We start from the raw sequence: 144,179 nt of genomic DNA, 5'->3' as shown, positions 1-144,179 counted from the left end.
TACTTTGAAAATAGTCACTTTACCAAATGTTCTTAGCTTTAATATTTTTCCCATTGACTTGCTTTGATTGGGACACATTAACAAATAATATCATCCTTAAGTAGCATTTGGAAATATTAAAAGCTTGCAGTCAAATATACTCTCTCAGTTTACTAAGAAATATGTTGCTCCTTATCTTTTCACTATTTTCCATCAAATGAAGCTATTCCTAATGCAATATTTAAAAACTGGATGTATTAGTTACTTCTATTATCTTTCAGATTTTTGGGGTAGGAATTCAATAGAAAACAACTTTTGTGTCACTATTTAGCATGCATTTTTTAAAAAGTTTTTAAATTTTCTCTCTGTCCCTGCCTATACACTACTTGGAAAAGTGCATATAAAGTACATTAATATTTTCTTATTCATAATAACTTACATGAGAAAGAACTTTTTAAGAATTATCTTTTTTTCCAAGGAAGAGGGATTATCTAATTGCAAACTGAGCTTATAAGACTAAGTTCAGATAACTTAATTAATATGCCAAACAAATTACATTATTGCAAAGTGTTTTATTTCAAACCTATAGTTTTTCATTACTTGGTTTTACATTTAGGATTTTTCTAGTGCTTATTAAAAGACTTTATTATTCTATTATAAGCATTAAGTTTCATGAGAAAACAATCTATGCTATTAAAATACAATTATATGTTTGATCTGTTATAGAATTTCCTGATACTAAGCCCCAGTTTTATAAGATTATAGTAAAACATGCAAATAAACACATACAACTTACTTACTGATGACAATGAAATTTTATATTCACCTTCTCTCTCCTACTTTCTTCTTATTCTACTTCTTACTAACCAGACTTGGTAATTAAGAGGGAGAAACATGATTAAAATATATCTTTATTCAGAGAAATTTGTTTTACCTACCTTATCTTTAAATTTTTATCAATGCTATCCCTCAGGTTTCTTATTTTCTTACAAGACTTGCATCCTGCCCTCAAAGGCATTAGCAATCACCTAGGAATTTTTTTATAAATAGTAGGAACTCTGTTAGATCAGTCAGTCAAAGTCAAATGACTGAAGACAGTTGGCTCCTCCCTACCCTGCCCACCCCCATACACAAGCACACCTGCTTTCAATTCTAGGTCCCAAACACTTTATGAACTAATGCAATAAGCAATTCAACTATACAATGAAATATGTCAATGTGTGAGGTATTAACTAGTAGGAAGAAAAATCCTGATTTCATTGAGTTTTTGTCTAAAACTCAACAGGGATTGTCAGTTTAAAGAAATATGTGCTGTGCTGAATCACTTCAGTTGTGTCTGACTCTTTGCAACCCTATGGACCATAGCCCACCAGGCTCCTCTGTCCATGGGATTCTCCAGGCAAGAATCCTAAAGTGGGTTATCATTTCCTTCAGGTGATCTTCCTGGCCCAGGGATTGAACCTATGTCTCTTAAGTCTCCTCACTGGCAGGAGGAGACTTAATAATAACACCACCTGGGAAGCCCTCTAAACCAATCACTTAATTTCCTTATCTACAATAACAAATAATTACTTAATTTTTACTTTGCTAAATTGACTGAATCTGTCTCCAGTAAAAAATTTATACTGAGGATTTGAACTAAAATAATTAAATAGACCACATACTCTGTACTCCTTTTGTTTTTTCTTCTTGTCATTGTCTGAGAAATGATCTCAGACTGACAATTTGCATTTAGTTATCTAGGGTACAGTTTAAGGGCCTTGACAGTTTCAAAACAATATTCATCTAAGTCTGTTTGGTCACATTTGAATCACAGCTTCAAAAAAAGTCAAAATTCAAGTTAGAAAAACTTTTAATTTACTCTTCTTACATTCTACATACCTCTGTTTTCAGCATTCTCTGATAAGGCTTTAAGCCTGTCTCAGGCTCATCTACACTCTTCTACACACAAAATAAGTATAAATACTTATACCTAATGAGTTTCCTTTAAAAAAAAAAACACTCATTTGCCAAATAAAATTAGCTCTTTCTATTCTAGATACAAAAAGACAACAGTAAACTGCATTCCCAACAATTATAATATGAATAACTAATATTAGTTGAGATTCTAACACTTAGTTCATCAAAGCAACACTAGGAAGTGGACATATGTTATCTTCATTTTACAGTCATGGAACTAAGGCACAGATAATTAAATAATGTCCCTGTATTAGTCTCATTTCAGGTAAGGCTTTTTTCTTGACCTGCAGGTAGCTGCCTTCTTGCTTCATGGACATGTGGTCTTTGTTCTGTATAGGGGGAAGCAGAGAGTCAGGTGGAGTGGGAAAGGACATTTTCAGGTGTTTCTTATACAGACTAACCCCTTTAGACCAAGGCCTCACCCTATGACCTCATTAAACTTAATTACTTTCTTACAGGCCCCATCTTCAAACACAGCCACACCCAGAGAGCTTCAACATAAGAATTTTGTGAAAAAAAAAAAGAATTTTGTGGAAACAAGAACATTTAGTCCATAACATTTCCCAAGGTCACACAGGTAATAAGTTGTAGAACCACGACTGAAAACCCAGCATTTATATTCAGAGCCTGAGCTCTTAATATCATTGCCTACTTTATACTGAGCTCCTTATAACTAAGCTTTTGCTGCACATTAAACAGATTAAAACTAATCACATCTATTTTTCCCCCATAGGAAGTATCTATTGATAGGAGGGGAGTAGAAAAGAAAGTAGTCCCTGTACTGGGCCCTGCTTGGCTTAGTGCTCTGTCAGGTTAAGGAAGAAATTGAAAAGAACAGTTGTTCAGAAAAATTCAGTCATATTTTGTACGTTACAAAGAGTAAAAAGTTTGCAGTGAGGTGTGAAGACCCATCACACCACCAATGGGCCTCATATCCAGAGTCAAGCTCAGATAGAGTTACACGGACAGTATGTCTGCAAAGACGGAGAGGTACTCACCTGGAGTGGTCCACACACATTCAGCCCCACTCGGACATAGTAGTCTCCACGCATTGGAGGCTGGAATCCGAAAGGTTTGAAAACTCCGACCCAGCACGACTGCCCATTGCACAGCAGGCGGTACCACCTCTCTAGCCCCACAGCCTCGACTCCTCTCTGCAATGACCAGCCTCCAGGAAAGAAATCAAAACATCCCTGGAGCTAAGATGGTGGAGGAATAGGATGGGGAGACCACTTTCTCCCCACAAATTCATCGAAAGAACATTTGAACGCTGAGCAAACTCCACAAAACAACTTCTGATCAGTAGCAGAGGACATCAGGCACCCAGAAAAGCAGCCCATTGTCTTCAAAAGGAAGTAGGACAAAATATAAAAGATAAAAAGAGAGACAAAAGAGTTAGGGACGGAGATCCATCCCGGGAAGGGAGTCTTAATAGAGGAAGTTTTCAAACACCAGGAAACCCTCTCACCGGTGGGTCTGGGGGACGTTTTCAAATCTCGGAGGACAACCTAACCGGGAGGAAAAATAAATGAAACCCACAGATTACATGCCTAAAAGCAACTCCCAGCAGAAAAGTACCCCAGATGCTTGCATCCGCCACCAGCAAGTGGGGGCTGAACAGAGAGGAGAGGAGCGGGTGGCATTGCTTAGGGTAAGGACTGGGCCTGAAAGCCCTGAGGGCAATCTGAGGGAGCTAATGTGAGATAGCAACTTAAACTGTGGGACAGCAAGAGAAAGAGAGAATTAACCTGGGAAAAGCCCTAACCGAAGGCACTGCCAGCCGTTTGCAGAACAAAGGAAGGACTGAGCAATTCCAGAGAAGAGCTAGCCGGCTGCAGACCAGCCTATCCCCCGCCAGAGGCCGGGGGGGGGGGGGGGGGTGGTGGGAGGGGCAAACTCGGCCCCAGAGATGGCATCCCCTACCAAACTGCAAACAGGCTTCCAGTTTCTAACCAAAGACTTCCTGAGATTCTGGATGCTTGACATCCGCCGGGAGGGTCGCAGCCAGAGATCAGCTCCCCAGAACAGACACAAGTTGCACCAGACCAGCGTGCCTGGAAACTGAGGTGGGGCTGGGGACGGAAAAAGTCTCGCTGCACCCAGGGAGAGTGCACTTGTCAAGCTCCTGGCTTCCTGAGCTGCTCGGGCCAGGGAAGACACAAAATGCAGGCCCAACTGAGTCTGCATCTTTGTGGAGTACCCAAAAACCTGAATCTGAGTGGCTTAGGCCTGGGAAGTGCACGCAACCCAGGGCCCCCTCCCTGGAGAGAAGCCTGGAGCCTGAGCAGTGTAGAAGGGGAAAGCACACACGCTGTGAGCGGGGGCAAGCCCAGTGTGGCTGGAACACTGCGAGTGCTCCCCACACACGCCAGTGATATTTGTCTGCAGCGCCCCTCCCTCCCCACAGCAGGACTGAACAAGCGAACCTAAACAAGAGACCACCTCTGCTCACTTGTGTCAGGGCGGAAATTAGACACTGAAGAGACCTGCAAACAGAAGTCAAATAAACAAAGGTAATCGCTTTAGAAGTGACAGAGGCAACAGATTAAAATCCCTGTAGTTAATACCGACTACACTGGAAGGGGCCTATAGATATCAAGAAGTGTAAGCTGGAACAGGAACTATCTGAAACTGAACTGAACCCACTGAACTGAACACTGCCCACAACAGCACCAGAGAAATTCCTAGATATATTTTTACTATTATTTTTTTAATTGAAAAAAATTTTTTCTTTTTTAATTTTTTTCTTTTTTTTTTTAGTCCTCTATTACTCCTCTAAATTTTCATTTTCAGAACCCACTGTAACCTTGCAAAAAAACAAAAAAAAGACCCTATTTTTAAAGCAAACTTCATATATATTTCTTAAATTTTTTGTGGGTTTTTTTTTAATATTGTATTTTTAAGAGACTAACCTCTACTCTAGATTTTTAATCTTTGTTTTTCAATATTTGATATCAATTTCAGACATTTAAGAATCCAATACTCAGTACCCATTTTTACTCAGGAGTGTGATGTTTACTCTCTCCCCCTTTGACTCTCCTTTTTCTCCCCCAGATCACCTCTATTTCCTCCCTCCCCCTTCTCTTCTCAATCCAATTCTGTGAATCTCTGTGGGTGTTCTGGGCTGTGGAGAACACTTAGGGAACAGAGTACTGCCTAGATCTGTCTCTCTCCTTTGAGTCCCCCTTTTTCTCCTCCTGCTCATCTCTAACTCCTTCCTCCCTCTCCTCTTCTTCATGTAAATCTGTGAACCTTTCTGGGTATCCCTCACTGTGGAGAATCTTTTCACCATTAACCTAGAAGTTTTATTATCAGTGCTGTATGGATGGAGAAGTCTTGAGGCTACTGGAAGAATAAGACTGAAATCCAGAGGCAGGAGACTTAAGCCCAAAACCTGAGAACACCAGAGAACTCCTGACTACAGGGAACATTAAGTAATAAGAGATCATCCAAAACCCTCCATACCTACACCGAAACCAACCACCACCCAAGAACCAACAAGTTCCAGAGCAAGACATACTACATTTATATGCAAATTCTCCAGCAACGCAGGGACATAGCCCTGAGTGTCAACATATAGGCTGCCCAAAGTCACACCAAACCCATAGACCCATCTCAAAACTCACTACTGGACACTCCGTTGCACTCCAGAGAGAAGAAATCCAGCTCCACCCACCAGAACACCGATGCAAGCTTCCCTAACCAGGAAATCTTGACAAGCCAATCGTCCAAAGCCACCCACTGGGAGAAACCTCCACAATAGAAAGGAACCACAGACCACCAGAATACAGAAAGGCCACCCCAAACACAGCAATCTAAACAAGAGGAAAAAGGCAGAGAAATATCCAGCAGGTAAAGAAACATGAAAAATGCCCACCAAGCCAAACAAAAGAGAAGATAGGGAATCTACTTGAAAAAGAATTTAGAATAATGATAATAAAAATGATCCAAAATCTTGAAAACAAAATGGAGTTACAGATAAATAGCCTGGAGACAAGGATTGAGAAGATGCAAGAAATGTTTAACAAGAACCTAGAAGAAATAAAAAAGAGTCAATTAAAAATGAATAATGCAATAAATGAGATCAAAAACACTGTGGAGGGAACCAACAGTAGAATAATGGAGGCAGAATACAAGATAAGTGAAGTAGAAGATAAAATGGTGGAAATAAATGAAGCAGAGAGGAAAAAAGAAAAAAAGGATAAAAATTGAGGACAACCTCAGGGACCTCTGGGACAATGTCAAATGCCCCAACATTTGAATCATAGAAGTCCCAGAAGAAGAAGACAGAAAGGCCATGAGAAAATACTCGAGGAGATAATAGCTGAACTTCCCTAAAATAGGGAAGGAAGTAGTCACACAAGTCCAAGAAACCCAGAGAGTCCCAAACAGGATAAACCCAAGGCAAAACACCCCAAGACATATATTAATTAAATTAACAAAGACCAAACACAAAGAACAAATATTCAAAGCAGCAAGGGAGAAACAACAAATAACATACAAGGTGATTCCGATAAGGATAACAGCTGATCTATCAATAGAAACTCTGCAGGCCAGAAGGGAATGGCAGGATAATGAAAGAGAATAACCTACAACCCAGATTACTGTACCCAGCAAGGATCTCATTCAGATATGGAGGAGAATTCAAAAGCTTTACAGACAAGCAAAAGCTGAGAGAATTCAGCACCACCAAACCAGCTCTTCAACAAATGCTAAAGAATCTTCTCTAGACAGGAAACACAGAAAGGTTGTATGAACGCGAACCCAAAACAACAAAGTAAATGGCAACAGGACCATACCTATCAATAATTACCTTAAATGTAAATGGGTTGAATGCCCCAACCAAAAGACAAATACTGGCTGAATGGATACAAAAACAAGACCCCTATATATGCTGTCTACAAGAGACCCACCTCAAAACAAGGGACACACACAGACTGAAAGTGAAGGGCTGGAAAAAAATATTTCATGCAAACAGAGACCAAAAGAAAGCAGGAGTCGCAATACTCATATCAGATAAAATAGACTTTAAAATAAAGGCTGTGAAAAGAGACAAAGAAGGACACTACATAATGATCAAAGGATCAATCCAAGAAGAAGATATAACAATTATAAATATATATGCACCCAATATAGGAGCACCACAATTAGTAAGGTAAATGCTAATGAGTATGAAGGGGGAAATTAACAACAACACAGTAATAGTGGGAGACTTTAATACCCCACTCAAAACCATGGATAGATCAACTAAACAGAAAATTAACAAGGAAACACAAACTTTAAATGACACAATGGACCAGCTAGACCTAATTGATATCTATAGGACATTTCACCCCAAAACAATCAATTTCACCTTTTCCTCAAGTGCACATGGAACCTTCTCCAGAATAGATCACATCCTGGGCCATAAATCTAGCCTTGGTAAATTCAAAAAAATTGAAGTCATTCCAGTCATCTTTTCTGACCACAATGCAGTAAGATTAGATCTCAATTACAGGGAAAAAAAAAACTATTAAAAATTCAAACATATGGAGGCTAAATAACACGCTTCTGAATAACCAACAAATCATAGAAGAAATCAAAATATGCATAGAAACAAATGAAAATAAAAACACAATAACCCAAAACCTATGGGACACTGTAAAAGCAATGCTAAGGGGAAGATTCATAGCAATACAGGCTTACCTCAAGAAACAAGAAAAAACTCAAATAAATAACCTAACTCTACACCTAAAGCAACTAGAGAAGGAAGAAATGAAGAACCCCAGGGTTAGTAGAAGGAAAGAAATCTTAAAAATTAGGGCAGAAATAAATGCAAAAGAAACAAAAAAGACCACAGCAAAACTCAACAAAGCTAAAAGCTGTTTTTTTGAAAAGATAAACAAAATTGACAAACTGTTAGCCAGACTCATCAAGAAACAAAGGGAGAAGAACCAAATCAACAAAATTAGAAATGAAAATGGACAGATCACAACAGACAACAGTGACATACAAAGGATCATAAGAGACTACTACCAGCAGCTATATGCTAATAAAATGGACAACTTGGAAGAAATGGACAAATTCTTAGAAAAGTATAATTTTCCAAAACTGAACCAGGAAGAAATAGAAGATCTTAACAGACACATCACAAGCATGGAAATTGAAACTGTAATCAGAAATCTTCCAGCAAACAAAAGCCCAAGACCAGATGGCTTCACAGCTGAATTCTACCAAAAATTTAGAGAAGAGCTAACACCTATCTTACTCAAACTCTTCCAGAAAATTGCAGAAGAAGGTAAACTTCCAAACTCATTCTATGAGGCCACCATCACCCTAATTCCAAAACCAGACAAAGATGCCACAAAAAAAAAAAAAGAAAATAAAATAAAAGAAAACTACAGGCCAATATCACTGATGAACATAGATGCAAAAATCCTTAACAAAATTCTAGCAAACAGAATCCAACAACATATTAAAAAGATCATACATCATGACCAAGTGGGCTTTATCCCAGGAATGCAAGGATTCTTTAATATCCACAAATCAATCAATGTAATACACCACATTAACAAATTGAAAGATAAAAACCACATGATTATCTCAATAGAAGCAGAAAAAGCCTTAGACAAAATTCAACATCCATTTATGATAAAAACTCTTCAGAAAGTAGGAATAGAAGGAACATTCCTCAACATAATAAAAGCTTTATATGACAAACCCACAGCAAACTTTATCCTCAATGGGGAAAAATTGAAAGAATTTCCCCTAAAATCAGGAAGAAGACAAGGGTGCCCACTGTCACCACTACTATTCAACATAGCTTTGGAAGTTTTGGCCACAGCAATCAGAGCAGAAAAAAAAAAAAAATAAAAGGAATCAAGATAGGAAAAGAGGAAGTGAAACTCTTGCTGTTTGCAGATGACATGATCCTCTACATAGAAAACCCTAAAGACTCTACCAGAAAATTACTAGAGCTAATCAATGAATATAGTAAAGTGGCAGGATATAAAATTAACACACAGAAATCCCTTGCATTCCTATACACTAACAATGAGAAAACAGAAAGAGAAATTAAGGAAACAATACCATTCAGCATTGCAACAAAAAGAATAAAATATTTAGGAGTATATCTACCTAAAACAAAAGACCTATACATAGAAAACTATAAAACACTGATGAAAGAAATCAAAGAGAAAAAAAAAAAAGAAATCAAAGAGGACACAAATAGATGGAGAAATATACCGTGTTCATGGATTGGAAGAATCAATATTGTGAAAATGAGTATACTCTTCCAAAGCAATCTAAAGATTTAATGCAATCCCCATCAAGCTACCAATGGTATTCTTCACAGAACTAAAACAAATAATTTCACAATTTGTATGGAAATACAAAAAACCTCAAATAGCCAAAGTAATCTTGAGAAAGAAGAATGGAACTGGAGGAATCAACCTGCCTGACTTCAGGCTCTACTACAAAGCCACAGTCATCAAGACAGTGTGGTACTGGAACAAAGACAGAAATATAGATCAATGGAACAGAATAGAAAGCCCAGAGATAAATCCATGTACCTATGGACACTTTATCTTTGACAAAGGAGTCAAGAATATACAATGGAAAAAAGACAACCTCTTTAACAAGTGGTGCTGGGAAAACTGGTCAACCACTTGTAAAAGAATGAAACTAGAACACTTTCTAGCACTATACACAAAAATAAACTCAAAATGGATTAACAATCTAAATGTAAGACCAGAAACTATATAACTCCTAGTGGAGAACATAGGCAATACACTCTCCGACATAAATCACAGCAAGATCCTCTATGACCCACCTCCCAGAATATTGGAAATAAAAGCAAAAATAAACAAATGGGACCTAATGAAACTTAAAAGCTTTTGCACTACAAAGGAAACTATAAGCAAGGTGAAAAGACATCCTTCAGAATGGGAGAAAATAGTAGCAAATGAAGCAACTGACAAAGGATTAATCTCAAAAATATACAAGCAACTCCTGAAGCTCAATTCCAGAAAAATAAATGACCCAATCAAAAAATGGGCCAAAGAACTAAACAGACATTTCTCCAAAGAAGACATACAGATGGCTAACAAACACATGAAAAGATGCTCAACATCACTCATTATCAGAGAAATGCAAATCAAAACCACAATGAGGTACCATTACATGCCAGTCAGAATGGCTGCTATCCAAATGTCTACAAGCAATAAATGCTGGAGAGGGTGTGGAGAAAAGGGAACCCTCTTACACTGTTGGTGGGAATGCAAACTAGTACAGCCACTACGGAGAACAGTGTGGTGATTCCTTAAAAAACTGGAAATAGAACTGCCATATGACCCAGCAATCCCACTTCTGGGCATACACACTGAGGAAAACAGAACTGAAAGAGACACGTGCACCCCAATGTTCATCGCAGCACTGTTTATAATATCCAGGACATGGAAGCAACCTAGATGCCCATCAGCAGATGAATGGATAAGAAAGCTGTGGTACATATACACAATGGAATATTACTCAGCCATTAAAAAGACTTCATTTGAAACAGTTCTAAGGAGATGGATAAAACTGGAGCCCATTATACAGAGTGAAGTAAGCCAGAAAGAAAAACACCAATACAGTATACTAATGCATATATATGGAATTTAGAAAGATGATAATGATAACCCTATATGTAAGACAGAAAAAGAAACACAGGTGTATAGAACAGACTTTTGGACTCTATGGAAGAAGGTGAGGGTGGGATGATTTGAGAGAATAGCATTGAAACATGTATATTATCAAGTGTGAAACAGATCACCAGCCCAGGTTGGATGCATGAGACAAGTGCTTGGGGCTGTGCACTGGGATGACCCAGAGGGATGGGATGGGGAGGGAGGTGGGAGGGGGGTTCAGGATGAGGAATACATGTAAATCCATGGCTGATTCATGTCAATGTATGGCAAAGACCACTACAATATTGTTAAGTAATTAGCCTCCAACTAATAAAAATAATGAAAAAAAAAAAGAAAGAAAGAAAGTAAAACATGCCTGTGGGACCACATCTCACTTATTCTTCTCTTTCTGAAACTGCACCTCAGATAGAGACTTGAACCCACAATCTTCCAACTGAAACCACACAACTTGTCTCATGACAGTGAAGCTGAGGTTATGGCTTGTTGCATAAGGAATTCAGCAAGTAGCAAAGTGATATATAAGTAGTAGGTTTACTAATATAGGATGCTTCTGAAGGATATAAGCAGACAAGCAATAGGACTCTGCCATGATAGAACTGAGTGGTCTGCATTTTTATAATCAAATGAGGGAGGGGGAGAAGACCACCTCAGGTCCAAATTCTCAGGTGAATCCAGGGGAGATGGGCTTTACATAGGAAAGAATTCAAGTGTGAGCCATAGTAAAGTAAAAGCAAAGCATGTTTTTTTAGAGAGATACACATTGTATAGGCAGAATGTGGTCCAGCCTGGGGAAAACAGAGTATGGGCCTTCCAGAAAGTGAGGGCAACCAGGGTGTAGGGCTAGTTATTTATGGGTTGGGTAATTTCATAGGCTGAGTGAGAGGATTATTCCAATAATTATGGTGAAGGTGTGGGAATTCCCAGGAAGTGAGCCATAGACCACTTTTCAGCCTTTTATGATTGGCCTGGGAACTGCCATGGCACCTGTGGGTGTGTCATTTAGCATATGTTAATGTATTACAATGAGTCCGTAATGAGGCTCAAGTGTCTACTGGAAGTCGAATCTTCTACCATCTTGGGCCTAGCTGGTTCTCACCAGTTTATGTCATATTCTCAATGGTTATGTCATTCTTTTGATTGTCATTCTTTTGATTGTTTGCCTTCCCTCCTGTCTCTTTTCCACGTTTATTATCCTGGAAAGAGAATGTTCTATTATAATTTTGCCTAACTTGAAAACCATCCTACTTTATCCTTTCATAAATTCATAGATACACTTCAGGTGTCACACTACATCCTCTTTGCCCATATCACTGGATATGTGCCATAGATAATGCTAAGCAGGATGTTTCATGTTTCCATGTGGTGAACATTATATCATAGCTTCTCAAATTGACTAGAATCTTTATCATCAGCAACCGCAATTCTGTTCATAGGAGTACACAGTTGCTTTATTTCTATCTGTTTCTCTCAGTCTTAGAAGCTTACCTCTTTCTACAGTGAACACATACATGAGTTGTAGAATATGTATGTTTCTACATATGTAGAAACATGTATATTGTACATATGTGAAAATATATACAAATATGTATGTTTCTACATATATCATTTGTGAAAGCATGTAACAACACATAAGTTTATTTCCTGTATCCACTGAAAAATGCTAACATTCAGTAACTCTTATTATATGGTAAAGTCAAATTGCCCTTACACTCTATAAATGTTATTGCCATCTTCATCTCCTTTGGTGATTTTGAGACATTCTTTAATATAATTGGAATTGACATTAATTCCACAAATAGAATTATCTCATGGAAACCAGCTGAAACCCTAACATAATTTTGAGATCATTTTACTAGATCCTATGAAACAAGCAAGTGGTTCTAGAGAAAGCAGTGGATCAAATTTCAGTAAGAATAATTTAGAATAATATAATACTTCCTAATGGATATTATTTCAAAATTTATAGAAGTTATAAAGTGTCCTTCAGTGGAAATGTTAAAAAGCTTTTGTTTTCCTTAGTACATTGCCATCTACATAGTATGAACTATGTAGTATTGTTATAGTATTAAACAAACATGCCCCTAAAGTGAGCTGGCTTTCAGCTAAGGCATGATTCTACATTTATTTGTACTTGTAGTAAACACATATTTGGTCTTTTTCCTCAGTTCCTAACACAAACTTTCTAAAATCCTTGGAATTTCCTGAGTGATAGTGGTGATAGTAACATCTTTTGTTATTTGTAACAAGACCCTTTCAACTCTACAGAAGTGTATGCTAATTAGTTGACTCTTGCTGGGCCCCTAGATAGCTTCAGGATGGCCAGAGGAACCAATCATGTTCTCAGGGGACTAGAACTTTCACCCCAAATCTCAGACCTCTGAGGAAGAGAGAGAGGCTTGAGACTGGGTTCAATCACCAATGGCCAATGATTTAACCTACAAAAGCACCATAAAAACTCTTAAATGATGTGTTCAGAAAAACTACCAGGTTGGTGAACACATCCAGACATTGGGACAGTATTGCACCCAGAGATGGCATGGAAACTTTATGTCCCTTCCCCTTTCACTTGCCTTATGCATCTCTTCTATTTGGCTGTGAAACCACGTCCCACTAAAACTAAGTTCACATGATGAGTTTATGATTAACTGCTCTATCCAAAACTTTTCCTTTTCTTGTCCTACCTCTGTTCCCCTCAGAATTGAAGTGAATCAAAAAAAACAGGAATTGAAACAGAGCAAGGATCTGTGGGCCCTCCCAGGAATGAAAGTCCTTCCATGTCCCCCTGTTTCTTGTTTACAGAAAAGGCTTTAGTCTTCTAGACCTTCCCTGATTCAAGCAGTTACTAATTAGGGATGTGAGGGACTGCAAAAACAAAGGGAAGCAGTCAAGTAAGAAAAGTAATAATAGCTCAAATAATTTTTCATTGACATATATATATCTCCTCCACCCAGGTGGAGGATGGTATCTCCATGATGACCACAGACATGTAGACCCCAAACTGGTTTGAACCAAAAGATTGATGATTAAGAACCTCAAAATATCACTCTGTTACTTGAACACTAACCAATCAGAAGAAAGTCCATGGACAGCAAAGTGAAATTCTCTCAGTCATGTCCAACTCTTTGTGACACTATGGACTGTAGCCTGCCAGGCTTCTCTGTCTATGGAATTCTCTAGGCCAGAATACTGGAGTTGATTGCTATTCTCTTCTTCTTCAGAGGATCCTCCCAACCCAGGGATTGAATCCAGGTGTTCTGCATTGCAAGAGTATTCTTTACCATCTGAGCCACCAAATGATGTCTTTAGAAATCCTTCTGTGAAAGCCATCTGGCAGTTCAGCTCTTTTGAGCATAAACTATTCATTCTCTTTGCTTGGCACCCTGAAATAAATGCTATTCTTTCCTTCACTGGAGTCAGTAGATTGACTTTGTTACAGGTGGGAGAGTGGACCCAAGTTCATTTTGGTAACAGTTCTTCCTGAGTTGTATGTTTCATAATAAAACAGAGAAAGTAAACTCTTTTCTTGAGCTCTATAAATCATGGAACAAGTTGTTAAATTTGAGGGGTAGAAACCCAATTTGCAGCCAAGTTGGACAAAGTGTGGGTAACCTTGGGACCCAATATTTGTGACTAGCATCAAAAGTGAGGACAATCTTAAGGGTCTGAGCCCTTAAATCTGTGGAGTTTGGCACTAGCTGTAAAGAGTTAGTACCAGAACTGAATTGAATTGTAGAACATAGTTGGTATCCAGAGAACCAGAGACTTGGCTGTTGATGTTGGAAAACACCATTGAACCCTGTAAACATATTTTGAAGACATATACCATTATCGCCATACCAGTAGAGGCCAACCTTGGTCTAGGCCACCATCACCTCCCAACACTCCACTTTCTCAACAGTCTTTTCTCCCCAGAGCAGCAAAAGTGATCATTTAAAATCACAAAGTCTGCTCAAAATTCTCTCTGCATGATACTAAGAATGCAATGGACACTTTAGCATGGCATAAAAGATCAGGCATTCTCTACCTCTTTAAACTGGTTTTCTTTAGCACTCTTCTTCTCTCTTCCTTTTTAACTGTACTGGACACTTGTTTTTCCACCATACACTCCTCCTCAGAGTCTTCATACTTACTGTTCCTTCCATCTGGATGTTTCTTCCTCAGATTGACTCCCTCTTTGTGTCCTTCAGGACTTGACTCAAGTGTCACATGAGAGAGTCCTTTCCTGATCACTGCTCTGAAAACAATACCCCTCCATCATTATATCTCCTACTCTTGTTTGATTTTCTTCTTAATGAAGATATAAGGTGCAAAATAGACCCTTCCCTGCCTCCAGCTAGTACACAAACTCTGTGCTTGCAAGCACTTTGCTTTGTCTCCTACTTTACTTCCAACTCCTGGACAGAAACCATTACAGACCTGAGTGAGTTAATACTATTTGACAATAATATTAGGCAAGAGTGAAGGCAGACTGTTTCATTGCCCCTTTTTCATGCATTTAGTTGTATCAGAAGCTACATGCACAGTGACAATGTATTACAAGTTATAAGTCAGTGTTTCTCACTGGGGAGCAGCTACACACCACCTGAATTTGTTATTGCTAAGATCAAAATTCTAGGCTGTGCTCCAGGCAGAAAAATCAGAACTTCTGCAAAGGAGATTTGGGAAACTACATTTTAACAAACTTTAGTAAAAATTTAACAAACAGAAACATCAATTAAATAGAGTTGGTAGGCCAGATGGGGATCTCTCATGCTCTGCAATCACAGCAGAGCCCAACAGGAAGAAGAGAGAAGCCTTTTCTTTCATGGCAAGGACTCATGGGCTCTGTTTCCTGTAGCCATCCCAGCTTTCTTTTCCTCTCTATAGAAGGGTTCTCCATCCCTTGCCTACAGGGACTTGCAGGTGGCTGGCCAGGGTTGCAGAGTCCAAATTGCAATTCTCTGCTGATCTTGAATAAACCCATCTTTGCAGGAGAAATATCTAGCAGTCCATTTGTGTCAGGTCAACACTTCCCTTTGAGATTGCTTGAAACTGCAACAGATAGCTCATAGAAACATTGGAAAGACATAAAGGATAAGAAGAAATAAAGGAAACTAAGGCAGAGCCAAGACAGTACCCAGAAGCACTCTGAATCAATGTTGTCATCTCTAACATCCATTTTGCAGTGGGCACTTGCCCCTGAAAACTCGTTGTGACAGTTCCATGAGTAAACTTAATTCCCTTATCTTTAAGTGATTCCCTTAATATTAAATGTTCCATTCATAGTGTCCACCTAGCCAAATCTATGATATCTGCCTGCACTTTAGCTTCCAGAAGTCAAAGAATTATCTACCACTTTCACTGCTTTAGTGAGAGGCAGGGTCCTGCTTACCACCACTGTTAAGGTTATCCCACAGTAAGAGAGATGTTTGAATCTGGGGATGCTGAGCAGCCAAAAGCAACACATGCTCACTGTGAGACTCATTTTTCTGTAGGAAATTTGAAATTATGTTAAATGTTCTATTTTGCTTAAAATAACTAAAACTCACTATTAAATTTTACTAAGCACCTATCAGGTACCCAATAAATTTAACTGGATGGAAATAATTGAAATATATTTCAAAATAAGAGTAAACCTAAAAATCTGATTACAGTATATATGTATGACAAAGTTATTACACAGATTGATAGCCAGGACTATGCGGAGAAGTAATCTTAAATAACAGAAAATCTGGAAATGTATAATGAATAAACCTCCAACTGTATCAGAAATCAAATTTAAAAGTTGTTGTTTTTCTCACAATTGGAAGCTTGGTTTAAATCCCTGTACCAAACCAGAAACTTTATTTAGCTTAAACATAAGAGGGAGAAAGGTAAAAGAAGAAATTAGCAATAGTAAAAGGCTGTATCAGCATAAAAGTATTTATGCTTTCTTTTGTATGTATGTATTATCTATGTTATAAAGCAAGACAGTCAATTTTATGTATTTTTATGAGAATCCAAATGGATTGGAAAAAAATTTAAAAGCCATGTATTAAATACTGGCATGGCCTAGATTTTTTTTTTCCAGAGTCTTTGAAATTATGGAATAGCAAAAGTTGTCATGTCTTCATTGTGGTACTGAGGAACTGTTTCAGTATTTATGAATACAGGAACAGAAAAAGTGTCACATCACCCAACACTGAGCCACTAAGTAGACTTAGACACAAAAAGATCCACAAATAATTTGCATCTTGTTCAAAATAACTCCTCTCTTTTTTAAGAAGTTTCCCTGTGAAAAGTGAAACTTTTCTTCCAGTTTAGACAACTCAGGTTTACTTGCTTTCAAATGAGCCAAAGTGAAAAATTCAGTCTTTGAAAAGAATTCTGCTAACGCAACCACTGGAAACTTTAATATGTATTATTACTTTCACTTTTTCCCTGAAGAGATTCAACACAATTATTGCCAGAATTTGCCCTAGATTTTTAGTCAGCTGCTGCAAGAGAAAAATAATACTGCCAAAGGAGTTAATTAAAACTTGTGTTAATAAACGACAACAGAGTGAAACAAAAAATGGCCAATAGTTTTCAAATATTTCTCATTGGCAGCAATTACATCTATTTTTAAACATATGTAACCCCAAGTGACACCATCCATAATTCTCATGGTGGCTTCTCCTTCCAAGAAAACCAGTTAACTTACTTTGTGAGGTTTCACATTATGTCAATCCAGACAGATCTGAAGATGCGCTTTCTAAGTTAGGACCTAATGTTTGTGCCCTAAGTCGCTTCAGCCATGTCTGACTTTGTGACCCACTGGACTACAGCCCACCAGGCTCCTCTGTCCATGGGATTCTTCAGGCAAGAATACTGGACTGGGTTGCCATGCCCTCCCTCAGGGGATCGTCCTGACCCAGAGACTGAACCCACGTGTCTTACATCTCCTGCATTGGCAGGTGGATTCCTTACCACTACCACCAACATGAGAAGCCCTTGGACCTAATAATGCTTCCTTAAATGATAATATATTTCTATGTATATTATATTTCCCTTCAATTTCCTTTACTAATTTGAGAGGTAGAATTCTGTTTTATTCCTCCTTTTTTCTCCTTCCCTTTTTTTCTGACTGTCTTATTTTGCTAGCGCTGCCATAACAAAATACCTGGGTATCTTAAACAACAGAAATGTATTTGTTCACAGTTCTGAAGGCCACAAGGCCAAGATCAAGGAACTGTCAGTGGTGGTTTCTAGTGAGAACCCTCTTCTTGGTTTGCAGACTTTTTCACTGTGACCTCACATGACCATTTTCCTGTGTGCAAGAGGGGGGTGGGGAGAGAGAGAGAGAGTGAGCTTGGGTGTCATTTCCTCTTCTTCTAAGGGCACCAAACCCTATCAGATTAGGGTCCCATCCTTATAACCTCATTTAGCCTTCAGTTCAGTTCAGTTCAAACACTCAATCGTGTCCAACTCTTTGCGACTCCATGAACCGCAATGGAGAGGCTTCCCTGTCCATCACCAACTACCGGAGTTTACCCAAACCCATGTCCACTGAATCGGTGATGACATCCAACTATCTCATCCTCTGTCGTCCCCTTCTTCTCCTACCCTCAGTCTTTCCCAGCATCAGGGTCTTTTCAAATGAGTCAGCTCTTCCCATCAGGTGGCCAAAGTATTGGAGTTTCAGCTTCAACATCAGTCCTTCCAATGAACACCCAGGGACTGATCTGCTTTAGGATGGACTGGTTGGCTCTCCTTGCAGTCCAAGGGACTCTCAAGAGTCTGCAGCACCACAGTTCCAACACCACAGTTCAAAAGCATCAATTCTTCGGCGCTCAGCTTTCTTTATAGTCCAACTCTCACATCCATACATCACCACTGGAAAAAGCATAGCTTTGACTAGACGGACCTTTGTTGGCAAAGTAATGTCTCTGCTTTTTAATATGCTGTCTAGGTTGGTCATAACTTTCCATCCAAGGAATACGCGTCTTTTAATTTCATGGCTGCAATCACCATTCTTTTTTTTTTTTTTTTGCAATCACCATTCTTATTTACCCCCTAATGGCCCTGTCTCCATATACAGTCACGTTGAGAGTTTGGCTTCAACATATAAACTTCGTGGAGACACAAATCAATCCATAAACACTCATGTCTTCGGTTTAGTTGAAACTCTAGAAATGAGTTTTCCACATAATAAGAACCTCAAACAAGTTACATCTCAGCTTCAAAGCATTTCTTTTATGAGTTTCAAGAATCTTCAGCAGAAATCCAATAACAGCACATAATTTTATGTTACTTATCACATATTGGAACATTAGAATTTTGAGAGTTAAAAAAGTTATTTCCCAATACTTGAGGTCATTTATAAGACCTCAGACATTTCAGAAAGCTGAGTTCTTCCATTCTGAGTCCTCTTTTCCAATATTAAAGCAGCTGCTAATGTTCATAGTAGAACGACAAGAAAATAAATTCAATAAATCCTCAGGTGTCTACAAAATTAAAGTCAAATCCCTGCGCCTAAATTCAAGGCTGCCACAAAATTTTTAAAAATATTTTATTCAAATATAGTTGATCTACAAAGTTGTTTTAATTCCTGCTATACAGCAAAGTGATTCATTTATACATATATATACACACATATTCTTTTTCATATTTTTTCCATTGTAGTTTATCACAAGATATTGAATATAGCTTTTCCCTGGTGGCTCAGATGGTAAAGAATCTGCCTGCAATGCAGGAGACCTGGGTTTGATCTTTGGGTTGGGAAGATTCCCTGGAGAAGGGAATGGCTACCCACTTCAATATTCTGGCCTGGAGAATTCCATGGACAGAGTAGCCTGGCAGGCTACAGTCCACGACATCGCAAAGAGTCAGACACGGCTGAGACACTTTCACTTTGTAGCCCATGGGCTTTCTTTTGGTTGGTTAGAGTCGGACACGACTGAGCTGAACTGAACTAAAGCATTTATTTAGCTATTTACCATAAATCTAACTCTCTGATGTCCTTTAATAAGATGCTGTTCATTTATTTTGGTTCCTACCAGCCTGTGTTTCACATGTTTATGCACCATCTCCCTAGTTTATTTATGAACTCAATCATGGTTTTGAATCACCACAGCACCTAGCAGAGTATACAGCATGCAGTAGATACTCAGTAAATATCTCACTATTCTGTATTGTGTTCAGCTTATGTATCCAAATTACTCATGAATATTTTAACTGTCCCCTCCTCATTCCCAACTCTCAGCTTTCAGAAAGCAAGAATATTATTCTTTTTTTTTTTTTTTTTTCTTCCTTTGGATTTCTAGTATACTGCCTTGGGAATAGAAAAGACTTCAAAAAATTGTGGAATGAAGATTTGTTCTCATTATCAACACTTTAAGTGGCAGGCTAAGAAGGCCAGGAAAAATCAGAAAAGCTGAACCAGGAGTGGTGCCTGTCCATTTTAAAATGTGTACAAATTCACTGATTATGGCTCAGGAGAAATACTAGCAGTTCCTCTGATGAGGAGACTAGAGAGGAAAGAACTAAGGGGACAGATCAAAGGCTTCAAAGAAAGGTGGTGAGAAATCCTAGCATAGGCTCCAGGTTTCATGATTTGGAGTCCCCTAAAAGGAAAAGCAAATAGACTGCTCCATTGCAAAAAAATCTCTAGTGAGAACAGAACTGTAAATCATATAGGGTAAGTTGTCACATTTAAATGACATTTTGTGAATGACTTTCCCACCAAAAGGACTAAGCCTATTGTATTGTATCTGACCATTTAAAATATATTTTTTTATGCTTATGTTTCTCATATGTATTAACTGATTGCTGAAATTTTTCATTATGTCCAAGTGGCTCTAAGAGTTCTAAAAGAATCATGATCCCAGTCTTAAAATACAATGAGTTGATTGCCAAGTGAGCTGACATACACATTTTCTAAGCATTATATGTGCTATTGTCCTCTGAATGGGAAATTCAAGCAGAGAAGCACTTAGAAGGATGTTCTCAAGCATGATTTTTTTTTTTTTTTAATGTGCCCAAGTTGTGTATAGGGGACAACTTACCACAGTCAACCCAGTCTAGCACTATTTTAGCAACTACCCCAAGGCAGGTATACGTATAAGACCTGTAATAGGATTTATATATTCAGAGAAAGGTTTTCTTTTGAAATCACAGACATTTGAAAAAGATTAAGTACCTCTTCATTTGATACATTTCCTGTTTCTAACCTTAGGAATAGTATTTGATGAAAACGACATTTTAAATTTATGTTTGACATCTGTCCCCCTCCATTTTGCTTTATGACTTCTTCATTTAATAATAAATTATCTTTAAAAAACTCAAAAAAAAAAAAAAAAAGACCTGGGTTCAATCCCTGGGTTGGGAAGATCCTCTGAAGGATAGCATATCAACTCACTATGGTATTATTGCCTGGAGATTCTCATAGACAGAGGAGCCTGGCAGGCTGCAGTCCCTAGAGTTACACAGAGTTGGACAAGACTGAAGTGACTTAACATGCAACATGCCAGGCCATCTGCAAGGCCCATATTTAAATAATAGCTATAGCTTTAGCCAGCTTTAAGGGTAAGTAGTGTAGAAAGGCCAGAGTACATATATATAAACTGTCATAGCTGACTTGTGAGGGCTTTGGCCTCTCAGCTCACTCCTCTTTATTCCTTCCAGTTTTATGGTATTGTTTCTTCCATCTAATGTACTCTTGCTCTATTTACTCTTCTTCCATCCATCAGAATGGCTCTTTGGAAAGGAAAATTTTTTTATACCTTAGTATGAACTTGAATCAGAATGTCTCCTGTTCCAGAGAAATTTGCATTTAATTCTCTTTCCTCATTATGGAACTAAAAGTTATCCCATATTAATTTCTGCACCAGAGATGCTGTGCTGATCTTACCTTCACACTAAGTAGGTAAATATGCATGTGAGGGGTTCAGAAGAAAACAGGTATCCTTTCAAACACTGCTATGAAAATATGCATCTCAACCCTCTTCCTCAGTGAAATCCTTCTTGAGAACCTCACTCTGCTGAGATCTCCCAGAACACTAAGATTCAGATTGATTCTGAAACAACACAGTGCTTTTAATAAAAATGGAAACTGTAATCCTTGGATCTGTTCTCCTATTTCTCTGGGTCAGTGAAGCTCCTAAGTATCAGGTGCTTTGCTAAAACACGAATACCAGTAGGAAAAGTTAAGAAACCTTTTCAGGTCACTAAAACTTTTAGGAGGCCTGGAGGCATTTTTCACCTCATCTCTGAGCCTACTCTAAAGTCTCTTTTTTTAAATACAGTCTTCAAAAAGCAAAGAAAATGTCAAATATATAAAATTCCCTTCGCAGCATATCACTGCACTATTTGGTGCAGTGGATGTTTCACTTTTCAATGCGATCATCATTGTTTCATAGAAAATACATTCTCTCCCTCTTAGAGAGAGAATGAAGAGGGGACTTTGACCCAAAAATTGCTTTTCCTTGGTTTATTTTGGTTTATTTTTTAGTTGATGTTAAGATCAAACTATGCCAGGAAGAAAAAAAAATGGGCATATTAAATGTTTGCTTAATCTTCAAGTATAAGAAATTAATGACAAAGTCTGGTTTAGAGCTCAAAGAATTAAGTATTGTTAACATCAGGTTAAACCACTGAAATTTTATAATTTCTTCACTTTGCACAAGTCTTCATCATGCCTCTCTAACCTCAATCACAAGTTGAACAGTGAAAAAAAATGCCTATCCAGCGGTTGAAGGGTAATAATGTAAGATAGCATCTAAAGGAACATTTCTGCAACAATATGCAAGCATCTGTGTTGTCCTGAATGAACACACATACAGACACACAGATATATATATATAAACAACCCTATATAAAGTCACAATGATGAGACTTGAGTAAACAAAGTGATACATGGAAAAAATGCATTCTTTGTCTAAGTACCTGAAGAACATAGAAGACATTAAAAAAACCTGGCTCCCCTCGCTGCACATTTTACAGATGCAGTTGTTGTTTCAGAGCAAAACCTTAAAAAAAGCCAGTTCAGAGTAAGGATCTCTGTATCATAAAGATAAGAATATAAATCACCTCTTAGAAAACAATACAAGCTTCTCAAATCTGTCAAGCTTATAGTACATAAAGTTGTGCAAATATGATTACCTTTCAGTTTCTCCATTGAGAAATGCCTAGAGGTATACTGGCTTATAATTTCAGACTGGAAAATGGTATCATCTACTTCTGATAGAAGAATATAGTTTCCAAGAAGAGGAAAAAGATTTTCAATACTTAGAGTCTGATGAGGTGATGTTGTTTTATTCCAGTTGATTTCACAGCAACTTACATCCAAAAGCATAACTGATGTTTAAGGTGAAATGTTATGTATTATTAAAAACTATATATATTTATATATTTATGGAAACTAAAAGGCTTATTGAATTAGTTGGACACAGAAAAGTTTCTTATTCTTATCGTCTGACTTAAGTCACTATTTAAATGTATAGTTTCCTAGAGCCCTTTCATAATACTGCTATAGAGAAGAATGTGGTTTAGAATTTAGAAAAAGCCCTTGGTAAAACACATATCATGAATTTGTACCTAAAAGTAAACTTATTCACAACACAAAAGTCATATAAACTACTTGAGAACAGTTATGCTCATAATCAGAGTAGATTATTTTGTATTTTAGTGCATCTGTGAGTGGTAGCAATTTTCTTCTTCAGCAAAAATACTTGCCTCATGTCTCAAGCATTCATTCATTTATTCATTCAACTTAACATTTATTAAGCCCCATAATTATGCTAGGTGTCTACTAGAGAAAGTGTGACATAAAAATCACAGTATAATTTGATGAGTTTGGTAATATTAATAACAAAATGTGTGAAATGTTATGGAGAAAAGTGAGAATGATTTAACCTGCTCAAGTTAGGAATAGAGAGAAAATATCAGAGGGGCTTTTTAAGATGGATTTTGAAAGATGAGTAAGCATTTTCCAGCTAAGAGAAGAAAAAGAATGCACTGTAGATATATGCAATGCCATATACAAAGATCAAAACACAGGAATCTCTGGAAAGAGCAATGTTGTTGTGAATTTTAATACATTGATTACAACAGCAAGGGATAAGGTTGGAAAAATAGTTGATAGTACCAGATTGTGCAGACCTTTGCATACCATGATGAGGAGTTTTCTCTTTATCCATTGAGGGAGCAGGGAACTGTCAGGAGCTTTTTTATAGATGAATAATGATAAGATATTTATTTAAATACCTTGGACTGGACCACATTGATAGTGTAGTAGAAGGACTAGGTCACTGTGATTATCTGACTGAATAGCATGAGAAACATAAATAAAGGAGGAAGAAAATGTAGATTATAAATCTGGAGGCAAGTGATAAGGCCGAAAGAGTAAGGCACTATAGAACATTTGGTAACTACTTAGAGAATATCAGGAAAAGTTTCAGCAAAAGGTGATGCTATAGCTTCTAAAAGGAACAGGAAGATGAATATGGTATTAATTGAGATGGAAGGTAGAAGAGTTTGAGTGTGATAAAATACTGCTTACAATTTGTAACCTACAGTGTTTATAGTTATTTCTGAAAGGACTTTGAGGCCCTTGGATAAACCAGTCCACAGGAATGAATCACATATATAATGAGTTTAATTATTTTCTGGCAGGTAAGCTGATATAATGGAGAACACTGGCTGAGATTCAATTAGTGGGAAAGGATATCCAACCCTGAGTGAATTTTACGAACAGGTAAGGTGAAAGCTCTAACCATGTACTTTACCACCACTGCAATGCTCACACACACAAGAAAAGCTTTACACATATTTGTATAGTGCCTGTATTCGTAATACGCCCAAACTGGAAATTATCTGAATGTCCTTCTAGTTGAGGGCATGTGTGCTAATTTGCTCAGTCGTGGCAGACTCTGCAACCCCATGAACTGTAGCCTTCCAGGCGCCTCTGTCCATGGAATTTCTTTCTGGGTGCCTGGTGTCCTCTGCCAGCATTCAGAAGTTGTTTTGCAGTATTTGGTCAGTGTAGGCGACAGGAAGAATAAAAGAAAAGCAGGCCCCGGCATGGGCTGCAAAAGAAATTTATAATTATTGATAAACTGGATGCTATAAGGCATGAGACTCTTGGAACAAGTCCAGAGGGAACAGTTCATAATCTTGAAAACAAGATATGATCCTGGGATTGGAAAACCGACCTCAGACTGTTTCTTAACTGACGTCTTAGGGTCACATGTTTTATGTATCTGGTGGAAAATCTATAGATAAGAATATTAGTCTCAGTTACTAATTTGTCATTGATTACTGTTTCCTAATTACTCAATGGTTAATGATCATTTTGTTCTTTGGTCCTGAAGGCCACATGAAATATAGTTTAACTCCCTGCATAGTCTTTCCTTCACAGCTGAAAGTATAACAAAGCTGGCTTGGATTCAGTTTCGGCACCTTCACCTTGGAGCGGTGTTGGTCCCCTGATCCTCGCTTTTCTCTGAATTCTTGTGTCTCGTTTCTCATTATCCAATGGTGTCACACTTTTGGAAACCCTGCTTCTCGAGCTGGTCTCGACTGCTCAGCGTTCAAATGCTCTTTCCATGAATTTGTGGGGGAGAAATTGGTCTCCCCGTCCTATTCCTCCGCCATCTTAGGACTGCCTCTGTCCATGGAATTTCCAAGGAATGAATACTGGTGTAGGTTGTCATTTCCTCCTCCAGGGGATTTTCCTGACTCAAGGGCTGAACCTGCTTCTCCTGCATTGGCAGGTGGATCCTTTACCACTGAGCCATGTGGGAAGCCCCTATCCTTCTATTAATGAATGAACAAATAAACTGTGATACACCCACCATACAATGAATACTGCTCAGCAAAAAATATAATAATAACTAGATTCTGAAGTATGCAATAACATGTATGATTCTCAAATGCTTTGTGAGAAGTGAAACAAACTAGATTCAAAGGGCAAAATATTATAATGGTTCTACTTATGAAATGAAATTAAATGGTGCCAGGGAGTTTTTGGCAGTGATGGGACTGTTCTTTGATTGTGCCCTTTACATAACTTTACATATTTGTTAGTTATATCTCCATAGGTTATGGAGAATAAAGTTTTAGATTACAAAATTATTATACTTTTACCCAAAATTATCAATTGTAAATGTGTGGGAAAATTTTGTTTCAGAAAATAATGGTTTCCCCATGCTATGAAAAATACTTTTTTAATGTAGTTTTGAAGTTTACTGACTATAATATAAATCATTTAATGGTATATGCAGATTTCCATTTATTTTATATTGAGTACCTTAAATCTTTGAACTTTAAACTAAGGTTTAGTGAGTAATAGTATTTCCTGAAGATACGCTGTTTTCTTCAAATCGTGTATGTGAAGAAAATATTCTATATGAATGTAACAAGTATGCGGCAAGAATAAATATGCTTTCTATTCACCTTGCTTATAGTTTCCTTTGTTGTGCAAAAGCTTTTAAGTTTGTTTAGGTCCCAAAGACAGCCCTCAGAATGCGAGAAAATAATAGCAAGCGAAGCAACAGACAAAGGATTAATCTCAAAAATATACAAGCAACTCCTGCAGCTCAATTCCAGAAAAATAAATGACCCAATCAAAAAATGGGTCAAAGAACTAAACAGACATTTCTCCAAAGAAGACATACAGATGGCTAACAAACACATGAAAAGATGCTCAACATCACTCATTATCAGAGAAATGCAAATCAAAACCACAATGAGGTACCATTACACGCCAGTCAGAATGGCTGCTATCCAAACGTCTACAAGCAATAAATGCTGGAGAGGGTGTGGAGAAAAGGGAACCCTCTTACACTGTTGGTGGGAATGCAAACTAGTACAGCCGCTATAGAGAACAGTGTGGAGATTTCTTAAAAAACTGGAAATAGAACTGCCATATGACCCAGCAATCCCACTTCTGGGCATACACACTGAGGAAACCAGATCTGAAAGAGACACATGCACCCCAATGTTCATTGCAGCACTGTTTATAATTGCCAGGACATTGAAGCAACCTAGATGCCCATCAGCAGATGAATGGATAAGAAAGCTGTGGTACATATGCACAGTGGAATATTACTCAGCCATTAAAAAGAATTCATTTGAAACAGTTCTAATGAGATGGGTGAAACTGGAGCCCATTATACAGAGTGAAGTAAGCCAGAAAGATAAGGACCAATGAAGTATACTAATGCATATATATGGAATTTACAAAGATGGTAACGATAACCCTTTATGCAAAACAGAAAAAGAGACACAGATGTACAGAGCAGACTTTTGGACTCTGCGGGAGAAGGCGAGGGTGGGATGTTTTGAGATAACAGCATCGAAACATGTATATTATCTAGGGTGAAACAGATCACCAGCCCAGGTTGGATGCATGAGACAAGTGCTCGGGCCTGGTGCACTGGGAAGACTCAGAGGGATCAGGTAGAGAGGGAGGTGGGAGGGGGGATCGGGATGGGGAATACATGTAAATCCATGGCTGATTCATGTCAATGTAAGGCAAAGCCACTACAATATTGTAAAGTAATTAGCCTCCAACTAATAAAAATAAATGGAAAAATAATTTAAAAAAGAAAGAAACTATGCTTTCTAAAGACTGTAGAGGATGATAAGCATTTTAAAGTTTCAGAAATCAATTTAATTTTTAAAAATTTTAATATTTAAGTACTTTTAGAAATTAAAAGGTACAAAAGTAACACAAAAGATGTATGTGTATATCACTGAGTTTGCCCAATGTTTACATCTTTCATAACTAGAGTACAGTCACAAGAACTCAGTCAGTTCAGTCACTCAGTCATGTTCAACTCTTTGCAACCCCGTGGACTACAGCACACCAGGGGCCCTGTCACAAGAATTAGGAAATTATATTGGTGAAATCAAATCATATCTAAAGTCCTCATTCTAATTTTGCCAACTGATAAGTAATATCTTATTTTTCTTCCAATATAATCCAGTAAGATATTTGTTTGTCATATATTCTTAGTCCATTTTAATCTGGACTAATTCCTCATTCTTTGTCTTTCATGATATGTCTCCTTGATATGTTTAAGGAGTACTGAGCAATTATTTTGCAGAATGTCCTTTGATTTGGGTTTGTCTACTATTTTTTCATTGTTATTGTTTAGTAGCTAAGTCATGTCCTACTCTTTTGAGACCCCATGGATCATAGTCACCAGGCTCCCCTGTTCAAGGGATTTCCCAGGCAAGAATATTGGAGTGGGTTTTCATTTCCTTCTCCAGGGGATCTTCCCAACCCAACAATGTCACCTGTGTTTCCTGTGTTGGCAGGCAAGTTCTTTACCACTGAGCCACCAGGGAAGAGCATGTTCTCATTTTTAAACTGAAAATAATAATAATGAGAACTATTTTCTCATTATTGAACATCACTTTTTGTAACGTATCAGGGAAGTGATGTAGGTCCTTCTCAGTGTATCATATTAGGAGACACATGATGTCAATTTATTTATCACTGTAGTGTCTTCCATGGCTCTTCACTATGAAGTTACAACTTCCCCACTGTATCTTATGGGAAGACACTTTGAGACTATGCAAATATCCTATCTCTCATTACTAATGTTAGCATCCATTGATAATTGTTGTCTAAAAACACCCTTTAGTGATATTTATATTTCCATCATTTCTTCTATATTTGTTAATCTGAATTAAACCATAATGAAAAACTTTTTCTTCTTTCTCCATTTATTTATCCATCTATTTATTTGATTATTTATGTTTACTAGCAAGTCTCATCAATTCTTATTTTACTGTATGGATTATAATCTATTACTAACATTATTTGTTGTTCATATATTCACAGATTTGGCTACTGAGAGTCACTTCAAGATGGCTCGTCTGTCTTTCTGATACATCTCAATCATTGTTCTGAACATTTCCTTACTTTCTGACACCACTCTTTGCTCTAGTTTCATCATGCAATCTCCCAGATCCAGCCACAGAACTAAGCATTTTTCCAAGGAGTTCATTTTCTTTTACTGGAGACCAATACTTAAAAATCAAGATGTTGTTGATAGGTGTGCTTATTTTTGCTGGTGTGTCATTGCTTCTAGACCCTTTTGGGGTCAGAGCTAAGAAACATATCAATGTGCATGAATCATTAGTTCATACCAATTCCTCCAATTTTAATCTACTGATGGTGGTCCAGCACTCATAGTTAGGCCATGTTATCCTCCTGTTGAACATAAACATTCTCACATAATACCAGCATCAGAAAGTTTACCCTGAAAACTATAAGATTTGGCTTATGATTTTTCCATTCATTTGAATAATTTCTGTATGGTCAAATTTATCAAGTTTCTTTTTTTTTTTTTTCTTATTGCCTCTGATTTTACAACAGTTGGATCCCTAGTAGTTACTCTGTTGGACAGAAGTCAGGGTACCTCAGTGCTTGACCAAAAATATGGGGTAGAGAAGGAGTAGGTAGCCACATGAAAACCTCTTAGACTTTCAGTCAATTCATCACCAACAAATGTCCAAATCCTATGATAGATTCTTTCTAACAATTTCTGAAACACTCCATGGTTCCCTAGAGTGTTTATTCTCCCTCAGGGCAACAAATTGTAAGCCAAACTTGTCAATTATAGGAATGTTCCTCATGGGCTCTGGTTGAAGGACTCTGACAGCAAAAAGATGTATTCCAGACTTCTGTGTGTGTGTGCTAAGTCGCTTCGATCTGGAATGGGGTGCCATGCCCTTCTCCAAGAGATCTTCCTGACTTAGGGACAGACCCTAGTCTTTTATGTCTCCTGCAGTGGTAGGAGGGTTCCTTACCACTAGTGCCACCTGGGAAGCCCCATTCCAGCCCTTCCACCTCTCCTTAACTCTAACTGCTACCTCAGACAGTGAGAAATCTGCTCTCATTATACACAATGTATTTGTTTATTTGCTTGACTCTAGAATACATACTAAAGAATTTCAGAATTACTTACCTATACACTTCTGAAAAACAATTCTCCTAACTTGGGTTCATTATTTGTGTACAGTTTTGTTTGTTTGTTTGTTTTGTTTTATCTTTCAGTTCAGTTCAGTTCAGTTGCTCAGTCATGTCCGACTCTTTGCGACCCCATCAATCGCAGCACGCCAGGCCTTCCTGTCCATCACCAACTCCTGGAGTTTACTCAAACTCATGCCCATCAAGTCGGTGATGCCATCCAGCCATCTCATCCTCTGTCGTCCCCTTCTCCTCCTGCCCCCAATCCCTCCCAGCCTCAGGGTCTTTTCCAGTGAGTCAGTTCTTCCCATCAGGTGGCCAAAGTACTGGAGTTTCAGCTTCAGCATCAGTCCTTCCAATGAACACCCAGGACTGATCTCCTTTAGGATGGACTAGTTGGATCTCCTTGCAGTCCAAGGGACTCTCAAGAGTCTTCTCCAACACCACAGTTCAAAAGCATCAATTTTTCAGTGCTCAGCTTTCTTCACAGTCCAACTCTCACATCCATACATGACCACTGGAAAAACCATAGCCTTGACCAGATGGACATTTGTTGGCAAAGTAATGTCTCTGCTTTTTAATATGCTATCCAGGTTGGTGATAACTTTCCTTCCAAGGAGTAAACGTCTTTTAATTTCATGGCTGCAGTCACCATCTGCAGTGATTTTGGAGCCTAAAAAAATAAAGTCTGACACTGTTTCCACTGTATCCCCATCTATTTTTATCTTTAGCCTTAGAGTATATTTAGTCAAAATACTGTTGTTTAAAGTTACTTAGGTTAATTCTTTTCTTCCTCTTTCTCTCTCTCACTATGGTTATGGCATTTATTGTAACTATGTTTAGGGCCAATTGTTTCCATTTGTTTTCCTTGTTGGGTTCCTTATATCAAAATATAATTTATTTTTGAGTACATATGAAACATTGATACATTTCTAAAGGTCAGAACTGAATAAAAAAATACATCCAGAGAAGTGTTACCCCCATCCCTTCCACACTATTTTAATTGTCCCTTCCTTCTATGCCACGTTCATCTACTTTCTAGGAGGTCTATAACAGTAGTTTTTGTTGTATGTCTTTAGTGTTTCTTCTTCCTCAAATGAAATAAACACATGCACATATATATTTTTTCTTATTTCCTTTTCTTTCTAATATGGATGATAGCCTACTAATTTGTATAGATGCCAACTTAACAATATATCCTAAAAAGGGTTTTTTTTTAATAATTTGATAATAAACCCTGCAAATTGCTACATAGCAGTTTTAGAGAGCTATCTCTTTTTTTATACTGTTCTGATGTATGAATATTCATTTACCTAAGTTCTTATGTTTCCATAATCTGCAATTTCAAACAATGCTAAATAACTTTGTATGCATGTATCTCTATATTATTGGGTGTATGCCTTCAAGGAAAAGTCCTGTAAGTGGGATTATTGAGTCCAAAGGTAAATGGATATATATTTTTGTTGTCAAATTCCCATCTGGTAGAATTATGATCATTAGCATCCTGCCCTCCAGCAAAATATGTGAGTGCTGGTTGCCTCACAGCCTTGCCAACAGAATCTGGTCATACTTTTTAATTTTCACTAATTGGGAAAAGTTATAATGTTATCACAGTGTAATTTTCAACTTTCTAGTTATGTCTAAAGTTGGATGCCTTTTTATATTTTTATTTTGTTCTGTTTTATTGTTTTGAAACGAGTTTACTGAGGCAGAATTGAGATACAAGAAACTGCATGTATTTAATGTTTACAATTTGATATGCATATGCACAAAACTATAATCACAATTAAGGTACTCCTCCATATCCATCACCTCCAAAATGTCCCTGTGTCCCTTTGGTTTTCTTGGTTCTGTTTTCTTTTGTGTTAAGAATATTTAATAAAAGATCTACTCTTTTAATAAATTTTAAGTGCATATTACATATTGTTGACAATAAACACTATGCTGAATAGCAGATCTCTAGAAATAATTCAGCTTGTATAACTGAAAACTTATATCCACTGAGTAACAACTGCCCATTTCTCTCTTCCCACATCCCTTGTAACCACTGTTTTATTCTCTGCTTCAATGAATTTGACTATTTTAGGTGTCTCATAAAATTAAATTGCACAGTATTTATCCTCCTGTGACTGACATATTTCACTTGTCATAATCTCCTCCAGGTTCACTCAGTACAACTCAGTAGCAATAATGATAATAATAATAATTTCTAAATAAAGAACTTGAATAGAAATTTCTCCAAAAAAAGCCATATAAATTAGTATATGTATGTGAAAAGATACTCAATGTACTAATCACTAGGGGAAAGCAAATCAAAACCACAGCAGTTATCAAAACAATAAAAGGTAAATGTTGGCAAAGATGTGGAGAAATTAGAAACATTTTTATGTTTAAGGGCTATTTCTATTGTGTATTATCTGTTTATATCTTCTTCCTAATTTCTATTAGCTTTTTCCCCCACTCTAATTTTAAAAGTTTATTATGAATTAGTGATGTTAACCCTTTATATGTGATGTGTCTTGAAAATATATTCTCCAAATTTATCAAGTGTTTTTGATTTTGCTTATGAATTTTTACACATTTGAAGAATTTTGTATGGTCAAACTTGTCAATTTTTTTTATCATCTCTGATTTTATAATTGTTTGACCCTTAGTAGCTACTCGGTTAGACAGAAGTCAGGATACCTGACGCCTTGACCAAAACTATGAAGTAGAGAAGGAGCAGGGAGCCAAATGAAAATGTACTGGGCAGACAGGAGCAGCAAATATCTATTACAGAAAAGTATCTGACTGGGGATCTCCACTACTTCTCTTCCTTTCCTAATCCACATGCATTCCAGTCTCCTGTGGTTACTCAATTCTTCACAAGTGAAAATTTCTAAGTCCAACCTCCCATTTGTGCCAAATGGCAGCATAGTATTTACACAGCTGTGCAAAGAGATTCATCATTCCCTAGAGCAAAACTTCAATGGGAAACAAAACCAACCCAGAATTTATGTTGATGCTTTTATTATTTGAAGTGTTAAACAAACAGCTAGTGAAACTGACACTTTGGTTCTTTCTCACTACCCATGAACTGAAAATGTTCTCAATTCTGAGTCATTCAGGCCCCATTTTCATGTCCCTTGCACACTTTATGATCTCAAAAAATCTCCAGAAGAGAAAACAGCACAACATCAATTTGATATCTGAAAGTTGAAGGAGATATCAGACTTGTAATGACTAATGCATCCTGAAAAGCGAAAAAGTATGTGTGTATATACTCTGACCTTTCAATATTCAGATTTGTTGGTATTTATTTTCTCTCTTGATCTCTAGGCATAAGCCCATAAACAAAAGACAGTGACAAATGAGTGTTCAAAAAAGCAAAAATAAAAGAAGATATTTAATAGAAATTTTAAAGCTTATAATCAACAATATTCCCATTGCAGTAAATGGAAGTGGAAATAGTTTGGTTTTCTACTCTAGGATTTTTACATCACGTAACAAGAAAAATTAGGCTGCGTTATATGAATTTTTCAGTACAAAATTTAGATAAGATGATATTTTTCTTTGTTCATGTAATTTTTCATTTTTTTGATAAGTTAAATACTAAAATTACTCAAGGAAGTCCAATATTGCTCATTTAATCTAATGGAATTTTACATGACTTTTATTCAATTTTTTCACCATCAATGCTAATCAGCATATGTCTCTACTTTGCATTCAAAAAGGAAGAAAGGAGCTCAGGAATAAAATAAATTAAATGGAATTTTTCCAAAGAAGGGAAAGCTAGCAATTATTAAGTACCTAATCCAAAAATACAAGAGACAACAAATGTTGGTATAGATGTAGAGAAAAAGTAACATTTGAGCACTGTTGGTGGGAATGTAAATTGATACAGCCACTGTGGAAAACAATATAGTGATTTATCAAAAAATTAAAAATATAAGTAACATATGATCCAGTAATTCCACTTCTGGATACATAGCCAAAGAAAATGAAATCACTATCTTGAAAAGATATGTGTGTGTGCTCAGAAGCTTAAGTTGTGTCCAACTCTTTGCGACTCCATGGACTGTAGCCTGCCAGGCTCCTCTGTCCATGGGATTATCCAGGCAAGAATGCTGGAGTGGGTTGCTATGCCCTCCTCCAGGGGATTTCCTGACCCAAGGATCAAACCCACATCTCCCGTGTCTCCTGCCCTGCAGGTGGATTCTTTACCACTGAGCCACTGGGAAAGCCCTGAAAAGATATTAGCACCCCCATATTCATTTCAGCATTGTTCACAACAGCCAAGACATGTTTTCAGGAAACAACTGTGTCTGTAGGTGGATGAGTAGATAAGGCAAATGTAATATATGCATTTATACCATGGAATATTTTTCAACCATAAAAAAAAGAAGAAAATTCTGCCATTTGTGAGAACATTATTGGAGGATATTATGCTACATGAAATATATCAAGCAGAAAAAGACAAATACTATGTAATCTCTTTTATATGTGGAATAAAGTCTAAAAAAACAAACTCATAGACACAGGGCACAGACTTGTGGTTGACAGAGGTGGGGGTGGGAGATAGACAAAATGGATGAAGGCCGTCAGAAGGTACCATCTAGTTATAAGATGAATAAGTTCTGGGCATGTAACATATAGCATTGGAGAAGGAAATGCCAACCCACTCCAATATTCTTGACTGGGAAATCCCATGGACAGAGGAGCCTAGTGGGCTACAGTCCATGGGGTTGCAAAGAGTCAGACACGACATTGTCACTAAACAACAACAATGTACAGCATGATGACTATAATTAACAATACTGTATTGTGTATTTGAAAGTTGCTAAGAGAATAGAGCTTAAAAGTTCTAGTCTCAAGAAAAAAATATTTCTAACCATATTGGTTATGAATGTTAACTTAGAACTTATTATTATAATAATTTTGTAATATATGCATATAATAAATAGTTATTTTGTACACCTCAGACTATTACAATGTTATGTAGAAATTATATCTCAATAAAACTGGGGGTGAGGAAGTAAACACTCTCTCTTATCTGGCCATAACTGGAGGCAGCCATTGTCAGTATATGATATTACATTTTACAAGTTTGGGTGGATCCTTGAGACCTGAGTCAATGTCTTGAATCTACCAGAACAAACCTCTTTGGTGAGAAAACAGCTGTCATGACCTAAGAGAAATCACCATCATCACATACAGACAGCTAGATTCCTCCCAGAGGAGGCTTTCCATTAGTTTCTGGTCTGAAATCCCAACTCTTCCAAAACTAGTTGTGTGACAGAAAACATGTGCTTTCACTCTCTGAGCCTGAATAACACTGAAAATAATTGAAGCCTGTTAATTTTGTTACGAGGATGAAACGATGTATTTTAACCAGATACTTTCGATTTACTTTATACTTCCACTGTTTTTCAAGCATTTACTGCTTCCACCTCCTAATTCCTTACTGTTGTATTGCCTCAGGTTTTGGTCTTGTCTTCTCTCATTACCTCCTTGGTGATTTCATTCGATCTAATTACTTGAAATACCATCTCGATTAGCACTGTACATCAGAACTTTCTTTGATGGTGGAAATACTCCATCTGTGCACTACTTAATACAACCACCACTAACTGCACGAGGGCTGCTGAGCATTTTATGCTAGTGCATGTGACTATTGTATTGGACAGTGCAGAGCTTTAGTTTTATGTGCTGTGCTTAGTCATTCAGTTGTGTCCGACTCTTTGCAACCCCCTGGAATGTAGCCTGCCTGACTCCTCTGTCCATGGCATTCTCCAGACAAGAATATTGGAGTGGGTTGCCATGCCCTCCTCCAGGGGATATTCACAACCCATGGATCGAACCCAGGTCTCCCACATTGCAAGCAGATTCTTTACCATATATAATGACCCTCAATTTATTACTCCAGATCATATATCTGACTTCCTACCTATGATTTCCAATTGGAGATATCAAATATACATGCCAAATACATTTGGCATATCCAAAGCCAAGCTGATCTCCCCACACTCCATCTGAGGTGATACAAGTCCACCTTACCAATAGTCAAAGATGCAAACCATGGAGTCATCCTTTACTCTTCCTGTTCTCTTATAGCCCAGATTGTACATGGGCTCTGACCAATTTGGATCACCTTCCTTGATATCACCAAGGATAGAATCACTATCATTTTCTAAGAAAACTACTATGGTTATCTCCAACTAGTTATCTTCCCTTCAGTCCCTCTCCCTGCCTGCAGCTAATTTTAACTAGGTATCCAAAGCTATCCTGTTAAAATTAAAATGTCAGATCATATCACTCTTTTGTTTAATATTGTGCAGTGACTCCCAATTTCAGAGTAAAACCCAGTTTATTTGCAATGACTTTCAATAGCTCCGTGGTCTCTGATCTTCTACTGTTATAAGCCAATGTACTCACTATGCTCCACAGCCCTCTGTCTTCCATTGTTTCTTGATTGAGTAGGACACATCATTCTTAGTATCTTATCTATAGTTGCTCCTTCAGCCTGAAATGATCCTTCCCCAGATATCCACTTTAACGCCTTCATCTCCTTCCAGGCTTTACTTAAACGTCTCATTTTTAATGAAACTCAACTAACTATCCTATTCAACACTCCAAATTACCCTCTCACTTCTGACAATCCTGAATCCCCTTATCATGGTTAATTTTTTCCCTCTTTTTACCTGGTACTTATCACTAGTCAAGATTGGTAGAAAACAAATGGTATGCTCAAATAGGAAGTGAAAGGATTGAAGGTGCTATTGGGCAAATACAAGGAGATTAACTAAGAATGTTGAAACACATCAAGGCTAGAAACAGCAGAATTCTAGGGCCAATCTTGGCTAAAAGGGCGAGGAAGGGAGAAGCAGTTTGCTGGAACCTTGAGAAACCAGTAGGAGAGAGCATTTTACAGAAGTTGAGCCTACTGCTAGATAAGCCCACTCATCATCAACACTTAGATTATAGGAAGAGAGAACAACTCTTTCTCCTCTAAGATTCTGATTTCCTTTTGTTGCCTCTCATTGGTTAAACTTAATTGGAGGCCTGAAAGCAAAAAAGCCCATTGATTTATCTGTAAAAGTCAGACTTCCAGAGCTCTGGGCAGGAAGAGGAAAAGATAAAATAACTCTAGAGAAGCAAGTAGAGAATGAATACCAGCCATACTGACTTCTAATATATTACATACTTAGTGCCACTGTTATTTGCTTATCATCTGTATTCAGATTTTCCTGATAGCTCAGTTGGTAAAAAAGCCACCTGCAATTCCAGAGACCCCAGTTCAATCCCTGGGTCTGGAAGATCCCCTGGAGAAGGGACAGGCTACCTCTCCAGTATACTTGGACTTTCCCTGTGGCTCAACTGCTAAAGAATCTGCCTGCAATGTAGGAGACGGGGGTTCAATCCCTGAGTTGGGAAGATCTCCTGGAGAAGAGAAAGGCTACCCACTCCAGTATTCTGGCCTTGAGAATTCCATGGACTGTATAGTCCATTGGCTTACAAAGAGCTGGACACTTTGAGCGACTTTCACTTTTTCACCTGTATTCAGCACTAAAGAGTAAACTACAAGAGCAGGAATCATTTCTTTGTCCACTAATACTTCCCAAGCATATGGAACAATGTCAGGCTCATAGCAAGTATTCAGTAAATTTTGTTGAAGAATTGAACATTTGAAAATGTCTAAAAATTTCCTGAAATATAACTTAAAATATTGGTTTTCTTCCCCTTTTCCATTGTTTAAAATCTCAGCCTCCAAATATCCCTGCATAGTATTTACAGTTGGTTATAAAAACATACAAATTTTACCTCTGTAATAACTCCTACATGCATATCCTCTTTTCTATTCTTACTGTTCCTTTCATTATTCTAGGCCCTTAGGACAACACTCTTTTGTTAAAATAGCTTCCTCAGGGACTCCCTATCTGCAGTCCTTCAATTCCTCTTAAATAATCTGTCTAGACTTAGGTGAAAAAGAAAAAAAAAAAAATCACAAAGGAAAAGCATCACAGTTAAACTATTTTTAAATTGTTGAATTCATTATGTAATAAATATAACTGAAAATTTTAAAGTACAATAATGCATTGGGAAGAATGAATGTCAAGTATAATTGTACAAAGAGCTAATATCTTCATGTTATGGAAAATACGTATGGATGGATAATAAGGACTGTAATCAAAAAAGGATTCAATGGATAAAATTTGTGGTGACACCAATCAGGACCCTGTGGGGCTTTTGGGCACAAAAGCCTTTCTGTATCCTCCATTTCTTAATTACAGGAAATAGGCTTCTTTTAGCCTCCAAGCCACCCCCTGAGTTCCAGTGAGCAGATTCAAACAGTTGCAATGAGGGAGGTGACCCAGTCAAAAGAAACAATAGAGTGGCCTTGGGGCAAAGTCCAGGTTCCCCATTAAAGGATATATAAAACAATATCTTTGAACTTTGTGCAGATACTGAAACCCACACCTGGTGATAGTTAAGGACAGAGGAACCTGGCTTGCTGCAATCCAGGGGGTCTCAAAGATCAGAGGTAATCCAAGCAACTGAAGAACAAACACCACCACCAGGTGGGAGAAATTGACCGTATGCTGCCCATAAGCTCCTAGACCTCAGACCTGAGGGAATCAGTTTGGTTGAAAGTCGCTCAGTCATGTCCAACTATGTGCAACCCCATGGACTGCAGCACACCAGGCCTCCCTGTCCATCACCAACTCTCGGAGTTTACTCAAACTCATGTCCAATGAGTAGGTAATGCCATCCAAACATCTCATCCTCTGTTGTCCCCTTCTCCTCCTGCCTTTAATCTTTCCCAGCATCAGGGTCTTTTCAAATAAGTCAGTTCTTCTCATCAGGTGGCCAAAATATTGGAGTTTCAGCTTCAGCATCAATCTTTCCAAAGAATATTCAGAACTGATTACTTTGGATTGGACTGGTTGGATCTCCTTGCAGTCCAGGGGACTCTCAAGGGTCGTCTTCAACACCACAGTTCAAAAGCATCAGTTCTTCCATTCTCAACTTTCTTTCAGTCCAACTCTCACATCCATACTTGACTACTGGAAAAACCATAGCCTTGACTAAATGGACCTTTCTTGGCAAAGTAATGTCTCTGCTTTTAAATATGCTATCTAGGTTGGTCATAACTTTTCTCCCAAGGAGTAAACGTCTTTTAATTTCATGGCTGCAGTCACCATCTGCAGTGATTTTGGAGACCCCCCCCCCAAAAAAAAGTGTCACTGTTTCTACTGTTTCCCCATCTATTTGCCATGAAGTGATGGGACCAGATGCCATGATCTTAGTTTTCTGAATGCTGAGTTTTAAGCCAACTTTTCCACTTTCCTCTTTCACTTTCATAAAGAGGCTCTTTAGTCCTTCTTCACTTTCTGCCATAAAGGTGGTTTCAACTGCGTATCTGAGGTTATTGATATTTCTCCCAGAAATCTTGATTCCACCTCGTGCTTCATCTAGCCCAGCATTTCTCATGATGTACTCTGCATATAAGTTAAATAAGCAGGGTGACAATATACAGCCTTGACATACTCCTTTTCCTATTTGGAACCAGTCTGTTGTACCATGTTCAGTTCTAACTGTTGCTTCCTGACCTGCATACAGATTTCTCAAGAGACAGATCAGGTGGTCTGGTATTCCCATCTCTTTCAGAATTTTCCACAGTTTGTTGTGGCCCACACAGTCAAAGGCTTTGGCATAGTCAATAAAGTAGAAACAGATGTTTTTCTGATGAACTCTCTTGCCTTTTCGATGATCCAGAGGATGTGGCAATTTGATCTCTGGTTCCTCTGCCTTTTCTAAAACCAGCTTGAACATCTGGAGGTTCACGGTTAACTTGTTGTTGAAGCTTGGCTTGGAAAATTTTGAGCATTACTTTACTAGCGTGTGAGATGAGTGCAATCGTGCGGTAGTTTGAGCATTCTTTGGCATTGCCTTTCTTTGGGATTGCAATGAAAACTGAACTTTTCTAGTCCCGTGGCCACTGCTGAGTTTTCCAAATTTGCTGGCATATTGAGTGCAGCACTTTCATAGCATCATCTTTTTGGATTTGAAATAGCTCAATTGGAATTCCATCACCTCCACTAGCTTTGTTCGCAGTCATGCTTCCTAAGGCCCACTTGACCTCACATTTCAGGATGTCTGGCTCTAGGTGAGTGATCACAGCATTGTGATTATCTGGGTCATGAAGATCTTTTTTGTAGAGTTGTTTTGTGTACAGCAAAATGTGTATTTTCGGTGTTAGGGTATTACTCTTCAACCAGAAGGCCATACAAACTCTGTACCTTGAAAATTTATAAAGTTTATCTTCTTGCCACCTCTTTTTAATATCTTCTGCTTCTGAGAGTTCCATACCATTTCTGTCCTTTATTGTGCCCATCTTTGTTACATGAAATGGTCACTTGGTATCTTTAATTTTCTTGAAGACATCTCTAGGCTTTCCCATTCTATTGTTTTCCTCTATTTCTTTGCATTGATCCCTGAGGAAGGCTTTCTTATGTCTCCTTGCTATTCTTTGGAACTCTACATTCAAATGGGTATATCTTTCCTTTTCTCCTTTGCCATTTGCTTCTCTTCTATTCACAGTTATTTGTAAGGCCTCCTCAGACAACCATTTTGACTTTTTGAATTTCTTTTCCTTTGGGATGGTCTTGATCCTTGCCTCCTGTACAATGTCAAAAACCTCCATCCATAGTTCTTCAGGCACTCTATCAGATCTAATCCCTTGAATCTATTTGTCACTTCCACTCTATAATCTTAAGAAATTTGATTTAGGTCATACCTGAATGGTCTAGTGGTTTTCCCCGCTTTCTTCAATTTAAGTCTGAATTTGGCAATTAGGAGTTCATGGAATGTGCCATAGTCATCTACTGGTCTTGTTTTTGCTGACTGTATAGAACTTCTCCATCTTTGCCTGCAAAGTATAAAATCAATTTGATTTCAGTATTGACAATCTGGTGATGTCCATATGTAGAGTCTTCTCTTTTGTTGTTGGAAGAGGGTGTTTTCTATGTGGGAATCTGAAGGATGATAATGCTGACTCCTGCTTATCTCTCCCCCAACCAATCAAAAGAATATCCACAAACTGATCACTCCCTCTTATGTTTTTGTTGTTAAGTTGCTCAGTCATGTCCCACTCTTTATGACCCCATGGACTGCAGCACACCATGCTTCTTTGTCCCTCACCAACTCCTGGAGCTTGCTGAAACTCATGTCCATTGAGTCGGTGATGCCTTCCAACCATCTCATCCTCTGTCCCCTTCTCCTGCCTTCAATCTTTCCCAGCATTGGAGTCTTTTCCAATGGGTCAGCTCTTAACATCAGGTGGCTAAAGTATTGGAGATTCAGTTTCAGCATCAGCATCAGTCCTTCCAAAGAATATTCAGGGTTTATTTCTTTCATGATTGACTGGTCTGATCTCCTTGCAGTCCAAGGGACTCTCAAGAGTCTTCTCCAACACCACAGTTTAAAAGCATCAGTTCTTCAGCCCTCAGTCTTCTCAATGATCCAACTCTCACATCCATGAATGACTACTGGAAAAACCATAGCTTTCACTAGATAGACCTTTGTTGGCAAAGTGATGTCTCTGCTTTTTAATATGCTGTCTAGGTTTGTCATAGCTTTTCTTCCAAGGAGTAAGCATCTTTTAATTTTATGGCTGCAGTCACCATCCACAGTGATTTTGGAGCCCAAGAATATAATTTCTATCACTGTTTCCATGTTTTCCCATCTATTTGCCGTGAACTGATGGGGCCAGATGCCATGATCTTACTTTTTTGAATTTTGAGTTTTAAACCAGCATTTTCTTTCTCTTCTTTCACCTTCATCAAGAGGCTCTTTAGTTCCTTTTCACTTGCTGCCATAAGGGTTGTGTCACCTGCATATCTCAGCTTATTCACATTTCCCCAAGCCATCTTGATTCCAGGTTGTGTTTCATCTAGTCATGCATTTTGTATGATGTGCTGTGCATATCAGTTAAATAAGCAGGATAACAATATACGGGCTTGATGTACTCTTTTCCCAATTTATAACCAGTCCATTGTTCCATGTCCAGTGCTAATTATTGTTTCTTGACCTGAATACAGATTTCTCAGGAGTCTGGTAAGGTGGCCTGGTATTTCCATCTCTTTGAGAATTTTCCACAGTTTTTGTGATTCACAGAAAGACTTTAGTACCATCAATGAAGCAGAAATAGATGTTTTTCTGGAACTCTCATGGTTTTTCTATGATCCAATGGATGTTGTCAATTTGAACTTTGGTTCCTCTGCCTTTCCTAAATCCAGCTTGAACAACTAGAAGTTCTCAATTCACATACTGCTGAAGCCTAGCTTGGAGGATTTTGAACATTACCTTGCTAGCATGTGAAATGAGTGCAATTGTGGAATAGTTTCAACATTTTTTGGCATTGATCTTCTTTAGGATGGGAATGAAAACTGATCTTTTCCATTCCTGTGCCCACTGCTGAGCTTTCCAGATTTGCTGGCATATTGAATGCAGCACTTGAACAGCATCATCTTTTAGAATTTGAAATAGCTCAACTGGAATTCCATCACCTCTACTAGCATTGTTTGTAGTGATGATTTCTAAGGCCCACTTGACTTTGCATTCCAGGATATCTGGATCTAGGTGAGTCATCACACCATCATGGTTATCTGTGTCATGAATCATTTTTGTATAGTTCTTCTGTGTATTCTTGCCATCTCTTCTTAATATCTTCTGGTTCTGTTTGGTCTATACCATTTCTGTCCTTTATTGTGCCCATCTTTGCATGAAATTTTCCCTTGGTATCTCTAATTTTCTTGAAGGGATCTCTAGTCTTTCCTATTCTATTTTTTCCTTCTATTTCTTTGCATTGTTCACTTAGGAAAACTTTCATATTTCTCCTTGTTATTCTTTGGAGCTCTGCATTTAGATGGGTAATATCTTTCCTTTTCTCCTTCACCTTTCACTTCTTCTCTTTGAACCATTACTATAAAAGTTCTCACTACCCTCTCCAGGTTGGAACATACAATTTTGAGAGCATTAGCCCACTCTGGTCCCCTTGGCCAGGCAAAGTAATAAAGCTGTTCTTTTCTACTTTACCCAAGATTCTGTCTTTGAAAATTAATTCAGTGTTGGAGAGCAGAGGCCAGATTAAGCTTCAGTGGAGATAATATTTTATCTAAATGCACTTATCCAACAAATATTTTTGACTCTTCAACCCTGATTCATCTTTTTGCCTTGATGTTTGCTCTTTGCCTCTGGTTTCTTCTCCTACTGCCTCTTCCTCCTCCGTTTGACTTATTTCCCAACCCTCTGTTTTTGGCCCCAAATCATTCAACACACGCTCCCTCAGTGATGTCATCCAAATGTCACACAAATACATTCAAATGCCACGTGTACAAATGACTTTAAAATCTTTGGTTCTCTTCTGAGTCTGCAAGCACATAAAACTCAATGTGCCCAAAGCTCCTTTTACCTCCTATCTGAACTATCAACACAAGTGTCATTTTCTCTACCTTCAGCAATTTGTCACTCTCAAATCTCTACTCCTTAAGACTTACCAAAGGATTCTTTTATAGTAGAAAACTACGTTGGATATTTAATCTACCTAAAACCCTTCATTAAAACCATCACTGCCTACATGTCCAGTTCCTAGATTGGGTATATAAGGCCTTTCATCATCTGTGTCCCATTTAGCAGAACTCAGCCTCCTTCATACTGCCCTGTTGCTAATGAAGTGAAGTGAAGTGAAGTCACTCAGTCTTGTCTGACTCTTTGCGACCCCGTGGACTGTAGCCCACCAGGCTCCTCCATCCATGGGATACTCCAAGCAAGAATACTGGAGTGGGTTGCCATTTCCTCATATTGCTAATGAGTGGAACAATTCAGGAAAATCCAGTTTACCAGAGTTCCATGTCCTTGCACAAGTTCTTTCTTATATCTGTAATCCCTTCTGCATTCACAAAACTATTTAAAAAGAACACATTTTTCAAGACTTGGTAATAGCATCAGGTCTTTTACATATGTATAAAAAAAATGACCCTTTAGGAATTTACCATTGTCATTCTCTCACTGTACCCAGATGCTATAGCAACTGTTGCCCAGTTATTTCATGTCTATCATCACTACAATGTAAATTTTAGGCAATGGATCATCTCCATGCTATGCTGCTGTTAAAAGAAGGAAAAAAAAATTATATATGTTGCTATATTATATAACTGCTTGTCTCAATGATTTTAATCATAGAAAACCTTGGAAACTCTAAATAAGCATCACTATTAGAGAAAATTTTAAGATATAACATATCTACCAAAAGGATATAACCACAAGTATGATAATTTATGAAAATGATCCAACATGGAAAATATATATGACATCAATTTTAGCATGAAATCAGACATAATTCTATCTGCACCTTGATTAACACTATGAACACAATGTTTATAAAGAAAAATGAAAATTTAAGACATTTTCTATAATTGAGTGGTGATATTTCAGACAGACTTTTTTGTTCTTTATGTCTTGGTTGTTATCTTATGCTAATTGCATGATAAATAAATAAAGAGAAGAAAAAATGCTTATAAAAGCACAACAAAAAATATACTTCATGGGTATGGAGCAGGGAGTAGGGGAATTTGAAAATGTCCTTTTGTCATAAAGATACAAGCTTTATATGGCAGTTTTAAAAATATTTGTCAGGTCCCTAAAAGTGAGTGAAAGTTATGACCAACCTGGATAGCATATTAAAAAGCAGAGACATTACTTTGCCAACAAACGTCCATCTGGTCAAGGCTATGGTTTTTCTAGTGGTCATGTATGGATGTGAGAGTTGGACTATAAAGAAAGCTGAGAGCCGAAAAATTGATGCTTTTGAACTGTGGTGTTGGAGAAGACTCTTGAGAGTCCCTTGGACTGCAAGGAGATCCAATCAGTCCATCCTAAAGGAGATAAGTCCTGGGTATTCATTGGAAGGACTGATGCTGAAGCTGAAATTCCAATACTTTGGCCACCTGATGCGAAGAGTTGACCCATTGGAAAAGACCCTGAGGCTGGGAGGGATTGGGGGCAGGAGGAGAAGGGGACAACAGAGGATGAGATGGCTGGATGGCATCACCGACTCAATGGGCATGAGTTTGAGTAAACTCCGGGAGTTGGTCATGGACAGGGAGGCCTGGCGTGCTGAGATTCATGGGGTCGCAAAGAGTCGGACACAACAACAACAGAGCGACTGAACTGAACTGAACAGATAAGTCAGTGAACCCAGGAAAATTACTGTTCTCCAAAAGCCACACATTAAGTGGTAGATTGATTTGTCAGTATCCAAGAATCCATAATGTCTTGCAGTCACATCCCCACAATTATACAAGGCCAGGAAAAGAAAAAAAAAATTAATTTTGAAAGTTCTGATGTAAACTGCATCTAATCTAGAGCAAACTTGGGCATCTGTTTCATACTGATAAGTTACTGTTTTAAAAAATATCCTTGCTTCCTTCATTAGTGCCCAAAGAGATTAACACAGAAAACAATTTCTGAGGTGCTGACTGGGAAGATACTGACTGAGTTAGGTTGGCCCCAGGTCTGTGCCTCATGTCTCTTCTGCCACAGCCATCCTAGCTTCTGCCCAGGCTACCAGAACAGAAAACTGGGAAAATTGTTATCTTTGGCAGCCATCCCTTGGGGTGAAATCCAATAGAGAGGCTAGGAAGCCAAAATTCACTCTGCCACTGACTTGTCATTGCTTCTCATTAAGCCATTTAGAGAATTAAAGCTCTCTTCTGTACCAAAAACAGCATTTGTCCCACAAATATTTGTCAAGAACCCACTGTGTGCAAGACCTTATGTTGAGCATTGATTATTTAATTTAGCTGAAATGAAAGGGCATGAGTCAATGATTGCTGAATATCATGTACACTGCCAAACTACTTCCTGATATGCAGGCAGAGAGCCCTTCCTGGAATATCAGAGCTGAAGTACTGTCATAAAAGCTACCCTCTGCCCTAAGGTAAATCCATGCTGGCCAAATGGTCATCTGGCTCACTGTTTTTCACTCAGACTATGCTTTTGGGATTCAGGGACCCACTGGTATGGGGGATTCTAAGTCTACCTCCACTTCCACCTGATTTATATAGCGGGCTTCCCTCCATTTGAACAGGTTGTTTACAACTAAGCACACACATATACACACCTAGATATCTAGATTATTTTTCAAAAATATCTCAGCAGGTGGTTTACAACTAAGCACACACATATATACACCTAGATATCTAGATTATTTTTCAAAAATATCTCAGTGTCTTTAAAAAATATAGGTTTATCTTTTTTTCCCCAGAAATATATTTCTACATTTAATTCCAGGGATTTTTAATACCTCACCCCAAATCATCATGGTACAACTTAAATATAATTTGTTCTTTTCATGCCTTCAATCAATAGTGCTGGTCATTACAATTTTTGCTGCAAGAACTGTCTTATACCCTTAAATGCAGCTAGCTTTGAAGTTTCCAATTAGCCTATTCCTGTCCTTGCCAAATACTTACAAATTTCAGATTGGGTCTAATTTTCCACCATTTAGTTCTCTCTGGGCTCACTCTCCTTTAGGTTCTCCCTACATCCAAAACATGATTGTGCATGTGCATGTTCAGTCATGTCTGACTCTTTGTGATTCTATGAACTGCATTCTGCTAGGCTCTTCTGTCCATGGAATTTTCCACGCCGGAATTTTCCACGCAGGGTTGACTTTTCCTTCTCTAGGGGATCTTCTCAACCCAGGAATCAAACCCGTGCCTCTTGAATTGGCAGGCAGGTTCTTTACCACTGGAAGACCTGGGAAGCCCAACATGTTAGAGTTACACTAATCAGAGATGGGTTTGATCCCTGGTTCAGGAAGATTCCCTGGAATAGGAAATGGTAGAGAGTCAGAAAAGCTAGGTTCTCGGTCCAGTGATGGGGACTCTGCCCTTTCACTGTAGGGGGCACAGGTTCAATCCCTGGTCAGGGGACTAAGATCCTGCATGCCACACAGCTTGTCAAAAAAAAAAAAAGAAAAGAAAAGAAAGAAATACAGAAAGAAAAGCCAGGTTCTGATATGTATTTTTATACAAATCTGATGTGAGGCATTTGACAACTCAAAACGTCTATGGCCTCAGATTTCCTACTCTGTTAAGTACAAGTGGAACAGAGCAAGATCCCTGAGATTCTTTTATCAAGCTTCTGGTTAGCTGTGAATATCAGAGAGGCTATGCACCTACCCATAAACAGTGATACTAAGACAAATAATTTAGTTATTTGCAGATTAACACCAAATTCCCTTAGTAAAACCCAATACCTCTACATTGATGTAAGACTTCAGATTTATTATCCCTGGAAGAGAGAAGTAAAGCCGACTTCTATTCACAGTTGAGAATATATGACTTATTGCAATTCCGTCTCTAAAAGCAGTTTGAGAAAGCTATAAAACCACTAGGAGGACTAGGGTAGTACTGAGTATATTATAGATACTCAAAAACAGTTGTTCTGTGAATGATGACTCAAAAAAGGGACAGAGGGTGTTATGATAAAAAGTGAAAAAAAAGTTATGATGAGGCTGACATACTGGTATCTCTGTTCACTGATGTATCTCAGTGAGTAAGATGGGAATACTGAATGAGTAAGAAAAGACAGAAAAAGTTAAAAGATTTAAATGATAAGTTCTAGTCCTTCCCAATTTTGTTAAGAGTATGCCCTGATTAAGAGTATGCACTAATCATTTTCATGACCTAGAACTAAAGTCACAAAAGTTCCAAATAAATAGACTTCTACACAGAGAAAAAAAATGAGTGATCTACACAAATTACAGTGACAAATACATGTTGCCTAGACTAGGGCACCACTTTAGACTACCAGATATCTAAATGAAAATACATATTCAGAAGTTTGAAAGGTAAGACACAAAACTGTCTCCTCAAAATAGTAGAATATAAACAGTACAAATAAAAAAACATAGATATAAAAAATCATCACAGAGCAATGTTTTTGTATAAAAGATCTGATTTTAATTGAGTATAAGGTAAACTAAGGACTTCCCTAGTGGTTCAGAAGTGAAGAATCTGCCTGCAATGCAAGAGATTGGGTTTGATCCCTGGTCAGGAAGACCCCCTGGAGAAGGGAATGGTTACCCCTCCAGTGTTCCAGCCTGGAGACTTCCATGGACAGAGGACTCTTGTGGATTCCATGGGATCACAAAGAGTCAGACACAACTGAGCAACTAACATGCACACACACACACAAAATGTAAAGTACACTTTTTAGTTGCCATAATAATAATTAAAAAAAGACTTATTTCTAGCCTTTAAACTTGAAACAAGGTTTACAAATCCTTTGAAATAAGTTTAATCTCTGGTTGAAGTTGTCAAAAATAATTTACATGAAATTCTGCAGGGATAAAGGTCTACTGCCATAAGAAATGTATACATATTTGTGCCTTGTGGGATCTTAGTTCCCCAACCATGGGCTGAACCTTGGGCCCAGGGCAGTGAAAGCGCCAAGTCCTAACCACTGGAATGCCAGGGAATTCCCTGCCACAAGAAATTGTAAGTATTTTCATTTCTTGGTTTCAATTGGAATGGCAAAAAAAAAAAAAAAATAGTGCAATTTAAATGGTTAAAAGTGTGAATTTCTTTGGAACAAACATATCATGATATTTGCCTTTGTAAGTATCAAGTTTGGATTATTTTGAAGATATTTTCTATTTTTCTGACTTTCACAGCCCTATGGTCAGGTAAACATGAATGCACAGCAAAGCAGGCATTCAGTATCTGTAATTACACAATTGCTATAGGGCTCAGAGAAGATACCAAGTCAGACAGCTTAATTTTTATATGAGGTCCACTACAGGGTGAAAAATGTTCTGGCAAGGACAATTCAAAGATCTGTGTAATCCTGAAAACTGGAAACAGAACTTTTCATTAGTATCGACCAGGAGGAATCTTGAACAAGCATTTTTAAATAACAGCATTCCTTTTCCATAGCCTAGAATGCTTTTTGCTGACTTTCTCCCATGACATTAAAGTCTGTCTAAATGACTGTAGAACATGGAACACTGGTGCACTGTCCTCCATGTATGGGATCACTAAATGGTCATTACTGGGCCAGGCTTTGATAAGCATGACGACTATCATGTCCATATGTCTGGCCCACGGCTAATACCAGCACTCCTGGTGTAAGGGTCTGCTTGAGTTATCCTGGTAGCTACACAGGACCTAAAAATTTCTTTCACTGGGTTGCTACTGTTTGGCACAACATCTGCAAGACAATGTGTTAGAGAAAAGCATGAGAACAGAAGGGGAATATGATGGAAAAGACAGGAAAATAGGTTATAAACCTGTATAGAAATGCAACCACATAAGACTTACATGACCTTGTCAAAACAGACTGTAGATGTTGTGCTCTTACCAAAGTTACAAACTAGCCTAGACAACATTGGTCATATTTCAGTGAAGACAGGAAAGGAGAATGTGGAAGACCAACATCAATCCCTCAAAAGCAGAATATTCTGTAATTAGGATTATGAGAGCAAGACACCCAAAGGCCCTGGAACTTCCCTTTGTTCTTTCAGTTTCCCAGGATGACCATGAGGTTTAGAAGACCTTTACAGGCCCACAGAGAAACCCTTTGATACTCTCTTCCTTCTGCACACATTGGTTGAAAAGCATTGAGGAAACATATACTCCCCAGCTGTCCATACACTCTCTTACCTGCCTGCTATGCCAAACTCTACTTAGTTAAACAGAAATTCCCATTCACTTAGATGCAAAAAATGTAGCTAAGGAAATTCCCTGGTAGTCCAGTGGTTAGGACTCCATGCTTCCACTACCAGGGGCATACGTTCAATCAGTGGCCAAATGCAGCCAACCTCTAGCAAAGCAATATTCAGTGTTTGGGCACTAGACTCAGAATACCTGGGTCTGAATCCCAGTTCTATCACTTACTAGGCTACCTAGCCTTGAATAAATTATTTAAATTTCTTTAAGCTTCAGTTTCCTCTTCTATACAAGCTTCCCGCAGGATTCAGTGTTTTGGATGCAGTAGATTTCTAAGTGTTAACTGCTGCTGTCATTAATGAAAGGTTCTCACTGTGTAACAGGGAAGAGCAAACTCTGATTCCATGTTGGATCTGTTTATTTCACTTTAATCTTTGCTTTTCCTTGCTTTTGTTATTATAATCACTAAAAGGAAGCTGTCTATAGGATCTGCTATGGGAACCCTGCCCCCTCTGCCTGAATGTTACAGTGCCTTTGTTCAGCTCAGAAGGAAACATTCTGACTCTGCCCACATGTGAACTGGCTGCAGAAAAGGAGAAATTAACACATCCTCTCCCTAATGCTGGCCAAGGCCGGAGATAGTTTGAAAGACTAATGGACTTCCCAGTTGACACAGTGGTAAAGAATCTGCCTGCCAATGCAGAAGACATAAGAGATGATCCCTGGGTTGGAAAGATCCCCTCGAGAAAGAAATGGCAACCCACTCTAGTATTCTTGCCTGGAAAATTCCACGGTCAGATGAGCCTAGCGGGCTACAGTCCATCAGGTCACAAAGAATCAGACACAACTAAGTGCACATACACACACATTGGCCTTTTTACTTTACTTCCTTACCTCTTCTTCACCTCTGTTCTATAAAAGAAACTGGCATCTAGACCACCCCCTCTAAGATGGTACCTAGGACATCAGTCTGCCATCTTCTCGAACCTCCAGCTTTCTGAATAAAGTCACTATTCCTTGCTTCAACATCTCATGTCCCAATATTGGTCTGTTGTGCAATGAACAGACAGAGTTTGGATTCATTAACAACTGCATGAACACATTATTTTCCAAAGACTTTAAAAGCAATTAAATCAAAGCTGACAAGGGCTCAGATATAAACTGCTTCACTCATATTGTAAAAGTAAGATAAAGTATAATTTGGAATTTTTTAAATTGTATGTATTTAGAGTTAGGATCAAAAGAAGAAAAAGAAAACAGAAGACTTTAGGGGCAGGTAAAAAGTGATTTTCTCTGCATTAGGGAAAAATGTGAATCAGAAGCTGAGTTCATGTCACTCAGCAATAACAACACTTTCAGAGTGTCTTAGGCAAATCATTTGAATTATCTAGAACACTGAAGCCACTTGAAAGCAAAAATATCTTCATGTTCACCTTAAAGAGATGTATTGAGAACAAAGCACAATATATGACATTTATCTGGTCAAATAACGCTTTAAAAAAATCACAGTAGAAATATTATGAGAGTCATTTTTCATTGGTCATTAGATTAAAAAAATTTAAAAAATAAAGCAAGTGATTTCAGAAGGGAAGACACATACATTTCCCGGGTCACTGAAGGGACCTGCTGGTTTTCTGTAGCTTATAGTTTGCAAGACATTTTGGATGAGAATTCCTTCTATTCTTTGAGCCACATGGAAGCATCACTTTGGCATTAACACTATGCAAATATGATCTCAGCTAGGTATGCCATACTAATTGCCACAGTTGTAGGCTTTTGGCACCTTATACAAAATGATTATTGCTTTGCTTGCTTTCATAATTATATGTTTTCCATATTGTAATTTCAGAGTATATTGAGCAAAATTGTAACAAAAACAAACCTAGTGCATTCATCCTTCAAAAGAAACAGAACAAGTGAGAACAACAAAGGGCTCAGAAGATTTCTGTGGACCCCTGAGGTGGTAACAAGAGAATCTAAAGGAAAATTGTTCTGCCTTTCAGTAAATGACTAATCCGGCACAGTGATTTTGACTCCCTTGTCCCGGAAATTTAATGAATCTTTCCAGTTTACCCATCTCCTCTCAGTGCTTGCTTGTGGATATATATTGGCCACAGTACTCTCTGGCTGGAGGAACAGTGGTGGAAGGGAAGAATAACAATATCAGGAAATAAATCAAAAGGAATCAATAAACAATCTGGGAATAGCTTAGGTTATTTGAGACTATGAAATCACTTGATTATAATACTTCAAACTCCTGATTGAGACTCATAATGTAGAACTCTAGTTCATCTTTAATTTTTTTTTAAACATATAATAGAAAATGAAATTCTATGCTGAACCAAATCAATGGGCTGTCCTGCTATATATATACACACATATATATGCCAACTGGTTTAGCTACAGAAGTTACACTGTTTTGTTAGGGGCATGAGTTTTTGTGACAGTCAGTAAACTCAGTGCCCCTATAGTAAACTCATTTTATAAATATAATCTAAGCACATTATACCCCTTTAATAAGTGATTATTTTTTGGATCACTGTCATTTTTTTATTCTTCTCATAAGAACTTTCAGAGGCTAGCAGATAAATGTCTTCTATTTACTACCCACTATGTGAAAAAGCTATTGTTACTGCAATTTGAGGCAGGCAATATTTGTAGGTCATTTGCCAGCTGTTGATGCTTCCTATTGCTGGCTCTGGCAGATGTTCAGGTTCCCTCAGCTCAATTAGCACCATCCCAAATCCACATCCTCACTGCCTCAAAGTGATTCCCAAGAGACGACACAGGATCCAAACCAGCCAAATGCACAGTCATTACCACCTTCATGGCTTCTGTTCTAAATACTTGTCTGCTTCCTACCCACCTAAGCTGAGCAGTATAGAATTTAAAGAGGCCTGAGGCCTGACCCAGAGACAGCCAAGCACCCCTTCTTGCTTCCTTTCACCATATCTCCACCCACCCTCAAGGCTTCACCTTGGCCCAGGTTAACCCTCCATTAAGCCCTGCTTGGCAAAAGACACACTCAGACCTTTAATTACCAACACTGTCTGAAAGAGAGGGCCAAAAGGTGCAAGCAAGCAGTCTTTTCTCATCTTCTCCCAAAGGCTCAGTCCTCTACAATAATAGCCCCTAGCGTTGGTCCTTTCTGGAACCCTCTCTGCTGACGTAATTTGTAGGTGACGATTCCTCTGCCCTACTCCGTGGTGCTTTTTGAATCACTCAGACAGTGCAGGTATTAAGAATCGAGTCTCTGAAGATTCCACACTTACTTTCCTTGCTTCCTTCCCGCTGGAGTCTAAACTTTGGGCTCTGCCACCCTTCAGTCTCTGCTGCAACTAGTCAACTCTGCCACTGCAGCACAAAAGCAGTCATAATACATACATAATAAATACACTAAACAGATGCATGGAGATATGTATCAACAAAACTTTATTAAAAAAACAAAACAAAACAGGGAATGGGTTGAATTTGGCCTGCAGACTATAGTCTGTCAACCCCTCGGCTGGAGGGAAGACACACAATTACAAAAGTGAGTGCAAAACTCTCAATGAGCATTAAGAGAAAACACATCTCATTTAGCTCCTGCCATTAGTGATTTCTGCCATTGGTTAGCACTTCCTACAAGGTGGCAGAAAGAATAAGTTTAAAGGGAGTAAAAAAACCTAAAATTAATGGATAAAGGGACTTCCCTGGTGGTCCAGTGGTAAAGAATCCACCTTGCAATGCAGTGGATGAGGGTTTGATTCCTGGTCAGGGAACTAAGATCCCATGGGCCTCAGAGCAACTAAGCCTGTGAGGAGCAACTATAATACTAAGCCCCCATGCCACAGTTAGAGAGTCTGGGTGCTGCAATGGAAGATCCTACATGATACAACAAAGACCTGATGCAGCCAAATAAATAAATACTTGAAAAAATTAAATTAATGGATAGATGGATTCAGTAAGAATGTCAGTTCTCTGAGATTCCTCTGCTTTGTAGCATACTTGATTTGGAAAACTTAAACTAAAAAAATCTTTATCATCATGTCATCTCATTCACTGGGCAACCTATAATCTTCAGAAAGACTGAAGACAAGTATCATAGAAGACTCTATTTACTATAATTTCCGGAATCCAGTCTACTCCTGGTGGATGAAGACAACAGGATCTTGAGAACTGTAATAAAGCATTTTGACATATTATAAACCTGAGTTTTGGCTACAGTAGGATCTAACTTGGGAATCAAAATATGTTCTGGAAGAAATGTGGTAATACTAGCAGATAGTATAAAAATATTTTTGAAGATGCTTACACACAAAACCTCTAATTTTTTTAAGTGAGCATCTTTAGCTCATTAAAATGAATATCTCAGAGAGAATAAGACTTGGAACATAATTCACAATGGTAAATACAATTGCTGACTGCTTTTGGCTTTGAATAATTATACTGGAAAAAATAGTTTTTCCCAGCAGCTGTCAGAACTGTCTGAAGTGTGGGCATACGAGACGTGTGCATAATGCTGTGTACATACAACCCAGATACCCCATCCTACTCCCAAGCTGCACATACTTCCAGCGCCCCAGTCCTGAGTGTAAGGAGCACAGGAATAACAATCAAGACTGTGTCAGCTGCAATGAAAACAGTATATGGTGTTTCCCCCTCATTATGTATTTTTCTGTTCTCTCTAGATAAAACTGCAGCTTCTCACAGAAAGACAGAACCAGTGCATATCACCTAGGGGAGGTCATTCCAGTCTCAGGGAGAAACTGGACATTGGATTTTCTTCTTTTTCCTCCCATCTCTCTCCGAGAGGCCTGGACAATTCATTGCTAGCTAATGCTTCAATGCGTAAAATCCTTCATTTAAGTGGATTCAAGGGAAATGAAATATAATTAAGCCAGAATCAGTCTCATTTTAGCGACTTGCTAACCCCTCTAATAAAGGTTACTAATAGATAAGACAGAAATGACTGCCTAAATGAATATGCTTAATGCCTCTGGACTTTATTGCCCGTGTGAACTCAGAATCTGAGTAAAATAATCATAAGTTCGACATAAAACTTCAACACTGCAGAACTCTTAGGAGCTAGATGAATCATGAATCTTCAAGAATCATGAATATCCATGGTAAACAGACACTCTGATATTTTTAAGAGTCCATGTTGGTACCAGGCTACATATCAGGGCTCAAAAATACCCATAACTGAGGGGTAGGAGGTCATTACAACCTTCTGAAATGAAGGTTAAACAAACAAAATAAAATGTAAAACTGCTTCATATTATTTTCATGTTCCAACAACTCCTAAGAAAGAGACAAACATAGATTTTTTTAAAAAGTGAGGAATTAATCGGACTTCCCAGGTGGCTCAGTGGTAAAGAATCTGCCTGTCAATACAGGAGATACAAGTTTGGTCTCTGGGTTGGGAAGATTCCTCTGGAGGAGGAAATTGCAATCCATCCCGTATTCTTGCCTGGGAAATCCCATAGACAGAGGAACCTGGCGGGCTACAGTCCATGAGGTCACGAAAGAACCAGACATGACTTAGTGACTAAACAACAACAACAAAGGATTTAAATAAGTTATTTCCTAGATGTAAAATAGTGTCTCCCATTTTCATTTTGTTGCTAATTTTCTTCAGTCCCATCATAACTCTAGGAAAAATTATGAGAATCATTAATAAAGCTGGCTAAAATAGTGGCCTTTGTTCTAACTCTGCTTCTTTAAGGATTAAAGGCATTCCATAGAGAATGTAGAGAAAAAAATGAAATTGGTTAGGGATGTAGGAATCCTTTGTGAAGAGGATAAATCAGAAAACCTATCAAGTTTACCCAATTCTTTCCATTGGGATTATTTTCTTTCCTAAATAGTGTTACTGCTTGAACTCACAATGTTGGAGTCTCTGTTTCTTTCTGTTTTGCTTGCACAATCAAACCTAACAGATAATAATATCCTTCTTGCTAATAGGAAAGAAAAAATCATTTAAATTAGGAACCTGAGATATATCAACTCTGTTGATAGAAATTCTCCTACTAAATAATGATGCCAGTAACTACTTACTGAATCTAAGCTCGGAAAACTCCTAGGAGTGAATTTTTTCCCCCTAAATTAATGCTGCATAGTATCTTGACAGGTATTTAATTCCTTTGGCTAAAACAATCCCTCATCCACATCTCTGACAAAAAACACTAAGACTGAAACACCAGTTCCCAGTTCCTTGCAGGTGTCCTAACAGCACCTGCACAGGTGGGGTCCCTGGCTTTACAGCCAGGAGATCTCTTGGCAAGACCCTAGCCGGAAATCATATCCTGCCACCCACCTGAAGACAACCATCAGCCAACAAAACACAGGAAAGAAGAGTGCTCCCTAGACAGAAGGTGCTTTTCTTATTCACAGGAAACCAGAAATTCAATTTCAGGCTTGCTGCTATCTGGAGGATCCAATAGACAAAACAAAACATAAAACAGGATATAAATAAATGCCCATATGAACCTCCAGCTCACATCTTCCACCTATCTGCTTGTAGAAAGAAGAACTAGAGATGAGCCAAAGAATGAGATGCAATAATTCCAAGGTCTGGTTGAGACCGAGGGAACAGCCCACACAAAGGACTGGAGCTAATGGAGAACTAGACGGCATGGAGCTTGAGAGAATCTAGCTCAGCTGGGACTGAGAGAAGGAAGAACGACATGGCAAGCGACAAAGGGAAAGGAAGTAGACAGGTCTATTTGAAGAGCTTGGTGGTTACCTTAATGGTAATGGATGCCATGGGAGTAGAGAGTGACATGATTGGACCTACCTTTTGCAAAGCTTATCCTAAGTGCAAATGGAAGATAATATTGAACAGGAGCAAATGAGGAGTTGAGCAGAACTTTGAACAGAATACTGAAGTCACACTGCCTTCCCACATCCTCTGAATCTTAGAAAAACTCGGATAGTATAGTAGTAGAGAAAAGTTATGCCAAGAGAGGCACTCAATGATGACAAAAGAAAAGTGTCTGTCTAACTTATGGTCTGAAGCATCTGAAATGCCTGAAAGTTTCTCCATCCATAGCCACTCAGACAGAACAGAATCAGGAGCCATTATCAGAATCTCCAGGAATTTAAGGCACTTGAATTGAAGGCACTGGAGAAGAACCAAAGGGATGGTTGGAAGAGTAAAGAGGAGAGGGAAAAAATGAAATGGAAGAGTTTCTCAAATTTTCATATGAAGCCAACTCTATGTGAACTGAAAGGTGATCATAAGAGAAACTTGAAGAAATGCTGTGGCTCATCCTATGGAGCCTTGTTTTATTCTAGTTTGGCTAATGTCAAGACTTTCTTGATAAAAATGACAGCATTGGTCCTCTCTTCCGAATGTTGCATGTTTAAATAAAGACTTAATCTGGGGAGAAATATTCACACTCAGATTGGGGTAAGGAAGGAAACAGGAAAAAAGAGGCATGTGAACATATTTTTAAATGTTTCTTAGTTAAAACTCAAGAACTTGGTAATTAGTCGAGTGTGCAGAGAAGAAAGATTTAACCACACCACCCATACCTAGCTTATTCTATGGGTTCGATTTTAGTGCCATTCAGTGAAAAAATTGAAAGATAAGTCAAATTTGTGGGAGAAGATTGGTTTTTCCATGATTATACTATAATAGAAGTATCTGGGAAACAGCAAAGAGAGCCATCCATGGGGCAATTTGATATATGGAGTGGTGTACAGGCATGAAGATTCAAATGAAAATGTAAGTTTAAGAACACATATATAAGGGGCTTTACAGTAGAGATGGGATTAGGGATTACAAAGCCATTGGAATGACTCTGATAACTAAGGGAGGTTGAGTAGAAAGTAAACAGGAGAGAGGAGAAAGGAGGGGAAAGGAGAGGAGGGATCTAGAGAACCCTGATAAAATACCAACATTTGGGGGATTAGCGGAGGAGGGGGAAACCTGCTAAGGACCTAAAATGAGGCATCAGAGAGAAGCAGTAGAAAAGCCAGGTAACTTGGTATCCCATTGGCCAGGGAAGAGGCTGTTTATGAAGGGGACACTGGTCAACACTGTGGAATGCTCCAGAAAGGTCAAATAAGGTAAGGACTGTTTATTAATTTCATCAACAAAGGGGTCATCATTGACCTTGCCAAGAGAAATTCCACTCAGCTGATATGGCAAGAGGTTGAGGAGTGAATGACATACAAGGAGACAGCAAAGCACCAGGAGCTATTTCTCCAGACACTGTTTAGGTTCTCCTGTGCCTAGTACATACACAAGCACACACTAAATGATTAACAGATGGGTTTCCCTTGTAGCTCACTCGGTAAAGAATCTGCCTGCAGTGCAGGAGACCTGGGTTCGATCCCTGGGTTGGGAAGATCCCCTGGAGAAGGAAATGGCAACCCACTCCAGTATCCTTGCCTGAAAAGTCTCATGGACAGAGGAGCCTGGTGGGCTGCAGTCCCTGGGGTGGCAAAGAGTCGGGCATGACTGAGTGACTAATACTTACTTACTTATAGTAAAGTTACGCTGTATTTCAAGTCAAGTTAATTCATGTGTGTTTAATAATTGATATTAACAAATATGAAAACCCCCAAAAGAAAATATAGATTGCCTGATAAATGTCTGGTTAATCATAACCCTGGGTAAATTAATTTTTAAATAAGCAATCATATTTCCAAAGTTCCTACAAGGCTATAGAAGTAGAAAAGAGGAAAGAGAAGGTTTACTTCCTTCTCCTCCTCCCTTTAGACAAATATTTGGTTTTCTTCCTCCCTCTGCATGGTTGAAGGTAGGTGATAAATGAAACCAAATCCCCTAGGCATCCCATCCCGATTTGAAATCTGGATGCATTGATTCAAGTCTTAGTTCAAGTGCCAGAGGCTTTTCACTCACGAGCATCATACCACAAGGGGTTTCCAGTCTCGTCATTTTCAGCTGCTATGAAAAGAAACAAGTGTCTATGGGGTTCCTTCTCTAGTGATTTCATTTATATGCCTTCTGGAGAGACCACAATATGAAAAATACATAAGATGAAATAAGCAGAGGCATACCAATATACACAGAAAAGTCTATTTTTTCTTTTTTGGCTGAGCCACACAGCATGTGGGATCCTAGTTCCCCCACCAGGGATTGAACCCGTGCCCCCTTCAATGGAAGCTCAGAGTCTTAAATACTGGACCACCAGGAAAGTCCTAGAATATACTATTTTAAAAGGTTCCCCTCTGATGATCTGCAGTAGAATCGAAGACTATCCTGTCATCATTTATATCCCTACTGTCTTCATGGCTGCCCTGCTGTTATAATAGGCTGCCTAAGACTCCCACTTTTTATGAGGGTACAAAGAGAGACATTTATACTCCAACATACCAGACTGGAATTATGTATAATTCTGTTTTTCTCTCTATATGGATTTTTTTCTCCCCATCATCAGCTTGCAATTTTGTCCACACAAAGCCAAGTGTCTCAGTGATGAATGGGAGATGCAGTCAACCACCCAGCTGCTTTGTTTACACTGTGAATATCAGCAAGCATCTGGACCGTAAGTTGCAACATGCCCTTTTCCATCTTTTGCTGGTTGCTATGCAGGCACAGCCCCTGTCTGTTTTAAAACAAAGCTAGGCAGTTGCATTTTCCTTATTCTCTTTAAAATGATCGTGGCACAAGGTAAATTGGGACATGGTTTGAAAGGAAAAAAAAAAGGTTTTTGTTTTGTTTTTTCTCTAGTTCTCCCCTTGGTACTGTTCTCTTATCCTTAGACATGACACAACTAAAAAGATAGAGTAGAGTGTTTGGGTTTTTCACAATAATATGTGAAGAGAAGAAGGAAAAGGATTATGCACTTACTGATATAAAATCTTAAGGTCAAAGAAGTTAAGTGATTAGCTTAAAATTACAGCGCTATAAGTGGAAGAATTAAAATAAGAACACACACACACACACACACACACACACACACACACACAACAGGAGAGGGCCAGCTGCAGTTTCTTTTCCCAACAATAAACCCCAGGCTTTCAGAAAAGGAACATGGGAAAGGTCTTTCAAATAAAGATCTAGATTTCACTCCGGTTTGGCTAGCACCTCGCAGCCTGGGTGGTTCACTTGCTAGGATAAGTCAGACCCTAGTCTTTATGGGGTCTGATCCCTGGATACTCTTCACAGTATACGGCTGTGACTCTCATTGATCGAATTAGATTTTTTTACACTGGAATGGGCAGCAACTCAACCTGAGTGGAATCAGCATACTTTCCAGTTTGGGTTGGTTTTTCCTGCCTGCACCGCCTATCTACCTTAAGGTTCCAAGAGCTTCCACAGTGTTTGATCATCTGACAGGATCCTGTAGACTTTCAAATGGTCACAGGACCATGCAGTCCACTGGTGCTATCATTTACTATGCCATCTAGAAGATGCCAACACAGGAGAGTGATGCCATGACCTGATGAAGGCCCAGCTAAAGCCCCTGAGGAAATGGGGGCTTTTCCTCCACAATGTTATAGAACACTCTAAATCAATGACCTGCTAATGGTGCTGTCTTTTTAAAAGGTAGAAACAGATGTCTGGGAAACAAGGAGTGAAAACAGGAGTGGCCCAGCTTACCTTCACCCTCAGTGATGCACTTGAGGAATGTGTGTTTCTCTTCCACTTAACACAGGGCTCTGCAGGTTTAAAACTTCTGGTTCCCAGGCAGGAATGCTTCCATCACAGGACACAGCAAGAATGCCACTGAGCTTTAAGCTACAGGTGCTGCCCATTCACTTTATGCTTCTTGTGCTGAGACCAGTTGGCAAAGAAAGGAGTTACATCCTGGGAGGCATGGCTGGCCTAATCATCCGGGTATAAGTAGGTGAGCTATTGCACAATGAAGGCATGGAACAATCTGCTGGCACCCAGGTAAACTTGACAAGCTTCTCCCTGGCACCATTTTGATTGTAAAGAAGCAAATTCACAGCCATATGCCACGTTATCCAGAGCTCAGACCCCACAGAGACTAGGGTCTGAGTTATCTTAACAAGTAGGCTATCCAGGCTGAGGTGCTAGCCAAACCTAAGTGGAATTTAGAAAGGTTAGTAGAAAACAGAAATGTTAAGTTGTAGTCCTGTGACCAGCTGAAGCAGCCAGAGTTACAGCTCATCCCACTAACCTTCTCTTGTAAATTTTCTAGGAAAACCCTGAGAGGATACAGGAAGTGCTGTTCCCTGAGCATATTATGTGAAATTTACAGACATGACCAGCACAACTGGGGGCTGATGTGATGCTGCAGTGTCCCGTCCAGATCAACTTTAGGACTCAACCTACCACTCATTACCCTACCTCCTGTAAGTGTTGGCTGCTGATAGCTTTCACCTGAGCTTATGTCTGGGCTTCACCTTGGGTAAGGTCCATGGGTAAGGTCACCTTTGTGACCCCATGGACTGTAGCCCGCCAGGCTCCTTTGTCCATGGAATACTCCAGGCAAGAAACTGGAGTAGATTGCCATTTCCTTCTCCAGGGTATCTTCCCAACCCAGGGATCGAACCCATGTCTCCTGCATTGCAGGGGGATTCTTTACTGCTGGGCCACCAGGGAAGCCCAGGGTACACCTTCCACCCTTAAGTTTCCAGAGGCAACACATATTGGTCAGTGTGAGATTATGAAGACCTAGCTCTCTTGCCTTTGATTTCTCCCTCAGGCCATCCTAATTCCTTTATTCTGTCACTGGTGTGGTTCCCAAGAGCATTCTTAATAAACTCCCAGCAAAACCTCAGTCTGAATACTTTCCCCAGGGAATACAATATACAACATGGAGTATTACTTTAGAAACATATACATTAATACAGTTAAAGTATGTTGCTATATCTATTGTCTTCTTTATGCAAAACATCCTCATGTAGGATACTTCAAGTCCCAAGGCTGCTCAGAGTAGGTTATTGAAATGAGGACTTGAGCAAGGTAAATTGATTCAGAGGAATGGACGTCTTCTGAATCAGATGAAAAAAGAGAAGAGTCAAGTAAATCACGTTGAGATTTGAAAGCAGTGAAGATCACAGTCATAAGGGGAAAAAATGAAGATAATTTGTGAAATATGCATGATGGTGCCTTTAATCAGAGAGTTACATTGTTCATGTTGAGCAGAAGTCTATTGGATGATAACCTCTTGACTTCATAAGCCTCTGTCAAGCTAATAAGGAGCAGGGAGAGTTCATGGTGGAAAAAAGCTCACCAGGGAACAGATGGGTAGGCAGATAGCTGAGTAAGCAGGGATACACATGTGCAGATGTCTTCTTTTTGGATTCATACCATATATTTCTTCAAGATGACTCTCATTTTGTAGATTTTCAGTTTTTCAGGTCTTTAGTAAATTTTCAATATTTTTTCAGATGTTAAATAAATCATCATAGTGTCTTGTGTATAATGAATGTGGAAGCTAAGGCTGACTTTTATTAGTGAAATGTGTTTTTTTTTTGAAATGTGATTGTTTTGCACATTTTAATTTCATTTGTTCCTTGAGAGTCCCCTGGACAGCAAGGAGGTCAAATCAATCAATCCTAAAGGAAACCAACCCTGAATATTCATTGGAAGGATTGATGCTGAAGCTGAAGTTACAATACTTTGGCCACCTGATATGAAGAACTGACTCATTGGAAAAGGCCCTGATGCTGGGAAAGACAGAGGGCAAGAGGAGAAAAGGGCAACAGAGAATGAGATGGTTGGATGGCATCACTGACTCAATGGACATGAGTTTGAGCATACTCTGAGGGACAGTGAAGGACAGAAAAGCCTAGCATGTTTCAGTCCATGGGGTCGCAAAGAGTTAGACATGACTTAGCGACTGAATAGCAACAACAACAATTTTATTTGTGGCGCTAAATATTTATAACAAGTACTTGATGTTTTAGAGTACTTTAAGAAAAACATTTCCCCCTTTTTATTGGTGGAGGGATGGTAAGTCAATCTAAAGATGCACCAAGAGCTGGGACTCAAAGATGCCTAATTCTGTCTGGCTCTGAAACCTTGGGTAAGGCATCTCACACTTCGAGATCTCAGCAACTTCATCTATGAGCCAAATGATAGGGCTGGATGATTCCAAAACTCCCTTCCACTAAGATATTATGAGTGTGATGTTACAAAGTCACTAAAATGTCCTGCTAGAAAAGTTTACTGACCTAGTTTGTGTATAAAGTCATAAAATGTTAGTTGCTCAATCATGTCTGACTCTTTACGACCCCATGGACTATAGCCCTCCAGGCTACTCTGACCATGGGATTCTCTAGGCAAGAATACTGGAGTTGGTAGCCATTTCCTTCTTCAGGAGATCTTCCCAACTCAGGGATCAAATCTGGTTCTCCCGCATTGCAGTCAGATTCTTTACTGTCTGAGCCACCAGGGAAGCCTCTAGTCTGTGTATATCCAACCCTAAGGATTTACTTTTGAGGAGACCTGATCATGAATTAACATAGCACATGGGATATAGAGAAGGGAAAGGCTACTCACCCCAGTATTCTGGCTTGGAGAATTCCATGGACTACAGTCCATGGGTTCGCAAAGAGTCAGACATAACTGAGAGGGTCTTGCACTTTGGGCTTCCCCGATAGCTCAGTTCATAAAGAATCTGCTTGCAACACAGGAGACCCCAGTTCGATTCCTGGGTCAAGAAGATCCGCTGGAGAAGAGATAGGCTCCCCACTCCAGTATTTTTGGGCTTCCCTTGTGGCTTAGCTGGTAAAGAATCTGCCTGCAATGTGGGAGACCTGGGTTCAGTGCCTAGGTTGGGAAGATACCCTGGAGAAGGGAAAGGCTACTCTTTCCAGTATTCTGGCCTGGAGAATTCCATGGACTGTATAGTCCATGGGGTTACAAAAAGTCGGACACGACTAAGCGACTTTCACTTTCACATGGGATATGCAACATTTAAACTGAACATGAGGGAGATAATATCTTGATATAATCAGTAGATATCTACAAGTTCAAAGACACAAGTCTGTTAAAGAACAGCATGGGTTTCTAGTGACCTGCTCTCAGAAAGTCCCTGGTATGTGTAGCACACCAGTGGTTTTGATAAAGGCCAAACCAGTGTAGCCACTAGCTATGCCTTAAATGCCTGGGGTTAGAGCAACAAGAATCCCTTCCTTTTGGCCCTCTCCAAAAATCTCAGCTTCACTGATTCATAATCTTCCCTTTCCACCACTTTCTGCCTCCTTGTCTCAGCCTACTCCCCACTGGAGCACAGAACCCTGAAACTCAGAGATGAGAGTTACAGACATTAAGGAAGGAGGCAGAGGAAGAACCTCTAGATGAGAGAAGAGATTTTGGCTTCAAAGAATCCAAAACTCAAGCCCCCCAGACAACTCAAGAAGACTCCACAGTGGTTCAGCCCAGCTTCAGGTAAAAATAAGCCCATAGAGAAACAAATACCATATATTAACACATTTATGTGTACTCTAAAAAAAAAAAAAAAGTACAGATGAAACTATTTGCAGGGCAGGAATAGAGACAGAGATGTAGATAATGTATATGTGGACATGGGGGTCGGGTGAGGGAGAATAGGATGAACTGGGAGATTAGAACTGACATATATATATATATATATATATATATATATATATATAAGTATACTACCATGTGTAAAATGAATAGCTAGCGGGAACCTGTTTTATAGCAGAGGGAACTCAGCTCAGTGCTCTGTGATGATCTAGAGGGGTGAGATGGGGTGTGGGGTGGGGGGGAGAGATCCAAGAGGGAGGTGATACATGTATATATATAAATGATTCACTTCATTGTACAGCAGAAACTAACACAAATTTGTAGCACAATTATATTCCAATCTTTTTAAAAAGTCCACTAAAGACTTCTAGTGATGGTTAGCAAAGATGCTTTCCTCTCTTTCTGACTAAAAAGTAACAACCCAGCGAGCCATCTGTTCACTGCACCCACATCAACACTATACAGAGTTAATGAGATTTTCAGACCTGGCACTTAAAGTAGAATTGTTTGTGTCTGGTGTCCCAGCCTCTCTCTTCCATGACCTTCTTCTCTGCTCCTGACATAAGCTATCACAAATCCTCCTGCAGTCTCTTTCCCTACTCAGTCTTCCTCTGAGATCAACTTGCTTGAAATCCTTAATATATGATATGTTTACGTATCAAGCTGAAGACCTATGCACCTTTTAACACTGATCAAAGGGCTCAAAAGAAACAGATGAATCCCCATCACATAGAACAGAATGTTCACAGTCCTTCTTCGGTGTTGTGAGAGCCCTGAAATCACATCACACAGTCACCAACTAAACTTACAAACCTGCTTTAGATCATTTGTCTCTCTTTTCACTTATTTGAATCATAATGGGAATTCTGTCCCTCTTCATATCAAAGATGTTTTTAGAATCTAAGAAATTTTACCAATATGAATCAATCTCCCTTTTGCCTCATATAGGACACAGTGAAGAATGAAAGTTTCTGCAGACATGTACTGAAAGTGTTAGGTCATAGAAATTGAGAAGAGAACACAGTGAAATTATCTGTTGGATAAAATAGTAAAATACTGGTAGGCAATCTGTAATTTAGACACAAAACTTTACAGGTATGTAGACAAAGCAGAAGATAAGCTGCCAAATGACAAAACAGAATAACTCAACTGCCTGAGAGTCCTCACATCGGTAAGCTGATTTTGAATATGTGGGAGAAAAAAAATAGAAAAATAACTTTAAAATTTCCTTCAAATAAGCATTAAGAAATGGGCTATTTAAGGAAAATCTCAGACCAGAAGAACAGTGACAGTTTAAATTCCCTAACAATACCAGGAGCAATGACAAAAAGGCTTAGAGCTTCAAAGTTATTATAGGCATCACCGTACTTGTATTGAGCCTTCGGAGAGTGAGCAGCACTTACTGCTCACATATAAAAATGCCTCTTTTTTTTTTCCATCTGCTCATTGCATAGCCAAAATAATCATTGCCTGAGGGTGGGCAAATTGCATGGCTTCTAGAGCCAGCCGTCATATCCAGATTGGCTCTGTGGTTGAAATTTTGGACAGAGTGTACAGACCATAATAAAGCTTAACCATCGTGCACTGTACCTCTGATAAATAGCAAAGTTCTAGTCAAGCAAATGCAGAGCAGCAACTTGGTTAACAGTGTCCATGACAGCATCACTTCCAAGGTATAGTAATTTTATCAGTTAGTTATGAAGCCTCTAACTAAAATCATAAAATGTGTTATTCTTATACCAATAAAAGGTGATAATATAGATTAACTTTCTAAAGTATAAATTTATTTTGATATAATGAGAGATTTGGCTGTAAGTCAAATTATTAATAAATTATTCTTTCTTTTTTTTAATGTCCAAAGATATGCCCTTATCAGTATTTCCCAAATCTATTCTACTAAACAGATGTTCTATAGAGGAAAAATAACTTCCATGGCCAAAGAAGTTTGGGATATATTTCCCTCTGGTATATTCACCATCCTAATCAGAATATGAACTAGTTCTAGCGAAGACTTCTGGTAAAAAAGAAAAAAAAAAGTACAGTATTCATTTTTCTTTAACTCCAATATTTGCATAGTAATTGCTCACACCAAGTTTTTAGACATTTGGTTGCAGATGCACACTCTTTGGAAAATTTGGTGATAAAGAATCAGTCACAGGAAAAAAAAAAGCATGCTTTTTTTTTTTCCTCAAATAACTACATTCACTTTATTTCATTAAAAGTTTTTATTCAATTTCCAAGAGTTTCATATGAAAGCAAAGAACTGTCATGATAGATTCAAGTTGGAGGCATTTATGCTAATCTAAAACCAGTGAGGAAACTAGGAGAACTAAAGGGTTCTCAGCACCCATTCTGCTCTAGAAACGATTCACCTCAGGGTGAGGAGAACTTCTGAAGTGGGTTCCCATTTCCTTATTTAGAAAATGGAAAGATCATGTCATCCTACTTGGTTATAATAAACCCATAGAAAAATAGAATCCACTTTTGGTTGAAACTAGGGCCTTGCTGTAACATAATTAGCACAATTTATTTTGTGAAACTTGGCTCATTAAATGGTGGATATACAAAATTGATTTGAGAAAAAAGGGAAACAGGATACAGTTTAACTTGGTGATGAATTAATTTTCAAGTTCTTAATAACATTATTAATTCATGGCTGAATAAACTGTATTCTTCTGGCTTATGTTTGATTTATATTTGAAGGTAGAATATTTTTTAAATAATATTTCTACAAAGAAGGACTAAATGAGAATTATTCATATCTTTTTAAAATTCTGAAAACAGCAATGAAATAGGTACAATTATGCAGAGATTTAAGATAATCATTTTATTCTGAAAGAACACCTATAGGAAATTAATCATGAAGCTAAAAGAATACAGTAAGTTGTAAAAGTCCACTGTTTTTAAATTAAAGACTATACTTATATTAGAATATGGCATTGGAATCCAGGGGGATGGCAAACTGAATAATTTAGCTTTTACATATTTTATATGGGTCTATTAAAAAGTTACACAATGAACTGCATTATTTCAAAATACCTATCTCCAAAACAAAATGTTAAATTCATATAATAGTCTTAAAAACTAACAAAAGTTGGTTTTATCAGAAATCAATATAATGCATTTAATTATGTACATTGCAGTCTTTATATTCCCTTTTTTTTTCCCTTTATATTTAATCTGATGACTTTTGAAATAATCAACTATTATCTTAGAACACACTTATTACACTTTGCATTAAGTGAACATTACTGCACGATCAAAAAACTAAGATCGTGGCTTCTGGTCCCATCACTTCATGGCAAATAGATGGGGAAACAATGAAAACAGTGAAAAGCTTTGTTTTTGGGGGGCTCTAAAATCACTGCAGATGGTTACTACAGCCATGAAATTAAAAGGCGCTTGCTCCTTAGAAGAAAAGTTATGACCAAACTAGACAGCATATTAAAAAGGAGAGACATTACTTTGCCAATGAAGGTCCGTCTAGTCAAATCTCTGGCTTTTCCAGGAGTCATGTATGGATGTGAGTGTTGGACTATAAAGAAAGCTGAGCGCGGAAGAATTGATGCTTTTCAACTGAGGTGTTGGAGAAGACTCTTTAAGAGTCCCTTGGACAGCAAGGAGATCCAACCAGTCCATCCTAAAGGAAATCAGTCCTGAATAATCATTAGAAGGACTGATGCTGAAGCTGAAACGCCAGTCCTTTGGCCACCTGATGCAAAGAACTGACTCACTGGAAAAGACCCTGCTGCTGGGAAAGATTGAAGGCAGGAGGAGAAGGGAACGACAGAGGATGAGATGGTAGGATGGAATCATGGATTCAATGGATATGAGTTTGAGCGAGCTCCGGGTGTTGGCCATGGACAGGGAAGCCCGGTGTGCTGCAGTTCATGGGGTTGCAAAGAGTCAGACTGAGCAACTGAATTGAACTGAACTGCAGTGTTAATCGGAGAAGGCGATGGCACCCCACTCCAGTACTCTTGCCTGGAAAATCCCATGGACGGAGGAGCCTGGTAGGCTGCAGTCCATGGGTCGCTAAGAGTCGGACATGACTGAGCGAATTCATTCTCACTTTTTACTTTCATGCTTTGGAGAAGGAAATGGCAACCCACTCCAGTGTTCTTGCCTGGAGAATCCCAGGGATGGGGGAGCCTGGTGGGCTGCCGTCTATGGGGTCGCACAGGGTCGGACACGACTCAAGTGACTTAGCAGCAGCAGCAGCAGTGTTAATAGAGATATTCTGTTAGAAATTCCCTGCTTTTTCACAGAGACAGGACATTTGTGTATATTTTAGGTCCCTTATTCAGATGATAATGTAGTTTGGATATTTTTCCAGTCAGTGAAAAAAATCAGCTTCATTTTTAAACACAAATTTTCAGTATACTTTAGGATTTGTGTGAATCATAATTGATACATATTTTGATTGTTTCCAGAATTTGTGTGTGTGGTTGTCACAAATGTGTTGTGATGGTCATCCTCTTAAGCTACCTCTTTATGTTTTTGTCCATATCTTACATGTTATTTTTCCTTATTAATTTATGAATCCATTCTTAAAAATAAAATTAGCCCTTTCTCATATGCTTTTTCAATTACTGTTTCCCATGGCTGCCATTCATGTTTTGACTTCAATTTTTGTTTTGATTGAAGGATTTAATCTTTATGCCCTCAAATTTTTTAGTCTCTCTTTTATGACTTACAAATTTTGTGTCATGCTTAGAAGGCCTTTACTACAGCAATATCCTAATGTTTTACTCCATTGCTTTTATTATTTTATTTTTTATGGTATAACATTTGATTCATAGGAAATTCATTTTAGCACAAGAAATGAGGTAAAGATCTCAGGTTAGTTCTACAAATGTTAAGGCAATTTATTGAACACAATTAATTAAATGATCTGTTCCTTTCCCATTTATTTGAATCTTGCCTTAATCATATATTAAATCTTCATATATTTTGACTTTTATTTCGATACTCTTCAGTCTTTCCTTAAAATCAGTAACAAATTCTTTAACGTTCTCTAGCTTTATACTTTATGTTAACATCTGGTAAGGTTTATTTTCCAACATTAATCTCATTTACAATCTTTCATTTTAATCTCACTATTTATTTTTCCAAATGAAATTTATTATCACTTTGCAAATTTTCTTAAAAGCAATTTTGCTGGTATTTATTTTGAAAGGAATATATTAAATGTACAGATTTGAGAAAAATATACATTTTTAACATAGATTATTCTTATCTAAAGCACATCTTCTTTCTTTAATATTTCTTTACTACCCTTAGAAAAAATTTCACGTTTTTCATAATAGTTCTACATATTGATTATTATTTGCAGAATTGTATATTAAACATTTTATTCCATTATGTTTTTATTTTACTTTTTGCATGTCATGTAGCATGTGGGACCTTAGTTCCCCTAGAAGGGATTGAATCTGTATTGGAAACCCAGAGTTTTAACCACTGGACCAGCAGGGGCCTTGCTTTAAATTTTAATAATATATTTTATTCAACCCAAGATGTCTAAACATCTTTTTAACATGCAATCAACATAAAACATGATTAATGAGATTTTTTAAAAAATACTGAGTCTTCAAAATCCAGCATGTATTTTACACTCAGAGCCCACCTCAGTTTGGGCTAGCTATATTTCAAGAGCTCAAAAGCCATAGATAGTTAGTAGTTATCATATTGGTCAGTATAGTACGGACAATTCTCATTTATAGTTGAGCTCGGAGTGCTGTTATGCAGAATTTTGAGGTCTATCTGAATTTTTCTCTTTTGGAAATGATTAGCTTCTTCTGATGCCTGAATATTTATTCATTCTTGAAATTCATAAACTTAAAGGACATATATCCATGTAAGGAATTCTATACCTAATACTCATGTTCATTCACCATGCAGATGCAGTTCTTCATTTTAAGAAGAGCTTCTTAGTTTAATAATATATCTCTGTAATACTGTTTTTCTTATTTTACATGTTGCATAGAACATAGAGAAACTATGTGGCTCTAAAGTGATAGCTTTGTCTATAGAAAACTGATTATGTGTTTTTAATGTTAATTCACTACATTATTTTTATAATAGTTTTAAGTTGATTCTTTTAGGGTTTTCAAGTTTAATATTGCTATTGCTTGCAAAATAAACATTTAGGCCATACTTTTCAGTATTCATAAATATAAATATACTTTTGTCTAATGAATCAAATGGTGATATTTTAAGAAAATAATAAATAATAATGATGTAGAAGAGCATCTTTGTATTTCTCCTAAATGTAACAGGAATATCTTAATGTTCCAATATTTAGCCTGATGCTTGCTTTTGAATTAGACATGCATTAATCCCATGCCAACAAGTTTCTATTTCCATTTTAAAAGTGCTATATTAAAGATAAATATTGCTTTAAAGCAAATCATTTTTTATCAATTATTAAATTGCATCTTTAATATGGTAAATTATATAATAGTTTTTCCAAATGTTAAGGCATCCTTCACATAGATCTAATTCTACTTGCCAATAATTTGTTTTGCATTTTTGTGTTTATGGTTTAGTAAAGTGATTTTTGTTTTTCTCTTTCTATTATCATTAATCTGATTGTGATACCAGTTTAAGCCTTTTATGCAAGAAAAATTATTTAAAATAACTAGAATTATTACTTTCTAAAGCTTTAAATTATTTGGGAGACTTAACTTGTAAAATCTTCTAAGTGTGATGTTTCTGGGGAATGAAGGTTTTCTTAATTTCCACCTTGGATTTTGGGGCTAGTTTTCCTACATCTTTTTGAGTTAATTCTAGCATTTATGGAATTTTTTAATCAGAAAAACTTTTGTTTTGTCTAAGTTTTCAAATAGTATTAGAATATATAGGATACTCATTTATACCTAACTTTATTTTTTTCTCTATGTGCAGTTGTTTATTTCCTAAACTTTGTTTCAAACTTAATATATTTTCCATTATCAAAAACTCTATGAACAATAAATACCGGCAAGGGTGCTGAGAAAAGAAAACCTTTCTGCTTTGTTAGTGCAGATGTAAGTTGGTACAACCATTATGGAAACCGGTATGGAGGTTCTTTAAAAAAACTGAAAGTAGGAACTACCAAATGACCTACAAATCGCACTCCTGAGCATATGAAAGTGAAAGTTGCTGAGTCATGTGCCACTTTTTGCGACCCCATGGACTATACATTCCATGGAATTCTCCAGGCCAGAATACTGGAGTGGGTAGCCTTTTCCTTCTCCAGGGGGTCTTCCCAACCCAGTGACCTAACCCAGGTCTCTCACATTGCAGGTGGATTCTTTACCAGCTGAGCCACAAGGAAGGCCCAAGAATACTGGAGTGGGTAGCCTATCCACAGAAAACTCTAATTCCAAAAGATACATGCTCCCCAATGTTTATAACAACACTATTTACAATAGCCAAGACATGGAAGCAACCTAAATGTCCATCAACAGATGAATGGATAAATAAAACATGGTACTTATATACAGTAGAATATAATTCAGCCATAAAAAGAATGAATTAATGCCATTTGCAGCAATATGAATGGACCTAGAGATTATCTTAACACTAAGTAAAGTAAGTCAGAGAAAGTCAGCTACCATATGATATTGCTTATATGTGGAATCTAAAAAGAAATGATAAAAATGAACTGACAGAATAGAAACAGAGTCACAAATGTTGAAAACAAACATGGTTACCAGGGGAAAAGGGGAGGGAGGATAAATTGGGAGACCGGGATTGACATGTACACACTACTATATATAAAATAGATAACTAACAATGACTTAGTGTACAACAGAGGGAACTCTATTCAATACTCTGTAATGATCTATACGGGAAAATAATATTTAAAAAAGTGGATATATGTGTATGTATAACCAACTCACTTTGCTGCACAGCAGAACTAATACAACATTGTAAATCAACTCTACTCCAAAAAAAATTTTTTAAAAAGAAATAATCAAACTCCTCATTAAAGAAAATAGATTCATAAAAAAGCTCATTTAATATATTTTATCTCTTTTTCCTTTTTAAAGAACCAAGTCTTGAATTCATCTACAGGCTCTATTTTGTTGTATATAAATTGATGCTTTCATTTTGTTAAATAATTTCTTCTACTTTCCTTAGTTTCTCTTTGTTGATTTGAATGATTTATTCACCTTATTAATCTTTCTTATTGAAGACTTCAAGGCTATGGGAATTGTGCTGTAATTAACTGTAGATATACCCCATTTGTTCTGAGGCTTATTGTTTTTATTTTCATTATTTTATGGATATTGCACAATCAAGTTTTGAATTTTCTTATTTTACCAATGAGGTTTTTAACAGAAATTTGTTATGAAAGTCACCTGTCTTATTTTGTTGGTTTGATTTATATTCTGGGATGGTTGTACTAGATTTAATTTAAATATATCACAGATACCCAAACCAAACCAAACTCTTGTTGAACCATTACTGAATTTCAGATAGCCACTGGCAAATCTTGGAAGTGGAAGATTTATATTCCACAAAATGAAAACAATAGTACTGACCTCACTGGTATTCTGTGTAGAACTTATTTAACTAAAGCCCACAGATAATGCTTCACATCCATTTATCATATTTAACTTTTCTCCAGAGCACTTTTTACCACCTAAAATTTATATATTTTTCTTTTATGTGTGCTTATTTTGTGCCGCGCCCAACAATAATAGAAGCTCTATTGGATTTAAGAACAGACTCAAATATTTATACTTCTTACTTAAATTTAATATCATTTTGTCAGATGTGTCAAAATGTAGGTATTTTATGAGGACTGCATTAGTTACATACCTTATTTAGGATTTACAATCTTTGAAATCTAAGTTATGCATAGCAGATACCCAATGTGTATTTATAAATATATTTCTTTAATGAAATATATGAGAAGTATCAGAGAGACCTATTATGAAGACATAGCTTGCTGCTCACCTACTCAGATACAGAGTCTATTAGTGCACAACCTGGTCTATATCTGTTCATTTCACATATCATTTGGTGAACAGCAGTAGCTCAACATATGTTGGTTTCCTCTCTATCAGTCAAAGGAACAGAACTGGCCTCAAGAAGCTCCCATCTCTTAAACAGATAGTTTTATGTCTATATACTCATTATCAGACTGGAGGGGATAAACAGAATTTTTATTTTTTAAACAGAAAATTCTAAATAGTCAAATTTTATTTTGACCTTGAGCAAGTCCTTTATAGAGCCTCATATATATATATACACATATATATGTGTATATATGTATATATGTGTGTATATACATGTATATTTATATATATATATATAAACTGTCAAACCAATCAAGTCAATCAGATCAAGTTTCATTACCTTGTCATTTAACTTAAGTAAATGGAAAGTCAATGGGATGACTAAATCTTATAATGAATGAAATAACATATAATGGGAACTTGCTTCCAATTGTGATTAATGCAATTGTGTAGGTGAGCTCAAGCTAAATTTCTCAGGATTCATTTGATTTGAAGTGAATAATACTATACAAGGCTCATGTAAAATCAGTACTTAGGGATCTGAGTGATACTGATTGGCTTCTCAGATATGTACTTAAGCCAAGGTTTCTGAATCTAGGCTCTCAATCTCGTCAGCCTCTCTGCAGGTAGTCATATTCTGTGGAGTTGATTCATAATGACCAAACTCAGAAAGCAACCTGGTAGTAGGGGGAAGATATATTCACTTCAGATAGGACTGCACTATCTCAAAACCACAGGGGCTGCAAACCAAAACCATTCATGCCCTTCAATAATATGTTTCTTCTGAGTTGAAGAAACTGGTTCTTATAGAATCCATAGGCATGTTTTATTGTTCATTTATTGTTGATTAGATTATGAAACATCATGCTTTCTCATTAGATTTAGGAGATACCTCTGCAGTACACATTAACAAAATATCTCTTGAAGTGACCTGCTTCAAATTTACTTATCCATCCATTTATTTTTCCTTCATTTTTTCCTTATTTTTTCTGTTCATTCACTCATTGAAGAATAACTATCTGCTGCATGACAGAACTTATGCCAGGCACTGATGAAAGAGTAGTAAAGCGCAGTCTCTGCTTTAAGAAGGTCACAGTCTGGAGGGGAAGACAGACATATAAAAAGATAATTTACAATATGGTGTGACAAATGCTTTGACAGGGTGCTACAGAGCATATTGTAGCTGTATCAACTAATCAGTTTTTTTTTTTTTTTTTAATTCCATTTTGCAATTTAAGTGGAAGTCTTTCTGGGGGAAGAGGTCAAGGTTGAAACCATCTAAACACTAACTGTACCATGCACTTTTAGGGGCAAGAAGAACTATTACCCACCAAACTTTATATTCAGCTACAGGAATCATTTTCACCTTGGCAAAATAATAATATTAATAATTACCTAAAGGTAAAAGTAGAACTTAAAGCAGGCAAACTCATACCCGATAGGCTGTATTTCCCAGGTCCCTGTAACCCAACTGAAAATCACCACCATCTCTGATAACTTAGAACTAGTATTCACATTTTCATGATGAAAATCAACATTACCCTGTCTAGTCAGTTGCCTATGCATCAATTGTCTAGTCCAGTTGTCTTTAACACCAAACTCTGGCAATAGTCTAAGACCTCAATATCAAAGATTGAGGAGCTACCCAAATTCTCCATGACTCTTCTTATATACTATAAGACAAACTAGGAAAAATGTGAGGACAAAATAATAAAGAAGTGATTATGAAAAGGCCAACACTTGGTGCCATACATGGCAGCAGACTTTAACTTACCATGAAGGCCAATGTTCACAGTCTGCCCAGACAAAGCAAGCCACCAAATAGTAGGGGAAGGACTTCAAAGGCAAGGTACAATGAAAGAGTAAAACACATTTTATATCTGAGAATGTATCTGTGCTGAAAACTAAACTTCTGCCTATCTTTTTGACTTTGACATAAAAGAACAGGCTCATTTGAAAAGGTGTTGTTCTACCAAGTTTCTTACCAGGGTCAGCATTTTGAAATTGCTCTCCAAAGAGAGCAAGTGTGATGTATTGTAGAACACAACCATTTTAAATTTCCTTTTGGAAGTAACCTTTTTTTTCCCTTCAGTGTAGTTGGGAATTATGCCCCATTATTGTTCAATAACCACTAAAAAGAACAGAGCAGCAATAATTCCTTTGAATTTTAAAGCTTCAAAGTAAAATTTCTTCCTATCATCTTTAGATATTTACTTCCTCATCAGCAGACCGTGTCCTCATTCTAAAATATCGCCTTTGTAAGCATAAAAGTTCCCAAAGGAGAGTATCAATGGTTATTGACTTCAAACCACTGACACAGCAAATGACATTCATCTGTTAAGAAGGAAAGGTTGAGAGACTGACACAAGGTCAGTTTCTTTTCAAAACTTATGTATGCACCCTGTCTATTCACTTCTATTTACCCCCATGAGATTGACTAGCATTCTTTCTCATAAATTCTCAGCAATAATTAGAAAACTAAATTATTTCCCATTTTGTGTCATTTTTAAGAATTATGAATTTAAGAAAACAATATGCCTTTTATGCAAAAGATAGAAAAACATTTTTCCTAGTTACTTAAAATTAGCCATATCATTCAAGTTTAAATAACCCTTACTATTCTTTGAAGGATTAAAATGCAAAATAAGTGTGAATATACATTAAAAATGGAAATTGTTTATCTTCAAAAGACTAATTTTAAAACTATCTTAATGAATTCTAGGAGGATTAAAGCACAGAGCTCTCTGTGCAGTTGCATTAACTCTTCCTAGACACTTGTTCCCATTAAAGCTATTCATCTAAATAGCCATATTTGTCTGAAATTGAAATATTTTGAAAAAAAAATTTGCAGATACATTTTTAAAATTCTTCATGTATTGAAGAGATTGCCTTTTTTTTTTTTCAAAATCATCTCTTTGATAAGCTAGGTTGATGAACATTCTCTGAAATAAAATATTTAATGGAGGCAATCATTTAAAGATTTTAGAACACAAAACTATTAGTTTCTTGAGGGCAGGAATCTTGTCTTAGTCCTTGCCTGCTAGTCCTTAATCTAGCACAGTTCCTGACACATAGTTGGATACTTAATAAATGTCATGTTAGTGGCTCAAAATAATTCTCTTTTTGTCCACTGTTAATAATAGCCAATGATTTTTGAGTGCTTGTTATGTACCAGGCACTGTAATCACCTAATATATATTAACTATTTTAATCTTCACAACAGACATGTGATATTTGGACCATTATTATCTCCATTTTATAGATGGGAAAACTAAAGTGGAGACAGGTTAGGTAACTTGCCCAAGATGTACAACTACTGTACAGTAGACCCATGATTCAACTAAGTAAAATATCCCCAGTCCTCTTATATAATCAAGACACTACACTATTTTCAATAGTAGCCAGTTGCACACTAAAAACATTTCATGTGTGTCTAATTTGTTCTGGTGGTCTTAAAATAATTTTAAAATAAGACATTGCATATTGAAAAGTTAGTTTAATATGGATAAAATACTTTAAAAATAAAATTGTAAACCAGTCAAAGTGTTATTCTAAAGTTACAACAAAATATTTGAATAGTTTTTTAATATATTTACTAATTTGTTACTTTATTGTATTTACTAAATTGTTACTTTTGTTCTAGAAGTAATCAGGTTATTTGGCTTAACTAAATTGATTTTAAATATCATTTTTCTGAAGGCAAAAAAAGTAGAATGCACTGTAGGACTGATAAAATAAAATATACTGAAATGTATAGTGCAGAGGTTTTGACTTGAACTACATGAATTCAATCCACTAACTCACTTAATACACAGACAATTAAAATTAAGATGCTATGTGTAGAAAGTGCAAGGGACAAGATGGTTCCTTCCAATGTTCAGAGTTCATAACGACCAGTAGAGGGAGGTCACTGAAGTAGTTACATGACTAGACTGGATTTTAGTACCTCCCCTTTTCTCCATTCAGGCTTCAGGTCCTACTGGTTGATTTTCATGAGGTGAGGAGTGCCCACAAAATGATAACTTTTGATTCATGAGAGCCTGAAGGAGAAATGAGAAACAAAAGAGATCTTGAGCCGCCTTGACCCTAACCTGTTTCAAGAAAAGCACTTGAACCAAATGCAAGCAGGAGCTTTCTCTCCATTTCTCTGATAAGTTCACAATGGCACTGACTCTTCTGATGATTTTCAGATTTTGAGAATTACATATTTAATACTCAGGGCAAGAAGCAGCAGCAGAAGATACTGTGGGTAATATTAGATATGAATGTTTATGGAACACTTAACACGTCAGGCACTCTCCAGCTACTCCAAATACATTAGGTCTTAAAACAATCTCCACTTCCCAGTTAACAAGCTAAAGTTTAAGGAAGTTAAGGAGCTTGCCCAAGATCACACAGCTAAATAGTGGCACTAGCGTTTCAAATCCAGGTAGCCTTAGTTTCAGAGCCTAAGGCTCTCTTAAAACCAAGAAATCTGGTGGGGAAATGGATCTCTAGGGGAACACAGGCTTTATGAACCCATATGAGAATACTCCCTGGGAATTCTCAAGAATACTTTTATGGGTACTGGAGTGGCAGTGGTAAGGGGATTTTCTGAAATGCTGAGTTCCTGCTTTAGTAGGGAAGGCAATGTCTAGGCAGAAAATGAGAATAAATTCTAATGCAAACTCCATATTTCCACATAGCAATGAGGCCTGAGGGTAGATGGGCAACACATGATTTCATATTTTATAGTTAGGGAGAAAAGCATGTGAGAATTAGCAGAAGTTAGTCAATACTGTTGTAAATGTATAAAGTTTCAGTTCTGAAGTAATGAGCTAGCTAAAAAACTGAACAATATGATTCATCTAAACCAAGGATCTGGCTTGGAAAAAGGGGACCAAATGCTTATTCAATAAGGCATTTGTACAAATATAATAAGAAAATCAAACATAGAATGCCCAGTGAAATTTAGTTAGCCATTGACATGAAAGGAATTAAAGGCAATTCCCTGTAAGTCTGATGAGATTGTGCTCAAAAAATCATTTTTCACTTGGGACGCATGCCCCTTAGAGAAAATGTTAAAAATGGTGATTGGACATTGGGCAGACCATCTATAGAAATCTATTTAACTTATAAAATACCAGAAATACAGTTTAAGATGTACTTTGAGACCCACTGCCATACACAACAATTTTTCTTTTCCCTTAAATCATATTTGGAACAAGGCAGAACTTAAGTAAATATAAATAAGAGAAAATGCATTTGAAAAATCCAACTTGGCTATGGCCCAAAGACACATCTTCTCCATCTTTTCAGCAGTGACTATGGAGATTCTGGCATCGGTGAGGGCAGATGAGCTTGTTGGATAATGACTAAGGGGAAAGTGAATTCTTTTCCCTTTGTGTGTTAAAAAGAAGAAAGTAGCCTGTTTAACCAAGTCCCACAGTCAAATTTTAAGACTTCTATAATAAGAATATAGATTTGGAGAGAGGTAGATTTTCAATGACAGAATATGAGCACATGGATCAAACTGGCCTTAAGTCATATACTTTTGGACCTTTCAGTTCTGTGACAGTAAATGAAATACCTGGTATTGTTTATCAGTTTGCTTTAAGGCATTTAATTTTCAGTTGAAAGGTTCCCAACTAATTAATACTTGAGACTCTCAAGGTGTTAAGACACTGGGTGGGAGCCTGTGATGGGGTGAAGAACAGGGATGGTTTGGGAAGAGAGAGCAGGATAACAGGTGTTAATCCAGCCTTCAAATGATATATGGAGGTAGGTCAGAGGAAAAAAACAGGAACTAGGGAAAGTTACACACAGTGGCACATGCATTCTTTCTCCACTTTTCTCTTTTTCACCACTGGGGCACTCCAGGAAAAACTGGCATTGGAAAGAAGGGAGCCTGGGACTAGTTCAGCAGCAGTCAGTATGCTGTGCGTTCCTGCCAAGTTGCTTTAGTAGTGTCCAACTCTTTGTGACCCCATGGACTATAGCCCACCAGGCTCCTCTGTCCATGGGATTTTCCAGGCAAGAGTATTGGAATGGGTTGCTATGCCCTCCTCCAGGGGATCTTCCCAACTCAGGGATCAAACCTGTGTCTCTTGCTGCTCCTGCATTGCAAGTGAATTCTTTACTACTGAGCCACCAGGGAAGCCCCAGTGTGCTGTAGGGGGTGGTTAATAGGTGTTTCTCCAAACATCAGGATAAAGTATATAGCTACAGTAGTAAAGTGGATGAAGCCTGGTAAGAAAAGTCCTTTGCAGTTACATTCTTTGCAATTACAGGGGTGCACAGATACTGATTATTAAAAAGGTGAACATTTGTCTAGGATGACTTAAATAATTAAAGACAGAACAACAGAATCTCAAGACCCGATTTTCAGAATTTGCAGCATTCTAACTAGATAGCTGCATCTGGTGTCACTGACACCATCCAAAAGTCCCGAGAAAGCATTTGAATTTCACAGAGAACTCTGACTTTCCAAAAGTCAAGAAAGCAAATAAAGGTCGTGTCACACATTTATCCAACAGGAAGTTATTAGCTATAAGCATGGAAGAAAGTAAGTCAACAGCAAAGATTAATTAAATTTGTTGCACTAGAAACAATCATTGGGGAAGCGTTTTCCAGCTACAACAAAGCACCCTGGGGGTTGGTAGGGAAGTTGCTCTATAATGTAGACTGAAAATCATCCAGTAAAGAACAGAAATTTAAGGAAGGATGGAAAATTATCAAGGACCTCTATAATGATGGCCCAAGATAAAATAGTAATAAAATAGACAGTCGATGGTCTTCGTGTGTGCATAGTCATGTCCAACTCTTTGCGACCTCATGGACTGTAGCCCACCAGGCTCCTTTGTTCATGGGATTTCCCAGGCAACAACACTGGAGTAGTTTGCCAGTTCCTCCTCAGGGGCATCTTCCCAACTCAGGGGTTGAATCCACATCTTTTGCATTGCAAGCAGATTCTTTACCACTGAGCCATCTTGGAAACCAATGAAATAGTACTCACAGACAAATGAGAAAGGAGTAATCTAAATAATCAGAGGAGCCTTCATATTAAAATATTCTATGAAGGGATTTTCCAAAACCAGAGAAAGATAATAAAGAGGAGAACCTACAAATATATATATTTTTTATACCTACAGATGAACAGGGGAGAAAAAAAATAATTCTCAGTATTGAATTTCATAGACTTACTATTTTACTGAATTTACTAATAGGATTTTACTTTTTTAGTAATAACGGGAGTCTTCTGAAATTACAAATTAAATCTCCTCAGTATGAGGACATTGCAGCATTTTTAAAAGGGAACATGTGATATGTATGAAGATGAAAAGTCCATGTGCCTCTGTGTTTAAGTGCTAATTTGATTTGGGAAGCTTTTATGCACTTAATAATTACCCCTTTTCTCCTTGTTAATTGGTTCCCAACCCCCACCAGCACCTCCCAGCAGAGGAGTAAAATGAATTTCTTTAGCACTATGTTTAGAATTGTTAACACCTCCTATGAAGTTATACTGTCCTTCACAATAGGAGCAGCTGCAGGAAGGTCTAACTTTGGCACTCACTGGGTGGTGAGAAAGAATCCCTGGATTAAAAGCAAATGACACTTTATTAAATTTCAGGCATGCTTTTTAATTAAATAAAATCTAACACTAAATTTACTACACAGATAACTAAAATCTCAGGAAGAGGGCAAAGTATTTGTCAACTGAAAAGAAATAAGAAAGATGAACTCAAAGTTGTGTGTTTTTGCATATTAGAAGCTCAGTGGTGTCTGACTTTGTGACGTTATGAACTGTAGCCAGGGCTTCCTAGGTGGCGCTAGTGGTAAAGAACCCGCCTGCCAATGCAGGAGACAGAAGAGATGCAGGTTTGATCCCTGGGTCGGGAAGATCCCCTGGAGGAGGGCATGGCAACCTATTTCAGTATTCTTGCCTGGAGAATCCCATGGACAGAGGAGCCTGGTGGGCTACAGTCCATGGTGTAGCAAAGAGTTAAACATGACTGAAATGACTTAGCACACATGCACACATGCAAGGACTGTAGCCAGCCAGACCTCTGTCCATGGGATTCTTCACACAAGAAACCGTAGTGGGTAGCCATTCCATTCTCCAGGGGATCTTCCTGACCCAGGGATCAGACCTGTCCCCTGCATTGCAGGCAGATTCTTTACTGAGTCACCAGGGAAGCCCAAACTCAAGGTCAAAGATAAGTAATTCCAAAACCTATATGTTTACCACCCTAAAGGTTGATAATCAAAACATTTTAAAACTAGTATAGGTGATGTCAGCAAGGTGGCAGAATAGGAGTTTTACACTGTCATCTCCCCACAGTGCACCAATTTTGACAACTATCCCCAAATGAGAGTATTGTGGGAATCCAGTAGGTCAGCAGAAAAGTTCCAGCATATCAATAAAACAAGAAAAGCACAGAAGAGACTCATTGGAGGGGGTAAGATGACAGCTTTGGTGGAGGGAGGAGGGTGGGAGGGGAGGGTAAGCAGACTGTAGAGTGGTCATGGATGCTTTGGTCAGTGGCTGTGCTGTGCATGTGAGGATCACCTGGTGTGTGCAGACTCTGGTGGTGGCTGGGGGCTTGCTGGACAGTGGCATCTTTTTGAACAACAAACAATGTCTCCGCATGGCATGCCAGTATGACTGGAGATCTGATGAAGGAAATCAAAGATGATGCAAACAGATGGCGAGATATACCATGTTCTTGGATTGGAAGAATCAGTATTGTCAAAATGACTATACTATCCAAAGAAATCTACAGATTCAATGCAATCTCTCAAATTACCAGGAGTATTTTTCACAGAATCAGAACAAAACAATTTACAGTTTCTATGGAAACACAAAACACCCAGAGTAGCCAAGGTGATCTTGAGAAAGAAAAACAGAGCTGGAAGAATTAAGCTCCCTGACTTCAAACTATACTACAAGCTATAGTCAAAACAGTATGGTACTGGAACAAAGAGAGAAATATAGATCAAGGGGACAGGATAGGAAGTCCAGAGATAAACTTGTGTTTATCTCTGTGTGTTATATTTGATGTATGATAAATATAATAGAGAAAAGATAGTCTCTTTAATAAGTAGTCTTGGGAAAACTGGACAGCTGCAAGTAAAAGAATGAAATTAGAACATTCTGTAATACCACACACAATAAATAAAATGGATTAAAGATCTAAATGTGAGTGAAAGTCACTCAGTCATGTCTGATTCTTTGTGATCCCATGGACTATACATTCCATGGAATTCTCTGGGCTAGAATACTGGAGTGGGTAGCCTTTCCCTTCTCCATCGGATCTTCCCAACCCAGGGATCCCACATTGCAAGTTGGTTCTTTACCAGCTGAGTCACAAGGGAAGCCCAAGAATACTGGAGTGGGTAGCCTATCCCTTCTCCAGGGAATCTTTCCAACCCAGAAATTGAACCAAGGTCTCCTGCATTGCAGGCAGATTCTTTACCAACTGAGCTATCAGGGAAGCCCAAAGATCTAAATGTAAGACTGGATAATATAAAAGTCTTGGAGGAAAACATAGGCATAACACTCTCTGGCATAAATGATAGCAAGAATTTATTTGATCTGCCTTGGAGAGTAATGAAAATAAAAACAAAAAATAAACAAAATAAACAAATGGGAACCTAACTAAAATTTAAAAACTTTTGCAGCACAAAGGAAATCATCAAAAAAAAGAAAAAAGAAAATAAAACCCACAGAATAGGAGAAAATATTTCTAAACTGAGTGATCAACAAGGGATTAATCTTCAAAATATACAACAGCTGATATAACTCAATATAAAAAAAATAAACAAATCAAAAAGTGGATGGAAAATCTGAATAGACACCTCTCCAAAGAAGACATACAGATGGCCAAGAAAGACGTTCAACATTGCTAATTACTAGAGAAATACAAATCTAAAGCATACAATGAGGCATCACCTCACATTGGTCAGAATGACCGTCATTAAATAATGTACAAATAACAAAAGCTGGAGAGGGTGTGGAGAAAAGAAAACCCTCCTACACTGTTGGCCGGAGTATAAATTGGTAAAGCCACTACAGAGAACAGTATGGAGTTCCTTTAAAAACTAAAAATAGAGCTACCATATGATCCAGCATATGACCTGAGAAGGTCTTACAAATAGCAGAAGAATGAAGAGAAGTGAAAAGCAAGGGAGAGAGGGAAAGGTATATCCAATTAAATACAGAGTTTCAAAAAATAGTTAGAAGAGACAAAAAGGCCTTCAGTGAACAATGCTTTATAATATAAGAAAACAACAAAATGGGAAAGACTAGAGATCTCTTCAGGAAAATTGGAAACATCAAGGGAACATTCCACCCAAAGATGGACACAATAAATGATAAGAATGGTAGAAACCTAGTAGACACTGAAGAGATCAAAAAGAGATGGAAAGAATACATGGAAGAACTGTATAAAAAAGATACTAATGAACCAGGTTACTATGATGTTGTAGTCAGTCACCCAGAGCCAGATATTCTGGAGTACAAAGTGAAGTGGACCTTAAGAAGCACTGCTGTTAATAAAGCTAGTGGATGTGATGAAATTCCAGCAGAGCTATTCAGATCCCTAAAGAATGATGCCATCAAAGTTTTGCATTTATTATGTCAGCAAATCTGGAAGACACAGCAGTGGCCACAGGACTGGAAAAGGTCAATCCTCATCCCAATCCCCAAGAAAAGTTAGTCGCACAGTCATGTCCACTCTTTGAGATACCATGAACAGCAGCCCGCCCCGCTCCTCTGTCCATGGAATTTTCCAGGCATGAGTATTGGAGTGGGTTGCCATTTCCTTCTCTGGGGGATCTCCCCAACCTGGGGACTGAACCAGGGTCTCTTGCATTGCAGGCGGATCTTCACAAACTGACCCTCCAGGGAAACGATCCCCAAGAAGGGTAATGCCAAAGAATGTGCTAACCATTGATTGGTTAGTTGCTCTCATCTCCCATGCTAGTAAGGTCACACTTAAATCTTACATGCTAGGCTTCAGCATTATGAGAACTAAGAACTTCCAAGTTCCATGGACTGGGGTTGCAAAGAGTCAGACATGACTGGATAACTGAACAACAACAGTGATCCAGCAATTCCACTCCTGGGCATATACCCAGAGAAACCATAAATTGAAAGGATATATGCACATATATATATATATATATATATATATATATATATATATGCATATATATATATGTTCATTGCAGTACTGTTTACAATAGCCAGAACATGGATGCAACCTAAATGTCCACTGATATAGGAATGGATAAAGAAGATGTGGTATATAAATACCATGGGGTATTATTCAGGCATAAAAAAGAATTAAATAATATTTTTTGCAACATTGATGTACCTGGAGATTGTTAAACTGAGTGAAGTAAGTCAGAGAGAGAAAGACAAATATCATATGATATTGCTTTCATGTGGACTCTAAAACAATAATATGAATGAATCTATTTACAAAAGAGAAATTGAGTCACAGATTAGATATTAAATCTATAGTTACCAGAGGGGAAGGGGAGATAAATTGAGAGGTCGGGATTGACATATACACTAGTATATATTGTATAAAAGATAACTGATAAGAACCTATTGGATAGCACAGGGAACTCTACTTGGTGCTCTGTAATGATCTATATGGGATGGAGTCTAGAAGACAGTAGGTGTATGTATATATATGGTTGATTGACTTTGCTGTACAGAAGAAACTAACATAACTTTACAAATCAAATATGCTCCAATAAAATCAATGAAAATAAATAAAAATAAATAAAACAGTTTTATGTTACCTGCATTACCCCTACCCCAAGCTGGCACAGTTTAATGTCAACAGAGAATTTTCAGCCTTTAATATCTCCGATGGGGGAAGGTGAGAACACAGTGACTAGCTTCCCTAGTTGTCTGGAACACTGGCTAAGAGACCCACCTCTTTCTCACTCCACCTAGAACACTGAGGGGCATCAGCAAGAGCAAGTGGCTGCGAGAAGCTAGGACCAGAGAAGAGCAGCAGGGACTCATAACAAGGAGGGCTTGGAAATCAACAAAGGACCAAGTATTCTACTAACTGTGGCAGTAGACTGACTGTAAATTCTTGACTCCATCAAGAAGCCTGCCCATGAGCTACTGCAGATGCCTCACTTGTGGACTGCACAAATAATCTTTGATATTTAGAAAGGAATAATTTGTTGATCTTCTTTAGAAAATAATCCTGCAATGAACTATATGCCAACAAATTTGATAACTTAAATGAAATGGAAAATTTCTTTGAAAGGCACGAACCATCAAAACTAACTCAAGATTAAATAGAAAATCTAAATAGGTCTATAACAAACAAAAAGATTATATGTGTAATTTTAAAAGTCACTACAAAGGAAAATACAGATCTGAAAGCCTACCCTGGTGAATTCTAGCAACTATGTAAAGAGGGATTAATGCTACTACTTTGCAAGATCTTCAAAAAAACAGAAGAGGAGGGAATACTTTTCAATGCCTTACCAGAGGACAGAAGTTACCAAAACCAAACACACAGAATAAAAGAAAACAACAGACTGATAACTCAGGAAAACAGATGCAAAAATCTTCAACAAAATCACTAGCAAACAATCCAGAAGCATATAAAAAGGGTGACACACCATAACCAAATGAGTTTTATCCAAGGAATGCAAGGCTGACGCAGCATACAAAAATCAGTTAGTATAATTCAACATATTAATAGCATAAAAGATAAAAACCACAATCATCTCGATAGACATAGAAAAAAATTTTTGACAAAAATTCAACACCCCTTTTAAAAAAAAAACACACACTAAGAAAACTAGAAATAGGAACTTTTTCAACCTAGTAAGAGATATCTATTAATACAAAATAACCACAGTTAACATCATCTTTTATGGAGAAGGACTGAGAGCTTTCCCCTTTAAATCCCCTTTAAAATCCCCTTAATATATGATTTCCTTTAAAATCAGATAAGATGTCTGCTCCCAGGTGGCAGAGTGATAAAGAATCTGCCTGCCAATGCAGGAGACTCAGGAGATACAAGTGACATGGATTTGATCCCTTGCTTGGGAAGATTCCCTGGAGAAGGAAATGGCAACCCACTCCAGTATTCTTGTCTGAAAAATTCCATGGAAAGAAGAGTCTGGTGGGCTACATTCAATGAGGTAAAAAAAGAGTTGAACGTGACAGAGCGACTGAACACCCATGCACTTGCCACTTATATTCAACACAGTACTAAAGGTTCCACAAAGGGCAATTAGGCATATATAAATAAATAAAAGTAATCCATATTGAAAAGAAGAAGTAAAATTATCTTTATTTGCAAGTGATCTTGCATATTAAAAATTGTGACAAATGCAGAAAAATTTTATAATAGATCAGCAAATTTCAGAACACAAAATCAATGTATAAACACAATAAACAATGTGACAATAATATTACAAAATCAATTTCATTTACAATAGCATCAAAAAATAAAATATTTATGGATAAATTTACCAAATAAATATAAAACATACTAAAAATACAAAGTATCATAGAAAGAAATTAAAGAAGATTTAAACAAACGGAAAGACATTCAGAATTCAAGGATTGCAAGCTTTAATACTGAGGTGAAAACCCTCCCCTCACCACAAACTTATTTGTAGATTCAATACAATTTGTCTAAATCTCAGTTTTATTTTGTTTTGCTTTTGCAAAAACTTGCAGACTGATCCTACTGTTTGTATGAAATTGCAAGAGAACCAGAGTAGCCTAAACAACCTTAAAAGTGAAAATCAAATTTGGAGAATTCATATCTCCTGATTTCAAAACTTAGTCAATTCAGTCACTCAGTAGTGTCCGGCTCTCTGAGACCCCATGGACTGCAGCATGCTAGGCCTCCCTGTCTAACACCAACTCCCGGAGTTTACTCAAACTCATGTCCAATGAGTCGGTGATGCCATTCAACTATCTCATCCTCTATTGTCCCCTTCTCCTCCCACCTTCAAACTTTCCCAGCATCAGGGTCTTTTAAAATGAGTCAGTTCTTCGCATCAGGTTGCCAAAGTATTGGAGTTTCAGCTTCAGCATCAGTCCTTCCAATGAATATTCAGAATTGATTTCTTTTAGGATGGACTGGTTTGATCTCCTTGCAGTCCAAGGGACTCTCAAGAGTCTTCTCCAATACCACAGTTCAAAAGCATCAATTCTTTGGCGCTCAGCTTTCTTCATAATCCAATTCTCAAATCCATACATGACTACTGGAAAAATCATCGCCTTGACCAGATGGACGTTTGTTGGCAAAGTAATGTCTCTGCTTTTTAATATGCTTTCTAGGTTGGTCATAACTTTCCTTCCAAGGAGTAAGCGTCTTTTAATTTCATGGCTGTGGCCACCATCTGCAGTGATTTTGGAACCCCCCAAAATAAAGTCTGCCAATCCTTCCCCATCTATTAGCCATGAAGTGATGGGACCGGATGCCATGATCTTAGTTTTCTGAATGCTGAGTTTTAACCCAACTTTTTCACTCTCCTCTTTCACTTTCATCAAGAAGCTCTGTAGTTCTTCTTCACTTTTTACCATAAGGGCGGTGTCATCTGCATATCTGAGGTTATTGATATGTCTCCCAGCAATCTTAATTCCAACTTGTGCTTCATCCAGCCCAGCGTTTCTCATGATGTAATCTGCAAGGAAGCTAAATAAGCAGGTGATAATATACAGCCTTGACTTACTCCTTTCCCTATTTGGAACCAGTCTGCTGTTCCATGTTCAGTTCTAACGGTTGCTTCCTGACCTGCATATAGATTTCTCAAGAGGCAGGTCAGGTGGTCTGGTATTCCCATCTCTTTCAGAATTTTCCACAGTTACTTGTGATCCACATGGTCAAAGGCTTTGGCATAGTCAATAAAGCAGAAATAGATGTTTTTCTGGAACTCTCTTGCTTTTTTGATAACCCAATGTATGTTGGCAATCTGATCTCTAATGCCTCTGCCTTTTCTAAATCCAGCTTGAACATCTGGAAGTTCACGGTTCACATCAATTGAAGCCTGGTTTGGAGAATTTTGAGCATTCCATTACTAGTGTGTGAGATGGGTGCAATTGTCTGGTAGTTTGAACATTCTTTGGCATTGCCTTTCTTTGGGATTGGAATGAAAACTGACCTTTTCCAGTCCTGTGGCCACTGATGAGTTTTCCAGATTTGCTGGTATATTGAGTGTAGCACTTTCACAGCATCATCTTTCAGGATTTGAAATAGCTCAACTGGAATTCCATCACCTCCACTAGCTTTGTTCATAGTGATGTTTTCTAAGACCCACTTGACTTCTCATTCCACCATGTCTGGCTCTAGATGAGTGATCACACCATTGTGATTATCTGGGTAGTGAAAATCTTTTTTTAATAGTTCTTCTGTGTATTCTTGCCACCTCTTTTTAGTATCTTCTGCTTCTGTTAGGTCCATACCATTTCTGTCCTTTAATGTGCCCATCTTTGCATGAAATATTCCCTTGGTATCTCTAATTTTCTTGAAGCGATCTCTAGTTTTTCCTATTCTATTATTTTCCTCTATTTCTTTGCATTGATAACAAGGAGACTTTCTTATCTCTCCTTGCTATTCTCTGGGACTCTGCGTTCAATTTGGTATATCTTTCCTTTTCTCCTTTGCCTTTCACTTCTCTTCTTTGCACAGCTATATTTAAGGCCTCCTCAGATAGCCATTTTGCTTTTCTGCATTTTTTTTTCTTGGGGATGGTCTTGATCCCTGTCTCCTGTACAACGTCATGAACCTCCATCCATAGTTCTTCAGGCACTCTGTCTACCAGATCTAATCCCTTGAATCTATTTCTCACTTCCACTGTATAATCGTAAAGGATTTGATTTAGGTTATACCTGAATGGTCTATTGGTTTTCCCTACTTTCCTCAATTTGAGTCTGAATTTGGCAATAAGGATTTCATGATCTGAGCCACAGTCAGCTCTCGGTATTGTTTTTGCTGACCGAATAGAGCTTCTCTATCTCCTGAGGATAGACATATATATCAATGAAATACAATTGGGAGTCCAGAAATAAACATTTACATTTATGTTCAACTAATTTTCTATAAGGATACAAAGACAATTCAAACAGGCATAAAGAGTCATTAAAATTTTTTTAAATTAGTTAATTAATTTGGCTTCAAATTGGGTTGGCTGCAAAGAATATAATCAATCTGATTTCAGTGTTGACCATCTGGTGATGTCCATGTGTAGAGTCTTCCCTTGTGTTGTTGGAAGAGGGTGTTTGCTATGACTGGTGCATTCTCTTGGCAAAACTCAATTAGTCTTTGCCCTGCTTCATTCTGTACTCCAAGGCCAAATTTGCCTGTTACTCCAGGTGTTTCCTTACTTCCTACTTTTGCATTCCAGTCCCCTATAATGAAAAGGACATCTTTTTTGGGTGTTAGTTCTAGAAGGTCTTGTAAGTCTTCATAGAACCATTCAACTTCAGCTTCTTCAGCATTACTGGTTGGGGCATAGACTTGGATTACCATGATATTGAATTGTTTGCCCTGGAAACGAACAGAGATCATTCTGTCATTTTTGAGATTGCATCCAAGTGCTGCATTTTGGACTCTTTTGTTGACTATGAGGGCTATTCCATTTCTTCTAAGGGTTTCTTGCCCACAGTAGTAGATATAATGGTCATCTGAGTTAAATTCACCCATTCCAGTCCATTTTAGTTCGCTGATTCTGGAAATGTTGACGTTTACTCCTGCCATCTCCTGTTTGACCACTTCCAATTTGCCTTGATTCATGGACGTACCATTTCAGGTTCCTATGCAATATTGCTCTTTATAGCATCAGGCTTTGTTTCTATCACCAGTCACATCCACAACTGGGTGCTGTTTTTGCTTTGGCTCTGTCTCTTCATTCTTTCTGGAGTTATTTCTCCACTCTTCTCCAGTATCATATTGGGCACCTACTGACCTGGGGAGTTCATCTTTCAGTGTCCTATCTTTTTGCCTTTTCACTGTTCATGGGGTTCTCAAGGAAAGGATACTGAAGTGGTTTGCCATTCCCTTCTCTAAAGGACCACATTTTGTCAGAACTCTCCTCCATGACCCACCCATCATGGGTGCCCTACATGGTGTGTTTCATAGTTTCATTGAGTTAGACAAGGCTGTGGTTCATGTGATCTGATTGGTTAGTTTTCTATGATCCTGGTTTTCATTCTTTCTGCCCTCTGATGGAGTAGGATAAGAGGCTTGTGGAAGCTTCCTGATAGGAGAGACTGACTGTGGGGTAAACTCATCTTGTTCTGATGGGCGGGGCCATACAGTAAATCTTTAATCCAATTTTCTGTTGATGGGTGGAGCTATGTTCCAACACCTGGGGTCAAACTCTGGTGGAGGTAATGAAGGTAATGGTGACCTCCTTCAAAAGGACTCATGCTTGTACTGCTACACTCAGTGCCCCCAACCCTGCAGCAGGCCACCACCCATGCCTCCGCTGGAGACTCCTGGACACTCCCGGGCAAGTCAGGGTCAGTCTCTTGTGGGTTCACTGTTCCTTTCTCCTGGGTCCTGGTGCACACAAGGTTCTGTTTGTGCCCTCCAAGAGTCTGTTTCCCAGTCCTGTATAAGTTCTGGCAGTCCATGGTGGGGTTAATGGCCACCTCCTCCAAGCGGGCTTATGCCATACCCAGGTCTACTGTACCCAGCCATACCCAAGTCTGTTGCACCCAGAGCTCCTGTCCCTGCAACAGTCCACTGCTGGCCCATACGTCCACAGGAGATGCTCAAATGCAGTTTTGTCTCAGTCTCTGTGGGGTCTCTGGGTCCTGGTGCTCACAAAGGTTGTTTGAGCCCTCTGAGCATCTCTGGCGGGAATGGGGTTTGAGTCTAAATGTGAATTTGCCCCTCCTACCATCTTGCTGGGGCTTCTCCTTTGCCCTTGGATGTAGGGTATCTCCTCACAGACGCTCCAGCGCCACGCAGCCGTGGTTCCAGCACTGCACAGCTTACTTACTATAAAACTACTAAAAACTTACTATAAGGCTACTAAAGTCAAGACTATGTGGCACTGGCCTGAGGATAGACACATATATCAATGAAATACAATTGGGAGTTCAGAAATAAACATTTATGCTTATATTCAACTAATTTTCTACAAGGATACAAAGACAATTCAAGCAGGCAGAAAGAGTCATTTAATTTTTTTTTTAATTAATCAATTAATTTGGCTGTGTTGGGTCTCAGGCTTTTCTGGTGGCTCAGCTAGTAAAGAATCTGCCTGCAATGTGGGAAACCTGGATTTGATCCCTGGGTTGGGCAGATCCCCTGAAGAAGGGAACTACTACATACTCCAGTATTCTGGCCTGGAGAATTCCATGGACTGTGTAGTCCATGGGCTCAGAAAGAATGGGACATGACTGAGTGACTCACTTTCAATCTCACCTGGCTCTCAGCTGAGGCATGTGGGATCTTTCACTGTGGCCTGTGCAGTCCAGAGTGTGGGCTCAGTAGTTGCAGCATATGGGCTACTTGCCCCACGGTATGTGGGCTCTTATTTTCTCGACAAGGGGTTGAACCTGTGTTGCCTACATTGGCAGGTAGATTCTTAACCACTGGACCACCCGGCAGAAGGCCCATGAAGATCCTTTTTAAAGTTATTGAAAATATTCTAAAATTGTGGGATGATTGAATAACTCCATAACATTACTAAGAATCACTTAATTGTACATTTATAGTAAGTGAGTATCTTGGCATGTATATTGTTACTTGATAAAAATGTTGAACAATCAACCGATTAGACTTCAAACATAAAAATATTCCTTTTAGATCGAAAAGACAACACATAAAACAACTGATGGTTTTTAAGGGTGGAGAAAAGAAAGGGATGTTTGGGTGTTTCAAACTTTTGATAGCTGAAATCATATATTTAAATGTATGTTTCATTTTATAGGTTGACAAATTGAGGAAGATGTTGGGTGAATTCCTTGTGCACCAATGCATTCTAATGAGATTTTGGTCACTGCCAGCATTATCTGACTGAGGAAGCCAAAAAGAGAATCACTCAAATCATTGTGGGAAGCAAAGGCAAAGATTAGAGGGAGGCATTCTAGATTTGTTTCAGATCAGCACACATTTGGATGCTTTTAATACTGAACATTTATTAAATGCAAGCAATCCACTGGGGCAAAGAGAATCTTGAGCTATTTGAGGTCTCCAGCTCCCTGGTCTGAAAAACTGGAATGAATATCAGTGCATTCTACTCGAGGCTTAAGAACTCTGAATTTATGAAATTGGAAACAGATATTTGCATCAATTTGTACAATTATTCATCCATAGCATGGATGTAAGTGTTTTCAGTATAGTTTCCATTTGAGTGGTATAATGTAAAAGATAAATCCCTGGCAAATTCTAGAGAAATTCACCTTTTTATGAACCAAATATAGATTTGTGAGTTTGTTTCGATTACCTTATCTCTAAGTCCCATGAACTCTGAGCTTTGTATAACAGTAGCAGCATTACATTACCAGAACCTGAAATCATGCTTTTCTGGGATGTTCTGATGGCAGAGAATACAAAGAAATGACTTCTCTGGAACTGTTCCAGGATAGCATGCTGTCAGGGCAATCTGAAGATAATATGCACAGTCCAGTGAAGGCTGCATAATTGCCCATGTGCTATTTTTAACTTATTCTCATGAGTTACATCATTGGCAGTGATAAGCTATTACAATGTGCTCAGATACACATTAAAAATGATTAACTGAGTGTCATGGACTCAGTGATATGATCTATTTAAAATTTTGAAGGTTGAGCATTGACTCCAGTGCTCTTGCTTATAGTGCTCTTTGTTACTTCTCATGTCACGCCATTATTAGGAGAGATGACAGAAAACGGAATGCAGGGAGAAATCAAGTCACTCAGATCACAGCTAGATGCCAAGGTCAATGCAAGGTGAGTGACTGCCAAGGGTTCTTTATATTCTGATAAACATGAAAGTGCTTTTCCCCTTCAACCCTAAACGGCTCATTGATACGTGATTTTCTTACACCTGCAACAATCATGGTGATATCTATTTTCTTCAGAGACTTTCCTCCTATGACTATTAAAACAAAGCTTCACTTAACAATCAATATAATGTTCATTATCTGAGAATAAATCGTCAATGGCATAGAATCATGAATGAACAAGATTGTTAATACATTACATTCCTGTTCTCCCAGCCTGTCTAGTGTCCTCAGTTTGAGTTTTTCTCACTTAAAGAACTTCTTCCCCTTCTACTTCATCTTCTCCCTTCAAGTTGGAAGAATTTCAGATATAAGACAAGGAGATGAGCCTTTTATTTTAAGCATGTGTGCATTCTCGGCTTCCCTGAAATAATTCATGACTCTGGATAAGAGTGAAAGAGAGAGGTAATGAAATGCCCATATGATGTTAGAAGAGAAAGGTTGAAAATGAAGGTCTCCATCATGAGCTGGAGTCTATACTTTATAGCTCCTTAACAGGTCTTCAAATCGGGAATTAACTTGAGGGGTCAATTACAGCACAAACTAATTTTTGAACTGACCCATGCTTCTCCTCACTGAGCTTTCACTAGGCTTTATAAGACTCTTTAAAGTACCATTTTAAAACTGCTTAGAAGAATTAAACCGCCTATTTAAAATACTGTGTAAGAACTGTTCAGAAGAATTAAACTGCCTAAAGTTGTGTGAACTAAGATATCTTTGTAACACTGTGATTCTGGGCCAAAACGAGCCCCTTTAAGATACATTATTCTAGGTTAGGTTAATTTCAAGGCCTAATTAGTCCTAAGGACAACTCCAGTGTAACAATCTGGAACTCTCTATGTGCTCTGAAGGCATCCTGGACCTGCGTGTATCAAGTTCCCAGGGAAGCCAGGACATCCCCCAGTGCTGGTCCCCTGCCCTTAGGGCTTCACTGAGGAACTAGCCGGATTAGTTCAATCCCAAGTGGTGTCAGTGACCTGCAGCAAAAGGAAGTAAATTCAGGTATTTTGATTTCTAAGAAAGAAACCTCACAATGTTTGCAAAGGCAATAATTGAAGAGTATCCACTCTGAGATCATAGTCATAGATTCAATCCTAGCTCCCTGACTTTCTGACCTTGAGAAACTGCCTAACCTTTCAATGCCTCAGTTTGCTATGCTATAAAATGATGATAACAATATCCTCCTTCAAAGAGTGCTTTTTTTCTTTTTTTGGCCATGCTACATGGCTTATGGGATCTTAGTTCCCTGACCAGGGACTGAACCCAGGCCCTCAGCAGTGAAAGCACAGAGTCCTAACCACCAGACCACCAGGGAGCTCCCCTCAGAGAGTGATTTTGATGATCAAATGAGATCCTGCATATATGCCAGAGTCTGGTACATAAAATTTTTCAACAAAGGCTTATATGTGTTAGTGCCAGGACAAATATTTGTATCATTTATATTGTTTTTGGTGATGGTTTAAAATATGAGATTCAAGATTCAAAGGAACAGATTAGCAGCTCCTCAGAGGAGTCTATGACCTATATCTCAGATAAACTTTATCTGCATCCCTGGGAAATAAATCCTGTTGCCATGCAGCCTGGGGCTTGGCCGACTGCCCCCCGAGAACAGCTTGTGTCCTGTAGCTCTCACTGGTTAGTTCCCGGTGGCTCTTCAGGGAGACTTACACCTTGAGGTGCATTCGTTCACCTAGGGTATTCCAAACTGAGTGAAACAGCACAAAAGTGGTACTTCTCAGCCAAGACATGGAAACAAGCTAAGTGTCTATATCAGTGGACGAGTGGATAAAGAAGACATTCAGCCACAGGAAGAAAATCCAGTCATTTGTGACCAAACATGAAACTTGAGGGCATTTTGCAAAGTGAAGTAAGTCAGACAGAGAAAGATAAATACTGTAGATCTCACTTATATTTGGAATCTTAAAAAGAAAAGAAAAAAAAAAACAGAATTCTTAGAAAAAGAGAATAGTTAGTGGTTGTCAGGGGCAAGAGGTAGAAGTTAGTAGGGGAAATAGTTGAAAGTGGTCAAAGGGTACAAACTTCCAGTTATAAGATGAATAAGTCCTGTGGATCTAATGTGCAGCATGGTGACTATAGTTAATACTGTCTCGTATATTTGAAATAAAGTCTTCCCAGGTGGTGCCAGTAGTAAAGAACCTGCTTGCCAATGCAGGAGACTTAAGAGATGTGGGTTCATTCTCTGGGTGGGGAAGATCTCCTGGAGGAGAGCACGGCAACCCACTCCAGTATTCTTGCTTGGAGAATCCCATGGACAGAGGAGCCTAGTGGGCTATAGTCCATAGGATCACAAAGAGTCAGACACAACTGAAGTGACAGCAGCAGCAGCATATGTGAAATATAAGAGAATACATTTTAAAAGCTCTTGTCATACACAAAAATCTGTAACTAGATGAGTTGATGGATGTATTAACTAACTTGTTGTAATCATTTTGCAATATACACATGTATCAAATCATTACATTGTATACCTCTTTAATTAAAATAGAACTGACACAACATTATGTAAATTTAGGTGTTGATTTGATACATGTATATATTGCAGTATGATTATTACTGGAACATTAACACCTCTATCATGTTAAATAATTATCATTTCTCTTTTTGTAGTGAGAATATTTAAGATCTAGTCTCTTAACAACTTTTATAATACTAAGTATTGTTGATAATCACAATGCTGTGCATGAGATCTCCAGAATTTATTCATCTTCTAACTGCAGTTTGTATCTTTTGACTAGCATATCCTCAAAGCCCCCTGAACCCCAGGCCCTGTTAACCATCAATCTACTCTGTTTCTCTGAGTTCAAAATTTTTAGATTCTGTATTTAAGTGATATAGTACCATATTTGTTTTTTTCTGTTTGATTTATCTCACTTAGCATACTGTCCTCATGTTTTACCCATGTTTGCAAATGACTGGATTTCCTTCTTTCTCGTGGCTGAATAACATTCCATTCTCTACATACACACCACATCTTCTATGCATTCAGCCATTGAATGAAGTCAGTTAAGGTTATTGTGAAAAATGCTGCAGTAAACGTGAGAGTACAGATATCTTTTCTTTAGATATCCTTTTTCATTTCCTTTGGATGTATATCACAAGTGGGACTGCTGGGTCATAGGGGAGTTCTGCTTTTTATTTTTTTGAGGAAACCCCATACTGTTTTCCATAGAGGCTGCACCAACTTTCATTCCTACAGATAGGGCACAGAATTTTTTTTTTCACATCTTCATCAATATTTGCTATCTCTTGTCTTTCTGATGATGGCCATTCTAACAAGTATGAGTTAATATCTCATTGTGAGATATACGTGTGTGTATATATATATTCTTATATATAAGATCACATCATCTGAAAATAAGGATAATTTTACTTTTTTTCCTTTCCAATTTGACTGCCTTTATTTCTTTATTTTCCTAATTGCTCTAGATAGGACTTCTAGTACCATGTTGAATGAGAGAGAGAAAAAGATAGAGAGGTGAGAATTTTCAAGATCTACTCTCTCAGCAACTTTCAAGTATATGACACGGTATTGTTAACTACAATCACTGTGCTGCACATTAGATCCCCAGAACTTATTTGTCTTATATGTTTGTACCCTTTGACTATCTTTATCCATTCCCTTCAACCCCACCACTCAACCCTAGCAACCACCAATCTAGTTTCTATATCTGAGTCCTGCTTTTTTTTTTAGATTCCACATACAAGTGAAACAATATGGCATACATCTTTGTCTGTATCGTGCAACTTTACTAAATTTTTTTACTGATTCTCTTTTAGTGGAATCTTCAGGATGTTTTGTGTATAAGATCATGTCATCTGCTAATGGAGACAATTTTACTCTTTCCTCTCTGAATTAAAAGCCTTTTATTTCTATTCCCTGACTAGCCCTAGCTAGGGCTTCCAATAATACACTGAACAGGTGTAGTAAGAGTGAGTACCCTTGTCTTGCTCCTGATCTTAGAGAGAAAGCTTTGATCTTTCACAACTGCGTATAGTGTTTGCTGTGGTTTGTCATATATGACCTTCATTATGTTGAGGTATATTCCTTCTATGTCGGTTTGCTGAGAGTTTTAATCATGAAAGGATGCTGACTTTTGTCATACACTTTTTCTGTATCTATTGATATGATCGTATGGTTTTTCTTTCATCTTATTAATGTGATGTATCATACATAGTTTCTCATATGCTGAACCATCCTTGGATGCCAAGAATGACTCCTGCTTAACCATGATGTATGATCCTTCTAATGCACTATTTAATTCATTTTGCTAGTATTTTGCTGATAATTTATAGTCATCAGGGATATCAGCCTACAGTTTTCTTTTCTTATGGTGTCCTTGTTGTTGTTTAGTTGCTAAGTCATGTCCAACTCTTTTTCATCCCCAAGGACTGTGGCCCACAAGGCTCCTCTTCCCATGGGATTTCCCAGGCAAGGATACTAGAGTGGGTTCTTCCTCCAGGGTACCTTCTCAACCCAGGGATTGAACCCACATGTCCTCCATTTCCTGCATTGCAGGTGGATTCTACACCACTGGGACAACAGGCATTCCTTACTTGACTTTTATATCAGGGTAAAACTGGCCTAGAAAAAGCAGCTTGGGAGTATATATTACTCTTCAACTTTTTTGAAGAGGGTGAGAAGGACTGACATTAATCATTCCTTAAGTATTTGGTGGAATTCACCAGTAAAACTTTCTGATCCTGGCTAGCATCAGGATTTTAAAAGCTCCGTATGTGGAGCAACTATCAGCCAGGATATAGAACCGCTGTTTGAGAGCCTTAATATATCTATCTAGAATGTAACAGGGGTGTCCCTCCACTTCTTCCATTACCCTATTGCTAGAATAACCTTTCTTAAATATAAACTGTTTGTGACATTCTAATACTTTTAATACGTCCCTATGGCTCTCCATCACTGCAATGGATGATCTTCATTATCTGTCCCTCCAAATCTACATTTGTCACTATCCCCTCACTTTACCCATACTGGGTAGCCATATTGACCTTAGTGTCATTTCTGAGATGAGTCACTCTCCATCATAATTCTATGCCTGATATAATAACTTTCTCAGCTTAGAATACTTACTCCCATTGGTGTATCTGGTTAACTCTAACTTGTTCTTCCAGTTTCCTCCACATAGGGAGAAGATTGAGAATGAGAAGGCTAGAAATGGTCTGTAATTGTGTCTTACAGGCTCTACTTCATTTTTACTAAAAAATATATATATAGAGCAAAAGTCCAACTCAGTCACCATCTCTACTGGCCCCATCTTTTATTTCCACTGTGTAAATTTAAAAAATCAAATAATTATATGGATAAATGAATCATACTATAATATGTGGTATTTAGCATTTGCCATTTCATGGAAAATAGATGGGAAAACAATGGAAACAGTGACAGACTTTATTTTCTTGGGCTCCAAAGTCATTGCAGATGGTGACTGCAGCCATGAAATTAAAAAATGCTTGCTCCTTGGAAGGAAAGGTGTGACAAACCTAGACAGCATATTAAAAAGCAGAGACATTACTTTGCCAACAAAGGTCCATCTAGTCAAAGCTATGGTTTTTCTGGTAGTCATGTATGGATTGAGAGTTGGACCATAAAGAAGGCTGAATGCTGTAGAATTGATGCTTTTGAACTGTGGTGTTGGGGAAGACTCTTGAGAGTCCCTTGGACTGCAAGGAGATCAAACTAGTCAGTCCTAAAGAAAATCAACCCTGAATATTCATTGGAAGGACTGATGCTGAGCTGAGACTCCAATACTTTGGCCACCTGATGTGAAGAGCCAACTCATTAGGAAAGACGCTGATGCTTAGAAAGATTGAAGGCAGGAGGAGAAGGGGATGACAGAGGAAGAGATGATTGGATGGCATCACTGACTCAATGGACATGAGCTTGAGCAAACTCTGGGAGATGATGAAGGACAGGGAAGGACAGGGAGGCCTGTTATGCTTCAGTCCATGGGGTCTCAAAGAGTCAGATACAACTAAGAAACTGGACAACAACAACAAATAATATGTGGTAAGTTTGTCTATCCTAACCTTGCAACATTAGTATCAGTGTCTAATTCATCTTTTTATCTCTAACACTTAGCAGAATCTAAGCTATATGGTAGTTATGGAAAAGTATAACTTTGACTATCAAATGAATGAATGAAGCAAGCACAGACATGTTAAAGAAACTCTCCAAAGGTGTCATTTCTTTCCTCACAAAATCTTTTCCCATGGTTTGCTTTTGTGGCATAATTTAATACATAACAGCTTTAGACTAGGACTTTAAATACATTTTTGGTGTCAGAATCACTGCTTGGAAAAGAATAGAGTTCTCAGCTCTAAAGGTCTCCATCCATTTATGGCAGTCAAGGGCAAAAGAAGCTAAAGGTCCAACAAGAATCTTCACAAAGGCCTCACCTCATAGGTGATGGTAGGATTGCGTATCTACTTTGGAATGAAATATACAGATATTTTTTAAATGCTTCACTTTCTTCTTGGAATTATATATTTGTCCCAGGATATTCTGTGCCATTTTCTGCCTGCCTTTATAATCAATCTGAAATTAGAGACATTACTGCACTCCAAGACTAAGGCACATATCCAGATAGTGTGATCACATAGGCCCCCTCAGGAGTAATGCGTACACAATAGGAAATTAATCAGACTAGTGGCCATATTCAGACTACATCTATGCTTTTTCTCTCCTGAGTGAATTGCTCCTCTGGGAGCTATAAGCACAGTTAAAAGTGACCCACGTCTGACAGAGAAGTTTCTTTTAAAATGAAAAATATAGAAAGGCATGATCAGTTTCCTTCTCAGTGAATATGATTGCCCAATGAATATTTTATCATAAACTTTGAAAGTCAAAGCCCCAAACACATCTGCTCTTAATAGAAAAGCAACAGACAAATCATTGGACAAGTCTGATGCTTTAAAGGTGATAATTTCACATTATAAACTTTGTTCCTTTATCTTTTAATCTCAAATTCCAAATGAATCTTTGTTTTCCAATCAAGTTATTTCCAATCCGTTATTTCCAATCAAGTTAAAGTCAAATGTCATAGCCTCAAACTCAAATTCTTTAAATTAAAGAGAACTTTTCTTCAAAGAACTTTCCTAGTCTTGATTTGTTAAATGTTTATCTGTGCCCCATCGTCTCTAACCCTTGCATGCATCTTCTCTCACCCATATCCTTTCCCTAAGAAAATCAACAGACTCTAAAATCTCAAGGCCATAGGGCCAGAGAACTTAGTCTTCAATAACACTTTACACTGTTAGAATGGTAAGAGGGAAGGCTAGGTGCCATAGGTCAGGGTCAAAGCTCCAGACTGCATTCTTGACTCTTGAGTTCTGCATCTTCCCTGCATTATGAGCCATGGTTAATGGTATCATCCCTTATATTCATATTGTCCACATCTAGAAGCAAGGACTCTCCAGGAATTAGTATTTTGCATAAGGACTCAGTCAAGCTAGAATCCACTGAAGAGATTTTGAGAAGACTCTCATCAAGAGAGACACAAGCCATTGGTTCACTGCCAGGCTGTTTTCCAGCGCTCCTCTTGATGCTTTTTTGACAGTTCAGCCCATGAATAACAGCTCAACCACCACCACTGCTGAATGGCAAGAAAAGGACACATAGCTACCACCTGCTGACCTCAAATCATCATAGCCATACTCTGAATGCATAAAAAAGTAACATTCAACTTGATTCAATCCATGTTGAACAGGAGAAAGAGCATGGGCTTTGGAGTACAGGGTCCTAGGTTCAAACCTTAGTTTTGTTACTTTCTATTGTTTTAATTTTAGGTACATCCACTAGACTTTTTAAACTTATGCTCCTATTCCATAAAATCAATGTATATAGCCTGTCTAGAATATTCTATGGGCACATATTCAATAGGAGCACCCTCACTCTACACTCCGACTCTCTCTCACATTCCTAGCACAAGAACATCACAACTCTGTATCCATCTGTAAACATGCTTTCACACACACTCAAATATATCCTCCTGCCAATACAGGAGACGCAGGAGGCGTGGGCTTGACCCCTGGGTTGGGAAGATCCCCTGGAGTAAGAATTGGCAACCTGCTCTTGCCTGGGAAATCCCATTGATTATGAAGCCTGGTGGGTTATAGTCCATGGGATCACAAAGAGCTGGACACAGCTGAGGGACTGCCTAACTAATCGATCAATGTGTAATAAACCTTGTTGATAAGGGGAGAAAGAGGGGAGAATGTTCTGAGGAAGAAATGAAGACTAGTGCTCTGTACATAAGCTGGTGATCTTTGCAGCTTTGCTGAGATCAGACACAGGGCACGTTGGCATTCCCTGGGCAAGTGGGAAGGTTTTTGGAAGATCTAGTTAGAAATCACTTAATGGGTTCCCTTCAGACTCAAGAGAGCCCTTAGGCAATCACCCCTAATCCCATATTTCAGATAGTGCATAAAATCAGAATCCCTTTAAGTGCTTCAGGAGGGTTATCTCTGTGTTCTTTTCCTGGATAAATAAATGGTGAGAAGGTTGCCTGGGAGACTGGGAACTCGAGTAACCCAAGAGCTTTGTCAACCCAAGAGGCAAACAGACCGAAGACTATAGATACAGAAAGACCAGTTCTTCCCAAAACGGAAGATGCTAAGCCTGGGCAGCTGAGCAGACAGAGGAGTAGACTGGCATGCAAGCAGAGGAAATGCATTTTTTATTCCTGCAACTGGGATTCCTGCTGCAAAATGTCTGAGGCAGCCTTGTTTATGCTTTTGTCTTTAACTGCAAACACATGCCAAGTAGGAGATGCTTGGCCAGGATCAAAATGTAGAATCAGTTTGCCTTGGCAAAGTTGTAGTCTTCCCCCAGTGTACAATTAGCCCTTCCTAAAAAGTGAGTAGAGAAGCATTTGAGAAAGGGAGGGAGAAAGGGAAAAAAAAAGTCAGGGAGAGAAAAGGAAGATGAGGAGTTGGGTGAGGTTTCTTCAGTACTAAGTGCTGTTTGAAATGTTACTTACCTACTAGTCATGATAAAAGAAAACATCCTTCTATGTAAGCTTCTATTTAATTTTATTTCTAGTTTCTTTACATTCTAACTGTTTGCTATATCTTTCAAGAAAGAATTCTCATTTCTGTTTACGAAAATGCCTTTCTGGGTTCAAGTTAAACACAGAAAACCTGACCCAAGGTTTGGGAACTAGCTTGTATGGGCTCCCAGCGTGGGATCCTTTATGAGGTCTGGGAGAGCCTTTTTCACAACCATCTATGTCATATTAATGCCTCTGTCTCACAGAAATCTCCTGAGAAGCAAAACAGCTGAGAAAGGAATAAAATCTGGTGGTTGTTGACTTAATGGGCAGCCAGGGAGTTTGGTTCTCTATCCATCTTCATGAGCTTTAGCACAAAGCTGTAACAAAGACATGGGTAGGAGCTAACAGGAGGGCTCTTCTTGTCTCTCAAAGTAGACATCACTAGATCTGCAAACAACAATCCTGATATCTATCTCATAGTTACATGGAACTTCACAGTGCACAAAGACCATCATATACCTGTGTGTGTATATGTGTATCTTTACGTGTGGATACATATATGTGTGTGGATACATATTTATCCATCATTCAATCCTCTTAAAGACAATAAAAGCTGGGAAATAGTGCTCCTATTCCTTTTCATACAGATAAGAAAGGTGGGGCTCAAAGTGATAAAGTGACTCGTCCTATGCCAATGAGACAGTAACAGGCAAAGCTGGGATAGGAACTCAGATCCTGTGACTTCAAGTCTGATACACTTGAACTATGCATTTGAATTATACAGGGAAACTGAGTTACCAGAAGAGATTCAGCGACATACCTAAGGACACATGGCTGGTGAGAAGCAGAACCCAAACTAAACAGATTGCTCTGAAATGACCAAGAACTGTCACAGGGAGAGACGAAGGGACTGATTGGTAAGGTCTGATGGCCTGCCTCACATGACTCCATGACACAGTCATCCCTTTGGAAACTGAAAGACACACAGAAGAGGTCTTACAAGAGGAGGAAAGGGCCTTGTGTGTGCATGTTCACTCAATCATGTCCAACTTAGAAGAGGCCTTACAAGAGGAGGAAAGGGCCTTGTGTGTGTGTGTGTGCTCAGTCGTGTCCAACTTCGCAATCCCATGGACTGTAGCTCACCAGGCTCCTCTGTCCAGAGAAAAGTGCCTTAGAAGAGGAGAAAAAGAGAAAATGTACTTGTTCTTTTGTCCCCTCCCCACAGCTTCGTCACATGGCCTTGAGGAGTTCTTCCCAGGATTTTTAACGTCTCATAGGTAAGAGCAAATAAACACAGCAGAAGGTTTAAGGTGAAACTGAGCTTCGACCCCACCTCACCAGTTTCAAAGCCTGGCTTTCCTCACCGGCATCAGCAATGGTGTGGGAAGCCTCAGCCATCGCCAGCAGGGGGAGCCACAGTGCTCCCTCAGCCCCAGCCCTGTTGGTTGGCTTAGCAGCGGTGAAGCACACACTTCCATTTCAGCTGCTAGGTTTAAGTTGTGTGTGGGGAGGGCACGGTGGGGTGGGTGCGTGTGTGTAGAGAGGGTGGCTCTGGAAGGCTTCCATTTAATTTATGAACCTTCACGGATAGCCACACTCATAACTAAGGTGCTATTTCCGGGATCTGACACATTTAATTTTGTGGTTGCCAGGTTTCTTTCATTTTTAGGAAAAGTAGTTACAGCCCTATTTGGAGTTTCCAAATTTAAAGCTGAATCCAAGTTTTTACTCTATCCTTGCTATAAATGGAATCCTAATCATTTTGAGGGCCTGACAGAAAAATGTGTAAGCACAAGACTCATCTTTTTCACACATTTTTGTTTCCCCTTTATACAATGAGAACAATCGTACCCACTACAAACACTTGTGGGGGTAGAGGGAGGGGCATCTGAATATCACTGATCTTGGCCTGAGATTAGCCTACAGAGAAGAACCTCAGGCTCCCTGTCCAGAAGCTGGAAGGCTATGGCGAGACAGGATGTGTTCAATTGCTCGGCTGTGTTTGACTATTTGCAAGCCCATAGTCTGCAGCCCGCCAGGCTCTTCTGTCCATGGGATTCTCCAGGCAAGAATACTGGAGTGGGTTGCCATTTTCTCCTCCAGGGGATCTTTCCAACCCAGGGATCTATCCTGCATGGCATCTCCTGCATTCGCAGGTGGATTCTTTACCACTGAGCCACCTGGAAAGCCCCTGGACTCATGGTAAAAAGCCCTGTGTGGATCCTTTGTTTCTCTTTCGGTTTCTTTCCCTGTATAACTGAAGTGTTAGTATCTTCCACATAGGATTGTTCAGAATATTAAGTGACTTATGTTAATTATACTGCTGCTGCTAAGTCGCTTCAGTTGTGTCCGACTCTGTGAGACCCCATAGATGGCAGCCCACCAGGCTCCCCTGTCCTATAGATGCCCTTAAACATTATAAGTGTCCAATAAAGTTTAGCTATTGTCACTGCTATTATTGTCTTCATTGGGTAGCTTCTGTGAGGAGGAGACAGCAAGAGTTTACATTCATAAGACAAAATGCTCTGTGAAGTTCTGATCCATAAAAAAATAAAAGCAACTGCTCTTCTAGAGGATGTGCGAGGTGTGCGTGCATACTCAGTCATTAAGTCATGTATGACTCTCTGTGACCCCATGGACTATATATAGCCTGCCAGGCTCTTGTGTCCATGAGATTTTCCAGGCAAGAATACTAGAGTGGGTTACCATTTCCTTCTCCAGGGGATCTTCCCTATGGGCTTGAACTCGTCTCCTGCATCTCATCTGCACTGGCAGGCAGATTCTTTACCAGTGGGCGGCCACCACAATTTGATTGTAATAAACTCAGATGTCATGTTTTCTATAGCTCGACTCCCTTTCAGCAAAGAATTTAATGTTTTCTTTGGGCCAGTAAAAAGGATTTGGTTTGTGGTGTGTGCTTTGCTTGCAGGAAAAAGACCAAGCTGTATGAAGACACTGTTCTCTGAGCAGAAACAACTAGAGAATCTTACTCTGTATCTTCAGAAATGGGAATGATGGCTATTGGAGATCTGGTCACTTGGTTTGAGTCACTGTGAAGATTTAATGGGGTCAGCAATAGTGGCGTCACACGCTGGCTGTGGCCTGGGTGGTCATCCTTTGGAAATATCAGTGGAGCAAGGGAGGGGTAGCCCATGGCGACTTGTCCTGCAGACAACCAACAGGTCCTGCAGTCAGGCAAGTGGTCTGATTTCAGAACCTGTTGAGACATAGCCCCACTCAGACTTTTGAGACATGGTTTATGTTGTTGTTTTTTTAATAGAAGAATATGAGGAAAGTAAAGCTCTAATTGTCATCTTACAGAAGAGAGGAGGGAATTTGCAATGATCCTGTTGTGAATATGGGGTGCTTCATGATGCAGAAATTACTTGGTAGAATATTTGATGGGTAAATTCTAAAGGAAACCCGAAGGATGTTTCTCTCAGCAGACTGTATGAGAATCCCATCAGAACAGGGATGACTTGGTGTCATTCTCAAGTTGGTCTCTTTGGTTCATAGGGTTTCCTGAGGAAAGATATTCTATGAAGAGTTTTCAGTTATCAATAAAAGCTTAAACTAATCCCAAAGTGTGGAGTTAGACCACTGTGCCTGGCACTATGATAGTCCAACAATGGTAACATGGCAGCTAACAAAGAAATAGTCTATTGTACAGGACTTCCCTGGTGGGCCAGTGACTAAGACTTCACGCTCCCAATGCAGGGGGCTCAGGTTTGATCCCTGGTCAGGGAACTAGATCCCACATGCAGCAACTAAAACTTGGTACAACCAAATAAATAAATATTAAAAAAGAAACAGTCTAATTTTATTCACATCATTTGCCACAACATCACTTTGTCAAAGTGAAGAGTATTTTGCTCCTCAAAAAATTATTTATGGAAAACACATGAATTAGGTTGCTTATTTATGGTGGGAAGTTATTCTAGAATTATGACACTCTCCCTGCAAGTCCCACCCTTCCTCTTCACAGAGGCAAAAAAATAGATTTTCAAAACAAAGCAGTCATGGGAAAGTTTGCAATGATTTCCTATCTTATTTTCTGATGCAGAAGAGCAAAAGAATGTATAAAATCATAAACTTTATCACCATTTTCAAAACTGTTAAAATCAAAGCCTCTTGGTAAATGTATTTAATGGAGTTCAGAAAAACTGCACCATGTTTAGCCACTAAAGTAACTGAGACATTTATTCTTCATCCGTGGTGTCAGGGAGGGCACATGTTCAACAAAGATAACATGAATTTTCCTGCACTTCCTCCCTTTGGAGAAGAGTAAAGAAAAGTGTCAGGCACAGCACGGGTGCTGGGTGAGTGTGACCACACTCCTCACCCCACTGCCATAACCAGGGCTTGGGCCACAGGACAGAGGTTCTCAACATTATGGAGCATCAGTCAATGCAGCCTGGGCAAATGCACTCCCTATTTCTAAAGCCTGTGAAAGGACTCTGTGCCAGTCTTTGAGGGGTTTATGTGGTAAGAACAGGATTACTTTCTTCTAGTTACATTTCAAGACATGGCCTTCCCACACCACAAATAACGGTTTGGCCAAAAAGTTCATTTGGGTTTTCCTATAAGATGTTATGGACTTCCCTGGTAGCTCAGCTGGTAAAGAATCCACCTGCAATGCAGGAGACCCAGTTTCCATTCCTGGGTCAGGAAGATCCCCTAGAGAAGGGATAGGCTACCCATTCCAGTGTTTTTGGGCTTCCCTGGGGTTTCAGACGATAAAGAATACGCATGCAATGTGGGAGATCTGGGTTTGATCCCTGGGTTGGGAAGATCCCCTGGAGGAGGGCTTGGCAACCCACTCCAATACTCTTGCCTGGGGAACTCCCATGGAGAGAGGAGCCTGGTGGGCTACAGTCCATGGGGTTGCAGAGTCGGACACGACTAAGTGACTAAGCACACAAAAGATGTTATGGATGTACAATATTTGCCCATTGGCTGGGAAACTCTGGAGGGTTTTTCAACGCTGGCCTCTTAGTCTTTACATCTTCTAAGCTAAAGGGTACCCTCGATTACTTGAGCTTTCTCTTCTTCTCTCTGCCATATGCCAAGCAGTTGTAGCTACTGCTGGTTTTTCCTGACAGATCTGCATCCAGTAACAGAACTTCAACTTCACCCCCTGAAATTCCATCTCTTCAAGAACTAAGCAATGTCTCTTTATAAATATTAGTTCTGCTTCTTGAAATACAGAATATTTCACTGGGAAAGGGGTCTCACATTACATCCCATAGACCCTTGGGTGCTCCTGGAATCTCAAGAGTATTTTATGATCAAATAGGTTCCAGTTTGTGTTGCAGTATTTCATTCAGCACTTAAATCTGCCTCTTGGCTTTCAAAGTCATGCATTGTTTTACAGTCTATTTTCACACTTTCATAGCCTTCTTTCTCCAATCACTCAATTATTTATTTAACCTGGATCTAATCCTCAGGGGTCAGGCTAGCCTTGTCCTCATTTTTGAGGCAGGAAAATAAAGTGGTGAGGGTGCATGAGAGGACAGAAAGAGGCACTGTGCTCATCACAGAACCAATTCAGAACATGGAGTTAGAATACACAGCCTTTCTCATATAGTCCTGTACTATGTCCCTATGTGGACATGCACCCCCCCCCCCCCCCAACACACACACGGAGATTATATACTGACCGTATGGAAGGTAAGCTATGAAAAAGTGGAGGTTTACAAATTTATTCCATCTGGTCAAATACCTTAGAAATTCACCAAAGAAATATTTAGTTCTCTGTAGATAAATCTTTTCTCCTAACCTCCTTTTATTCTTAGATTTCTTGAAGGACATTGATAGGTGAAGAGCAAGTCGATACTAAGTCACTGTAGGAGTTTATTGTCCTAGTATTAATTCTCCTGTGGTTTAAGCTTAGTGGTCTTTTCTTTTCTTGTTTGCTTTTTTTTTTTTTCCTTTGACATTACAGGCACAGAACAATATGGAGTGGTAGCTCGCCTGCATTTTGAAAAATCCCTTGGATTAATAATTCAGTCAGATACCTTCTTCATCTCTCCTCTTATCCTCAAATATAGGCAAATCCAAATCATTATATAAAATAATTAGGCTAATGATGCCTCCATCCTATAATCACTTTGACTAACTGCACTTAATTTTAATTTTTTGAGACTCTCTTAGGTAACAGTTATTCTATATGATATATAATTCAGCATCTGCTTTAATGTTACTTTTCCTTTGACTTTTGCTCCCCATGCAAGGCAAGCCTTAGCAGCTAATTGTGTTGAGTGAATTGAGTCATGCACAATTTATCACAGAAGCAGCAAGGCTACTCCCAGAGAGCTGAAATGACACTGCTGACAAAAACCTTCTCAAATGATCCAAAGGAGGGATTTCTTTTTCAAAAGTTACATGAAGATGTAATTAATTGGAATAGCAGATAAATAATATTCTTTTTTTTTTAATTTTAACATTTTATTCTGGGAATCAGTTAAAATCTTATTTATCCAACCAACTTAGAAAGGATAAAGCAAACATCAAATGCTACACGTTTGAGGATCCTGTCTTCATCCCTGGTGGTGGCAGTTTAGTTGCTATGTCCGACTTTTGTGACCCCATGGGCATAGCCTGCTAGGCTACTCTGCCCGTGGGATTTCCCAGGCAAGAATGCCAGAGTGGGTTGCCATTTCCTACTCCAAAAGTGGGAAGCATTCTTAAAGGAGACTAGATAAACCTTATTTCAGTTCCATAAAAATAGTCATCTCTATTTTCATTATCCTATATTTCTGTCACATCTCTCTGTGCTGCCTCTCTTTTCCTTAGGAAGGAAAGAAACACAGGGATGGACAGGTCCTAGAAGGGACTATGAGAGGAAGGAGGATCTTGAGAACGGCTGGATTCAGGGATAAATCTGTAGTCTGTGGAGGACAATGGTAACTGCTGGTAAGGAAGCAGATATGGGATGAAGGAAAAGCACATGGAAAGCTATAAAGTGCTGGTTATGTTCTAGTCCTTGGGACGAATGAAGGATTCATACATAAAATATACATATGTGGATATAGTGGCACCGGTGGTAAAGAATCTGCCTGCCAAAGCAGGAAGCACAAGAGATGTGGATTTGATAGCTGCGTTGGGAAGATCCCCTGGAGTAGGAAATAGACTTCTACTCTAGTATTCTTGCCTGGAAAATTCCATGGGCAGAGGAGCCTTGTGGGCTACAGTCTGTGAGGTCGCAAAGAGTTGGACACAGCTGAGCACCCTGTGTGTGATGGATATACATATTAATATATTACATATATTTTTATTTTATCAAGTTTTAAATTTCAAATTATATTGGCAGCATCACAATTGCCACAAACTGGAGTTCAGTCTTATATATAATATTTTGACTGCTTTTTAAAAAAATATTATTATTTTTTAGCTGGGATTATGAAGTAGAAGATTCTCAGGAACAAAGAATATACAGCTGGATAAAAACATCCTAGTATTCCTGTAACTCTCAAATGGAAAATATTTTTCCAGACACTTAGAGTAGACATTTTATTTGCTTCATCAAGAAGGCCTACTTATATAGATTCTTATGTCTTCCTCTCTGTTATTCTACTAACCTGTGTCAATGACAAAATGTTACACATTAGAAATGATGGCATTTTTTTTCCATCTATCACATACAAGAGGTTTCCATAAAAGAGGTTTGTTGTATACAGGTGTCAAGAACAATAGTTCTTAACAAGTCTATCCGAATTCATCTAGCACAGCATTTCTATTTGATGTCCATCTGAAGACAATACTCTTTAGAAATGGAACTTGAGACAGGTAAGCTTTTTGTGTGTCTCCTGAAGGCAAGGGAAGAACAGAAAGTAAATAAATAAACCCCAAACTGAAGCACTGCTCTGGGACACAGTACTGGATTATGGAATGGACTATTCAACTATCTAATCCCATGTGAGCCCCAGGAGAAGGGGAGAGCAAGATACACTGAAATCATGGAAACTTAAGCTATGTTGTCTGGTCATTTTTCATCCCATACAGTATGCTATTAGCCTCCATTTGGTAGGCCCACTGTTGAGAGATGGAAGTAAAATCACCTAAGCATGTTAGACACCAACAGTGAGCAACCACACACACAAAAAAGGTTTAATAAAATTGCTTCAAGGGAACCCTAAAATACATTATCAGAATTCCTGGAGACTCCTAGGCTCAAGAGCAAATGATCCAGGCATTTTCAGAGGAGCACAAGAATCACAGGAGTCATTTCTTCTAGATAGCAAGGTCAGTGATGTTGCCTCACCATGTTACAGAACACCATAGAGCTGCCCAATCTCTCCTCTTGCTAGACAAGACTTGGGGACAAAACCTAGATTGTGGTGTCCATGAGACAGGGACCAGTATGTGAATGATTAGGATTAAATCTCAACACATAGAAGTGGAGCAAGAGAGAAATAGGTTACCATCATCAACAGAGATAGCTTCAGTGAGATCATCTGTGTCAGTTAGAATACCAGAAGAAAATAAAATTGAATTTAGATGGCACCAGAAACTTTAATAAACAGAATATACCTGAAAATCATGAACCGTATGAAAAGGCAAAAAGATATGACACTGAAAGATGAACTCCCTGGGTCAGTAGGTGCCCAATATGCTACTGAAGAAGAGTGGAAGAATAACTCCAGAAAGAATGAAGAGACAGAGCCAAAGCAAAAACAACACCAGTTGTGGAAATGACTGGTAATGGAGGTAAAGTCCGACGCTATAAAGAACAATATTGCATAGGAACCTGGAATGTTAGGTCCATGAATCAAGTTACATTGGAAGTGGTCAAATAGGAGAGGCAAGAGTGAACACTGACATTTTAGGAATTAGTGAACTAAAATGGACTGGAATGGGTGAATTTAACTCAGATGATCATTATATCTACTACTGTGGGCAAGAATCCCTTAGAAGAAATGGAGTAGCTCTCATAGTCAACAAAAGAGTCTGAAATGCAGTACTTGGGTGCAATATCAAAAACAACAGATTGATCTCTGTTCATTTCCAGGGCAAACAGTTCAATATCACAGTAATCCATGTCTATGCCCAAACCAGTAATGCTGAAGAAGCTGAAGCTGAACAGTTCTATGAAGACCTACAAGACCTTCTAGAACTAACACCCAAAAAAGATGTCCTTTTCATCATACAGTACATGAATGAAAAAGTAGGAAGTCAAGAGATACCTGGAGTAACAGGTAAATTTGGCCTTGGAGTACAGAATGAAGCAGTTCAAAGGCTAAGAGAGCTTTGCCAAGAGAACACACTGGTCATAGCAAACACCTTCTTCCAAAAACACAAGAGAAGACCCTACACATGGACATCACCATATAGTTGATACCAAAACCAGATTGATTATATTCTTTGCAGCAAAAGATGGAGAAGCTCTATACAGTGAGCAAAAACAAGACTCGGAGCAGATTGTGGTTCAGATCATGAACTCATTGCCAAACTCAGACTTAAGTTGAAGAAAGTAGGGAAAGCCACTAGACCACTCAGATATGGCATAAATCAAGTCCCTTATGATTATATAGTGGAAGTGAAAAATAGATTCAAGGGATTAGATCTGATAGGCAGAGTGCCTGAAGAACTATGAATGGAGGTTCTTGAGATTGTACAGGAGGCATGATCAAGACCATCCCCAAGAAAAAGAAATGCAAAAGGACAAAATGGTTGTCTGAGGAGGCCTTACAAATACCTGAGAAAAGAAGAGAAGCTGAAGGCAAAGGAGAAAAGGAAAGATATACCCATCTGAATGCAGAGTTCCAAAGAATAGCAATGAGAGATTAGAAAGACTTTCTAGGAGATCAGTGCAAAGAAACAGAGGAAAACAATAGAATGGGAAAGACTAGAAATCTCTTCAAGAAAATTAGAGATACCAAGGGAGCATTTCATGCAAAGATGGGCTCAATAAAGGACAGAAATGGTTTGGACCTAACAGAAGCAGCAGATATTAAGAAGAGGTGGCAAGAATACACAGAACTATACAAGAAAGATCTTCATGACCCAGATAACCACAGTGGTGTGATCACTCACCTAGAGCCAGACACCCAGGAATGTGAGGTCAAGTGGGCCTTAGGAAGCATCACTACAAATAAAGCTAGTGGAGGTGATGAAATTCCAGTTGAGCTATTTCAAATCCTAAAAGATGATGCTGTGAAAGTGCTGCACTCAATATGCCAGCAAATTTGGAAAATTCAGCAGTGGCCAGGATTGGAAAAGGTAAGTTTTCATTCCAATCCAAAAGAAGGGCAATGCCAAAGAATGTTCAAACTACTGCACAATTTCACTCATCTCACACACTAGCAAAGTAATGCTCAAAATTCTTTGAGTGAGGCTTCAATAGTATGTGACCTGAGAGCTTCCAGATGCTCAAGCTGGATTGAAAATAGGCAGAGGAACCAGAGAACAAATTGCAAACATCTGCTGGATCATTGAAAAAGCAAGAGTGTTCCAGAAAAACATCAACTTCTGCTTATTGACTATGCCAAAGCCTTTGACTGTGTGCATCACAATAAACTGTGGAAAATTAGAGATGGGAATACCAGAACACCTTACCTGCATCCTGAGAAATCTGTATGCAGGTCAGGAAGCAGCAGTTAGAACCAGATACAGAACAACAGACTGACTCCAAATTGGGAAAGCAGTATGTTAAGGATGTATATTGCCACCCTGCTTATTTAACTTATGTGCAGAGTACATCATGTGAACTGCTAGGCTGGATGAAGCACAATTTGGAATCAAGATTGCCAAGAGAAATATCAGTAACCTCAGATACACAGATGACACCACCCTTATAGCAGAAAGCAAAGAAGAGCTAAAGAGCCTCTTGATGAAAGTGAGAGAGGAGAGTGAAAAACTTGGCTTTAAAACTCAACATTCAAAAAACTAGGTCGTGGCATCCAGTCCCATCACTTCATAGAAAATAGATGGGGAAACAATGGAAACAGTGAGAGACTTTATTTTCTTGGGTTCCAATATTACTGCAGATGGTGACTGCAGTCATGAAATTAAAAGACATTTGCTCCCTGGAAGAAAAGCTATGACCAATCTAGACAGCATATTAAAAAACAGACATTACTTTGCCAACAAAGGTCCATCTAGTCAAAGCTATGGCTTTTCCAATAGTCAAGTATGGATGTGAGAGTTGGACTATAAAGAAAGCTGAGCACTGAAGAATTGAAGGTTTTGAACTCTCACATTGGAGAAGACTCTTGAGAGTCCCTTGGACTGCAAGGAATTCAAACCAGTCCATCCTAAAGGAAATCAGTCCTGAGTGTTCATTGGAAGGACTGATGATGAAGCTGAATCTCCCAATACTTTTGCCACCTGATGTGAAGAACTGACTCATTGGAAAAGACCCCGATGCTTGGAAAGAATGAAGCCTGGAGAAAGGGATGACAGAGGATGAGATGTTTGGATGGCATCCCAACTCGATGGACATGAGTTTGGGTAAGCTCTGGGAGTTGGTGATGCACAGGGAAGCCTATCGTGCTGCAGTCCATGGGGTCGGACACAACTGAGCAACTGAACTGAGGCACCCAGAGACTACCAACAGCTAGAAACCATCACCAATTGAGATTGAAGGAGCAAAGGGAAGAGACAGCACTATGGAAGCTCAGTGAAACTTGTCCCTTATTGAGAGGACAGGAGTTATGCTGACGAAGCAATATAGTACTTGTAGAAATTCAGCCCAAAGCAAGCACCCAACCCTGACTTATCATTCCTCTTGCCTGTCTACAAGAGGTGCCTCCTCTTGGTGGAACTGAACAAGTCAACAAAAAGAGGACTGAAGTGATGCACACTTAGAAATTTAGCTTTCTGGGGCCCAGAATGGAGTGATAAAGGCTAGAGAATCAAACTGAGTTATGTGGTATGACAGGTCAAATGGAGAGTAACCAGCACATTTAAAATATCATATCATCAAAGAATGTGTGAAGAATAAGAATAGACTTCAAAGTCAAGAACTGATCAAATAAAGGAAAATTATAGCCTGGAGAGAATCCTCATGGAACCACACACATCAGTGGAGAGGGAGCTATTCGGGCAGTTGGGCATTTGACCACTGACCAGCCCAGATAATTTTAACCATCACTGACATGGGCACAGGTCTGAATTCCAATCTCACTGACTTCCCAAATTTTCTTTTCAAAATTTTCAGAGGGGACCTTTACATAAGCTATTCCCATCTGCCAACACATGCACCAACTCTGTCACTCTTCTTTCAAACACAATTAAATATTTCAGGGAACCCTTGACCTCACTGACAAGACAATCTTCACCCCAACACATGCTCTTACAAAACTCTCTACTTTCCCTTCATCTCTGTTTCCTCATAAGCAGTTTTATGTTTAGTTGCATGACTATTTGTTTTCCTCTCATACAGTAAGAGAGCAGGTATCATGCCTATCTTTGTAACCATTGCATCAACAGTGCTTAGTAAATAGTAAGAGCCCAATAGATATTTTTTGAGCAAAAAAAAAAAAAAATCTCAGAACCAGTGTATGCTCTTATTCAGCCTGGGAAGTACTTGCTATGAGTCAGTGGGAGCATAAGATTATATGATGATAGCAAAAATCCCCTTAAAGAAAGAGAAAATAATCTGCTTCTGTGGTTTCCAATTATACCCTCTCAGCTATTGCACTGAAAATAGAATCATGCTTGGTAATTATGGAAGAGATACCTTGGAAGCAGGAGGCATTTACACTAAATGCCAACTCAGCAAGCAGTAGCACAGGAAAATTATTCTACCCCCTTTTGCTGACTGGAGACCTGGAGTCTGACATGCTGACTGCACACCTTCCAGTCCCCCCAGCCTGGAAATCCAAAGGACTGCAGGGGGTCAGCTGCAAGCCCACAGTTTACTGCAGAATGGAGGGGAAAAAAACAAGATATCAAATCAAGCAACAAAACAGGGAAAGCTTTCACCGAATCAAGTGCACCTAACAATGCAGGTCATCAGCTGCTCAGACTCTCCTCAAATAATTGCTTCAGGTAGAGGGTTCTCTGAAAATGAACCAATGGGATGAATAAAGTAACATATCTGAGGCTGGCATGGAGATGCAAAGGGCTTCCCTGGTGGCTCAGTGGTAAAGAAGCCCCCTGCCAAATGCAGGAGACGCAGGTTTGACCCCTGGGTTGGGAAGATCCCCTGGAAAAGGAAATGGCAACCCACTCCAGTATCCTTGCCTGGGAAATCCCATGGACGGAGGACTCTGATGGGCTACAGTCCATGGGTTCACAAAGAGTCGGACACGACTTAGTGACTAAACAACAACAAGATGGAGATGAAAAACTGGTGTGGATGATGTACACTGAATCTGCACTGCTGCTCCGGTCATCTAGAAAGTTCACTCACATATGTGGCCTCCAAGTGGAGGTGTGCCCCACAGGTGCACTGTCAACCCCCCCAGGACAGGCGACCCCACCGCTCAGCTCTAGCTCTTCTGCAGCTGCAGCTGGTTCTTTGCCTTTTTGCTTTCCGCTTGGCAAGAGCAAGCCTGTTCATTAGTCCTAGTGCTCTGAGCTCCTGCTTATGGGGACTAATTAGCTCCCTGCCTCTGGTGAGAAAAGGCCGTGAGGACCAGGTTCATGCCTCTCATCTTCCCACTCCTTTCTTGGGAAATACATATCTAATTTCTTTTCTTTTCTCCCCCTTTATTTTATTTTTGCAGAGCTTCAGAAATTGATATGCTGACGATGCAGCAATTTTAATGTCCTGGAAAATGTATGAAGAGGAGAGGAGACAATACTATTCACTAAGGTGACTTCAGCTTCTGTCACATTGAGGGTCTGCAAGGCAGGGTTCATGTCACTGCTTAAATGACCACTAGCCCCAAAGCATAGGTGGTGCTCTTGAGTGTCTGTGTCTCCCTTGCCTCTCTGTTTGGCTTTGCTTCCCCCCTCCTCTTCCTACAGTAGATGATGAGTTTATCCTGCCTCCCTGCCTGCCCCACATCCTTCTAGCTCTGGATGAAGCCCATTAACTCCTTTGACTCCCAAGCCACTCAGTGAGTTAATGACTGAGTTGCAGGGGACCCTGGTTGCCTCAAACCTCGTCTCCACTGACAGTGGGGCATGTGGGGGGGCATGCCTTGGCACCCAGTTCATCCTGTGGTTCCAAAATGGACAGTTCATCTTCTTGTTTTAGAACTTTCAAAAATTTTAAAGAGACTGCATCAGCATCTCCTAAAATCCCTTTTGTTTCACTGACAGCTTTAAAAGATCGTCTTCCCTGGCTGCAAAATTACAGATGTCATCTTTAATGATCGATGTTATTTGTTATCCCAGAGGATGATCTCTGGTGAGAATTACAAAGATGCCTTTATGAGACAGGGCTAGGAGCCCAGAGTAAATCAGCGGCTGGTTTTATGGCGACCCAAGTGACAGAGCTGAAGTAATCATGTGGAAAGTGGCACCAGACTCTAAATAACACTCCCTTCCTTGTCGCCTCTGACCTGAGGCTCATTTGTTCACGTTGCCTTAAGCCAAATATGCCTTCAGTCCATTGTGTGGGAGAGGAACATGCAGGGAATCATTATCTGATGGACAATGGCCTTTAACTCCCGCTCTGTCAGTAACCAGCTGAGGACTTTTCCATACCAGTTACTTTTCTGAGCCTCAGTTTCCACAACTGTGAAGTGATCTCTATTTTAGTGCAAAGGTTCTGTGATGCTGTGGTATGTCCTTCATGAGAAGCATCTCATGGACCACTAACTGCATCCTTCATTATCAGAATGAAAGCTGGCTGAACACCACACGCTAAAGAGCTTCAGTGTCAGAAACTATACAATAATACCCTCTGGAAAATATAACCCTGTGATTGGTTTAAACAACTATTCCTGGCCTAGTCAAGGAAGCCTGACAAACACTAATTATGGTCATTAAGTTTATTTGGTTTCCCAGACTTTCCCTGACATTCAGAAATCAAAGGCTGATACTCTACCTGTGAGTCTTTTTGGAGGAAACCCATAAATAAAAGGTTTTGAGGCCCAACTATGCATAGTAACCAAAAGAAGAGTTTTTTTACCTTCCTTTTGTATGATGAGAATATACAATATGAGGAAGTGGGTCAGACCAGTCTCAATGCTGTGCGGGCCTGCCCATGACATTTGTAGGGCCTGGGACAAAAGTAAAAATGAAGATCTACTGACTACTGATATCAGTGTTTGTGCCCTTCAGAACCCTGTAAAGCCTGGGGTTCATAATGGGGACCTCTCCACACAGACCTAAAAGCTTCCCTGTGTCCGTATAACCTGCATGGTCCTTGGTGGGTCAAAAGGCACTACAGCCTCATTCCTAAGGAGTTGCTTCACTCATACCTGGTGTGGTAGGCTGGATCTTCCAATAAATAAAGGGATGTCAGGACAAGAGTAAATGTGCAGGATACATTTTAGGGGAAATTCCTAGGAGAGAAAATAGAGAATGATAAAAAGAGGCCAGGAAAACTTTCAAAGAGCAGTGCAGGTCTGACTACAAGGAAGGATCAAAGAAAGGCAGGCAGGCTGGTGGCAAGAGTTTTACTCTCCAGGCAGTTCTAAGAAAGTCTGTGTGGCTACTAGTCATGCTGAAGATGGTCTCGCATCAGAGGGGAACAGCCTCTCAAAGGAGTGCCCCTGAGTGAGCACCACTCAGTCATCGGCTGGAGCAGGGTAGAAAGCGTGCACCAGGTCAAGGCTGTGATGGGTTTCAGAGAGCGGCACCTAGAGATAAAGCTCAGCTTTGCCTCCTGCAGTCACATACCTGCCGGGCTCACCAGGGCTGGCTTCGTTCTCACAGACCTCATCTCCGGTGCTAACTGCATACACGCATGTGAGCTCAGTCGCCCAGTCGTGTCCAACTCTTTGCAACCCCTTAGACTGCAGCCCACCAGGTTCTTCTGTCCATGGAATTCCCCAGGCAAGAATACTGGAGAGCGTTGACATTTCCTCTTCCATGAAATCTTCCCGACCCATGGATCCAACCCACATCTCCTGCATTGGCAGATGAATCCTTTACCACTGAGCCGCCTGGGAAGCTGCAGGCTAACTGCAGATGAAGCTGTTTATCAGTATTGCCAAGCAAGCTACTGGTGTGCATGGCACTGTTTCTTTCAGCCTCCAAATGTCAGCAGTGCCACCATGTGGCAAACTGCCTGCATTTTCAGAAGATGACCTAGCCCTATTTAGGTTACAGAGCTACTTATTAAAAGAATAGACATCTAAGGAGGGGATGTCATTGGCCACATCGGCCAGTGTCCTCCTGTCTCACTCACCTCTCTGCACTACAGTGACTTGGCGCGGGGGGGTGGTATCTCCTTTGGAGAAGACACCTGCTCCAAATCACAGTCTGCCCCCCTTCCCACTGTGATGTCTGCCTTTGTGAAAGTGAAAGCCTTGACATGGGTACTGGATGAAGTTTCTACTAGTGTCAAAACAACTGACCACAAATTCAGTGGCTTAAAATACTCCACTTAATATCTCAGTTTCTGTGTCCCTGCATAGCATCTCACAAGGCCAAAATCAAAGTATCAGATAAGTTGCACTCTTAACCAGAGGCCATGGGGAAGAACCCACTTACTTCCTGTCTCACTTAGATTACTGGCTGAATACAGTCCCTACAGTCACAAGGCTGAGGTCTCCACTCCCTTGCTAACCATCACTTGGGAGTTGCTTTTAGTTTCTAAAGGCCACCTGCATCCCTTAAAACATAGTTCCCACATCTTCAAAGTCAGTGTGCCTCAACTCTCCTTCATGCTTCAAACTTCTGATCTCCCTTTTGTTGCTGGCCAGAAAAAAAGTTTCCACTTTTAAAGGGTTTGTATAACGAGATTAGACACAACCAGATAATCCAAGATAATCCCCCTAATCTTAAAGTCAATTAATTAGTATCTTAATTACCTCTTTAAAGTCTCTTTGACAGATAACAACATGTTCCTGGGTATGATATTGCATTATACTCACAGTCATAGGCTTTAGGGCAGACAGTTTTTAATGGTGGTAAGTAAGAAAGTCACTCAGTTGTGTCCAGCTGTTTGGGATCCCATGGACTGTAGTCCCCCAGGCTCCTCTGTCCATGGGATTCTCCAGGCAAGAATACTGGAGTTGGTAGCCTTTCACTTCTTCAGGGGATCTTCCCAACTCAGGGATCGAACTCAGGTCTCCCACATTATAGGCAGATTCTTCTTTTTTTTTTTTTATTAGTTGGAGGCTAATTACTTCACAACATTTCAGTGGGTTTTGTCATACATTGATATGAATCAGCCATAGATTTACATGTATTCCCCATCCCGATCCCCCCTCCCACCTCCCTCTCCACCCGATTCCTCTGGGTCTTCCCAGTGCACCAGGCCCGAGCACTTGTCTCATGCATCCCACCTGGGCTGGTGATCTGTTTCACCATAGATAGTATACATGCTGTTCTTTTGAAACATCCCACCCTCACCTTCTTCCACGGAGTTCAAAAGTCTGTTCTGTATTTCTGTGTCTCTTTTTCTGTTTTGCATATAGGGTTATCGTTACCATCTTTCTAAATTCCATATATATGTGTTAGTATGCTGTAATGTTCTTTATCTTTCTGGCTTACTTCACTCTGTATAATGGGCTCCAGTTTCATCCATCTCATTAGGACTGGTTCAAATGAATTCTTTTTAATGGCTGAGTAATATTCCATAGTGTATATGTACCACAGCTTCCTTATCCATTCATCTGCTGATGGGCATCTAGGTTGCTTCCATGTCCTGGCTATTATAAACAGTGCTGCAATGAACATTGGGGTGCACGTGTCTCTTTCAGATCTGGTTTCCTCAGTGTGTATGCCCAGAAGTGGGATTGCTGGGTCATATGGCAGTTCTATTTCCAGTTTTTTAAGAAATCTCCACACTGTTTTCCATAGCGGCTGTACTAGTTTGCATTCCCACCAACAGTGTAAGAGGGTTCCCTTTTCTCCACACCCTCTCCAGCATTTATTGCTTGTAGACTTTTGGATAGCAGCCATCCTGACTGGCGTGTAATGGTACCTCACTGTGGTTTTGATTTGCATTTCTCTAATAATGAGTGATGTTGAGCATCTTTTCATGTGTTTGTTAGCCATCTGTATGTCTTCTTTGGAGAAATGTCTGTTTAGTTCTTTGGCCCATTTTTTGATTGGGTCATTTATTTCTCTGGAATTGAGCTGCAGGACTTGCTTGTATATTTTTGAGATTAATCCTTTGTCTGTTTCTTCATTTGCTATTATTTTCTCCCAATCTGAGGGCTGTCTTTTCACCTTACTTATAGTTTCCTTTGTAGTGCAAAAGCTTTTAAGTTTCATTAGGTCCCATTTGTTTAGTTTTGCTTTTATTTCTATAGGCAGATTCTTTACCGTCTGAACCACCAGAGACACCTTAATGATGGTGGGGGAATGCGTTTTTAGAACTCTACCTACAGAATAGGTACTTGGACCTAAACATTCTCCAAAGTTATGTTCCTGTGATGAATGGAGACAGTGACAGACTTTATTTCCTTAGGCTCCAAAATCACTGTAGATGATGACTGCAGTCATGAAATTAAAAGACACTTGCTCCTTGGAAGAAAATCTATGGCCAACCTAGAAAGCATATTAAAAAGCATAGACATTACTTTGCCAACAAAGGTCCGTTTAGTCAAAGCTACAGTTTTTCCAATAGCCATGTATGGGTGTGAGGTGGACTATAAAGAAAGCTGAGTGCCGAAGAACTGATACTTTTGAACTGTGGTGTTGGCTCTTGAGAGTCTCTTGGACTACAAGGAGATCCAACCAGTCCATCCTAAAGGAAATCAGTCTGAATATTCATTGAAAGGACTGATGCTGAAGCTGAAGCTCCAATCCTTCGGCCACCTGATGCGAAGAACTGACTCATTGGAAAAGATCCTGATGCTGGGAAAGATTGAAGGCTGGAGGAGAAGGGGATGACAGAGGATGAGATGGTTGGATGGCATCACCGATTCGATGGACATGAGTTTGGGTAAACTACGGGAGTTTATGATGGACAGTTGGTGATGGACAGGAAAGCCTGGTGTGCTGCAGTCCGTGTGATTGCAAAGAGTCAGACATGAATGAGCGACTGAACTGAACTGATGAAAACCTTAGCAACATAACTCTTTAACAATAGATGAGAATATTAGACACTCAGAGGCCTATACACATGCCTGTCAAGGTGATGGATAAAGCTGCTCCAGGAAGCAGATGCCAGAAGAGGACTGGAACCCCCACCAACTCCATCACTCTGCAGGACAGATCTAGAGGCATCAATAAAACCACTTCACAAGATACTCTGCTAAGCTGAGGAAAATGCAGGACAAAGGAAGTGGGATTACATTTTCAAGACTGAAACTTTAGAAGAATTTAAAGGAGCTACTCAAGTTGATAAATAAGGAAAAATCATGACAATTCAGTAAAAGGGAAAATAGTGCAGTGCCAGCATATCCCTACAGCACAGACATGACACAGACATGAAAAAAAGATACTAAAGATGGAACAGACTCAAATGCAATCTACTTATATACAAATAAAAAGCAATCCACTGTCATAAAATAACTTTATGGATTTAAGCTACATAATGTGGGAAAATGTATCTAATAAAATGACAAATAAAATATAAGTGATGTATATTTTTTTCTCAAGTTGACAAAAGGCATTTTTAAGATTAAAAGCAGAGGAGGAAATCCAAAACGAAGCATGACATTTACTACATACATTTGAAAACTTCTAAACAGCTAAAAACAATCATAAAGGGAATTAACATTTTCTTGTTTTGCACTTTCTTATTTCTTTTCAGCTTAATTGAGAAGCTAATTTGGACAAAGTCTACTTTCTGATCTATATCTCTACCATTTTCTATATGTCTCAAATTCCCAACAGCACAAAAAAAAAAAAAAAAAGAGTCACCGCTACATATGCCACTGGTTCTGAGTTTTCATATCTAGTTCCTTTTGCCTTTGGGATACGTGAATACGTGATAGATACCTTTCCTATCAGGCCTTTTCTGTTCTTGAGAATAGGATTCCCACATTATGAATTTGGGTTGGGAGGAGGCAGTGATTGGCTTAAACCTGAAGCCTAACCCATGTACCCAGTTTTGAATGACAGCCTTGATTTGGGAGTTGTGGGGTTCAGGAACCATGAAACACAAAACCTAACTTTGATTCTATTGTTTCCACAGTAACCTCTAGCCTCCCTCCTCCACACAAAATTTCAGGTTTCCACAATTTTCCATATATTTCAATGATTGGTGAAATAAAGATTGTGGATAAGAGATCTTTAAACACTTATGTTCACCTTTAGTTTTGATACATGTTTAATTTATTTGGCTTCACAATGCTGCAGTTCATTTATTAAAGACTGATAATATCCCTCTAAGGTGTTCTCAGGCACGTTAAGACCCCAACTCCCTCGAGGCAGAGATTGTCCTGTATTTTGTTTGTGGCTGCAGGGCCAGTGCACACAGCACTATGCCTGACACATCAGAGATGTAAAGTAACTATTTGTGTCATGAGTGAACTGTGGCCTCTAAATGAAAAGCTTTCAGAACCTTGGTAGTCAGCCACATGGCTACCCAATACTTGACATTATCAATTACCTTCATCCTCAGCCATTTAAAATCCTTTTGAATGACCTTTAAAACTATCCAAACTATTCAGGAAGTTGATATCTATATTCCCTATCAGCACTGGTTGTGTGCTTGCAAACAAAATGAGCTGATATCTATCTTCCCTATCAGCATTGGCTGTGTGTTTGCAAACAATCTAGTTATTATGAATAATATGAATAGTACATACATGAATGTAATTTAGTGTATTTTCACAGTGATTTTTTTTTCCTGACCTTTCCTCATTACTATCATGGCAAACATGTAAGAATTACAATGCCAAGCAGTTGGCAAATAAGGTCTCATGAACATTTAGAGAGAATTTTGCTAGTTCCTTAATAATCCCCTCTCAGATGGCTGTACTTCATAGCCTTTCTTTGGAAATTCCTTCCACTCTGTATTCTTGGGAGTATCTTCGGTCTCTTCAATTTGTCTCTGGGATTTTGCCTAGGCCCTACTGCATATGTCATGCACTGCCTTCCATGAAAAAGACGTTATCATCTTTCTATAGCATTATCTGTTATATATTCACACCCATTTCTCATTTTTCTCATGGCTCCTTCCCATCTTTCTGGGCCAGAGTTTTGATGCTCCCCACTCTTTGGAGGAATTGACTAAAGCAATTCCCACTTCTCTAAATTTATTTATCCCATTATCTGTGCTTAGCTCCCAAGGTCCAAAATTTTCTAAGTTTACTATAATTTGTTCATTCCCAAGTGTGTGTGTTTACCACCAGGATAGCAAACTTGAGAAACATCAAGAATAGTCACCAAACATGCTATGAATTTTGCGCTTCATCTCAATTTTCTTGTAACATTGGGACAAATCCTCTTCCAGGGCATCCCTCTGTCTCTCATCAGAATGAATGAATGTTCTGTTGCAAACTCTTCTACCTTCAGACATGACTAAGATTCTTACCATAGGAGTCTTCACAGTCCCCACAGTGGGGAATGGAGGGAGGGAAAGCTAGGAATAGATCTGGGAGATGTCAAATTCTGTAACAAAATCTCAGTTCAGATTTATTTGGGTCTCCTGTCATATCCTTCAGTGTGCAGCACTGTATAATTAATATTAATTATACATATCTATCTATCTATACACCTATCTCTTTGTATTTATGAATTTCCTTATCATCTATCTCTATGATCTATCATCTAATCTGTCATCCATGTATCTATATTTTCTCCTTATGAAGACTTGCCTTATTAGCTTTGCATCACTACTGATCAAAAGTAATATAAGCTAAATTGGAGATTTATGTTTAACATAAATTCTGTAAAAGTTCTTGTCCAGGATATACTTTTAAAATAATTATTTTTTTTACACTGAGCTTCCCAATGTACTCAATCTAAACATAAGAAAGAAAAAAATGGCATTTAAGCCATTTAGCCTGAAATTATTTTTTTTAAATTTAACATGAATGTGTTTTGAGGTAGCTCAAGCTTTCTTATTTTATTTATTAATCTTTATATAAGACATTATTTTTCATTGAAGGATTATGTATATACAACAGTCGTGACAATGATAATATAGAGATTAATTTTATATATTTACATACCTCAGGATAAGTTAATAAGATAAAATTTCCATAGAGTTGATTTTTTAAACTTTATTTTAGAGTATGACTCCATAAATCTGATTTATAGAGCAATTATGGAAACTCTTTTTACTATCACTTTGGATTAAGAGTGCTCTAGGAAATAATCTAATAAAATGGTGATTAAACCACAGCAACTCCTCCAAATGAGAGCATGAGAGCTCTGGTCTGTTTCATTCTTACACTATGTCCAATGCATAGAGTTTCAATGAGATCCAGAAAAATTTCTCTTGGGCCCTAAATGATTCTATCACTACTAAACATGCTTCACACACACAGACAAAATGTTTGGTGGCTGCTACGGCTTTAAAATGCATTCTAATCAGAGTCTCTCAATTGATTCATGTGGCATCTGGTTTTAGAAGCCATCAAATACATGGACAATAGAGAATTCTTCAGAATTCTCCTCTGTTATTAATCTTGATCATTGCAGAGGATTCAGACAAATCTGCATGAATCTGAACCTCTGCAACTCAAGTGCTGTCTAGTAAAGGACAGTGGGGCTGAAATCTGCTTTCACTCAGGGTAAGCCAACTCAACCAGTCATTTTCTAACAGCTTTTTCCTCTGAATGTTTCTGTGACAAATGGCTTGATTGGCCTATGAAAAGATTTTTGGGGAGCCATGTAACTCAGAACTTTTATGTATTTGAAATCTTTTTGCTTGCATATCTTTAAAAATAATTTTTAAAATGTATGTACCTATACATATAGTTTAAGATGGCTCAAACTTTTTATTAAAGTTTTAAATAGTAGGAATGCATATATAATTTGAAACAATATTATATCAATTTAAAAAAAATACTGTGACAAAAATGCTATAGTTTTTGAGGTCTACTATTATTGATTTAAATATATACAAACAGAATGTTTTAATAATCATGTGTTTTACACAGCTCTTCTTCCTTCTGTAACATATTTTCTCTACACTTAGTCCACAGAAGCTTGTTCCAATCTATTATATTTTGAGCTTGAAAGTCATCCTTAATCATCCTATCATATTCCTTTGCAACCAAAACACGTATATAAACTTGGATTTGCTACATTAATTTGTATGACCCCAGAGTTCTGAATATTATGATTTTCTTTGGAAGTGTCTTGCCATTGAATATTAGAACACATCTCATCAAATAACAGAAATATACAACATTTTAAAAATAATTAAACATAAAGGTAGAATTTTACTAGAAGTGTATCACTTTATGAGATAGATGGAGAGTTATAAAAAATTGATTATATGTATCTGTGGATGTTAATTTTTAATTGAAGACCACATGGCTAAATGTTAACTTTTATATTTATTCATTATTATAAACTTTGAAAATCTTGTCAACATAAACTATTAGATAAGAATAGAGAAAAGTTCTGTGTCAAATATTATACAGTGATCAGTCATCAAAAATTACTATTAATGATCTATATGCTGAAAGCTCAATTAAGCCTTGAATTAATTTTGTTAAAAACATTTGGACAAGCTGCCTTGCAAAATAATGTGTTAATAATTATAGAGTTATCCAGTTTCTCAACATTAATGATATTTCTAATTATTCTTCTTGGCAATTAAAAAAAAAAAGGCCATCAGAAAAGAGAACTCACACCATGCCTTGACAGTAGGCACATTCTCAGGCAGGACAGTTTCAGCAAAGAGACATATGGGATTTGAAATTTTTGAATTTAAGTTACTTAAAGCTCTTTATGACCATGAACCCAAAGTATGCCTATATCCACATTTAAAACTACTGAAGGAGAGAACTGGCCTGAAAAGTTTTCCTGATTTCTTGCATTAAGTGAAGCTGGTAAAATCTCCAGAGCCTTGAGGACAGGCAAAATATTCTGTTTGGGTTTTGGCTATTTACACAACCCTAAAAGACCATTGTCTTACATGCTCCTTGGACCAAAGGAACATGTTGATTTGTGACAGTGTGCTTCTAAGAAACCAGCTCTATCTAATGTGTACTGTCTGTAGGTCAGGTAAAACACTACCAAACTTATCTTTTACTTTTCTTCATTTTTTTTTTTAAATCTAATTAAAGTCATTGGCCACTAAATTCCACATTTGGGATTCCCTTGCCTTAGAAGGAGACAGGGAGCAAGACAATCCCCAAGAAAAAGAAATGCAAAAAAACAAAATTGCTGTCTGAGGAGGCTTTACAAATAGCGGTGAAAAGAAGAGAAGCAAAAAGCAAAGGAGAAAAGGAAAGATACACCCATTTGAATGCAGAGTTCTGAAGAATAGCAAGGAGACATAAGAAAGCCTTCCTTGGCGATCAGTGCAAAGAAATAGAGGAAAACAATAAAATGGGAAAAGGCTAGAGATCTCTTCAAGAAAATGAGAGATACCAAGGGAACATTTCATGCAAAGATGGGCAGAATAAAGGACAGAAATGGTATGGACCTAACAAAAGCAGAAGATATTAAGAAGAGGTGGCAAGAATACACAGAAGAGCTGTACAAAAAAGATCTTCATAACCCAGATAACCTAGAGCCAAACATCCTGGAATGTGAGGTCAAGTGGGCCTTAGGAAGCATCACTATGAACAAAGCTAGTGGAGGTGATGGAATTCCAAGCTGAGCTATTTCAAATCCTAAAAGATGATGCTGTGAATGTGCTGCACTCAATATGTCAGCAAATTTGGAAAACTCAGCAGTGGCCACAGGACTGGAAAAGGTCAGTTTTCATTCCAATCCCAAAGAAAGGCAATCCCAAAGAATGCTCAAACTATTGCACAATTGCCCTCATCTCACCTGCTAGTAAAGTAATGGTCAAAATTCTCCAAGCCAGGCTTCAACAATACGTGAGCCATACATTCCAGATGTTCAAGCTGGTTTTAGAAAAGGCAGAGAAACCAGAGATCAAATTGCCAACTTCTGCTGGATCATCGAAAAAGCAAGAGAGTTCCAGAAAAACATCTATTTCTGCTTTATTGACTATGCCAAAGCCTTTGACTGTGTGGATCACAATAAACTGTGGAAAATTCTGAAAGACATGGGAATACCAGACCACCTGACCTGCCTCTTGAGAAATCTGTATGCAGGGCAGGAAGCAACAGTTAGAAATGGACATGGAACAATAGACTGGTTCCAAATAGGAAAATGAGTATGTCAAGGCTGCATATTGTCACCCTATTTATTTAACTTATATGCAGAGTACATCATGAGAAACGCTGGGCTGGAGGAAGCACAAGCGGGTATCAAGATTGCCAGGAGAAATATCCATAGCCTTAGATATGCAGATGACATCACCCTTATGGCAGAAAGTGAAGAAAAACTAAAGAGCCTCTTGATGACAGTGAAAGAGGAGAGTGAAAAAGTTGGCTTAAAGCTCAACATTCAGAAAACAAAGATCATGTCATACGGTCCCATCATTTCATGGCAAATAGATGGGGAAATAATGGAAACAGTGAGAGACTTTATTTTGGGGGGGGCTCCAAAATCACTGCAGATGGCAATTGCAGCCATGAAATTAAAAGACGCTTACTCCTTTAAAGAAAAGCTATGACCAACCTAGACAGCATATTAAAATGCAGAGACATTACTTTGCCAACAACGGTTCGTCTAGTCAAGTCTATGGTTTTTCCGTTAGCCATGTATGGATGTGAGAGTTGGACTATAAAGAAAGCTGAGTGCCAAAGACTTGATGCTTGTGAATTGTGGTGTTGGAGAAGACTCTTGAGAGCTCCTTGGACTGCAAGGAGATCCAACCAGTCCATCCCAAAGGAAATCAGTCCTGAATATTCATTGGAAGGACTGTTGTTGAAGCTGAAACTCCAATACTTGGCCACCTGATGCGAAGCGCTGACTCATTTGAAAAGACCCTGATGCTGGGAAAGATTGAGGGCAAGAGGAGAAGAGGACGACAGAGGATGAGATGGTTGGATGGTATCAACGACTGAGTGGACATGAGTTTGAGTAAACTCCAGGAGTTGGTGATGGGCAGGGAAGCCTGTCGTGCTGCAGTCCACGGGATCACAAAGAGTCAGACACAACTGAGCGACTGAACTGAACTGAGCTGTCTTAGAAGAGGTAGTGGGAGCAAAGAGTTAAAAAACCAAACAAACAAAAAAAACAGATGGTGGGGGGGAAAGAGACAGTTATAGAGACACACACATGACCTACACACACAGATAGAATTGTTTTCTCTTAGCCAGTATAATTTTGGCCTCAAAATGGTGATGCTATTTCATAGATAGGTTCATGAGTTTTTTGTTCACTTTTCAAACAGATAGCTTTAGATTCATAGGTAAATTAAGTAAAAATGTATATTTGACCCTTGAACAACAAGGTTTTGAACCGCATGGGTCCACTTTCACATGTTTTTTTTTTTTCAGTAGTAAATACAACAATACTACAAGATCTGCAGCTAGTTAAACCCATGGATGTGGAACCTCAGATAAGGAGGAACCACGGAGAGGGAAAGTCAAGTACAAATATGCACAAATTTTTCACTTCGCAGAGGTTGTTTCCCCTAACCTCCACATTGCTCAAGGGCCAACTGTACAAAGATTTTTGTTATCCCTGCCCTTATAAATGCTTAGCCTCTGGTTATTATCAATAACCCCAATCACAGTGCAGCATCAGCTACAATCAACAAATGCATATTGACACTCAAAGTTCTCAGTTTTCATTAAGGTTTATTCTTTGATTTGTACATTCTACGGTTTTGAACAAATATATATGAGGACATGTATCCACCATTATAGTATCATAAAGAGTAGTTTCAATACCTTAAAAATCCTCTGTGGTCTATCTATTTCTCTTTCCTCTTTCTCAAACTCCAGCATCCATTGTTACTGTCTACTTTTTCCAAAGTGTCATATACTTAGAATCATGCAGTAGGTAGCCTCTTCAGACTGGCTTTTTCTGAAGCTTTTATCAGGCTTTATCGTTCCTCCATGTCTTTTCATGGATTATAGACTCATTTAATTTTAGCTTTGAATAGTATTCCATATCTACATGTACCACAGTTATCCATTCACCTACTGCAGGACATTATGGTTGCTTCCCAGGTTTGGCAATTGTGAATAAAACTGCTGTAAATATCCACATACAGAATTTTGTGTGGACACGTTGTCAAATCCTTTGGGTAATTACCAAGGAGCATGATTGTGGAACTGTATGATAAGAATAAGTTTATTTTTTGGAAGAAACTTTCAAACTGTGTTAAAAGTGGCCGTAACAATTCTGCATTCCCAGAAGCAATGTATCTGAGTTCCTGTTGCTTACATCCTCATCAGCATCTGGTATTGTTAGTGCTCCAGATTTTCTAGGTTCTAATAGGTGTGTAGTGTTATATCATGGCTACTTTTGCTTGCATTTCCCTTAAGGCATGTGATGTAGGGCATCTTGCTGTGCTGTGTCGCTCAGTCTTACTGACTCTTCATGGCCCCATGGACTGTAGCCCACCAGGCTCCTCTGTCCATGGGGATTCTCCAGGCAGGAATACTGGAGTGGGTTGCCTTGCCTTCTTCCAGGGAATCTTCCCAATCCAGGGATCAAACCTAGGTCTCCCACATTTCAGGTGGATTCTTTACCATCTGAGCCACAAAGGAAGCCCAATGGGCATCTTATTTCCTATCTATAAATCTTCTTTGGTAAGATATCTGTTAAGGTCTTTGAGTAATTTTTAATCAGGTTGTTTATTTTTCTTTTGGTGTGTTATATGTTCTTCGTATGTTCTGGATAACCAGATGTGTCTTTTGCAAATAATTTCTTCTAATCTATGGCCTGTCTCTTCATTCTCTTGAAAATGCCTTTTGCATAGTAGACTTTTTAAATTTTAATGAAGCCAAGTTTATTATTTCTTTCATAGATCATGCTCCTGCTATTGTATTCAAAAAATCATCACCATACATAAGGTAATTCAAGTTTTCTCATGTTTTATCTTCTTAGAGTTTTGTAGTTTTGCATCTTACATTTAGGTCTATGATCCATTTGAGCTAACTTTTGTGACAAATATAAGATCTGTGTCTAAGTTTATTTACATGTGCATATGGATATCTAGTTCTTCCAGCACTGTTTGTTGAAAAGACTACACCTTTGTTCTATTTTACTACCTTTGCTCTTTTGTTAAAGATTGATTGACTATATTTCTAGGATTTATATTCTATTCCATTGACCTATATATGTTCTTTTGCCAGTATTATACTGGCTTTGAATAGTATAACTTTAGAGTAAGTCTTGACATTGGGTAATGTCAACCCTCAACTTTGCTCTTATACTTTAACATTGTATTAGCTATTCTGGATTTTTTTTTTTTTTTGTCTCTCTATATAAACTTTAGAATCAACTGTCAATATCTATAAAATAACTTACTAGGATTTTGATTTGGTTTGCATTGAATCTAAAGATCAAGTTGGGAAGAAGAAATGACATCTTGACAATCCTGAAACTTCTTATCCAGGAACATTGATTATCTCTCCATTTATTTAGTTTTTCTTTAATGTCTTTCATCAGAGTTTTATAGTTCTCTATCTTATACAAATTTCATTAGTTTTATGCCTAAGTATTTTATTTTGGAGTGTGCTAAAGTAAATGCTATTGTAACCTTAATTTCAAATTCCACTTGTTTACCACTGGTATATGATAAAGTGATGGAATTTTGTATATTAATCTTGTATCCTGTTTGCTATCATCACTTATTAGGGTTGTTTTTTTCTTTTTGGTCAATTTCATTATATTTTCTACATAGACAACACATATAAACATAATTGAATATATTATTGCTATTATTATTTTGAAACTATTATCTGTTAGATCAATTAAGAATAAGAAAAATACAAAAGATTTTATTTTACCTTCACTTATTCCTTCTCCAATGGTCTTCCTTTCTTTATACAGATCATGTTTCTGACATATAATTTTCCCTCTAAAATATGTCTTTGAACCTTTATTATGAGGCAGGGTAATTGATAACAAATTACCTCAATTTTTCTTTGTCAGAAGTCTTTATCCTTTAATTTTGAAGAATAATTTTGCCAGGTACAGTATTCTAGTTTGGTGGATGTGTTTCTCAAAACTTTAAATATTTTACTCTGCTCTTCTTGCTTGCATGATTTCAAAGAAAAATTTAGATTTAATTCTTATCTTTACCACTCTGTAGGTAAGGTCATTTTTCTGTCTTCTGACTTCTTTTAGAATTTTTTTCTTTATCTTTGTTATTTTATTGTTTGCACAAAGGCCTAGGTGTTTTTCTTTTTTTGCCTTTATCTTGCTTATTATTTTAGGGATTCCTGGATCTGTGGTTTGGTTTTTTGCACTATTTTGATCAAATTCTCAGTCAGTTTTGTTCCCAGCATATCTACTGTTCCCTTCTCTCTTTCTTCTTTTTCTGATATTCCTATCACATGTATACTATTTCTTTTATAGTTTTCCCACAAGTCTTGGATATTCTGTTCTGTTGTTGGCAGGATTTTCCAGTCTTTCTTTTCTTTGCTTTTCAGTTTTGGAGATTTCTACTGAGATATTCTCAAGCTCAGATTCTTTCTTCAGCTCTGTCTAGTTTACTAATAGGTCATCAAAGGCATTTTTCATTTCTATACAGTGCTTTTGACCTCTAATATCTTATTTTTGGTTCTTTCATAGAATTTACATTTCTCTACTGTAATTCCATGGTTGATTCTTACATTCTACTTTATCCATTAGAATCCTTAGCATATTAATTATTGTTGCCTTAAAATTCCAGTGAGATAATTCCAACATCACAATCATATCTGAGTCTGATTTTGATGTTTGCTTTGTCTCTCTGAACTGTGTATTTAATCTTTTACTATGCCTTGTAATTTTTTCTTGATAGCTGGACATGATGTCTTGGGTAAAAGGAAGTGCTGTAAATGTGGCTTTAGAAATGTGGTGATAAGGTATGTGGGAAGGGGTTGCCTTCTATAGTCCTATGATTAGGTCTCAGTCTTTTAGTAAGCCTATGCCTCTGGACTGTGAACCTCACAAGTGTTTTCAGCTTGCCACTTCCTACTCATGTGGAACAGAGTGGGTCTAGTAGGCTGGGATTGGTTATTGACCTGCCTCCGCATGGATGGCATTTTGAGTTCGATATCTACCTTCTCCAGTGTTATTTAAGTTCTGATAAAATCCCAACCGCTTAGGCTCTGGTAAAGTAGTTTCTCATGAGGATAGATAGACTTTGTTAAGAAGAAAAGAAAACTCTGCTGCATTTTAAAATGATTCCATTAGTAGAGTCTTTAGGATTTTCTATGTAGAGGATCATGTCTTCTGCAAACAGTGAGAGTTTCACTTCTTCTTTTCCTATCTGGATTCCTTTTACTTCTTTCTCTGCTCTGATTGCTGTGGCCAAAACTTCCAAAACTATGTTGAATAGTAGTGGTGAGAGTGGGCACCCTTGTCTTGTTCCTGATTTTAGGGGAAATGCTTTCAATTTTTCACCACTTCTGAGCATACACACCAAGGAAACCAGATCTGAAAGAGACATGCACCCGTGTTCATTGCAGCACTGTTTATAATAGCCAGGACGTGGAAGCAACCTAGATGCCCATCAGCAGATGAATGGATAAGGAAGCTGTGGTACATATACACCATGGAATATCACTCAGCCATTAAAAAGAATTCATTTGAATCAGTTCTAATGAGATGGATGAAACTGGAGCCCATTATACAGAGTGAAGTAAGCCAGAAAGATAAAGACCATTATAGCATACTAACACATATATATGGAATTTAGAAAGATGGTAATGATAACCCTATATGCAAAACAGAAAAAGAGACACAGATGTACAGAACAGACTTTTGGACTCTGTGGGAGAAGGCGAGGGTGGGATGTTTTGAGAGAACAGCATCGAAACATGTATATTATCTAGGGTGAAACAGATCACCAGCCCAGGTTGGGTGCATGAGACAAGTGCTCGGGCCTGGTGCACTGGGAAGACCCAGAGGGATCGGGTAGAGAGGGAGGTGGGAGGGGGGATCGGGATGGGGAATACATGTAAATCCATGGCTGATTCATGTCAATGTATGACAAAACCCACTACAATATTGTAAAGTAATTAGCCTCCAACTAATAAAAATAAATGAAAAAATAAAATAAAATAAAATGATTCCTTTAACTCTTCCTCTTCAGGAACCTAAGGGGATGTTTCTCTGCTTATTCACTGTGACAATTTGCTAGAGCTCCAGAAAGTAAAACACAAATGTTCGCCTACCCCTTCACCACCAACCCCTGCCACAACTGGGTCACTCTGGAGTTTTTATGTGAGACTTGTCCACACTGAACCTCCAGCAATTCCTCAATTACAGTTCATTGGCACTCATTCCCATGGAATTCCTGGTAGCTCAGCTGGTAAAGAATTCACTTGCCAGTGCACCAGCCCTGAGCACTTGTCTCATGCATCCAACCTGGGCTGGTGATCTGTTTCACCCTTGATAGTATACTTGTTTCAATGTTATTCTGTCAGAACATGGGGAACACATGTAAATCCATGGCTGATTCATGTTAATGTATGGCAAAAACCACTACAATATTGTAAAGTAATTAGCCTCCAACTAATAAAAATAAATGAAAAAAAAATAAAAATAAAAAAATTGAACTACAAAAAAAAAAGAAAAAATAAGATTTTGCTTGCAATGCAGAGACCCTGGTTCAATTTCTGGTTCGGGAAGATGTGCTGGAGAAGGGATAGGCTAGGTATTTCAGTATTCTTGGGCTTCCTTGGTGGCTCAGCTGTTAAAGAATCTGCCTACAATGTAGGAGACCTGGGTTTGATCCCTGGGTTGGGAAGATCTCCTGGAGAAGGGAACAGCTACCCACTCCAGTATACTGGCTTGGAGAGTTCCATAGACTGTATAGTCCATGGGGTCACAAAGGGATGGACACAACTAAGCAACTTTCACTTTCCCATGGAAGTTTTTCCTCGTGGATTTCTGTTCTGGTAAATTGTGATGCTCTGTATTTGCCTGTTTGTCTCTCCAATTTTGAGAGCAGTTTTGGCCCTGTTACCTCATTCTCTTACAAATTTAAGAATAATTATTAATTTAATTATTATATTTTCTGTTTGCTTAGTTTTTTACTTGTTAGGATAGTCTGGTGACTTCCAAGATTCTTACATGCTGTACTGGAAATTGAAAGTCGTTTTAATTTTTTTAATTCACTTTTACAAGAAAAATATCTGTGTCTAATTATAGATAAAAAGGGAAACTTGTATTATATATTCAGGATATATATACATATATATATATATATACATACATATATATATATATATATATATATAAACATCATAGGAAAAAAATTTGGAGCTATTTTATAACATACTTCTATCCCTGAAAAGTAGAGCAAAGACATCTAACTAGTGCTGCCTGTGCCATTTTGCTTCTAACATCAGTTTCTTTATCAAGAAGGCACATCTATAAAAGACGTGTAAAAGATACAAGTGAGTAATAAAAGATCATGCTTTATACTGACATCTATTGCTCAGATTTATTGTTAAAAGTGCTAGCAGGGCATAAGAAACTTGTAGATAACTACAAGTGAAATGGATGATCTTCATACACTTTGACCAAACCTATTTAAAGAGAGAATTGAATTTGAGAGGATAGGGTATATGTAATTGCTCTTCTGAGCACAATTTATCTCATCTAATAGTGCGGTTAATTCTATTGCATTCCCTTAGCAATAATTAGTACTGAGGATTGAAGAAATCCCGATCTCCCATGCATAATTCAGGAAAACAAACAGGGACTTTTGGAGTTTCTTTAGTATGAAGTCTAGATCTAGATTTACTTTTATAAACTCAGTGTTCCCACTTCATTGATACATAAGAAATACATTCATCTATCTTCAATTCAAGAACTAGGTGCTTTATCCTTTACTTTCCTGCTTTATGATTTTGTAGTATTCCTTTTATAGAAATACCAATACCCACCACAGATGGACAATCCAAAATTTTATACCAGCAAACACATTCTTCTAGGTATTTATTAGACACATTTAAAATGAAGCACATTAGATTTTTCTCATCTAATGTAGTGAAATTAAGTCTACCAATTCCTTCACTTTCAGAATAGCATAGTAGACATACAGTGGAAATAGGATTAAGTAAATCTGTTTGAAATGCTGCCTTTTATTCTTTGTATAATTTTGGACAAACTATACACCTTCTCTCAGGACATAATTGTTAACTGCAATTAAGCCCCTATGTGATTCACCCCATAGGATGACTATAATTTTCAACAATTTTGAAAATAAGTCAGTCTTTGCATTTGTTCCTGACCTTTTATTACTCAGTGAATTGATCCTAAAATTCAGAACTTAATCTCACCATTTCATCGGTCATTAAGGATGTGGCTTTTGACCATGGGCAGCAATAGCTGCCCTTCTCTCTGTCACTGTCTTCAATCTCACCTCTTCTCTCTGCTCTTCAGCTAATTAGCCACTCACAAGCTGCTGCCACTCCCTGTGTTTGGCACCTAGCCTCTCATAGTAAGATGCTTAGGGCTAAGAAACCAGGTAGGCCAACTACTCGTCAGTTTTCATCTGGGCACGGGATTTTTCTCTTGCACATTTCTCAGTGTTAGTGTTTCTCACATTCCCAAGGTCATAAGGTCTATCAATATGGTTACTTTGTTGTCACACTAGAAAAGTGGTCCTTGACCTCAATGGAGCTTTAAAAAGCTGATGCCCTCTCCCCCCAGACTCTGGTTTCATCCATCTGGAGTGTTTTGTAAAACTCTCTGGGACATTTTAATGCACTTATAAAGATTGAGAACCACTAATCTAGAAGACTATGGAAGGTCTGAGGACAAGAGATACTGTACTATCATTTCTTAAAGAAACTAAATACACTTTTATATTTGCATAAAATTTCCAGTTTTCAAGCACAGGAGATTATTGAAAGATGCCTACTGCTTTCCCTACAAACTGAAGTGGATAGAAACTATTTTGTTTCAGAAACTGTTCACCCTTTGATTCACTCAATAGCAGTAATTGATTATAACTTGTATATAGAAGCAGACTCATATGTTATATTTAGGCCTACTGGGACTTTTGAGATCCCTAGAGAAAGAGAGGGCTTCCCTCGTGGCTCAGATGGTAAAGAATGGTTGGATGGCATCACCAACGCAATGGACATGAGTTTGAGTAGGCTCTTGGAGTTCGTGATGGACAGGGAAGCCCAGCATGCTGCAGTCCATGGGGCTGCAAAGAGTTGGACATGACTGAGTGACTGAACTGAACTGAAGAGAAAGAGAAACACTACATGAGATAAAGTTGATTTCTATGCTGCTAACATTGGAAATTAAGGTAGGATGCGGCATAATACATATATATATGTGTGTGTTAATAATGACATGAAATAGTAATATTCTTTGCTAATATTTGTTGGAGATGATCAAGGGCTGAGGAGGCTTGTGAAAATATTTTGATTAAATAGATTTTACCATAGTTTTCATTCATGTGCTAAATACTGATCTATCCAATTCCTCATTGGTATTTGTGGCACATCGTGCTCTGTGTGTTGCTAAGTCTCTTCAGTCGTGTACGACTCTTTGCGATCCTCTGAGCTGTAGCCACCAGGCTCCTCTGTTCATGGGCTTCTCCAGGCAAGAACACTGGAGTGGGTTGACATGCCCTCCTGCAGGGGATCTTCCCAACCCAGGGAACTAACCTGCATTTCTTATGTCTCCTGCATTGGCAGGTGGGTTCTTTACCATTAGCTCCACTTGGGAAACCCTGAATGGTAAGTCACAATGTTCTTAAGAAACAGATATAAGTGCATCTAGGGCATGAGGCTGACAAAATGATGAGCTTGAGGAATGACAATAGATGATGAGTCTGAGGCCTATCTGGGCCTAGATACTCTTCCAATCTTGAGGAAAAAAAATCTAAAATGGGAGATTTTCTACTTACAGATTTTTCTCAGAGAGATTCAAAAAGCAGACATGTGTCATGTGGGAACATTGATTAACCCATTAGTACCAATTGTAATGTCATACTTTAGTTTTTAATCTAGCAAAACCCTGGAATGTGAGGGAATAGAGCATCATAGGGAGATACTTGGATCAGGAGTTTGGATATCAGAAAGGCTCAGAATAGAGGCCATACTTCAGAGAAACTACCAGAAATTACCTGACAGCAGTGGGCAGGGGGGTAGGAGTAGGGAGTATGTCAAGGGAGATGATTAGCAACTCTGGAATCTGAGCAAGCAAATCTCAGAATAAGAGTCGGGGGTACAGAGTGGGAGAGAAGGAAAGGAAAGAATAACCTACTACTCTATATTTAAAGGCAGAAATACATTATGAGGGAGAAAATAATGCAAAAGTTCACTATCTAATAATAGTTCTTGGTATCCATAATGCCTGTAATTGTGAGTAAGAATTTTATGACAGAGAGAGAGAGATGGAGAAGACGATTGAGAGAATATGAATATAGGCATGTCTCAGGCATAGTTGACTTAGGGTTAAGAAAAAAATGTATACTTCCCTTCAATTAAAAAATGCCTTTTCTTCTCTTTGAGTCAACACTATCCCATCCTTGTCTGCTTATCCATTCTCATCCTAATGTCTATTCTAGCTGATACTGGATCCCATCTGTAAACCATACTCTCCTTGAGAACGATGGCATCTCATTCATCTTTTATTTCCCAGGTCTTACATAGTCCCTGACATATAAGCGGCTTTCAGGAAATACTGACATTAAGTAAACTGAAAGTGCCCTATCTGCAGCTAATCTCCTGGTTTTTCAAGCTGAGTAAAATAGCCATAATCATTGTTTTCCTTTAAGAGCACACATTGCAGGTAAGCCTCAGGCAAAGCGCTGTCATTCCACAAAGAGCCACCATTTCAGTTATCAACTATATTTGCATCTATTAATTCAACATGGCCTAATTAAAGTAGCAAATATGTTTGAAAGCATAGTAAAGTAACATCCATGAATAATCATTTTGCTTCCTATCATATTAATATAGAGAAAAGGCAACACATTATTTTTTCCTGAGATAAAATGCTTGATCTCAATGTCAGTGGTTTCATGTATTAAAAATCTCAACATTAATATTGAAAAAGAGCATCATTGAATGTATTAGTAATTTGGACCACAGGAGAACTTACAAGTTGCTGCTAAATACATGATATGTTTTCATAATTATAATCAGCTAAACTGCTTAAGTGAGTGATTCTGCTTAAATTAGGAAATTAAAAATTTGAATTATTTTTCTGCAAATTTGCTGCTGCTTCTAGAAGAAGTTAAAGGCTTGTTGGATGCCAAAATTCTTCATAGCCACTGATTGTGTGCTGTTTACAGTCAATCTGTAATTTGCCTAGCTGCTTCCAGTAAAATATTAATGCAATCAAACCGAAACTGTTTTCTCTCACATTCATTTCTCATCCTGGATCAGGCTGTAAAGCTCTTTTTTTTCCTTTTTTTTTTAAATAAGCCAAGCTGTTTAACTGTCTAAATGTAAGTTTGAAATCCCATCCTAAGGTGGTCAAGAGATTTTTTTTTTGGCGGGGGGGAATGGGACTTCCTCATTTATATGATTTACAGCAAAGTACGTATTGTTGATATACTTTTATGTTCTAGCACATTCATACTAGGCATGTGTAGATAGAATAAAGTCTCTGACACTCACAGTATGACTGGGGAGACAATAACACACTTACAAAGAATAATAATATGAAACAACATACTCTGAAAAAAGTACTACCAGCCATCACTTTCTCAAGAGGAGCGGTGTCAGACTGGGGCAGTGTCAGAGTAAACGAGGTATAAGAGCAGGCAGCTGATGAAAGGCGGTAGTATTCACACTCTCCTCCCCTCCAAGTGACTGACCTGCCCCATAATCCAAAGTAGAGAGTTATTGTAAAAGCAGTTTAATAAGAGGGCGATATCATTTACACTGGAAAGACCAAGTATCAAATTAGAGAATTTGATTGTAGTTGAGCTGAAATTATTAAGACTAGAAATCAGATAGGTGGAGAACTTAAGGGCAGGACATTCCAGCTGCAGGGGAGAAAAAGGAGAACAAAAAACAGAATAACGGCGATTACAAAACCAAGAGGAAACATTTGGGTACGATGATGACCTGGAATAAAGGAGCAGAGGCAGGTAAATAAAATTATGAAAGTAGTTTGGCACACATAGATTTACAGTATTATTGAAATTTAAAGGTAAGATTTTATCTCAAAAATAAATTCCATGAAGGCCTAGGTGGTAATGGTGGAACGTTGGTTCTCAGACATCACAGACATTAGACAGGATCTAGGAATTTTTTATTGGATGTGGCTAGAACAATCCTAAACTTCCTTAGCGGTCATCAGAGATTCCACATTTAGTATCAAGAGAAGCCCCAAACTCACCTCATACTCTTCCCACCATATGTGATAACAAACTGAGGTGCTGGCTTCTCCATGCAGTGCAGCACAGAGATCTCACTAGCTAAAATATCTTCTCACTTCATTCATGTAGTCTAATCAAGCATGATGCATAAATGTCTTACCAAACATCTTTTTGGTTTAAACCTCACTTGTTAAATCAAAATAAAACAATCACCATAACTGAGTAGACAAAACTGAGAATACTGATTGTTTGGCAAAAAAGAGCTATATCACTTAAGAAACAAATTCGATGGGTCTCCACGAGCAGAAATGTAAAAGGCCAGCTTAGGGTGTTCCAATAGTAAAGCTAAGACATTTTGAACAAGATAATTTTTCATCATACGTGTGTGTGTGTGTGTGTGTGTGTGTGTGTGTGTGAGGGGTGTCCTGTATATAGTAGGATGCTGAGCAGTATCTCTGGTCTCTATCTAGTAAATGTGTTACTCCATACTGCCATACTGCCAGGGTATGACAATCAAAACTCTCTCATGGGTAAAATCACCCTGGCTGACAATCACTGGGCAAGATAAAGAAAAAAAAGAAAACATCAATCTAGGCGATATTCTGAGTTTAAGTGTTTTGTTCACTCCTGAAGCAGATTGTAAATGTTTTTCTATTAAGGTTGGTGCAAAAGTAACTGCGGTTTTGCAATCCTGAGCACTGCTGTTTAACATTGGAATACATTCTTAAATAAATATGGTTAGGTTCTACATCATTTTAATGTGCATTTCTTGTTTTGTATTTTTTGCTAATGACTTTTTACTTATTTATTTGATATTTATTTTAGACTAGGGAAATGATGTTAGACAGAAAGTAAATTCAAACGATTTTCTTAATCAAGTTCAAACTGGGTTGTAAAACAGAGGAGATAACTCACAACACCAACAATGCATTTGGCCCAGGAACTGGTAACAGATGTACAGTGCAGTGGTGGTTCAAGACATTTTGCAAAGAGCTTTGAAGATGAGGGGTGCAGTAGTGAGCTAGCAGAAGTTGACAACAGTTGAAAGCCATCATCAAAACTGATCCTCCAGCCTCTACGTGAAAAGGTGCCAAAGAACTCAACGACAACTTCTGGCATTAGAAACAAATTGGAAAGGTGAAAAAGCTTGATAAGTGGGTGCCTCATGAGCTGTCCGGAAAAAAAAAAAAAAGAAATGTTGCTTAGAAGCGTCATCTTCTCTTACTCTAGGCAACAACAACAAGCCATTTCTTGATTGGATTATGACATGTGACAAAAATGGATTTTGTATGACAACCAGAGATGACCAGCTCTGTGGTTGGATGGAGAAGAAGCTCCAAAGCACTTCCCAAAGTCAAACTTGCGCCAAAAAAATGTCATGGTCACTTTTTGATGGTCTTCCTCCCTTATGATCTACTACAGCTTTCGATATCCAAGCAAAACCATTACATCTGAGAAGTATGCTCAGCAAATCAATGAAATGCACTGAAAATGCACTGCAATGCCTGGAACCAGCGTTGGTCAACAGAAAGCACCCTGTTCTCCATGACAACTCCCAACTGTGTGTCATACAACCGATGCTTCAAAAGTTGAACAAATTGAGCTATGGAATTTTGTCTGATCCTCCATATTCACCTGACCTCTCACCAACTGACTACCACTTCTTCAAGCATCTCGACAACTTTTTGCAGGGAAAACACTTCCATAACCAGCAGGAGGCAGAAAATGCTTTCCAAGAGTGCATCAAATCCTGAAGCACAGATTTTTATGCTACAGGAATAAACAAAGTTATTTCTCATTGACAAAAATTTGTTGATTGTAATGGTTTCCTATTTTGATTAATAAAGATGTGTCTGACTTTAGTTATAGTGATTTAAAACTCGTGGTCTGAAACCTCAATTGCTTTTTCACCAACCTAAAGACAAATGATCTTTATATAATTTCAGCCTTCAAAGAGGAGGGTACAGTTTTCAAAGAGGTCCAAGATGAGACGAACAAGGCTTCTGTCACATCTGGAAGTGTGTGATAGAGGCTTGACAGAGTTTTTTCTTTAACAATACACTTTACAGCCCCCTGTTACCCTTAAAAATACAGAAGAGCTTAGCAATGGGCTCTACGTTAATAGCTCCCAGGTCGTCACCACCATCTACATTATTAGAACAGATGTTCTATGAAGTGGATTTAGATGAATGTTCTGGTATGCAGCCTGAGCAGAACAGAAGCAGCTTATTTTCCTTTTGTTGAAGAATGAGTTCTTGTGTCATCTGACAAGAAAGCAGTTATGCAGCATCATTTAAGACTTTGGAGACCAGACATCTGATGATGTGAGATGAATAAGAATAACTGCAGCCATATGAAATGGGACTAAGATGACACTGCAGAGCCAGCACTGACAATTCCCTGATCTTTACAAGAAGAACAGATCCCAGAGACTTCTAGTGTCTATGTTCAGTAACCAAGTTGCTCTTTAATTTGCATATAGATTACTCAACTATCTCTACAGTATTACTCCATGTGCAACAGGAAACGTTAGTCATAGCATGTACTTTCTCTCGGAACACTAGTAGGAAAACACAGATGATCTATTATTATTCTGAAGCACCTAGGCCAATGTACTCAGTCTGGTTCATTTTGCTTTTAGGGCTTATGAAGTGGGATTTATCACAAGCTAATATTAAAGTAACATTTGAATTGATAGCTTTCTTTTAATATCCTGGGTTTCCCCATTCATAAGTAACAACACCATCTTGATGAGATAAGGAAATATGGTATAAAAGTTAATATAATATGCAAAACTGACATTATGAGTTTCCCCACTGTTTGAAATGATGTCATGATAAATCTCAATATTATAAAAGGATTTCAGGAAGTGTCTGGTTTCAGTGAAGTCTTTTTATGAAAGGTGAGATGGCTTAGTGTGAGAAAGGATCTGAAAATTGGATTTAATCCATCCTAATCCCAAATACTGATACAAATTTGCATATGTAATATATTTGCATATTACCATAGGCACTGTGGAAATTGTTAGAACTAGTTGATCATGGTTTCCTCCCTTCTTGTTAATATATACTTATACATAATATAATCTTTAACTTCCCTCCTAGCCTCCTACACCCAGTCATCCATCCTGGCCAGCCTAAAATCACAACCACATCTAATAGATCTCTTTTCACAAACTTTCATCTCTGTCTTATTTACCTTCTTCCTTTTCAAGACATGGTACCCTAATATAAATTCTGTTTAGCCTAAGGATTTCTTTCTCCATCATGCACAAATTCCTTCTCTATCTTCTGTCTCTTCCTTAAGTGCGATGTCTCTTGACATGAAAAGATACTTGGCTTTCTCTCTTGAGGGCACTTCCTATCAGGACTCTGAAGGAAAGAATCCTATTCACTTCTTTGAATCCATACAGAATTTTATTGTTGCCCATTTAAATTTCCAGTTTTGGTATTCGTTCATTTACACCATGCTTTCTGCATTCTTGTTTTCAGTTCAGTTCAGTTCAGTTGCTCAGTCGTGTCCGACTCTTTGTGACCCCATGCACTGCAACATGCCAGGCCTCCCTGTCCATCACCAACTACCGGAGTTTACCCAAACTCATGTCCATTGAGTTGGTGATGCCATTCAACCATCTCATCCTCTGTTGTCCCCTTCTCTTCCTGCCCTCAATCTTTCCCAGCATCAGGGTGTTTTCAAATGAATCAGCTCTTTGCATCAGGTGGCCAAAGGATTGGAGTTTCAGCTTCAACATCAGTCCTTCCAATGAACACCCAGGACTGATCTCCTTTAGGATGGACTGGTGGGATCTCCTTGCAGTCCAAGGGACTCTCAAGAGTCCTCTCCAACACCACAGCTCAAAAGCATCAATTCTTTGGAGCTCAGCTTTCTTTATAGTCCAACTCTCACATCCATACGTGACCACTAGAAAAACCATAGCCTTGACTGGACCTTTGTTGACAAAGTAATGTCTCTGCTTTTTAATATGCTGTCTAGGTTGGTCATAACTTTCCTTCCAAGGAGTAAGTGTCTTTTAATTTCATGACCGCAATCACCACTTGCAGTGATTTTGGAGCCCCCCCCAAAATAGTCTCTCACTTTTTCCATTGTTTCCCCATCCATTTGCCATGAAGTGATAGGACCAGATGCCATGATCTTCATTTTCTGAATGTTGAGCTTTAAGCCAACTTTTTCACTCTCCTCTTTCACTGTCATCAAGAGGCTCTTTAGTTCTTCTTCACTTTCTGCCATAAGGTTGGTGTCATCTGCATATCTGAGGTTATTGATATTTCTCCCAGCAATCTTGACTCCAGCTTGTGCTTCCTCCAGCCCAGCGTTTCTCATGATGTAATCTGCATATAAGCTAAATAAGCAGGGTGACAATATATAGCCTTGACATACTCCTTTTCCTATTTGGAACCAGTCTGTTGTTCCATGTCCAGTTCTTGCTGTTGCTTCCTGACCTGCATACAGATTTCTCGAGAGGCAGGTCAGGTGGTCTGGTATTCCCATCTCTTTAACAATATTCCACAGTTTATTGTGATCCACACAGTCAAAGACTTTGGCATAGTCAATAAAGCAGAAATAGATGTTTTTCTGGAATTCCCTTGCTTTTTCAATGATCCAGCAGAAGTTGGCAATTTGATCTCTGGTTCTTCCCCCTTTTCTAAAACCAGCTTGAACATCTGGAAGTTCATGGTTCACATATTGCTGAAGCCTGGCTTGGAGAATTTTAAGCATTACTTTACCAGTGTGTGAGATGAGTAGGATTGTGTGGTAGTTTGAGCATTCTTTGGCATTGCCTTTCTTTGGGATTGGAATGAAAACTGACCTTTTCTAGTCCTGTGGCCACTGCTGAGTTTTCCAAATTTGCTGGCATATTGAGTGTAGCACTTTCACAGCATCATCTTCCAGGATTGAAATCGCTCAGCTGGAATTCCTTCACCTCCACTGACTTTGTTCATAGTGATGCTTCCTAAGGCCCACTTGACTTCACATTCCAGGATGTCTGGCTCTAGGTGAGTGATCACA

Source organism: Cervus elaphus, chromosome 11 (genome assembly GCF_910594005.1).
Source record: "Cervus elaphus chromosome 11, mCerEla1.1, whole genome shotgun sequence".
In the NCBI taxonomy this organism is placed as follows: Eukaryota; Metazoa; Chordata; class Mammalia; order Artiodactyla; family Cervidae; genus Cervus; species Cervus elaphus.
Note: the sequence above shows the minus strand (reverse complement) of the source record.